At 42.4% G+C, this 142,173-nt stretch overlaps 5 protein-coding genes and 33 non-coding genes across 39 annotated transcripts; 3 read left to right on the plus strand and 35 right to left on the minus strand.

Moving 5' to 3' along the window:
* The first annotated feature begins 8,716 nt into the window (after positions 1-8,716).
* nucks1a (nuclear casein kinase and cyclin-dependent kinase substrate 1a) lies at positions 8,717-19,703 on the plus strand. Its single transcript, XM_068594557.1, has 8 exons — positions 8,717-9,045; positions 12,291-12,340; positions 13,216-13,306; positions 13,800-13,846; positions 13,938-14,090; positions 15,944-16,093; positions 17,338-17,490; positions 18,167-19,703. Exons 1-8 carry the CDS (start codon positions 9,029-9,031, stop codon positions 18,421-18,423), a joined length of 918 nt encoding a protein of 305 aa, XP_068450658.1. The 5' UTR covers positions 8,717-9,028; the 3' UTR covers positions 18,424-19,703.
* A 7,677-nt stretch (positions 19,704-27,380) lies between these two features.
* On the plus strand, positions 27,381-36,403 carry si:ch211-117k10.3 (Krueppel-like factor 15). Of its 2 annotated transcripts, none has more exons than XM_068593339.1 (3): positions 27,381-27,548; positions 30,260-31,441; positions 32,559-36,403. In XM_068593339.1, exons 2-3 carry the CDS (start codon positions 30,330-30,332, stop codon positions 32,725-32,727), a joined length of 1,281 nt encoding a protein of 426 aa, XP_068449440.1. In that variant the 5' UTR covers positions 27,381-27,548; positions 30,260-30,329; the 3' UTR covers positions 32,728-36,403. The 2 variants fall into 2 exon arrangements, with proteins under 2 accessions (XP_068449440.1, XP_068449442.1); XM_068593341.1 differs by lacking the exon at positions 27,381-27,548 and adding an exon at positions 28,570-28,615.
* A 4,638-nt stretch (positions 36,404-41,041) lies between these two features.
* Positions 41,042-53,221, plus strand: elk4 (ETS transcription factor ELK4). Its single transcript, XM_068594874.1, has 6 exons — positions 41,042-41,232; positions 44,935-45,149; positions 46,839-47,570; positions 47,922-48,161; positions 49,843-49,962; positions 50,061-53,221. The coding sequence occupies exons 2-6, from the start codon at positions 44,943-44,945 to the stop codon at positions 50,157-50,159; spliced, it is 1,398 nt and encodes a 465-aa protein (XP_068450975.1). The 5' UTR covers positions 41,042-41,232; positions 44,935-44,942; the 3' UTR covers positions 50,160-53,221.
* Positions 53,222-54,283: 1,062 nt separating this feature from the next.
* mfsd4aa (major facilitator superfamily domain containing 4Aa) lies at positions 54,284-72,183 on the minus strand. Its single transcript, XM_068594971.1, has 10 exons — positions 71,951-72,183; positions 69,874-70,072; positions 69,209-69,463; positions 68,526-68,655; positions 68,333-68,448; positions 67,656-67,829; positions 56,084-56,231; positions 55,825-55,895; positions 55,591-55,711; positions 54,284-54,375 (listed from the first exon to the last, which is right to left on the minus strand). The coding sequence occupies exons 1-10, from the start codon at positions 72,181-72,183 to the stop codon at positions 54,323-54,325; spliced, it is 1,500 nt and encodes a 499-aa protein (XP_068451072.1). The 3' UTR covers positions 54,284-54,322.
* Positions 56,787-56,859, minus strand: trnaf-gaa (transfer RNA phenylalanine (anticodon GAA)). Its single transcript has one exon. It is a non-coding gene; the product is annotated as a tRNA-Phe (tRNA).
* trnaf-gaa (transfer RNA phenylalanine (anticodon GAA)) lies at positions 57,156-57,228 on the minus strand. The gene has a single exon. It is a non-coding gene; the product is annotated as a tRNA-Phe (tRNA).
* trnaf-gaa (transfer RNA phenylalanine (anticodon GAA)) lies at positions 57,444-57,516 on the minus strand. The gene has a single exon. It is a non-coding gene; the product is annotated as a tRNA-Phe (tRNA).
* Positions 57,813-57,885, minus strand: trnaf-gaa (transfer RNA phenylalanine (anticodon GAA)). The gene has a single exon. It is a non-coding gene; the product is annotated as a tRNA-Phe (tRNA).
* On the minus strand, positions 58,096-58,168 carry trnaf-gaa (transfer RNA phenylalanine (anticodon GAA)). Its single transcript has one exon. It is a non-coding gene; the product is annotated as a tRNA-Phe (tRNA).
* Positions 58,380-58,452, minus strand: trnaf-gaa (transfer RNA phenylalanine (anticodon GAA)). Its single transcript has one exon. It is a non-coding gene; the product is annotated as a tRNA-Phe (tRNA).
* trnaf-gaa (transfer RNA phenylalanine (anticodon GAA)) lies at positions 58,749-58,821 on the minus strand. The gene has a single exon. It is a non-coding gene; the product is annotated as a tRNA-Phe (tRNA).
* On the minus strand, positions 59,037-59,109 carry trnaf-gaa (transfer RNA phenylalanine (anticodon GAA)). Its single transcript has one exon. It is a non-coding gene; the product is annotated as a tRNA-Phe (tRNA).
* Positions 59,406-59,478, minus strand: trnaf-gaa (transfer RNA phenylalanine (anticodon GAA)). The gene has a single exon. It is a non-coding gene; the product is annotated as a tRNA-Phe (tRNA).
* trnaf-gaa (transfer RNA phenylalanine (anticodon GAA)) lies at positions 59,694-59,766 on the minus strand. The gene has a single exon. It is a non-coding gene; the product is annotated as a tRNA-Phe (tRNA).
* On the minus strand, positions 59,982-60,054 carry trnaf-gaa (transfer RNA phenylalanine (anticodon GAA)). Its single transcript has one exon. It is a non-coding gene; the product is annotated as a tRNA-Phe (tRNA).
* Positions 60,351-60,423, minus strand: trnaf-gaa (transfer RNA phenylalanine (anticodon GAA)). Its single transcript has one exon. It is a non-coding gene; the product is annotated as a tRNA-Phe (tRNA).
* On the minus strand, positions 60,639-60,711 carry trnaf-gaa (transfer RNA phenylalanine (anticodon GAA)). The gene has a single exon. It is a non-coding gene; the product is annotated as a tRNA-Phe (tRNA).
* Positions 60,927-60,999, minus strand: trnaf-gaa (transfer RNA phenylalanine (anticodon GAA)). The gene has a single exon. It is a non-coding gene; the product is annotated as a tRNA-Phe (tRNA).
* trnaf-gaa (transfer RNA phenylalanine (anticodon GAA)) lies at positions 61,215-61,287 on the minus strand. The gene has a single exon. It is a non-coding gene; the product is annotated as a tRNA-Phe (tRNA).
* Positions 61,503-61,575, minus strand: trnaf-gaa (transfer RNA phenylalanine (anticodon GAA)). The gene has a single exon. It is a non-coding gene; the product is annotated as a tRNA-Phe (tRNA).
* On the minus strand, positions 61,872-61,944 carry trnaf-gaa (transfer RNA phenylalanine (anticodon GAA)). The gene has a single exon. It is a non-coding gene; the product is annotated as a tRNA-Phe (tRNA).
* trnaf-gaa (transfer RNA phenylalanine (anticodon GAA)) lies at positions 62,160-62,232 on the minus strand. The gene has a single exon. It is a non-coding gene; the product is annotated as a tRNA-Phe (tRNA).
* On the minus strand, positions 62,529-62,601 carry trnaf-gaa (transfer RNA phenylalanine (anticodon GAA)). The gene has a single exon. It is a non-coding gene; the product is annotated as a tRNA-Phe (tRNA).
* Positions 62,817-62,889, minus strand: trnaf-gaa (transfer RNA phenylalanine (anticodon GAA)). Its single transcript has one exon. It is a non-coding gene; the product is annotated as a tRNA-Phe (tRNA).
* On the minus strand, positions 63,105-63,177 carry trnaf-gaa (transfer RNA phenylalanine (anticodon GAA)). Its single transcript has one exon. It is a non-coding gene; the product is annotated as a tRNA-Phe (tRNA).
* trnaf-gaa (transfer RNA phenylalanine (anticodon GAA)) lies at positions 63,474-63,546 on the minus strand. The gene has a single exon. It is a non-coding gene; the product is annotated as a tRNA-Phe (tRNA).
* Positions 63,762-63,834, minus strand: trnaf-gaa (transfer RNA phenylalanine (anticodon GAA)). Its single transcript has one exon. It is a non-coding gene; the product is annotated as a tRNA-Phe (tRNA).
* trnaf-gaa (transfer RNA phenylalanine (anticodon GAA)) lies at positions 64,050-64,122 on the minus strand. The gene has a single exon. It is a non-coding gene; the product is annotated as a tRNA-Phe (tRNA).
* On the minus strand, positions 64,338-64,410 carry trnaf-gaa (transfer RNA phenylalanine (anticodon GAA)). Its single transcript has one exon. It is a non-coding gene; the product is annotated as a tRNA-Phe (tRNA).
* trnaf-gaa (transfer RNA phenylalanine (anticodon GAA)) lies at positions 64,626-64,698 on the minus strand. Its single transcript has one exon. It is a non-coding gene; the product is annotated as a tRNA-Phe (tRNA).
* Positions 64,914-64,986, minus strand: trnaf-gaa (transfer RNA phenylalanine (anticodon GAA)). The gene has a single exon. It is a non-coding gene; the product is annotated as a tRNA-Phe (tRNA).
* Positions 65,283-65,355, minus strand: trnaf-gaa (transfer RNA phenylalanine (anticodon GAA)). Its single transcript has one exon. It is a non-coding gene; the product is annotated as a tRNA-Phe (tRNA).
* On the minus strand, positions 65,571-65,643 carry trnaf-gaa (transfer RNA phenylalanine (anticodon GAA)). Its single transcript has one exon. It is a non-coding gene; the product is annotated as a tRNA-Phe (tRNA).
* On the minus strand, positions 65,859-65,931 carry trnaf-gaa (transfer RNA phenylalanine (anticodon GAA)). The gene has a single exon. It is a non-coding gene; the product is annotated as a tRNA-Phe (tRNA).
* On the minus strand, positions 66,147-66,219 carry trnaf-gaa (transfer RNA phenylalanine (anticodon GAA)). Its single transcript has one exon. It is a non-coding gene; the product is annotated as a tRNA-Phe (tRNA).
* Positions 66,435-66,507, minus strand: trnaf-gaa (transfer RNA phenylalanine (anticodon GAA)). The gene has a single exon. It is a non-coding gene; the product is annotated as a tRNA-Phe (tRNA).
* Positions 66,804-66,876, minus strand: trnaf-gaa (transfer RNA phenylalanine (anticodon GAA)). The gene has a single exon. It is a non-coding gene; the product is annotated as a tRNA-Phe (tRNA).
* Positions 72,184-80,275: 8,092 nt separating the features above from the next.
* On the minus strand, positions 80,276-120,655 carry cdk18 (cyclin dependent kinase 18). Its single transcript, XM_068593858.1, has 16 exons — positions 120,356-120,655; positions 101,868-102,006; positions 95,872-96,008; positions 93,782-93,913; positions 93,292-93,348; positions 92,093-92,207; positions 90,962-91,056; positions 90,790-90,852; positions 89,988-90,111; positions 88,467-88,587; positions 87,105-87,202; positions 85,706-85,811; positions 82,648-82,690; positions 82,457-82,547; positions 81,139-81,216; positions 80,276-80,540 (listed from the first exon to the last, which is right to left on the minus strand). The coding sequence occupies exons 2-16, from the start codon at positions 101,983-101,985 to the stop codon at positions 80,506-80,508; spliced, it is 1,413 nt and encodes a 470-aa protein (XP_068449959.1). The 5' UTR covers positions 101,986-102,006; positions 120,356-120,655; the 3' UTR covers positions 80,276-80,505.
* Between the last annotated feature and the right edge of the window lie 21,518 nt (positions 120,656-142,173).

Here is a 142,173-nt window from a genome sequence, read left to right on the forward strand (position 1 = left end):
CTGGTAAGCAATTCTTATAACAGCCACAACAACCTACAAACATCTGAACAATAATAAGTTATTACATCCAAGATTTGTCAATACTCTGGCTGCAAACTCTATTGTCCGGGTACAGAAATCTGACGTTGAACGAGCCCCCTTCATTTTTTATGCATGACTATTTCTGACATTATTTAAATAGTTTGGGATTTTTTGTAACTTCTTTTATTGAAGATGGACTTGAACTGTGCCAAGATGTACAAAAACATTTTCTGGTTCTATAAATTACAATGACAATTGTATCTCTGAGGTGCATACATCAGCAAAAAAAGTACCTGTGTCGCAGGCACGGACCCTAACTTATGAGGTCATTACTGCTGCTCTTCTCATCTGTGCTGCTCCCCTGAAGATCCTTCGCAGTGTTTACAGTTGACTTTGCTTTTTTTGAAACGGGAATGGTTGTTGGAGCAGTTTAGTACTCGGACCTGGCAGTGTCGGGCTTTCTTTGCTCTTTCTTTGCCCAACCCTCTTGAGATGAGTGCTGTCCTTTGGCAGCATGGGTTTAAGGAGCACCTGCTCAAAGAGGTTATGAACCATGATGTGTTCTCTGTGTCTCCTCTGTAGAGAGCCATACATTTTTCTGACAAAGGCCCCTGGTCTCAGTCTTCTCTGCTTTTTCAGAATGGGCTGTTTAACGATCCCAAACCATCTCTCCACGTGGCAGTTTGTGTCGCTCGTTTCTTTTGGGGATTAAAAGTTGTGTTCTTTTGTGTCAGAGGCATATCTTCTCAAATTTCCCAACTCTCCAGGAGCTTCATTCCAGAGCCTTTGCTGTGCGTGGAGGTGAGCCCAATTATATCTAGCTGGTACTGCTCCACCTCCTGCACCAGCTCCGGCTCTTTCCCCGCTAGCGATGTGACGTTCCACGTCCCTAGAGCTAGTCCATGCTGCCGGCAATCAGCTCGCTCAGGTCTCCTGCTTGGCCTACCGCCCGGTCTGCAATACACCCGACCCCGATGATCCTCTCCGCGGGTGGTGAATCCACGGAGTGGCTGCGGCACCATGTTGTTTCTTCGGGCTGAGCCCAACGGGGACCCATGGGCGAAAGCCCAGGCCACATGGGGAACTGGGAACGTCTGGCTGAGGATCCTGTCCGGAAGGTCTTCAACTCCCATCTCCGGAAGAACTTTTCACGCATCCTGTGGGAGGTTGGGGACATGGAATCCGAGTGGACCGTGTTCAAAGCCTCCATCGTGGAAGCGTCCGCCAGGAGTTGTGGTCAGAAGGTCGTCGGTGCCTGTTGCGGCGGAAAGCAGCGACGAGGAGGACGGAGACGCTTCAGCGCCTGATTTTTGGCATTCTACACTTTATTACAGTAAAGCTATTGAATATTGTTTTCAATGAATATTATTAATTTATAATACATCTTTAAAATTACATTTTAGAATCAGAATCAACAGAGTCAATCAACAAAAAGAACAACTGTAATGGTGCATACACTCTTGACGCGGGTCGAGATTACATGCAAAGTCAATGCTCAGCTGCGTAGAAACAGAAATGCGATTAATCGCAATTAAATATTTTAATCACTTGACAGCACTAAAATATATATATATATGTATATAAGTGGCTCAAGGTGGGTGGGGCAATGCCCCGTTGCCCTCTATTGGTATCACTTGTTAAATGGAATGTGTCCATTCACATATATGATAGAGCGTGTTGTCCTGCACGTCAGTAACATGCATGTACATACTGTGGCTACTTCGTTACATAAACGCTGTGAAAGAACAGCACGGATCCGGGGCTTCATTTCTGTCATGTGAGCGTGCATCCACGTGCGCGTGTCCGCCGAGTAACGTTACTTCAAGGTTCATGTAGTAGTTTATAGTCATGTACATTCACTGCTCCACATGTTTGTGACAGAAAGAGTTCCTAATAAGGTACTCGTTAGTTATCAGATTAAGGTTATCATACAATTTATATCTAACTAATGGTGTGTTGTTATAGATTAAACTACTTGTTGAATCACGTTTTCTGATTAGGCAGCCCCCCCCCAAAAAAAACGGACTGGGTTGTCTTATTTCACAGTGTGTGGGTTGGCAGATACTCTAGATACCCAGATGTATCAAGTATGTTATTTTGTTCTTTGTTAATCTGTGGTAGAATATAGATTGGCATAAACACTTTTGAATAATTTATTGACGGGTGAATTTGTGGGTTTTCCCGCAGGCCTTTGCAGATTAAAGTAAGTACACTGAGAGTAAACAATTGTTGTTGATTTTAGTTTGACAAGCTGGGTGTATTCATTGACGTATCAGGCCTGCGAAATGACGTGTACGTATTGATCAGCGGCCCAGCGTGACCATTAACATGCGTTGTGATTGGTCAGTTTGTCAATATACATTTTCTGTATGTACATTGCAATTATTCAAATAGCCACACAGTGGACCAGTTATGACGCATGATGGCGTGAGATACACAGATGTGTTTATACATCTGCTTATATAGAGTGAGCACAAGGATGCAAAGAGTGGTTTATGTTGCGATGATTTTGCAGCATAAATCATATTTGCATCTTTTCTATGTATGAATATATGTGTGTGTCATATCATGACCTTCACAATCGTCAGGTGTCATCCCAGGTTTTTTAGACCCTTCACCACCCTCCAAAGATGTAGAAAGATACTCCCTTACAAGTGAAATTCCTCAATTCAAAATTCTTAGTTGAAGTATCAAAAGTGCAGAATATGATGCAAAAAAGGGTAAGTTTTGCTGTTGTCGCTATAGGCCTGGTGGAATTAGTTTTAAATATTCATTATACAGTTAGGGGGGTTGTTGTCTGCTGGTTCCCAACCTAAGGTTCAGACCCTCTCTAAAGGGTCGCAGCAAGAGTGGTCATGAGGAAAGAGGAAAACAAAAGCTCTTCCTTAGCTATATTTGTCTACATTTTCGAGACTTTAGCCAGGAAATCGCTTGTGTCTGAAACGTCTACGAGTCCAGCTGGAGACGCTCAATTATGATTGACTGGGATGAAAAACCAGAACGCCTCTCCCGTTGCCTGTAAATGTTTAGAGATATCAAAAACACGATGACAAGGAGCACTAGAGCTTTGCGTTGGTGTTCCCTTTCATTGGTCACCCATCCTGACAAACAGCCTCTCAAAGTGTAAAACCTACTCTGTGCTGGATGAAAAACAAACGTGAACCTCTCCTTTGGTCTGCTCCAGTTGAAACTCTCAACTAACGTCTGAGTTGTTTTAAGGTTGTCTTTGCAGGTCGTTCTCTATGTTGCGTTGCACTTCCACATACCATGCCACAAGGTGGCAGCACCACACAGGTCAGGAATAATGGTGCTGATCATGTTTGACTGCAGCTCAACATTAAATCAGAAGCATAAATCACCTGTGGCACCTCAACAGTTGGATATCAATATTAATATGATATACTATTTTGAAGTGAAGAAAGCAAACAGTTATTTTTGAATTCAATGCATGGACACTGTGTAATCTGAGTTTTTTTTTCTCTCCTTGACATGTCAGTACCGTTCCCTACCTGCCAGACACACTGTGGATTCATCAAACCCAGAGGTGTGATGCGAACGTGTCTCCGAGGTTCAAGGACGTCTCTATTGTCGCAGCAGTAGTGTGCAGGAACTCGGACTGAAGGATAATCCAGAGGCAACTGTGAAGCCACGAAGAAAGAGAGGCGAGCATCCCTTCCCCGGTTGCCGTGGCAACATACCTGCTCCCCCACCATCCCTGAACAGGGAGACATGAAGTGCCTCTGCTGATGGGGAGAGAGAGAGAGAGAGAGAGAGAGAGAGAGAGAGAGAGAGAGAGAGAGAGAGAGAGAGAGAGAGAGAGAGAGAGAGAGAACTCATCTCATCACTTCACTCCCAAAAAATACTGAGCAAGCTCTCATATTCTGATCAGGATTTTGCAGCCTGCACTGACATAGAGAGAGAGAGACAGACACACACACACACACACACACACACACACACACACACACACACACACACACACACACACACACGCACACCTCTCATTCCAAACAAGCCCTCAGCATGCAGCCTACAATTTGACTGCAGAGCCTCACTCGAGTGGGTGGACCTGGAACTCAATAAGCCTGAAACACAAAGATTACTTCCACCCGGAGCCTCCAGACCTCCTTTTTTTTTATCTCCCAAAAGATTGTTGCAGCACAACCACATTTGTTTGTAACAATTCACGTTGTGCACCCGCTGACGAACTGATTACTGAAATAAAAATATCCAACGTGTGCTGCTGCGAGCCGCCCCGCCTCACAAAGCTCTCGCAGGCGGTCAGTCTACTGGCAGGCTCACGCTGCGGGCTCCGCGTCCAGATTGAAAGTTAATCGCACAAAGCTTCTGATCCCGCGGCCTGATCCCCGATGGCAGAGCACTTTAAGTCAGTATCGCTTCTGGATCCTGACTCTTCCCTCAAAGAGGAGAACGTTCCACGCATCAGAAGATGTTCAGTGCACTTGTTCGAGCCAACACAGGCTGGACTTTTCTCTCAGAGTAAGAAAAACTGAACTGAACTGGAAAACATGAAAAGCACTTATTGCTTTTGTATAAAGTGACTCAATCGCATACAACTTTAAGGTAAGCAACAGACTGAACATCAACAAAAGGAGTGACTTGTCCCTCACAAGGACCCTTACTACTGAAAACACTTTTTACCAGGACGGTAACAGCCCCTGTTGCACCCGGTCCGGTCTTCTCTAAGTTGGGTCGTCAGCTGCAGCTGCACTGACGTACGTTTGTATTTAACATTTGAAAACATTTCTGTATGACCAGTACAGTTAACTGACGTGAAAAAAAACAATGTCCAATGGGGCGCCCTCTTGTAGTATGAAAGTAAATATATATGAGCTCCGGAGAAAATGTTATACAAAACAAACATTGTTGGTTAATACATTTTTAATCAATTAAATTCTTAAGGTGGTTTGAGTTGGCCGCAGAACATTTTCAGATTTCAAATTGGGCCGCGGCATTCTTGAGTTTTGGAACCGCTGGCGGAGAGGGAGAAGAGCAGTGGGGAGAGTACACAACCCTGGGGTGCGCCAGTGCTTTTGGTCCGGGTGCTTGATGTGATTTTTTTCCCAGCCTCACCTGCTGTGTCCTGTCTGTCAGGAAATGTGTTACTCACTGACAAGTGGGGGTTGGTACGGTGAGCTGAGAGAGTTTGTGTTAAAGTGCCTCCGGGATGATGGTGTTAAATGTAGAGCTGAAGTCCACAAACAGAACCCTTGCATCTGCTCCTGAGGAGTCGAAGTGTTGCAGCATATGGTGCGGTCCCATTTTAATTGCATCATCCACCACCCTGTTTGCTCGGTAGGAGAACAGCAGGGGGTCTAGCAGGGGCCCAGTGACTAGTGGCTAGCTCCCTGATGTAGCCAGCTAGCGCTGCTGCTAGTTCCCTGTTTGCTTCCGCCAGCTCCCCGACAACCACCGAAGCTAGCGGGGTTCTCTCCGTTATGAAGAGTGAAGAGGTCAAGCGGAGATGGCTGTATCAACCACTACATGTAATGAAAACAGCGCCACCTATCGTATCGGATATGACATGCTTTCGGACAGTGATTTCATTTATTCACTGCCATGTATATTAGGAAAATAGCAGTTGCCCCGAAAGAGAGCATAGTCCGACTAAAGCATGATTAGAATTAATACCATCATGTAAACACACTGACTGATGACCTCAGATGGGTCAAAACCAGTCTCTCAAAGGATTTCATGACCACAGACATCAGGCGACGCGTCTGTAGTCATTTAATCCTCTGATAGACGATTTCTTGGGGACCGGGATGATCAAGGAGCGCTTAAAGCAAGAGGGCACTTCACACAGCTCCAGTGATCGGTTGAAGATCAACGTGAAGATGGGGGCCAGCTGGTCAGTACAGACTTTTAGGCAGGAGGGGGGGGGACACCGTCTGGGCCCGGAGCCTTCCTGATCTTCTGTTTGTGAAAGAGCAGACTCACATCCTCTTTGCAGACCCTCAGCGCCGGTGGGGGGTTGGATGGGAGAGGTGAGGAGGAGGCAGAGAGTGGAGGTGGTGAAGGTGATTGTTCCACGATGGGGTTGTTGGGCGGGGTGGAAGTGGGCTTATCGAACCTGCAATAGAACCCATTTAGGTCGTCGGCCAGTCGGTGATTGTCCTCAGTGGGGGGGATGGTCTCTTGTAGTTGGTGAGTACTTCCAGGCCTCTCACAACTGACGAGGGGTTGGCTGACTTTTTTTCCCAGCTTTTTAGTGGATTGCCTTAAAAATGGCCTTGTCATGTTGTCAAAGCAAGTGAAGGATGTCCAGGTAAAATTGGTTTAAAGGAAACACAGTAGGACAGATTTGAGATGACCAAAAATGACCACATCTGCAAGAACGAACTGTCACAAAAAAACTGAACGGGGGACACACAACCACAAAAAGGGACAAAAAATGGCGACAAAGAGTCACAATATGACAACAAAGGAACACAAAATGACCACAAGGAGACACAACATGAATACAAACCGACACAAAGCAACTACAAAGAGACTAAAAATTACCACAAACAAACACAACATCTATTTGTCACAGGGTGCCGTAAAGTCACATTGGTGTGTTTCCTCGCCTGCAGCTGCTCCATCGTCACTCCTCGAATGCATTTTAGGAATCTGGAAGTCAAGATGACAAGATTAACAGCAAACGAGGCGAAAGAAAGTCTGGGAAATCAGAAAGGAACTGCGTGTATTGCTCTTCGGAGAGGCGGCGTTTCATAAAACACTGATGATTTTAGAATAATGCAGACAAACAGGCTCAGCTCACAATTGTCAAACTTATCTAAGTTCAGTTCTCAACAAAGAATGTATCTTTATGCGGAAGTTTGCAGAAATACCATATAGTGTGTAGAACTAATGCATACAAATATACTGAAAGTGCTTTAAGTAAGTACTTGTGACTCTCTCTCTCTCTCTCTCTCTCTCTCTCTCTCTCTCTCTCTCTCTCTCTCTCTCTCTCTACACACACACAGTATATATATTTTTATATTATAATATTCTAATATATTCTATTCTGTATCTAAACGTATAATCTGGTAAGTGTGGGGTTGATTTAAACAATATTATAAAGCTTAATCTATAATAATTTATTTGTTGATAATGAATACTTTATTATGCATCGACACCTTAAATCCGCTAAATAATTACAGACCAAAGCTTTGAAATAAATATAGTGCAAATTAAGTATCAAATAGGAAAAAGTACAAGTACAGTGGGCAGCTGTGTGCCTTTAAACCATGAAGGTGGGCAGTTTACCGGTTCAGTCGGAGACTGCTAAATATCGTATCGCCACGAGTAGGAAAAAAAAAGTAGGAAAACAAGCTGCAAACTCATCAGGCCAAGACGGAGGTGGATCCGACCAATGGGAAGACCAGGAAGGACGAGCACTACTTTGTTTCTAACCGACGCACGCCCCTGTCGGTACCACGCTAACATTAGCATGTCGATTAACCTTATTTCTTAGCCTGTCATGTGTGCAGCTCATAGACTCCACTGCCGCATAACAACATCCCTGCGTACCAAGAACAAAAATGTATTAAAAGAATAACTTTTCTGCCTGTGCTTATCAGCTTTGCATCGCCGCTTCTCACTAGCCAAAATCATGCCACACACATTTGTGGAAAATATTTAACCCCAAAAAAAGGGTCGAAACTCCACACGCAAATTTAAACATATCCACCAGTGGATGCCTATTGATGCGCTGAGGTGACATATATATATATATATATATATATATATATATATATATATATATATATATATATATATATATATATATATACGTTGGTTTATATACACGGTTTTAAAGGCAGATTGACACAAATAGTTAATAAGGACTGAGGAATAAGGTCATGTTTGTAGTTGTGGATCCTAAATCCCATATATTTTGGTCCTGGAGGCTGGATATAAAAAATAAAATAAGATTTCACAGCAAATTCACATGGTCACCATATGAGGAACAAGGGGATCTTGTTCAGTCTTGTATAATCAATCTAAAGTTTGCACTTTAGGTCTCCCCTCCCAGCATTGAACCCATAGTTCAGGGTTTCTGAAGATCGGCCTTAATACACGTGGGGTAGTCTTCAGGTCTGAAAGTGGTACAATTGAGGGAAGCAATTTCTGCATTTTTGTATTTGGCATTGTGAAATTTAGTTGTAGATTCTCCTCACAGTTTTAAGATGTATAAAGAAGTAAAAAAATGTTTTAATGAAATATATCACTGACAACCTGGATAACTTGCGAGTGTAATTTGTAGGCTTTATAGGGTGCAACGCTATGTAACTGTTTTCTACCTGCATTGCATGCTGCAGCATGCTGCCAGGTGGGCAGAACAAGGTTACTCTCAGTAGCAGCACAACCACAGTCAATCTGATTTATGAAACGTATGTGAAATCATTTCATACACAAAATTATTGTGCACAAACCTATAATCAACCAAGTTGATTTTGGGAGCCACTGAATTAAATGTTTGCATCCAACCTGAGGGCCTCTTTTTGTTTTCTTAACAGTGCTGGTTCAACCGAGCCTGCTGACGGAGGCGGGGGGACAAAAAAATGGCTAAAACCGTCTTAACGTACAGCCACAGCGGCCAATGGGAAGCACGGTCGCTGTTCAAATCGACCAATAAGAAAAGCGGAGTGCCACGCTGCTCCTCTCACGGGCCCGCAGGGGCGGTGCTTGTCCTCGAGGAACCCACCCCGAGAGGCCGCGGTGTTTGGTTGCACACGGGCTGCAGTTTCAGTTTGTTTTATTCACCATTTTGAGTAGCTGAGGGTTAAAAAAAAAATTAGGAATATTTGCGATTTTGAGGACGAGTTGCCGCCGTACTTTTATTTTCACGCGCTAGCTCGGACGGCGGAGTTGTGCGGCAAGCTCGCGCCCCTTGGTGTTTTGCAGAGCGGGAACCAGTATTTTTTTTGCCTGTGCTGCTTCTTCTCCCCCCCCCCCCCCTTCTTTCTTACATCCCTAACCTCTACAGTATTCCTGCAAAATGTCAAGACCAGTGAGGTAGGTGTGCTAAATATGTCTTCCGCTTTCCCCGTAGCGTTAATAACGGACACCGCGCGTGCAGGCAACGCGCGTAACATGCACGCCTCGACCATGCTGCGTTTAATTTTTTTTTTAATGAGCTGGGAATGTGTTTATTTCATGAAAAAATAATGGGAATGTGTGCGCGTGTGCTTCCCGGCTCGCGTGTGTGCACCCTTCCATTTTTCTAACATGGATCCCAGCGGTGTGGACGGTTCGCCATGTCTTGTTGAGAGAGACGCGCCGTGTCGTGTGTGTCGGGCTTATTCTCTCCTTTTTATGTCGTTTGTTAACGAACCCACGATGTGCATTGTTGGCGGCTATGTAGGCCGAGCGGGGGGGAATTAGGCGGTGTGATTTAACCAGTTACGTTTTACGGCTCACTTACGCCAGGCCTGGTAATATTTTTTTCCCTCTCTGGCTTGAGAATGAGAATATGGCGACCCCATTCATCCAGGGGAGGCTCTAAAAACGCCAACACCCCCCTCCTCCACCTCCTCCACCGAAAAGAAAACGACTGGAGGTGGTGTCTGGCCTCAGGATTTGATCTTGTTGCCGCGCAGACTAGCTACGTCGATACCGTAGCGGGTTTATATCGCATTTATAACATTTTTGTCGTCTCAAAACAATATAAAAAAAGGTGTGTAAATCTGAAAATGTCGTTGTCGGATGAGCTAGGCAGAGCGGATCTACATGTTCAGGGGTGGCAGTAAATTCACGCCGCTGGCTGATATCAGATGGAGGCGGGGAACTACACCCGCGTGGTTATAACGTATGAGGTGTTTCCAGGGCCCTTTAATTCAAATTGAAAACGTCCCTTTTAACTTGATTATAAGTCATTTTTATGCCCCTATTTTGAACCTCGAAATCTCGCGGTATTTCGGAATCGTAATGACTCATTGGTGGCCTTTAAAAGGGGGTGGGGGGGTTATAAGCGCCTCCAGGAGCTGTGTGAAAGTTGTGGACTGAGGTGTGATTATTGCGTTCATTAAAAAGGAAATCATGCTATTGATGCATTTTTCAGAACCACCACCAAAATCCGAAGGACTCTTCCCTCTCATATCTTAAACTAATATAACCACATGAATATTTGTTTTATACTTTACATGAATTTGAATCAGACATCTTTTTTGTTTTGAATGCAATTTTTTTTAGTCATTTGAAAAGCCAGTCATCAGGGCCAGTGATCCGTTGTAGTAACTTCTAAATTAAAGCCCAATCAATCTCCCCCTCTGCTGCAGAAAAAGGCTATCTTCTATTTGCTTTCAGATTGAGTCAGTTTGGTCGTTTTGGAGGAAATCAATGCGGTGCACAAAGAAAAACCGCGAGGCTTGACCGGTTGTCTCCACAAGTGTAAAATAGCCAGCGCTCAACAGCCACTGCATAAAAGGACCTGATTGTTCACACGTGCTTTCAGTCTGCCACAACACACAGGATATATTTATTTATTTTTGCTTCAGGGCAGTTCAGTCGGACCACAGCGTTGTAAAAGAAGAAGAAACCTAACGTGGTCAAGTCATTCGTCTCAATCAGAGGCAATGCTAAGCGGATGCTCTTTTGAGTTACTAGTAAGATTTTATGGGGCGAACTATGGCAAAAGAGTTCAATATTCAGACACAAGCTGTGGTATGTGTAAATAATCCAATTTAAATGTACCCATGGCACAATTTCTGGGCGTCATCTGTATTCATAATAATGCAGCCAAAAAAACTCCTAAACCTTGAGGGGGTTGTCCAGACATGGCTGATGGTAAATGTAGTCCGTCAAAGCAACACATTCCTCACTGTGCACTATATTAACCGACCCGCTCCAATAATTTCTTCTTTTGCGTCGAGCGCAGTCCTGTTGATGTGGCCGTGGCATAGTTGGAGGCAAAGACAACCCGCCCGGAGGATTTTCTTGCGTCAACTGACCACATTTACCAACGCCAGATAAGCGGAATCAAATCCATCGTTGATCACTAGCTGCAGCAGCAACCAAGTCCATGTGTTGTGCGCACTTCTGTGGTCAAATGCCGCCATTTTTGCAACCAGCATAGCTGTGCGGTAGCTATCTGTGGCGTGGTCTGTCAGTTTTAGACGGTGTATTGCAACCGGTGGCATAACGTGTGTGTGTGTGTGTGACTATGACTTTTGAGTTGTCAGTAACGCAGCTGTTGAGTTTGTGTGCAGTTTTTTTGTCAGTGAATATCTGCTACAAGTCCTCCAGCCGCCTGGTCAGCCGCCTGCTGATCAAAGTATAGTTAGCCTGTGAAGTTGGCGACCCCTTAGGCTCGAGTTTACTTGAGTGATTAAATGGTTAATTATTAACAACCCTAGTAAGGCATGAATTGTTCTGTTTTTGTAATATAATGCAAACGGTTTGCATTATATTACCACTTTTTTTGATTAAGGCCCGTTGTCAAAGTATCTCATTATTCAGCTAGTGTTTTCCACTTTTAATGAACAGCAATGCCTCATTTCACACAGCCTCACAAAGACACAGTTAGTTTTTTTTTCCCTCTCTCTTTTCCGTCTATTTCAGTGTTAAAGAAAAGCCATTAATGATAAGGTTGCAATGATCGGCAGGCTTCCTAATAGCATGCAGAAAGTTTCTCTCTGATATTCCTGACATGTTGAACGGTAATGTGTGGAAAGCTTTGCGGGCATGTTGCTGCCTTGTTACACATGTCTGAAGTGTTTGTGTGTTGTGACGTTTCTGTCACCGTGATCCTCCCCCTCCCTTCCAAACACACACACTTCCACAGATGCGTAACTGGTGTTTGCCGGTTAATAAATTTGTACCTTTTTTGTGTTTTTAAAAGTTTGCGCTTAATGCGCTTACAATTGAGTTTTGAAAGGTATTCACATAAATAAAAGATGATTTATCTGTGGTTTGCACCGACACTGCTTCTAGTATACGTTACCTGAACTATAGTCGGCTGGTGTCACCCAATGCCCGTCTCTCTCTCTCCCCCATACACTTTTCCAGATTGGCCCTGGAAACTATAGAAGGCAGATCAGTGTCCAGTTCAGTGCCCCCCACCTGGAGGCAATTTATGGTTTCTCAAACCAAACAATACAAACCAGACGTTCATACAGAGCTGACTTGTTGTCGTGTTGAATTGTGGACATGACCTCTGTCGTCCGCCCCTTTCCAGCACTCATTTGCATGTCTACTATCAGGCAATGAAGTAACTGTTCCGCGTAAACGTAATGTGATGATGTGTGTATTCTTCTCCACAGGAACAGGAAAGTGGTGAACTACTCGCAATTCAACGAGTCTGATGATGCAGGTAAGTGATGCGTTTCAGTGTCCTTGGTCCTAGCGGTTGGCGACATGGATATTTTCTCACCTCATATTGTAGAATATAGTTGGACAGGTGTCGGGTCATATTTATATATTTTACGACTGCTGAGAGGAAGTCCAAAACCTGATTAACATGCAGACTCAAACAACTTGTTTTTTTTTATCTCAACATTAAAGAATTCCAGGATATTTTATGACCTTTTTAAAAAAAAACCATTTAATCCAGCATGCGCATAGAGATGTTGCAGTGCCAGAAATTTAGTAGTGGATACAAATACCAAACAAAAGAAATTCCATCTACTTATATTACCATTTGCAGGCTGTTTTTTTCTTTCACATTTGTTATCAATCCCTAATGGTCGACCCCATCTCAATTGCCAAAAAACAAAAGTTAATAAGATTAAATTTGAACACATGTTAACGAAATAGATGACCTGTACCCAACAATAAATACCAATGGCTGGCACGACAACCACATTATCAACCGATTAATACTATTGACGAGCCAAATGCAATTTCATCCTTTGTAGCTTCGTGTAAATGTGCTGCATGACGAGGCGCAGAGCGTCTATTCTACGCTAAGCACTGCAGTTTTTTCTTCTTCTTTTTATTGTTTCTCCTTGTCGCCGTGAGTTAGAACTTGGTCAACTCCGCATAACGGTTGAGCCATCTCGCAGAAGTTTTTCCACACATGCTTCATAGACATGCGAATATCTCTTTTGAGAATCGGATAAGGAAATGCCAAGAGAGTGTAGACTTTAAAAAGAAAACGTAATTAATAAAATGTATTGGTCTGTGTGGCCAACAGCAAACCAGAACATTAATGTGAATGAAATACAAAAACTCTCATCCTCTCTACAGATGAGGAGTATGGAGAGAATAAGCCCAAGAAGGTGCGTGCGCCGTCTCGTGAGCCCAAGCACAAGCGCTCAAAGAACTCGCAGGATGACAGGTGAGTCCTCGGTAGATCGGTACCTTCTGCAGCATGTTGTAGTGCTGTGACATTTTGATGATTGTTTTGATTTTTTTTTTAAGGTTTCTTCTTAAAGCCATGGCATGTTTGCATGCGTTTCACTGTAGACAGTCTTGAGCCGTGCTTCAGCACATTGATGTAGAGAGGAGCAACTTTTGGCCCTCTAGAATACAGAAGCCTTTGTATGAGCAGGGTTGATGCACTTAGAGTCAGCACTTAAAAACCAGGGTGCAGCATAGCATTACTGTGTATATATATATCAGGTGCAACAATGCCGAGGGGGTGTAGGCCTGAGTAGAGTACTATAGTACAGCGCTTCAAGAACTAAAGCGCTGTTCCAACTGTTTAACTTAAATTAGAACCAGTGTAACCGTTTTATAATTATTTAAATAACAAAATGTAGATTTAAATCTGCCTTTTGTTCAATATCTCCCTGGGTGCGAGTTGCTAAACATTTTCTATTTGTTTCCAGTGAGGAGTCTGACGACAAGGTCTCCAAACTCAAAAATGAATCGGCAGGTGAGTCGAGTCTTATCATCTAAATGTTTCAACGAGAGCATTTAACACAGGTGAGCTATCTAACTCACTCTCCTCTGTGTCGCTGCTGCAGATGACCTCGGTAGCGAGGAGGACGACAACGAATTTGGCGATGAGGAGGAAGAAGATGGAGGAAGCGACTATGAAGAAAAGAAAGGCAAAAAGGCCAAGAAAGCCAAGGTGGAGAAGCCTGCCAAGAGGGGGCCCAAGAGAAAACGGCCTGCAGGTACGATTCCAGTTTCTTCCTGCCACATTTCAAACTGATCTTTTTTTTAATTGTGTCAAATATACTGCTTTTCTTTTTTAGTGGGGTAATACAAATTTTAACTAAATAGTTTACCTGGCTCATTTTGTCTCCTGTGATACACAAAGGTGTGTGTTTGTCTTTTTTTTTTTTGCTAGATGACTTTTCATAATTTAATTGCTTTCCTCACAAATAGAATACTATAATAGTTTTATAAATACATTTTTATTCTAAAAGCAATTAAACGGATGACGTAAAAGTATTTCAATATTGGTGTTTTTTGGGAAACAAAAAACGCAATATGGTAACTGGGTTACTACTTAAAGGACCAGTGAGCAGGTTTTATTTTTTTTTTTAAAGGAATAGAATATGATAACTATGCTTTAATTAGTTCTCTTGGTTTGTTGCCTAAACCTCAGAAGATTTCCTGCCTGAAGCCTTGAAGGCAAATGTCTCCCTTGTGCTCTTTAGGGAGTCGGCCATGTTGCGCCGCCATGTTTCTACGGTAGCCCAGAATGGACAAATCAAATTAGCTTTCGATTTAAACATTTGTGCATTCTTCCCACAATCCCCGGCTGATTACGACCAATCAAATCATTTGCCTCTAGCATGCCCAAACAATGCCACATTCTGCTTTTGATTTATCGCCACACGTCCCAGGTATGATTGATTCATCAGTCATCCGCGGAGCATGAGTCTGATGGAAGTTGACGACGTCTCATCTCTTTGTGACCAATCAAGTGTCTCAACAATGTCCTCATCACCCATACATCGGCGCCCGCTCTCCCCTGTCGGGTTTTAATTTTAAGCTGCCGGCGTTGGGTGATCTTTTCTTTGTGGATGATTTAATTCCCCCAAATATTTTTCCTTCATGCTGCCTCTTGAGCGGTCAAATGAATAATTAACCTCGACAGGCATAATGTATGTGCTCTCAGTAATGACACTGGCAGTTTCTATGGCTTCAAATGTCCTACTGCGCACCTGCATTGTTTCACTGTGGCTGTTCATTACGCATCACAGCTGCACCGGCTCCATTAAAGGCATCACGATCCATTACTGCGTTGCTTTGTTACCCAGAATGCGCCCCCTGTGTCACAGGACGACTTCTCCCTACAGGAACATTCGTTTTGCCCTGTTGAATGAGCCTGAAAGCTCAAGGAAATATGTTTTTTAAAAGGGTGTTTCTCCAAGTCTTCATTCAGTTACATTAATGGGTTTGAAGGAAAAAAGAAAGCTCTTGCTTAACTGATCAGTGAGCGGGACGGTTATGCTGTTTCTTTGATATTCTGATCACATGCTCTTGGCCGATGTAATCGTCTGAAATGGAAGGAGCAGCAAACAGACAAGGACTCTGCAACTCGTTTGACATTCATGACTTTTCCATTTCTATTCTTGTAAATTAAATATCTTTGGGTTGTTGAAGTACTGACTTAAGTTAAGCTGTTATGTGCGTTTTTGACCTAATAATGACTGAACGGTTTATGATCTAAATACATATCATTAGATCATAGGATGTATTTTAGAGCAATATGCTATCAAAGATAGTTGTTCTGGGAGGTTTACTTCACCTTGCTGAGGCCGACATGGTCAACTCTTTCTCATGTATGTGCAAATGTAAGGCAGAAAGAATATTCTATATTTGTGACGAACCAATCGGCTCTTCTCATGTTGGACCATCTGGAAAAAAAGCATCTATGCAATTGTTTTGCACTTTTATAGAAATTGACAGCCGCTAGTGGAAATGGTCAGTACTTCATAATGTCAGCTCGGCTAAAAAGAACTGCATGAAGGAGCCTTTTAATAACATTTCTTTCTTCACACTGTTCTTTGCTTAGATGACAGTGACGACGAGAAGGAAGTGAGTCGAAAGCGCACAGTGCGCCAGGCGGCCTCCAAGGCCGTGTCCAAACAGAGGGAGATCCTGCTGGGCGACGGGGGCAGCGAGGACGAGGAGAAGGAAGACCAAGAGGAGCCCTATTTGGACCGTAAGTACCACTATACTGTAGCGGTGTTAGTCCATGTTGATGCACTTGGGTATTGTGATCCTGTATTGCAGTCATTTTGAATGAATAGTTGACATGCAAAGATTTGTGGTCGGACAGTAGTTTATTCTGTGTGAGCTAGCTGTGCAACAGCAACTTTTGATCATGTTTTTTCCTGTTGATTTAACCCTGTGACGCCTGACTCATCAAATAATAATCAGAAAATTCTGATTTTTTTGTTTGGGTTTAGTTGATCTTTAGTAAAAATCTAAACCAAAAAAAAAGGAATTTAAATATATGATTTTTTTAAATCAAATTTGATACATCAGGCATATCAGTACATTAATTGATCACAACATTATTTATTTTATAAACAATAACTCATTATGTTAATTGATTGTAGAACAGTTGGATCATATCTAAACATGAAACATGTCTAAAATATTTATTTTAGAAACAATAACCTATGTTGTCTCAGGTGATGGCAACAGTTCAAAAAGTCCACAGTTTGTCTTTCTTTGCATCATCAGACACATTAAGATTGTCCTGAAAAGTGAATCATTGTCAGCAATTTTATGAATTGATCTCGAGACAAGCCATCACAAACGGTGGGCTGCGTTGTTTCCATCTCCCAATAGGCTTGTACATTGGGCGATAACCCCATGATGTGCATACCCAGAACCTGTTCAATTTCTTGTCAGGCATGCTAATCACTAAACTACAGTCACCTTACTGTCTTGCAATGACATTTCTACATCTTATAAGTTTAATTAAATGATACAAACGGTATGTTTGGCATTATGATATGGCATAACCCAGATTACATAATGAAATACAATAAAACGCCGATGGCATAATTATTACTTGATATACCTACTGTATCATATTTGATACATATGTTTTCACAACGATTTTACTATAAAATAAAGAACAAAACATGAGAAATTATAGGTTGCTTCAATACAATATATATTCATATTGAAATATTCGTAACAATACAAAAGTAATTCTTACCGTAAACCTTTTAAAATGATCAATAATTATCAGTAAAAAAACTCTCTGCATGGAAACTCTTCTCGATGGCAGACTACATGTATACAATTGTATACAACAGGTATTTGAGGAAAGTACTGCTCACGTTAATGACAGTAGTGGTCGATGAAACTCATGTATCAAATATGATACAAATGGCTGACGTGTCCCTATGACGTGAACATCCTTGTGTGTGTGTGTGTGTGTGTGTGTAGCTGACGAGTCCGGCAGCGATGAGGACTTCATGGTGGAGGATGATGACGACAGTGACTACGGCCGCTCCAAGAAGAGGGGCAAGAAAGTGATCCGACGGGGACGGCCGGACAAGAAGGAGAAGAAAAGCCCCAAACCCCGACTAAAGGCTACAGGTGAGCGGCCCAGTCTGGCTTCAAGGAGAACTCCTCCATGTGTTCATCTACCTTTTTAATGACTTTGATGTATTTATACTATGCCAATGATTTTAGCACATTAGTTTAGTTCTGAATGATGACCTCAAGCAACTGATCAAGTAGTTTGTAACAATCTATACTTTGGTAGGTGGACCAACATGTTCCCCAGAAGGTTTTCTCCATTTTAAAGTGAAATTCATCTGCCTGGTGCACTTTGAGAGGCTAGAACTCAGAGGGAAATAGTGTAGCTTTTACTTCACCATGTATTTCACAATATTTGTGACTTTTTGGGCTGTTTTGTAGATTCAGATTTTTAATATAAAATATAAATTAACTCAATCTATGATTTTATTCATGAATCTTATATATCCTAATTAAAGTAGTTTTAATTAGCTCCACCTTTACCAGCTGAAATATGAAAATGATGAGCATTCCCCTTTTCGTATATTTTTATGCTTTACAAAAGTACTTTTACATAAAAGTACACACTTTGATGCTTTCTTCTTATTCAAATGCTGAAATTGTATTGAGCCACCTCCATAGTTTTCTCATGACAAAATCATCTTTACTTTTGAAACACCGAATTTGTAGTCAGGGGGGTCGTATAAAACCAAATCTAATGATTAATAACCAATTTTAATTGTTTGCTTCCCAGTGACCCCCAGCCCGATGAAAGGGAAGGGGAAGGGACGCCCTAGCGCCAAGGCCCCAGAGAAGAGCTCACCCAAAGAAGAGGAAGAGGAGGACCCTGAGAGTCCCTTGGAGGAAGAGGAGGAGGAGGAGGAGGTCGAGAAGAAAGAGTCCTCCCCTACCCCCAAGACGAAGAAGGAGGCCAAGGGAGGAGACGAGGAAGAGGAGGACGAGGAGGAGGAGGACGGCTCAGAAGAAGAGGCGCCCTCTGGAGAAGACTAGAAGATGGTACCCGCTGAAGCCCATCCTCCCATGTCTCTTTCTCTGTCTCTTCTCAAAAGTTTTTTTTTTTTTTTTTTTCGTTGCCCTGCGATTAGAATCATTTCGTTTTCTTTCCGTCTCCTGGTGGCCTGGCTCAATGGTTTGGACTTGGTGTGCTTTTTTTTTCCTTTCTTTTTTTTTTCACCATCCCCTCTAACCAAGACATTGTGCTGATTCTCATGCGGCGTATGTAAGGATTCACAGCCCTCCTGTCATTATCGCTTACATTCTGCGTTCTAGTGTCAAAGTGTCTTGCCTTTCCCCAGAGCTCAGTGCTAGTGGGCATCCGTCCTGAGTGAACAAAACCACTTCCCACGTCTGTGCCCTCTCCCCTCCTCCCCATGATCTGACGTGACTGGCAACGCGCGCTGTCCAGTTTACTTTACCAATATGTGCGACTACTGGGAGTATTGTCTGGGGCTTCTCAGTATCAGGTTGCTGAAGCGCCGTATTTACAAAGCGACGCTTAAGTCAACACACACGGGGCTAAAAGCCTTCGCCCTCTCTTTGGTCCATGAGCCTTTAAACCAGGAGCATGTTTAACAGGGCAGCGTTAGCTAGCTAGTTCTTCTGAAAACCCCTGTCCTGTCAGTTGAAGCAGCTTTTTCCTTTTCTAATGGTTATTGTTAGGTCACCCTGTTGGTTTCAGACTGTATTGGTACTGAACTCCTGCTGCTGCTTTGTAGATCAGTTCAAACCGTTAAAAGGTGCGCTGTGTGGTCTGGGCGAAGTGGTGGATCGCCGCTGAGTGTTCGCCGCACGCCGGACTGCCACTATCGCACGTTCCAAGCCGGCGTGTGTGTTTTCATGTACTTGTTTGAATTTGTATGCTTGTAAGAGGGTCGGCTTTATTTTTCTCTCTATCGCAGCCCGTCTGCTGCCTATGTTAAACTGTTTCGGTTGCTGTATGTCGGGCTTTTCTTAACGATGCGCCATTGCTACGTGACACAAACTCCGCCCCTTTTCAGATCACATGATCCCCGCCCCCACCTCCCTGCATGGCCATAGCATCTTCTCAGAATTCAACCCCTTGTGCCAGGCACCCCTAAATCTGTTTTTATTTTTTTTTTATTTTTATGAAATGCAAGAAGAGATGTTTCTTTTCTTTTTAGTTTAAAAAAAAAATTGAATGTTGTTTTTTCTTCTGTCGGTTCATTGTTTTAATTCTCTATTCAGATTTTTTTTGTAATGTTTGTTTTTTAAGAAAAGAAATAAAATGTATCTTGATTTTAAAGAAAAAAGTTGACCCTATCTAATCTGTTCTGCCCGTTGGTCGGGCCAGCCCTCCCTGATTTACCTCTGCTCTCTCACTCGCTCGCTCACTCACTCATTTAATATTTCAAAGCAAATCCTTTTTTAAAATGTAACAGTACTGAGACTCAGAGATGATTGAAATTAAAGTGGGCAGCTAAGTATATATATATCCGGCATTTGTTTGTCTATTAATGCCTTAATTTTCATTGAATCTAGTTTTCCATAGTGGCTCTGATATTGTTGGAGGCCTGTGAATGTAATCTGTCCTCTTGTTTTAGGCTCCAAGTGGCAAATTTAGGCTTAAAACAAGTCAGCGACTCCTCTGATCAACAGACCATCCAAAGCCATAAACGATCTTAAAACTAGTGACTCGGCGCAGAACTTGTGAGATTGTCCTTTTTTGTTCTTTCTTGATAAGTGTTTTGATGTACAAAAAAAAGATAAGAAAAAGCTGCTATTGTGACTGTGGGAACGTAATAAATGCATTCAGCGTCAGTCAGGAGGAATTCTGATTGGTCCCATGGCTGCAATACAAATGAGTCCTGGACCTTGTCCCGGGTTCAGATGCACATTCAATTCTTTAACTGTCCTCAGCCGCTTTAGTGTGTTTTTCTACATCACGGTCCTGAATTGTCACCAAATCCTTAATGTCATTTTAAGACAATTGGATATAAATAAGGACAAACAAAGTTGTTTATACCAATCTAAAACTCAGAGAACTCTGTTGGCAGTAGGATCAGAGGCTGCCTTGTGGTTCCCCTCCATCATCCCACAGGACATGACGTAAGGCTGTGAATATCCTCTTTTCATCCATTCAAAGATTTCTTCTGTTGTACTGCTTTTGATGTTTTGTTTTTTTTTTTGGTTCTTTTTTTCTACTTTCAGTAGTTTTGGCGATGTTAATGTAAGAAAAGTTGTGATTCCTACAGGAGACCACGAGGAGAAGCTTTTGTCAGTAGTGTGGAATGGGAACGCTGAACTCGAATCTTTTGCATGTTTTGTGGGAAAAGTGGTAATGGCAATATTGTGGTCTGACAAAAAAAAAAGAAAGAAAAACAAGTATTAACGACAATGTTGGTAATGTTTTGGTTTCCCAGCTTCTAATAAATGCAACCTACATTTTATATGGATTTAACTACTTGTTTTGTGACATTGAGGTCTGTAATGTGCCTTTTGCTTTTTCTAGTGATCTGCAGTATTTCATATCTGCCACCCAGTGGCGCTGTTTTTCAGAGTGGTTTTCTGATCTGCTGAACAGACTGCTGATATGCTCCATGCTGCCACCTGAATGCTCGTTTTGGTGAATTTATTTTAAAACCCACAGATTGACAAACCTGCAGACGCCTCCGCACATCCGCGGGCGAACAAATTAAATAAGGAAAGGAAACTATATGATACGATGGAGAGAGACAAAGAGAAAAGTGCAGATGTTAAAAAAAAAACTGCTACATTTAAAAGGGTAGACAGAGTGCGACTACAGATGTGAAAGAAGTTGTATAAAGCCAACGTTCACCGAGCGGGCCAGAGGACGACGCTTGAAAATGAGACATCTGAAGGTGTGGAGTTAGAAAGATGTGAGCTCACTAGACCTCTGCAGCCACTCATCTTTGCCTTTAGCTCCATGCTACATTAGCCACTGTTAGCATTACACACCCAGAATCAAGTCAAGTTACGTTGTGGGCAATGTATGCACTAGGTTTCCTTAAGGATAAAAGAACCGGTCAATAAAATAAAAAAAGATACCTCTGATACTGTAATCAATTTTCATCCTTTTATTATTACTGTCTATGAGTCACAACAATGTTTTTGGCGAGCAATGCTACATGGACGGAGTCCCGAAGAATGTTGAATAGTAAAAAAGTGAATCAAAGTCATAGTAAAGGTTAGAAATAGGTCATTTATAGTACGTTCAAAATTTGATTGAATATACAGTTTTGTTGCATTTCAAATTGGGACCAAATACAGTGAATAGTAAAGATGTTACATTGGAACAAGACAGTAAAAACACAGGAATGCCAACAGAAGACAAAGTGAAGATACATGTGGAGAATCCGTTGCAAGGTCTGGTCACTATCATGTGGTGTGGAGGTGTGCTTCACTGTGGGAAACGTCTACATCCTGGTTTCTATTCAGGTTTTTAGTTCAGTGTACACACTCTTCCTGTGAGACCTCTGATTGTTGGACTACCTGGATCCTGCCTGAGGACATTCTTTAAAGAGGTTTACCTGCGATATTACTATTGTATCTGCTGTATTAGGTCTGCTTGATTGTTAGTCTTTACTGTTTTTGTTTTTTTCTGTACTTTTGAGCCTTGACTCTGCTTTCACCCAAGTGATTGAAACCAGCAACAGGTAAAGTACTTGTTCTGTTGTTCTTTGAGTTATACAAACCTTGTCCAGGATCAGTTGAGGTAAGGAAATGCCCTGTGGGGGGTATTCCAGAAAGCAAACGGTAGTTTTCTTTACAACATCGGGGATGCAGAGCACTTCGGAAAGGCAACATTTTGTAGAGCTGAGAGGAAAAGTACCCTGAATACTTTAATTAGTATTTTAATGTGTGTCGGTGTCGGCTACAGCGTCACACTTTAAATGACTTCAATATGAAATAAAAATGTGTAAGTGTCTTCTATGTGGGGTATTAAGTAAGAAGACGTGTAAAAACAACATTTTATTAGGGGATTCATTTACTAGTTCAAGTAGCCACTGAATTAATATTTACTTTGTTTAATAGCCTAAGTCAATTATCAAAAAATGAATTAAAATTAAAGTCAGGCGCAATCATAGCCTAGCAAAATATGCCTTACCTTTTTGAAGTATGTTTTTATATTTCATTTTTAGCTGCTTCCAGGTCCTTTTTTACCCTTGTTGATTGCACCTGAATGAAAACCAGATTTCATTCCTACTTCTATTCATAACTATAGGCTGCTACGATCTTACGGGTAAATGTTATGTCAATGGAATAGTACATTCAAACTCCCGCAATGACTCGGGCAGCAGTCTTTTCCCATGGTTCTGATTGTTACCTTGTGATTGACAGGTCGCCACCACGTCCTTTATGGGAGTTTTTTTAAAACTAAGGTGGCGGCCAAAAGCCAAGATGGCGATGGCCAAAATGACAAACTCAAGGCTTCAAAATCGTGGTCCTCGAACCCACCAGTGACGTCATGGTGGCTCCGTCCGCTTCGTACATTGAGTCTTTGGTATGTAGTCACAAGCCACAGCGCATATCGAGAGTTAAAAAGGGGGCCGCTCTGTTTTGGGGTCTTTTTGTGACAAACACTGGGGTTGTTAAAGATGGACATTTTCAACTCATACAAGACATTGAAGATTACAAATGAATGCACTTGGCCAGTTTGAGTCTCTTCCTGCAGAGTGAGGTATCGGTGCTCATGGACTCCTGGGTCGCTCTGCTGGGAGCCAGGGGGGTGTACGTCAGCGGCTCTGTTGCCTCCACCGTACTGAGGCGGCTCAACAGTGGCTCATGTCGCTAAATAAACAGTACTCAGTCCACACTAATACAACGGACAGCTATTGCTAGAACGTCAAGCGTGAAATCATTAACAATTCACCAGATCAGTTATTTTGGTTCAAGACAGTGTCTTGTTTCAATTGCGATGATTTGAGACACATTTGTGTATGTGTTTTATACGTGTTTGCATGTGTATATACGATTGTAATTTCATTTTTATCAGCTTTTCTTTTATTTATCCCTACTCCTGGCACATACCTCCACATTTTTCTGGTCACGGACATATTGCGAAACAGACGGACAATTAGACCTTTAAACACAAAAACATTGTCGCAATCAGCCATTTGAAATTGTAATTCTGTATTTCCTGCTGGTGTTGCTGGTGATGCTCTATAGTGCACCTGGCTCAGAGTGTGGGGGCTCGCATGACCTTCGTCTGCAGCTTCAGCCGACAGCCACGCTGACCTCCAACACTGACCCACCTCTCCATCATCATCATCAACAACACCACCAGCAGAGGAAGTGTATGTATAAATATACACTAGTAAATACCCTTTGGGGCTGAACTAGTTACAGTTACTCCCATCTTCTTCTCACTCTGAGAGTCTTATTCGGGCAAAGGTCAAGACCCGATGCCACGCATCAAACGTGGCGTCGGTTTAAGACACGGCAAGGCTCAGCAATGAGATGCGGATGAATGCGCCGCCTTTGTCGCAGTCCAAACTATTTACTGGTAAGCCATGTTTATGTATGAAGTGAGCTTTTTTTTTCTCTCTTCTCTTTTTTATTCTCGCATGATAGGGAGCAACATCCTGCTGTGTCCTGTTGCTAAGAAACCACACTGGAGACACTCCTTCTGTGGTGCATTATGCTGATAGTCCTCTCACCTGTCTGCTCACTTTGGCTCAGTTGGATCAGCATGTTGTGACTGAATGACGCTCAGTACCCGATAAAAGTCAACCGTTGGGGGGGAAAAGACAACTTTCCAGCCAGGTGACCCACTGGTTTGGTGCTCTACTAGTTATTCTATTACTTGTATGTAGGTCGATGACTTAGATGTCCTTTAAAATTAATCTCCCCCCACCTATATTAATGTGCCACCTCTGGCATCATGTTACATCAACTCGACTTGCCGGCTTGTCTTCCACGGCAACACTATCTCACTCGTCACGACTCGGCTTGCTCAGTCCTTCAAGCTACGGCGCTCTATGTGACCCTCTAGCATCAGATTGGGCATGTGTCAGTTATTTAGTTTGTTACATAAATACGCCGTCTTTTCAAAAGAAATCTCCAGGTTTACAGAAAACAGCTGGTTGAGGCTTAAGGCAACATAACTACGTGGTTAAGGTGTTGGAATAATACAAATGTTTGCTTTCTATTTCGACCTTCCCACATGCATATACTTTTACACACTCCACTAAGGGTTCAATGAGGAGAGAGGGGAGGACTGAATAGCTAAATTAATTACAATTTAATGAAAAAGGAAATGATATATAAAAGGAAATTAATAAAATAAAAAGATACTGAAATGAAAATAAACTGGCATGTATATCAGGACAGGATTTGCAAATTGGCTTCAAGTGGTACAGCTTCTTTTTTTCCATTTAAAAAAAAAATAATACTTCAATTACCTTTTGAAGTAATATGATAACAAAACATAGTCATGTTGATTTGACGCGAGTCTCCTGGGTGATGATCCGAAATATTAGTATCACCTCATCTGACTCCCTCTTGCCGTGACTACGGCACGTAGAGCGTCATATATAGAGCGTCCCAGCTTCTGCCAAGCCATTCAGTGCCATGAGGCACACGTCTATTTGGATATGTCTGACTGAAGTACTTACATAACATATTTTGTAATGCATGACAATAATAAGCACTTTGTTCTGTATTCCACTGACTGACTCTGTCTCTCCCTTCTCTCTCCAGTACATCTCTCCACACTGCACATTTAAAGTCACTCGCCTCTTTACCTTCACCTGACACTTTCAAAAATCATAACCTCATTACGTGCACTTTACTCTACTCTTATTATTATTGATCGTTTTATCTTATCTTTACTGCATATTTACTGCATCTACTATTTACTTGTTTTTATCCAAATTTTTATACTTTCACTTGTATAGTAATGTTGTTCTTATGTTGTCATGATGCACCTTCCACCAGAACAAATTCCTCGTTTGTACTAACTTACTTGGCAATTAAACGTTTCTGATTCTGGTTTTGCAGAACCTTCCCCACATTGTATTACAGAATGAAGGAGTAGCCTCGTTAAAAGGAATAATAGTGGTTGTGAAATAAAAGTTCATGTAGTTTAAGATGACCGACACATCTAATGCGTGTGTGATTTTTGAATCAATTTCATCCATCTGCTGTTGGTGTTGAGGTTCACTGTTTAGAGAGGCTGTGCTGAACCACCAGAGGGCCCCTCTGCACAACGGGTCGGCAGCACGTCAAAGTCAGAGGCTGCGCCTTCGTACTTTAGAAAGTTAATTGTGGTTGTAGGAATAACAGAAGTTCTCCCAAAAGAAGATGTTGTACTGCTGCTTTTGCCACCGCATCTGCTGCAGTTTCCATGTACTGTACTTTGAGGAGATTGACATCTGTAATATATTTTTTTGTACTTTTACTAAACTGTTCTTCACCTTCTTCATTATTTTCACTGTTCACTACAACCATTCTGTGTCCCAGTTATAGGGATTCATGTTGCACTTTTTTTTTTTTTTTTTTTTAAACTGCAAAGCATTTAGCTCTAATAATATTATCTGTTTCTAATAGAACATTGGCAGAACCTTTGAGAATAGGGATTACATTACTTGCTCCAGGCACTACACAATGGCAATCTTTCATCCTGACATCATTTGTCCCAACATGAATTACCGTGACGCTGTTTTTCCTGTTGTCATTGGCAAAGCGAGCGGGGCGTTGAGTGGCCTTCATCCGAGTCTTAAAGAAGCCAACAACAAGGGACATCTCAGATGTGAGATTAGTAACTCATAACTTGGAACACGGGACTGAGAAACAATTCTCTTAAGACTGATGTCTTCCTAGAGTTTCTAAATTTGTTTCCACACTTACAATAAACTAGGTTGCATTTCATCAAACACAGGCCTGGCGTGCAAATGCCTGTGAAATGAATACACATGAATTCAAATGGACCAATCCAAAATCCTGGTACTGCTCTTCTTTTCTGTGAATGATATGAATGGAGAGAAAAAAAGATTGTGCGAGTTTTAGAAGCATTCGATAGTTGGACTGAAGAAGCACTAAATAGCATCAAATTCAATGGACAGGTCTCGCTGGACTTTTTCCTCAGGGCCTCATTAGCTTCAGCCATTGACCTTCCATGGCAAAAGTCAAGGCAACAAGCTCTCTATCAAACAGCGATCATGTCTACAGCCATGTCCAGGTAAAGGGAGTTGACGCAATTAACCAGCATAGCAGCGTGTGGATGCATGATCCATTGTTATCATGTTTTGTGGGATGAGTTGGACTGCTTGCATCTTCTGAGTAGAGTGAGACGGATCAGAAATGTAAGGGCCTTGTTATCTGTGTTGTTTCGCACAATTATCTCTCTTGTAGACTTAAATACTACTTTTGATATTCTTGTCGACATTTTTTTTTCTACATCCAATGCTTGGGACACGTCCTGAATGACTCAGTCAAGAAAAAATTAAAAAAAGGTCAAAAAGGTGTAAATTATAATGGCCAGCAGACAAACGTACACACACACACACACGCACACGTCTAGCAGTTTTTATTGCGTATGTATGTTTGGAGGAGCATGCCTACCTTGAGTGCAGATATATAACGGAAGTTGAAAAGAAGTCTAGTACATTCAAGTCTAGTTTCGTCACCTTGTGCAGAGTTCCGCCCCCTTTCTTCTCAGGACAACAACTGCAGGTTTGCAGGATGCAGGAAGAACAGCCCTGGCGCTGTCCTGAGAGAAAACGGGGAAAGCTGTTACATTTACATGATGTTTCCATTATTTTGTCCAGCCTCGTCTTGAAGCGATCCCCTCCGTCGACACATGGCAGTCAGAATTTATCGAGCGGCAACCAATTGGAGCGCCCCTATTAGGGCGAGCCTCCGCCGCGCGCGACCAATCGGACGCGCGGAACAGGACCCGTGCCTCCGAGTTGTGCAGCAATGCCGTCACGTGACGCTGGGAAAAAAAAGAGGAATGCCAACATGGACCCGTGGCAAGGACGGGATGTGAGCGTGCTACGACAATAACACGACGGAGAGTAAAAAAAAAAAAAAGGAAGGAAAGCAGGAAGTATTGATATAGAGATATATATTCACAAAGAGCCCGTCGACGGCGCAGCTTCCTCTCCGACCGAGCCTCTCCCGAACTACACACGGTAGGTCGAGCCAAATGCCCGGACTGCTACTGCTCGGCTCGTCACAGGCACGGAGGAGTATAAATAGAACATTTTTGTGTGTGTTTGTGACCCAGCCGAACTTGAGACTCGTGCATTGCTGTGCGGGCGCAGTTGCGTTTGCGGCGGATAACCGCCACGCTTCCGACGGCTTCTCCGCGTCGTCGTTTCTACTTACTTTTTTTCACCCCGCCACCGAGCCCGTTCAGCCTCGCGCAGACACACGGCTCGTGTTCGCTCGTCGCCGCCTCGGCAAGCTCCGTGGGGCGCGTCCGCGAGCGGGCCGTGTTTACCGTGCACGCAGCGAGCAGCACGAGGCCCTGCTGCAACATGTGCCCGACGGTCTGACAGCAGCAACACACCTCCCTTTGTACATTAGCGAACGAGGACTCCCTCACGGTGTCAGACCTGTGTGGACTCGTTTTTTTTTTTTTTTCTTCTTTTTTTTCTTCTTTCCTTTCTTCCAATTTGAGGTCACGCTGCCACAAGGGTCGCCCAACCAACTGCAGATTAACTTTAAATTCACTGAGACTAAGGATGTCGAACTCATTCTAGTGAAGGGGCCACATAGTGCCCATTTTGATCTTAAGCAGGCCAGACCAGTATAATTATTGCATAATAATGCATACAGAACGACAATATTTCTCTGTTTACATCATTGGCGAAGGTTTTTTGGATGATGAATCCTATTTTAAGGTCTTTCTACAATAAACTAGAAACATAAAGACCCCAAATGTTCACAGTTTATCTGCCTGAGCTCTCCTCTGCAGATTCCCTCGCTTTGTGGCGTGTGATCCATTTTTAACTACTTGCAACACGCCTCGCGGTGAAAGATACAGTAAAATGTCTAAAAGCTTTATCATCCATGTACAGCTTGCACAGAAGCAGTCCACCATGTCACGGTCCTGTGCTTCAACGAGAGCGCTGGAAATGTAATTCGCTGTATTGGTGTCTGTCATAGGTATCAACTCAAGGAACTCCTCGGTGACCGCCAAAATCTCATCAACACCACGAATGTATATGGCCTGATGAGCAACATCTTCAGTAATGTCAGTGCTATCGTTGATCGCAACTGAAAATGCTCCAAATGACTTTACTTTAAGCTTCTCAAAATCTGCTGAAAGAGTATTCCTTGTTAGGTGAATGTTGGCAAAAGCCTGTCACTTAAGAAATTTTAAAAACATTTTTTTATTTTTAACAAAATCCGGCTGGTCGGGCCGGACCCGGTCGTACATTTGACACCCCTGGGTTTGACATTTACATACATATAATAATTTAAATCATTTGCAGTTACTCCTTTAATTAGAATTTAATTTCAATAACTTTTTTAATCTTATTTTTGTAAATGGACCTGTACTTGTAAAGCGCTTTTTTTTAGTCTTCCGACCACTCAAAGCACTTTAACACCACGTGACATCATTCACCCATTCACATCCATTCACACGCTGATGGGAGGAGCTACCAAGCAAGGTGCCACATCAGCATCAGCAACCATTCATACACCGTAGGCGCAGCTACGGAAACAATTTAGGGTTAAGTGTCTTGCTCAAGGACATATGGACATGGCTAGGGGAGTCGGGGATCAAACCGCCGATCCTCTGATTGAAGGACGAAGCTGCTCACCACTTAGTCACAGTTGCCCTTTTTGTCTCACCACTTCCTCACTTTATACAAGCTACATGTGTATATTTAGTTTGCTAACCACTGGCACTGAATAGTACCAGAGCAGTGTGGAAATGAGTGGTTGTCCCGTAACCACAAGGTAGCCGGTTCGATCCCTGATCTCCTCACATGTCAAAGTGCCCTTGAGCTAGACACTGAACCTCTAATTGCCCCCCCGGCAGCCCACTGCTCCCTAATAATTAAGGATGGGTTGAACACAGAGAAGAATTTCCCCAAGGGAATAAATAAAATATTTCTTCTTCTTTGTACAAGCTACATGTGTATATTTAGTTAGATAACCACTGGCACTAAATAGTACCAGAGCAGTGTGAGAAGATTGGACAACTGGCCTGAGGACCTAGCCTCTTGGGGCCACAAAAGCCCCATGTCCTTGATATGTCAATTGGTTTTGGAATTATTGCAAACATGTTAAAGATATACGCACCACTAAAGTACACTACTGCCTCTAGACTTTGGTGAATGATTACCAAGTGTCAAAATAAAGTTTTAGAACCGAAATAGTTTAGTTTATAGCTGCCAACTTTTTTATTTCCAAAGGAAGTTGCATTTGATCAAATTTCCCCAAAACTAAATGCAAATAGTCAAAGGTTTTTTTTTTCCATTGTGAGATGACGACACATTGTACATGACTATTTTGTATGTGATTGCCAACATTTGCTATATTACATTGTATTATGTCTACAATGTTACATTTTCTTGTCAGTGTTGTGATTACAATCACATCACCCCACATCAACCTTCATGGTTAAAAAAAAAGAAAATATTTTGTGCCAAAGTGGAAAATTGTCTTTGGCCCAGAATTAGGACAAAAACTATTGAAATTGGGTTCATTTGGAAATTTAGTGAACCAACTACCTGTGGAGTGAGTTTACTTGTTAAATATGTTCTTTACTGCCACAGGTACCCGTAAAGGTTGAAGTCCAGTCATTGAGCTGCACTAGCTGCTCAATGACTAGCTGCACTCACTTTCTGCTGGGTAATAAAATCCAATCTCAATGTTGCCCTTGCAGGTTTTTTGACTGATCCCGCCTCTGGATAGTGTTTCCTCAACACCCTCACCTCTGCATTCGGCCCGGATCAATGGTGTCTCTTGGCAGCAGACCGCTGAGCTTGGAGAATGCCCTGTTCAGGGACAGCAGCAGCAGCAGCAGCAGCCTGTTCTCCCTTGGCCTGGGAGACGGAGCTCGCAGCGAGGGGGGCAGCTCGGCTTCCTGCGACAGCCCCGAGGCCGTGGAGCTGGGGACTTTGCACAGCTTCAGCCCCAGAGAGGATGAAGACGACGAAGAGGAGGAGGAGGACGAAGATGATGACGAAGGGGGACGTCTGCATATTTTTCTAGGGGCGGAGGGAGAAGGGGAGCCAGTGAGCCAGGAGTCTAAGCTACCGGACTTCCCTTTCCAGCCCTCCTCCCCGTTCTCCCCAACCCTGGAGGACATCGATGAGTTCTTAAGGGAAAAGATGGAACAGGTCAAAGAGGAGCTACTGGCCCCAAAAGAGGAGGTCAGCCCTCAGCCGTGCAGTAGCTCCCCATCCTCCGTTGCGTCGGTGGCTGCTTCTTCAGACATTTGTCGGGACCCCGGGACTTGTGCCTCTCCTTGCGCTTCAAACACCCCACAGAACGAGCAAAAGACCCCCAGCCCGGACAACGGTTCCCCCTCTGCCCGAGCTAACTCCTCGCCCTCCACCTTAACCCCGCCAATGCTCTTGGGCGGCCCACTGGTCCTCCAGCTGCAGCCCCTGCCTGTGGCCCAGCCTCCGACCCCTTCAGGCTCCCCACCCGGGGCCCAGAGGGGCATTTGGCTCACTCATCTGGTCATGGGGCTCCAGGGCACAACCGGACAAAATCTCACCCTGCTGGCCCCGCAGGCGTCTTCCACCCCCACCACCTTGTTATCCCTTTACAGCGGGGATCCCAAGTTGACTGACCAGAAGTACGTGAAGATCGCCCCGCTGCCCATCACTATGAGGACTCTAGAGATCACAGGCGTGAGTGGGATCGGGGGCCATGGCAATGGCTTGTTGAAGGCCGTGGCTCCCCGGGCGACCAGACTGCCGCCAACGGAGAGAGTCCACAAGTGCTCCCACCCCGGCTGCGGGAAGATGTACACCAAAAGCAGCCACCTGAAAGCTCACTTCCGCCGGCATACGGGAGAGAAACCTTACACATGTAGCTGGCCTGAGTGCGGCTGGAGGTATGTGCGCTGTACCAGGTTTAACATTAAATACCTAGTTTAAGATTAAAGGAGTACACCACGTCTTGAGTTTTCCCCCACTGGTGGATGCAAGAGGCTACATGGGAGGGGAGGGTTTTTCATGTACCAGTGAGCTCATGAAACTCGTTTCAGAAAGTCCAGTTGGAGTAATAGATCTGCGAATATGATGGGTTATCAGATACCAACGCTCTGCACAACTGTTACTGATGTAATGATATATCTTCTTTGGCAATGTTGCAAGTCACACCAGAAGTTGAGACGGGTTAAACTAGTTTTTTTTTACCAGACATTGTTTTGCCAGTTCAACCCTCTGCACTAACGGGCTCATAAAAAATAAAATAAAATAACTTGCATTCCCAGTAAGTCGTAAAAACATAGAAGCTAAATGTTTCTCATTGTTGACTCTTGTGCCTCATGCTAACTAAAGCAATATTGAGTGTCTGTATACATCAGCTAAAGTTATGTCCTAAACTTTGGATGAGCGGCATAAACTTGGTTTTCAATGAATGTCACTATTAGTTATAAGAAGAAAATGGCAAACTTAACTTTTAGTTGTGTGCATTAAATACATTTGTATTAATTCCAGTCAGGGAACAAGAGAAAAAACTACTTAGTGAAACCATCACTCGTGTTAGGATTCCTGGGCTGTGGTCTAATAGTGGGGAAAAAAGAAATGCACTCACTACTTTTCCTTGACCTTCACGAAAAATGTCAGCAGAAAGATGGGATGGAGAGTACATGAGGACTAGTGTACAATTAAACGGGGGGATGTTATTGGTGCGTCGCTTTCAATGTTCCTGCAGCAAGAAATGGACCCCTACGCTAAGTTATACACCTGGACCTTGTGAAGTAAAAAGACTATTCGACCTCAGCGTAGGCGTCTTCAAAAAGTCTCCTATGTGAGTATTATTGAACCGGTGTCCAAAGCAGTATTCACTTTGTGGGTCTAGAACTCCTAGCAATACCCTTGGAAACCAGGTTAGCTCCCGCAGGTGTTGGTATTTTTTTCATCGTTGTTAGCCAAACTAGCTAATGTGGCTATCGCTCCTTGTCACCGCGCTTCTCAACCCACACTCCCCTGCTCTTGTGTCGCCAGGTTCTCCCGATCCGACGAGCTGTCCCGCCACCGCCGCTCCCACTCCGGCATCAAGCCCTACGCGTGCTCACTGTGCGAGAAGAAGTTTGCCCGCAGCGACCACCTATCCAAACACACGAAGGTCCACCGCAGCTCCAGACCCAGCAGGATTATCAGAGCCACGGTTTGAGACGCCTGCCGCTGGCCCTCGACCACGCCATGTCCTGCGCGCCACACCCGGGCCTGACTTTGACCAAATGGGGGATTGGGGTCCAGGTCTCCCTCAGGACTTTTGGTGCTTTCACTAGCAGAACTTTTAGAAGAATCTTGAGAGATGGCGGTTTCTTCCACACGTATCTCCCGCCCTCCCGCCGTTTATCTTTCGCTGTTCCTTCTGAGCAGCTTGTCGCATACTGAGCAGCCACCTCAGGAAAAATCAGCTGAAAGTGGATTTCCTGGCTTTTGGGCGCACACATACATAGACATCCACACACTCTTACTGTCTTACTGAGGCCCCTCTTGCAACCACTACTTGCACTAATGTTACCAAGCTACCAGGTGCTGTTGGAAGTATGGTGGCGAACAGCAATAGGAGCGTCTGTAATTCTGTGTGATTGCCCTTCTTCCTCAAAGCCAAACTTCAGGGTCGACACACGGAGCTTCCCAGCGTTTTTTTTTTTTTTACATTATGAAAGTAAAAAAAGAAAAATCACATTTATTTAATGTGTTTTTACCGAAGGGGCGCCTTTACGTGGCGGAGTTCGACAGCCAATCGCTGTAAGTATGAAATTGTCATCAAAGCGGCAGAATCACCTCTAAATACTTATATTTCGGAGTTAACAGTTCACTCCAAACGAAAGGTGTGACTCTTCGATGTTTTGGCGCAATTGCAGAGGCCTTGTTTTTTGTCGGAATGAAAATTGTGGGCTCACAATTTGGCCAAGCTGGGCATGGACGTCCGACATTTTTATGCACCCGACCCAGGCCTTCGTTGCATTTGTCCAATCGTAATCCACCACGGTTTCTGACCCCTATGCCTTTTTTCACAGCCCCAGTACGCACTAATCTCTATTGATGCCTTTGTCCATATCACGAAACCAACCTCACTTGATCCTGCTGTTATCATGTGACTGCTCTTATTTAACTGTGATTCCTGGACTGGGGGCCGCCAAACCAGAAAACCTTGTTTTGGCACCTTTCGAGAGCTCGACAAACGACACCCACGGTGCGTAGCAGATTTATAAGCTCTTTGTTGTCTGAATCATTGTGCGGCCGACTCGCGTGGCCTAGAAAAGTACTCGGCCTATACATTTTACTTTGTCACGACGGTGCAGAAACGATGTGAAAACATTGCTCTTTTTCATTTACAGTAGCACTTACTGTAAAACGTTGGATATCGCAGCAAGAAAAGCTCATCGTTTTAAACAGCTGGGAAGGCAGCTGACATCTATTCAATCATCTGTATTAGCATAGTTATTATACTGTGTACTGGACATAAAGGACAAAGATAACATGTACAGCTTGTCGCTTTTTATATAGATGTTTTTTGTTTCCGTGAGGACTTTTCAATCAGTGCATTAAGCTATTGAGTCGTGTTTCTGGAGGTTTTCTTCTTTTCTTTTTTGGTCCGATGTAAGTTTTGATTGTAGTGTGATCAATCTGTGGAATGTCAGACTGATTACAGTCTGGGATTTGAAATCCCACTCTATCCATTCACAAACCATTAATTAAGCTAAGTCTGCTGGTCTCAAGTGCACTTGCATTAGTGGAAGGCGAGAAACAAGTCGTCGTGCTCTTATGGCTGTTCCATAACGTGTTTTGGAACCATAAAATGCCAAAAAAAAATTAAAAGAAATGTTTGAGGGAAGGTTAGTTAGCTAGCCAGTCAGTGTTGATCTCAACACATTGGTGATTGTTGACCTAGAGCTTCACACTTAAACGGAAGTGTCACACATTAACATGACCAAACTGTCTCTGTCGAACCAGCAAACGCAGAACCATTTAGGCCACCGGCAACCTTAACTTAGCCCGAGCAATATCGGTTCTTTTTTATTTTTGCATTCAACCCAAAAGTAGAGCACTTCCGCATGTAGCACACTGCATTCAGCCTCACATATCTGTCCCTTTGTATTATGGATACATTAGGTTTACTCTTTTTGTAATAAAACAACAATAATCATGCTTAGCGACGTAGAACCTTGTTCAAAGCAGACAGACGGGCAGCAGTGTTGATCTGTCTGAACCGGTAACTGTCTTTGTGTCTGAGCCTCCCCAGGCTGCTTCTACTGACCTACATCCAGACCTGTATTCCCTAATCATCATCCAATGCTCTCTCTCTTCTGCTTCTCTCTCAGTTCTGCCTGTGTATGACACGGGCTGTTTTGTTTGTTTTGTTTTTGGAATACCAGATATGCTATTTTCCTATTTGCGTAAATAAACAAACAAATAAAATGCTTAGCTTTGTTGTCATTGGTGGGATGCTCGGTGAAGGGAACAGTTACTCTGATTACTTGAGCAAAATGGGAGTTGCTTTAATTTCCCGGGTTCATACGCAAATGTGAGAAAGTGGAAAAGGTGTTTTATATAACACTCGCTGCCATTTTATATAGTGCTATAATGACATAATTGTGGGGAATGACAGTTTAGGCATCTGCCAGTGAGAGTATGGTCAACATGAGTTAGGCTTCACCCCAGTAAGTAGTGAAGCTTACCGCCCAGGCCATTGTTATGGTGCTATTGACAATGGATCAAATGGCTCGGTGTGTGAGAGGTTGCACTAAACTGGCCCAATCTCAAAGTCCCCCAAGAGGCCTTGCAGCTGGTAAATTGTTGAGCGAGAGGTTTCAAGGGCTCCAAATGGTATAAATGCCGTGCTCCGAAGAAAAGTCAGATCATTTCCCCAAGAATCAGAATCGGAACCATTTATTGCCAAGTGAGTTTGCACAAACAAGGAATTTGTCCTGGCAGAAGGTGCGCAACATTTCCCAACAACAATAACAATGAACATTTAACTATAAAATAAAAAATAAAATTAGAGAGAGATAATACAAAATGTAAAAGAGCTGGTGGTGATCAAAACAGCTAAAAAGAGTGTCTATTTGACTTTAATTCACAGATGTTTACTTTTCAGAACGTTTATGCCAAGGGTCTTTGGAGCTGGAAATGAATACCCTTAAACAACCAGTTAAACAACGATAAATATGTCCTTATAGGGCTGGATTGTCCTCTTTTCATTGAACTGTATATGGTACGGCACGACTGCTAACAGGCACGACTTAAAGTAGTTTAAATGTGTTTTAAATGAACCCTAAACCATGGCCGACAGCCACCTGTCCGCACTACTAACTCACCCAGTGACTCTCGTTGGCATGACGGCAATGTGGATTACCTGCAGCGCTTATCGAAAGCAAGAATCACAGCACAGAGTGGGTGGCAGGATAACCACATCAAGGCCACGCCAGTGAGTCACTAAATCACAAACCCACAAAAGAAAAAATGAAATGCTGCAGGCAGCTTTCAATCCTGCAACCACATTCCAATACTGATCTGACTGCTGCAGTGCGGTGAAGTATCTCTCCGCTCGATACGGATGGCGAATGGGAAGTTGGAGCTCAATATGCGCGCTTATCAGGCTGGAATTTCTGGCTGTGGGTGCTTCCCAGTTGTGCTTAGCACCCAGAGGAAACTGGGGCCGGCTTCAAAGCAAAGAAATCTGCGTTTGCCTCCTTTCCTGCTACGCTCTCTCACACTGCCGCTAATCCGAGGGCTTGGAGCGGTGTCAGAGAAGGCCTCTCGTCTGATTCATCCCGCGCTGTTTTGATTCTTAAACTGTCACCGAGGCCGACGTCTGAAGAGAAAGTGGGCCGGGTCAGGAGGGCAGAGAAGTGGTGGTGGTGGAGGAGGGGGAGAGGGAGTGGGGGGGGGTCCTGTTAGAAATGAAAACGTGGCCACAGGCTTGCAGTGTAATAACAGGAGCTGACAACAGTTGTGACCAGAGGTTACTGTCGGACAGAGAACTGTACTGTCTTTACGAGAGGAACGTTACTGCCTTTACAAATCGGTCCTTTGATCCTGGCAAGGACGTGTCCCTTCGAAAGAACAGAGAGGGGCATTGTCATTTTATTCTAATGGGTAACTTTAGAGCCCATTCTTTCCCAATTTATTTGGGGTTCTTTTCTCTGGCCTAGTTGGAAACTAAACTGAATTAATTTAGGAATCTGAAAGGCAGCCTAAGAAAAGCTTAAAGCTGGATCCAAGGACTATGTGCAACTTAAAAGAAACCGCTTGTAATAAACCAACGAAGAATTACAGCCGAACTGCTGTTCCCCTTCAGCAGACTGACACAGTTAGCAACTAACTGGTGAACATAGAGGAGCATTTAGCAGCCAAAGAGCTCAAACTGAGCCAAACACACTCATGTTGTTCTGCATCTGCAAGATGTGTGAATGGTGGCCAAACTAAAATACCTTCATGTTGCTTTAAAGGGGACGGATCATGCTCATTTTCGTTTTTTTTTTACTTGAACACATTTTTTTTCTCATACTGTCTGTTGGAATAAACCTGCATTCTGTTTCCCGTGCAATGAGAGGTCATTGTCAAATAATTTACTTGTTGTTGTCAAACCAGCTTCAATGACAAAATAAAATGTTTGAGGAACAAATCTGTGAGATATGATCTCTGCTTGCATTCCTTTGATTTCATGTGTTTTTATGTCTGATCTTTAATGTTTCAGTGTAAATGTAATCTACCAGGCTGAACACCCGTGTAGACGTCCTCTTGGTTGATCTTTTTTTGCGTCCCAGTCTTCCACTGGTAACCCAGTGTTTAATGTCACGTTGCTATGAATTGTGGGCAATTCCCTCAGGCAGAGTCTGCAGGAATGTGGAAAGTGTTCATATAAGGCTGAAAATGTCTCAAAAATGATTTTACAGCCCCCGGTTTGAGGGTTGGTCACTGAATGATATTTCATGATGTCTTTTTACTTCTTTTTACACTTGTTACTTTCACGTCGAGTAAAAAAGTGATTATGAACGAGTTGTGCTGTACAAAAAGACCTAAAAGCAGGAGGTAGAGCTTTCACTCTGCTGTGATGACTTAACCAGCAAGTAAATCCAGTTTTCATCATGTTCAGAGCTAAATAGTTCTCATGTTTTTTTGGCTTAATCCTAATAGGAATGCTACTTTCTGATTGGCTGCTGAAGTGCAGCCAAAGATGTTCACAGCTTTTCCTGCTGCAGCTAAATCTGCTTTAAATGCTTCTCAGTTATACCGTTTTTTTCCTACTGATCTTGGTGTTGTTCTTATTATATATATATATATATATATATATATATATATATATATATATATATATAGCAAGTCACCAAACATACTGAACTTGTATGGATTTTGTCTTTCATTTAATCTCTGGTATCAAAAAATGGTTCAGATGAGTTTAGCGATGTGTGTGCGCTCCAGATGATAACACAATCAGACTGTGCATTGCTGAGGGCTTGTTTCATCGTTGTGAGACACTGCTGTGATATGCTGCCACTTAGTGGTTAACCTGAACACAAACGTTTGATCGTAGTTGATCATAATAATAACAATAATAATAATAATATGTTATTTTGCTAATGACATAGATTGCTTGAATCACTACAATGAGATCCATAATGCTGTACGATTCCCAATTGGGAAGAAAAAAGGGGGGAAACCAAATGATCAGGTCATGTTATTTATATAGCATGTTTCGTTATACAGTACACTTAAAGTGTTTTGCATTAAGTGGCTTGAGCGCTAAACTAATAAATGTATTAAAAATGCATGTTTAAAAACCCGGTCACTCGAAGACAGGCAGGAAATTACATCCACCGCACAAATGGTGATATTTCATAAACGCAGGCAGGTTCAGCATTTTTGAAAAAGTTAGATTCAGTATCATACAAGATCGTCACAATAACGATCATTGCAGTTTGTACAATAGAGTTTGTCCTCCGTATATGAATGTTGAATATACCACTGGTACATTTGCTTTATTAGGCTGTATCGCACAAATATATATATATTTTTTAATGTTCTATACTGACTTATAAAACTATCAATTACTGCAACATCTGGTCGTGTGGGCAAATTGTGTATACGTCATTTCTCAAACTTGTGAAAGTCCTTCCAAAGATGTCTGCACCCTTACCTTGGTGTGAACTGCCTATTTATCGTTGGATGCAATTTGCTGTTTGATTTAAATTTGTTGCTTGGTTCTTTTGTGTGATTTTGTTTTGTGTTGAGCCTGCTGTTTGTTTCTTTTATGTGAAATCTTTTATGCAGCTGTCTTGGCCAGACTGCCTCCAAAAATAGGTTCTGAATTAGAATGGGAAACATTTACTGATACAAAAAAATAAACCACATACATACAGTACCTAATAATATGAGAAAGGTTTCTAGTTTGCATTTGAATGTGATCAGAAAGAGATCTCAGGACACTGGGCATTTTGTTCCAGAGAGCGTCACACAAAAGTAACTAGGAAACTATTCAACGACCGATGGTGTCAGTATCAGCTTGAGCTTCACGCAGAAGCTTTCAAGGTCGTCTCACATCTCCACCCTGGTTTAAGGTATACATAGGGACCAGGAAACCTAAGCAAAATCCTCTTAATTGCCATGTTCTCGACGACAGTGTCCTGACTGAAAACATAACGAAGTGGCATGGTTTGTGAAGAGCCCAGGAGGATGAAAGAACGTCATTCTGCAACCACCTACCAAGCGTCGGTGACACATCGGTGAGGTGGAGCGCCTGCGCGGAGCCTAAAGGATACTTATAAGACAATGCCAACCCCAGCCTCGACCTGTTCCACCTCGTCATCCGTACTCCACCATTAAATAAAGACAGTTATTTTCTTCTTCTTGTGTAGCATAAAGGGACTACAACTAGCATTGTGCTGCTGCAAAACAGTGTTGTTGAAGGATAATAAATGAACCTTGAATCCTTGAGCCAATGAAATGACGTTTTGCTCTCCGCCAGTAATACGTTTTCAAAATTTGCAAGTGAGTGGGTGAAGCTTTCCTATTGTTTGTGTGGGTAAACCAGCATAGAGAGCATTACAATACTGTTGTTTTACCTTGTTAAGGCTGTTTATCAGAATTGTAGATCTTACATGTGGTACACGTTTTAAATGTGTACCACATATGCACTACATGAAAGTAACAGTAATGCGTATTGCCTGGGGGTGGTCAAAGTCAAAACATTGGAGAAATTATTTACTATTTACACTGCCTGTAGATGGTGACATTAAGGTAATCATCTCTGCTGCAGCCATTCTTCACTTTCTTCATGGTGGAGGTTGTTCTGAAGTAACCAAGCAGCTCTCCCATGTGGAAAATCTGCATCCTAAGGTTGAAAGAGTGAGTCGTTGATTTACAGCAAAATTCCATTAAATGATTTGCATGAAATATAGAAAAAAAGGAATTTGCCTCATGTGTGTGATAGCCCTGTGACGCTTTTGGCCCAATGCAAGCTGGAATAAGCTGAACAAAATCACAGAGAGAGTGAGAAGAAGGAAATGCAGTAAGTGGAATATGCTGCTCAGGCAATAAACTGCTTCCCCCACACTCACCTCTTTGCTCTCATTCTCTGCAAAATGTAATTATAAACAGGTGCCAACAAGATGTTCCCACAATGGATCTGCTTGGAAAGCGCTAAATAGCACGACCATGAGTCGCTCCCTACTTTATTGACCAGATCAAATTATTTGACAGTGCATTTATTCATCTTGTAGCAATATTAAGAAAATCATCATTAGTTCTAATATTTTGCTGAATCCTTTTTTCATTAACGAGATGCTCTAAAATTGTAGTTTTGATTTCTTATCAAATTATAAAAAGTAAAACAAAAAGATTGTTGGCAACAAATATTGTAGCAACAAGCCATAAACCACAAGCCTGCTCTGGCGAAATAAACTAGGCTAAATTTAACATGTGTATTTGTTTAGTATTACAAAGTAACAACAACATTATAAACATACCAGACAAAACAAAGAAATAAGACAGGAAGTGATCTCAACGTGAGTTTGATGACACATTTCTAACACTCGGAAACGTCGGAATTTTGAATGACATACACAAACAAGCCAACAGGTTGTAATTTTCTCCCACAGGGGGTTGCTGAGAGACCATGCGAGCCGCATCAACGAGTGAAACAGTGCAGGTTAAATGCACTTATATGCAATAACATGTAATGTCACGTGAGAACTTCACTTTAAATGTTATATTTTTCTTGGAGGTGTTACTGTTTTTAAATGTAACAGGATGATAACAATAATAACCATAAATGCTTTAATTACGTTTAATTTTGCATTGCAAGTCAATTTCAAAAAGCTGCATAATTCTACACTAAAAAACAACAACTTGTCGGCTCCCTTCACGCAAAATACCAATTCAGCTTCCGAGCAAACGCGCTTAGAGCCACTTGGAGGCGCGACAGATGTCAATCGTGAGGTGTACGAGGCACACTGAACGCAACATTATTTCCTGTTTAAAGGATATAGCGACAGCACAAGCCAAAGGCACTTTAATGTATTTTATGTTGAGGCATTTCCTTGACACTCAGCTTGGAACTTGTTTCCTGATCTCTGGCACGATAGCAAGTTTACCGGCAATGTTTTGGGAGTATTTTGACGCGGCTCCACGCCTCGGGAATTCAGCGGGCGGCACGAGCGAGGTAATGTTAGCAGTCGAAGCTAATGGGAAGCTAGCGAGCAGCTAACTTACACTTGCAGCTAACTAACTAACTTACCAACTAACTGTTAACTAGGCCAGCTGACTCACAGGAATGACTTGATTTGTTTGTCTTCTCGGCGTGCAGAACACTACTGCGGCGTTATGAGAAACGACGCCGCGACTTTCCACTGTCAGGAGAGAACCCGGGAGTCTGTGTTGACGGTAACGAAACTAACGTTACCGTCAACAAGTGGTCTTTTCCCCCTCTTTTGTGTGTGTGTGTGTGTGTGTTGATTTTGCACTGCGGTAGTGCCGGGTTAACTGACAGGAGGAACCAGTCGCTCCGGGTCCCAGCGTCATTAGCGCTTGATAACGCGTGTTATGTGACTGCTGCGACCGAGCCGCCGTTATCTCCGCGCTCCGTGGGGAACATTTGCTGTCAATGTCAGGCGTTACATAACGTTCATTAGTAATCTTCTCCCCTGGCAGCAGTTTTGACGCTGCCCTATTTTTGTCCCGATATCCGCGGTTTTAACATGACAGTTTGGGACAGTGTGTGTGTGTGTGTGTGTGTGTGTGTGTGTGTGTGTGTGTGTGTGTGTGTGTGTGTGTGTGTGCGCGCGCGCGCGCGCGTGTGTCCAACCCAGCAGGTCTGGATGAGTCAGGGCAGATTTACTCGGCCCCATAAGAAGCTTAAACACACACACACACACACACACACACACACACACACACACACACACACACTTGTTGACAGATATTGACAAGTAGAACACATTCGGCCTGTACTAGCAAAATGGCAAGAATGCCATATGCAAAATCCAGCAACACATTTCTGTCAGTATTGGTGACGTCACAATAACGTATTGTGTGGCTCTTCTTGGCAACGGGAGGACTCCTCAGGACTTGGGATGTGTCTTGCAAGACATATTGTGCACCAAACCTGCAAAGGGAGACTAAAATAAAAAATGAAGACTGATGCGCATGGAATAAAGACATTCTTCCCTTCTGGAAAGAAGTGTGACGTTTCTGAGAGTTATTACACAAAATCTTGCCCGTGCAACTTCTGTTTACATGCTTGCGTTGCATGTGAACAGATTGTCGAGAATGGGCTCTAATCCGGATGACAGAAGGGACCTTTTATTTTTTTATTTTTTACATCACCACGCTAAGTGGAAATGCTGGGTTAAATATGGACAATAACTGTATCGCAACACGAGATGCATGAGAACGTTTTCCATGAGGGAGGCAGCTCCTCATAGATGACCACTGCTGAAGCTGAAAGGCTCGTGCTTCCTACCTTAGTGAAGGAATGTGGTCAAAATAAGATCTATTGTTCTCGATAATAAGTGTACACACTAATGGGGGAAGTGCATTCAACTAACATACAATGGAGTACATGTTGTAAATCATGAACATGCGGTTATCTTCATTGTTCAAAGCCAAGCTGAAGTGTCATTACATTAGGTCTGTGTTGCCTTTTGTGGATCAGCTTGTAAGTCTGCGTTGTTTTGCTTCGTGAACGCTGAGCCATTAATGTTATCGGCGTGAGAAAACGGGACCACTTTGTTCATTGCCTTCCCATTCTCCAGATCTAAACACCACCGAACAGTCACGGGATGTAGGTTTCCTCCTCTGTCATCTCTCCAGCAACTGCGAGCTGTCAGGATGCAGAGAGGCAGCAGGACGAGCAGCACTGAAGATGCTCCGAAGACAAAAGGCCGGCCTCGCTCTCCCTGAGACACTTAATAGTTATGTACTACTTGATGTTTCTAAAAATATCTACCCATACCAATGGCCTACATAAATATGACCCTGTCCCCCACATTTGGGTTAACTCTCTTTGTCGCTCACAGCGTGAACCCAACCCAACCATCCTCCGTTCTTTTATCTGCTGGGATGCCTTTCCTTTGGGGAAAAGAGCAGCCTGTCCCCGTTCTGCTGGACAGCATGTAATCATGTGAACCCCTTCTCCCCTCCTCCCCTCCATTCAGAGGTGCTCCCAGCTGAGTTTTGCAATTGCAATTAATTCAAGGGTTGAGATTGAGGCACTCAAAGTGGGATGCACCGGTTGCCATATGGTGGCTTATTCCAGGCGCAGCACGGACCAGGGAGTCGACTCTTGAAGCCACAAAACATCTCGCACACGCCCTAAGAATCAAATGGACTCGCACATAAGCGAGGGACATGTCAATCAAGCCTGTTCTGTACACGCCCTCCTGAGAGGAGGTCTAATCAGCATAAGGAAAAACACCCGAGTGTGTGCGTTACAGCGTTTATAGACTTTGACCTCAGTTTAGGATGTCATACAAAAAATGTAAATGACTGTAAAGGGTGCAGTATAGCCACTGGTAAATTTCAAAGAAAATGCTTAATGAGTATAAATGAGAGTAACACTGAAGGCAGTACAGTGAAACATAAGCATGAGTATAATACGGTTGTTTTTTATTTTTATCTTTTATTTTTCATTGGCTTGTCCGCAACCCACAATTTACGTAACTTTTACAGCAGTCCAAATAAAAGATGGTTAGCTGTCAGAGTAATCTAATTCTTGTTCTTCTCCATTGTCCAAGTAAGGCTACATGATGTATTACATAGGTTATAGTCATACTTCTGATATTTCTACAGTAAAAGTTACTGATTGTAAACAGGTCTGCAGTATTCAGCCAGTTCATTTCATGTATAAAGCCTTCTATGGCACATAGTCATGTAATATTCTTTCTGAAATTATTGGGTAATGATAATACAGTATTAAAAAATGAATTTACATTTTTTATTTTAACTATACCCTCATGCGAGACTAACAATCTTCGCAGGATGTTTTGTAAGTAGCTTTCCTCGACCCCCTGTGGTTTGAATTAACTTCTCCATGAATGTTATTCTCGGCCTCTCGCTGTGAGGGGCATTTCATTTTGATGGCCACGGGTGTTTCGCTGCGCTTTAGAAGCCAGATGTGAGCAAGATGTTTGGCCTCGACCCGGCCTAGTCAGTAGCCACATCAGTGCCACACTTTGTAGGCGTCCTTGATGGAAGAGAAAAGAAAAAGCGAGCATTTGTGATTAGGTGTCATTTTGTTCTTTCTGAATACATGGCTTAACGTGAGTCATGTGACCGAACAAGAATTGCAAGCGTTTGAAAGCTGAAAACCTGATTTGTGCAGCGACATTTTCTCATAATATCCACTCTAGCTCATCAAGGTATTAACAAAAAAAAAAAAAAGGTGTAATTTGAATTTACGCTCTGGCAAGGTGTTTGACTTCATCCAGCTGTTAATGAAAAGGCTCTTTTTGTTCAGCAGGGTGTTTGGTAGCATTATTATCATGAGGGGAAAACGTTTGAACCAGATGCAGCACCTGGGCTTGTAAAGCAGCCTCTGGTTTTTTGGCTGTTGAATAACCATTTACAGCAATTACGCCACATTTCTGCCTGTACGTTAAGGCATCCACCAGCCTTTTGAGGTTTATGGAGGTTTCTTCAGCTTTTTTCAAGATACAGGCGAGGATGACTACGATCAAGTCTTTTCATTGAGGAGCAATTGGACTTTGTGCTCATATATACCATCATTTATATATATATCTATATCTATATAGATAGATATAGATATATATATCAAATATATCATTTTAATCCAAAATGAGCTGTAAATCCATGAGTCTGAGGATTTTTCTGCTCTATAACATTTTGCGTTTGTTTGTTTTTACAGTGAGAGACATGGACAACTCTGTCACCTTGTGGCAGTTCCTTCTCCAGCTCCTATTGGATTCCAGTAATGACCAGCTGATCTGCTGGACCAATGAGGAAGGGGAGTTTAAACTGCTGCAGGCCGAGGAGGTGGCCCGGCTATGGGGTGCCCGCAAGAACAAGCCCAACATGAACTACGACAAACTCAGCAGGGCTCTCCGATACTACTACGACAAGGTAAAGGCCTCAGGCCTTCTCCCCTGTCGGATGCACAGCAGTTGGTTGGAGGTGATCTCGTCAGCTGTTGCCTGTGCTGCACACATTACGGTTTCATTCCATGTCCCAGCCTTGTCATTCCTACAGAAACCCTGATTGGACACACAACCCCAATAATAACCTTGCCTAGCATAAACTTCAACATAAAGATACATTTCTGTTGGTTTTGTTTGACGTTGGAGACCAACGGAGACTCGAGTGCGACATAAATACAGATGAGGCACTGAAAGCACAGGTAAAAAATCTGAGTGTTTATCAAATAAGTGGGGGTGCACAGGCAACCGCTGCAGAGCTTTTATAATCTCAGCTCTACAGTATGGTTTTAATAGCACCCCAGCATGGAAACATAATACACAGTTATTCTTAAGTCTGTCACTGTTAAATAACTGAAACAGGCGAAGATTTAAAAATGGTGTACCTTGATTTAAACCGCTATATTTGAAGGGTTCGTGCCAGAACCCACCACGGCAATGATGACCAAACCCATCAGCAGGCTTCTCTTAATTTAAATTTTTCAGCTGCATCAGCAGTTATTTCACGAGTGAGCCAAACTACAGATTTAATTTCGAACGCGGATCGCAAACGGACATTTTTATACTCGGACAAAGAGCATTAGAGAAAGAGAAAAGACACCATAATTTGAAAAGTTGTCGCCTGATTGCACATGTCATAATCCAGCTCGGACATGATTGTATGACGGAGCGTGTAATACATGAGCCTGGAACGTCGTAGCTCGACAGCAGTCAATGCACCGACCAACAGCTGTTAGCCGACAGTAAATTAAAGTCCCAATTCCTCAGTTACAGTCTGAAAAGATCACAAGCTTAGTTAGGAATCATTTAGCACCGAACATGCGGCTTGTTCTACTGCTTTGTGAATTTAATGCGTTTGGTAATGTTAGCTCAGCAACTGAGAACCACAAGTGTGGCTGATAGCTGATATCTTCAGACACACAACTCACCAGATGTTTGCCTTTGTTGCCCAAAAGAAGACAACTACATATTACAACTACATATACTTTATATAATGATACCTCTTGAAATGTAATGATTAGAATACTGAAATGGTAATAATCCATGTGGTCACTATCAACAAATGTGTTTCTGAATGTCTGGATAAAGACAGCTGTAACCTAATATTGTGCCCCACTCCCGGTGTTAAAAAGATTTTTTTTTAAAATGAAGCTAGCAGATGATTTGTCATGCGCATAATTATGCTATCATATATTTTTTTTAAGCCGGCAGAGCACAAGTAAACTGCGTCTCTGAGTCGTAAAGTCCACTGCTCAGTGACATTTGCAATACAGGCAGAGGGCTGTCTGTCTCCCACTCTGCTCGCGGTTTGGCAGCGGCCTGACCTCGTGGGCGTTCTAGGCACGGCTGCGCTGGTATGTTTGGCTGCATCGCGAGTGGCTGCTAGTTTGGTCCAGACAGAGCTGTCCCACGTACAAGGCCTTTTTTATGTGGTCTCCCGCTTCTATTTTTTTTTTTTTTTACCGTTAGTGACTCTGTGGTAGAGGCAGACTGCGTGAGAGAATGTCTTGTCTATGCTCTTGCTATGAGTTTTCTGGCTGAATAAAACAAAATGTCTTCTTATATTTGGTTTCCCGAGAGTATAAACTAACATTTCTGCTTTTTTGTGTTTTTAAAGAATATCATAAAGAAGGTGAACGGTCAGAAGTTTGTCTATCGCTTCGTGTCCTATCCTGACATCCTAAAAGGAGAGGGCCTTCCACGAACGGAGGGTGTGGATGTGGGTGCTGGGGGCCCCCCTCACCTATTAAAGAGGGCTGACAGCACCTCGCGAGAGGGTGAGTCGGGTGACCGCAGTAGCACAGCAGCTCTGGGCTCCAGCATCAAGCAGTCGAACCGCAACGACTACATCCACTCCGGCCTGTACACCTCCTTCACCCTCAACTCGCTGCAAAATGGACGCCAGCTGTTTAAGTCCATCAAAATAGAGAACCCGGGAGAGAAGTTGGCCGACAAAAGAGGCCTCACCGCCGCCGCCCAGAGCCGGGAGCAGTCGCCTCAGCCGCAGCAGCAACCGGCTGCTTTGCCATCCGTCATCAAGTTTGGAAACGCCCCTCCGAAGCCAGCACCAGCACAGTCCGCTCAGGTCGTTGTGGAGGCGGCCCTGGTGTCCAACCACGTGGATCACATGCAAGCTCCTCCCGCGAAGGCTGAGGACATCCGCTCAAACTCCATGCCGCCCCAGTCCGTTTACTCGTTTGAACACATCCGCCCAGCGGAGCCGGCGTTCAACCTGCCGGACCTAATCTCGATCAGCCCGTCCGCGAGCCTCGTGCCCGACTCGTCCCAGGAGCTGGTGATTGACAGCGACATGGAGTCAGGTTCTTCTCAACACCAGGCGCCTGAGAAGGCAAGTATACATGCATCAGAGGATTGTGGTTTGATCCCTGGCTCCGCTAGCCCATGTTGATGTGTCCTTGAGACACTTAACCCCTTATTGCTCACCGTTGCTGTGTTCACGGTGTATAGAAAAAAAAGAAAATGTCAGTCGCTTTGGATAAAAGCATCAGCTAAATCTCCACTTCCCGTGTGTGCAACATCTTCCAGATTACATCAGAATCATCCAGATTACTGTTTTTCTTTCTGATGCTGTTAAAATGTGTATACTACCTAAAACACACATTCTTATTTTAATAGATATTCATGTAGGACTAAGTGTAAAGCAGAAGTAATGTAAAGAAAATCGTCTGTTGTCCACCAGGTGGACAGTGGCGCAGCTTTGTCTGGGGACGAGACCAGTTTCCTGGATGCCGAAACCAGTTCGTCGTCCCTGAGCAGCAGCACCACACTCAGCACACTGAGCTCAGCGAAGTCACGCAAGCCGCCGAAAATCCTGCAGATCAGCCCGCCGACTCTGCTGGTCACCGCCTCCGACTTCTCCCCCATGAACCTCTGCAGCCCGTCTCTCCCGACGGCCTCCCTCACACCAGCAATGCTGCAGGTGAGAGCGCTGGGCTCGCCATCCAGCTGTTGTCGCGGCGGACATTTTGTTGAAGCAAACAAACGCTTACTGAAGCAAAACATGTCTCAAGATAAAGAGAAATGCAAATCAGAACCTACATACAGAGTTTGAAGAGTAAATAATAATACTTCATGGTATTAGTAAAATAAATGTTGTATTCCCATGCTAGCTGGATGCAATCTTTTTAAACACCCTAGAGATGATCCTTGTGTGATGCAGTGTTTGCAATAGTCTTGTTTAGTTTTTAATTTACTCCAGGCTCCCACCAGATATAATCTCTTAAAACTGATCACTTTGAACATCAAAACTAAGTCATGGGCGTATAAAAGAATATGCAGAGGAAATGGGCTGAATAGGACCGGTACCAGATGTTTACTTTGCAGTTATTTGTCGAACTGGACAGAACCCAGAATTGACATTACACAGAGAACCTCCAACAGCTACTAACGCTGACCAGCAGGTGGCAGCACTGCAGCAGTCCTGGTTTTGGGCTCTTTTTTTTTGTCCCCGGTGATGACATTTGATCCGGTTTGATCCACGGGGTCAGGTTTGATAAAAGATCTAGCTTCAGACTGCCAGTCAGCTCGCATAACAATGAGTTTCTCTTTTTGGTCCGTCTCGGATTGGCCTCAGGCACGAGATTAACGTGGAGAAAATCTGCTGGCATCTTGTGTCCAGTATCTTCAATTTCGTCCAAACAGTTCATTTACACAATTCATAGATAACCTAACTCATATGGGACACTCTTCTCCCGCATGTGAATACTAATTATTGACCAGACCAGGTACAAACTAATTATTTTATTATTATTATTTTTTTTTTCCCATGGATGTGTCCAATTAGCTTTGTGGGAAGACGTCGTCCCCGCTCTTAAGCCCCCTTACTAAACGTCAGATTGGTCGAGCAACACCACAAGACCTCTATTTGAGTTGCTTAATAAATTGCAAATGTAAGCGCTAATTTTGAGGTCTGTAACATGGCTAACAGTGGTTACTTATAAAATATTCTTTTTCTTAACAGAAACCAACATTTTAGTTTTGTTGAGCCTTCAAGTTGTATTAGTATTAGTGGCTGTAGTGAGCTGCTTTCCTCTTCAAATATTTCACACATATTTTTAAAACAGGGTTATAGATTTGATTCGGCCGCCCTCAATTCATGCTCAATGTTGAGCTAATAGATCTGTATTCTGTTTTGAGAGACGGAACAGCAGAAAAGATTTCGCGAAGATTGGCTTTTGTCAAAACGGCGAGAAGCGGCGGGTCGCGCATGCGCAAGCCTAACCTGTTAACGGCGTACCGTAAACATTTCCACAAAAGTACAGACATATTGCTGGGTTATTAATGGCTTCTACTGATACAGAGATCAGAGGAGAAGTGTTCCTGTAAAGACAGAAATGACATGTAGATACAATCAATAATATACGGTCGTTGAGTTTGTTTAATAAAAGAACAAGGTTCTGTTTTATAGGAAAGAGAACCTTAAATGACTTGTTTTGTGATACGCCGCTATGGATAAAATTACAGGGCGGCGGAAGGTTTCTTCAGGGGGGGCAACCCGCTAATAGAGTTAAAAGAACTGCTCAGTCAGCGCTGCATCTAAAATCCGCCGTCGGGCCTCAATGCAACAACACTGAGTCGGCCTCGTTTGTCTCTCTCCTCAGACTCCCACTCTGTTGCTCACTCCCAGCCCGCTGCTGTCCAACATCCACTTCTGGAGCACGCTCAGTCCGGTTGCTCCCCTCAGCCCGGCCACGCGGCGCCAAGGAGCCCACCTGTTCCAAGTTAGTACCTAAGAGTCTCTATTCGTGCCTCGTGCGTTTGTATTGTGTGCCTGCATTTGTCCAAAGCGTCCTAACACAGGCGCACTGCTCTGTTACAGTTCCCGTCGGTCCTCACCCCTCAGTTCCAGATCCCTGTGTTCAGCATGGACGGGACCAACACGCCCGGCCCCATCACGCCAGACCCTCAGAGGACATAGGAGTAACTCAGACAGCCAGACACCGTCCCCATCTTCTGCTGCCCCGCGTCAAGGACAAATATGTGGGGGCTCATTGCCATTCCTCATCGCTCTGGTGCTTCAAAGTTCAATGCTACCGAATTTACACTACAGTCAGACGGGTGGAGAGAGAGAGGAGGAAGAGGAGGAGGAGGAGGAGGAGGGGTCCTGGAGAGACATTGGCAGTTCAGGTCGACGGATGACAGTAACCCATTTGGTTTGTTTTTAGAACCTTTGCATCCAGACATCCACCATCCTGCACTCACACACACACACACACACACACACTGACTCACTCCACAGCCGCTCATTCTCGTATGGATCCTGAAGTCACAACGGTTTTAAAAGGGGGGAGGAATCTCCATGGCAACACGGTCGGTGGATGTGGATTGGCCCCTCAGCAGCGACAATCTGCTTCATACATAGACTCGGACACCAGACTTTTCTTTTTTAGAATTCCCTTCTGGTCTCGTGCAACAGTGTTGCTGCCAAAAAAAATAGACACTCCATGTTTCTGCTTTTGTTCCTTTTTTGTGCTCGGTCCTTAACTTTTACTCTCGTTGAAGGGTAGCGCTTTAACCTGAAGATATGCATGTGTACCTGCAAACTTTTTTTTAATCTTTTACCCACTCAACCTCGCCTTACATACCTCGGTATGAAATGAGGACTTTCATCTTGACTTACTTTTCGTGACATGTGCCCATAATCTGACCTTGAACCTTTATATATATATATACACACACACACACACACACGCACACAAGAATAGCCCTAAAAGCCAGTGCGGCCTGGTTTGCCTCCAGCCAATAAGCTTCCAGGCGACAACAAAAGAAAGCAAAGCAAAGCCATACCCCTCTCTGTGCATCGGCTCTGCAAGCAACGGCACCAAATCCTATATTTGTTACTTCTCTGTTGTTGCCTCTTTTTTTTTTTTTTTAACAAACTAGATTGTTAAAGGCAGCTGTGCTAGAATACTACTTGGCTGGTGAGCAGTGACTTCCTAGAGATTTTTCTGCTCCTTGGCTGCCAACCGCTCTTTGCCAAAAAGTAGTTCCAGCACAGCTGTAAAACCACTGTTTTTTTTTTCTTCTTCTTTTTTTTTTTTTTACACTTTAATGCATTTTTAACATGATAATCAGTAAGTTTAAGAGGTGTTTTAATGTGGAGCCAGACTAGCTGTTTCGATTTTGCTAAGTTAAGCTACGTCTTAATATACCATCATCATGATGAAGATGCCACGAGAGAGGTGTCAATCTTTTTAAGTGTTTCCTAAAACGTCCACCGTGAAACCTTGTTGATTGTCCACAGCTCAGCTATGTTTTTTCTTCTTCTAAATTAATGGACTCTGTTTTTTGTTCGCTTATGACCTCCAAATCTATGTGGCTAAACTCTCGACAGTCTAGCCTCAACCTTTGCCAAGCCTTAGCCATCGGAAACATGTCAACCTTTAATCCAGATCCAGAAGACTGTGTTTAAAGAAGAAGCTTCTGAAGCATTGATGCACCTTCCTTTCCCTAAAACCCATCTAGATGATCAGCCATGAAAGGTTTACACCTGTTTTATGAATGACTTTTGAAGCCATAAGTCTGCGACACAGACTCGAAGACACAGACACCGCATGTCTATCCTGTTAATGTGGAGAATCGCACTTGTTTACACGACGCTTGGAAAGAACACGCTAAGTGTTTCTTTACCCAAGTGTCCCTTTCTAACCCAGGGATGGATGACCAGCGAACCGTGTAGGTCGCGCTCAACTAACAGCACACCCTCCCCCCCTCTCAGCCTGCAGTCCGTCACATTGATATACGGTGCCTTACCACAGCCGAGCCCAAGTTTAGCTCCCACATGTGGGCGAAGTTCAATCATTTACACAGTATACACTCGCGTCTCCTGATTGTCTTTATGCCATATCTTTGACCAAACGAGAGCCCCAGAAAGTTTGGTAACCATGTTTGTGCACTGGCACCTTGCGGCTCGCCCGCAGCTTAACGTGCCGCCGGACCTTCGATGTGCTGCAGTTTTTTAATTTCCGGGGATGCTTAACTGTAAATACTCAGTATGCGGAGCAACGTGTATATCTAATCGGGCAGTGTTTTCTCTTTCCAAACTGCTTCTAAGTGTTTGTGATTGCAGATTTACTCAAAGTATATTAGTAGAGATATAAAACCTGTTCATTATTTTTATGTATTCTTACATTTTTCCTGTAACACCAGTAGAATGATAAGGTGGTTTTCTATTTTTGTAACGGCCAGATAGTTGCTACGTCTGCTACATCGGGGTTCTCTGTGCATGTGTGCGTGTCCTTGTGTCGTTCCTCTCTGGGTGTGTTTGGGAGGCGGGTGTCCCGTGTGGGCATTGGCTTTTTTTTTTTGGGGAATCAAAGCCTTATGGGGAGACATCTAAATCCATGTTTTCTATGTAAAGTGTTTTGATAGTGTCGATATTGTACATGCAAATGTCGTGATGGAACGTTTGCACTTAGACTTCGGGGGTTCCTGTAAGTATTGGATTCTGTCGCTTTTCTATGGCTCTGGTTTCCTCTTTGATGAAAGGGGGGATTTCCCAAAGGGAGGATACAATTATGCACTTAGTATTTTATACAGTAAATCTGACCCTTTACAATATACATCCATGGACTTACAAGGATTTATGATTAGGCACGACCACAAAATATTTATGTTTTTGAATTTATACGAAAGTCCAATACAATTGGCAGCTTATATTGCATTTTTACAGAAACTTTAATGAAAAACTATAAAATAGCGAATAATAACAGCTTTTAACAGCCTCAAAGCCATTTGAAACTTCCCTCCAGTATGTCTTGTTATTAGCATATTCCTTCATTTGTACCCTCTAATGACGTTTTCCCATCAACTTACCCCAGAAATGTAAAAATATCTCCTTTTGAAAAAAAAGTTCTTGCTTTGTTCTGTCCAGTTTTCTATTTGTTTGATGCTTTTTAAGATGTTTACAAGCTACTTGTCTTAAGTGGCATATTGATGTTTGAGAGATGTAAAAGAGTTGTTAATAATGAAAGAGATAGGTGAGACCAATAAAAGATCTCTTCACTAATTATGTCTCTATATTCTGGTGTTATTAATGTCTACCACCAGGAAGTTACAACAGCACCGCTCCCGCAGGGCTGATATGCGATAAGATAGATGATCCTTTATTAATTTATGAGTCGCGACTTATCCGTGGCAACTGCAGATGTTTGGACATGGAGCATCAGGACATCACGGACATCAGACGAGACAACTCGCATTCACACTGAAAAAGGCAATACTTGATCATTAAAGGGTCTTTTATAAAAGATACGGCGCTGCAAGAGGTGACCGCTGGCTCTGATGCCCAGACAGGACAAGAAGAAACCTGTCATCAGAAGCTTCGAAATTAATACATGATGTAATCCTGATTATTACAACCAAATAATACATTTTCAGAATTTTAACTCTCTCTCTCTCTCTCTCTCTCTCTCTCTCTCTCTCTCTCTCTCTCTCTCTCTCTCTCTCTCTCTCTCTCTCTCTCTCTCTCTCTCTCTCTCTCTCTCTCTCTCTCTCTCTAGAGTATGTATGTGTGTGTATATTGTTTGCACAGTCTGGTATATGAACAATAGTTATCAACAATACTGATGAAAAAAATGACTCAATCAGGTAGAAAATCATAAAAACAAAATTTTAAAGGCAGGGCTCTAGATTGAAAACTTGATCAAATTAATGTATGATTTTATGCTGCAATGGCTGTAGGATCAAACATTATGATTTAAATGGGTTCCAATGGGGACAGTTATGTCCTTAAGGGCCTGCGTGTCTGTATTTTGGGAATACTTTAATAGAAACTTATCATAGCAGCCGAGGCTGAACTTCCACAATCCTTAATTTCCCCTTGCAAATTCATGCCATGTGCAAAAAGTGTGTGGGGCACAAGGGTTGCGTCATGAATTGATTTTCAGGCTTGAAAGTACATTTCTTTAGGTCAAACAAATGTTCAGCGGGAGGAGGTCAAGATGAAGCTCCTGTTCTGAGGCTGTAGTGGGAATGTCAAAAGATGGTCTTCCCATGCTCCCTCTACATCGTCCACAGCAGAGCCGCTTGGTCATGGGTGTCCTCTGGACTCCCCTCCCAGTCTCTCGGGGACTCTTCGCATCAAGAACCTCCTGACTCTGGCCTCTCTTTCATCTCTGTATTTGGAGACGAATCTGAGAACGAAACGGAGTCGATTAGTTTGACTCAACAGAGACATCAATACAAGGAAACTGACATGATGAATGCTGGCATTTACACAAAAGCATTAGCATCCTGATCTCCCAAAGCAATGCGCCTTTGCATCGTGACTTTTACCTTGAAACCATATTGTCTCTTGATGTGGCAAGTATTTAGAATTTATTTTTTTTACAATGATTTTTTTTTTTTTACAACTACTACTGCCTACTGTACAAGCCCGTTGGGGCAGTGATATGATCTGGAGTTGCTGCGGTTGGTCAGGTCTACGTTCAGCAACGACCAGGTTCAGCAATCACCGGGTTATTCCATCAATGGATTTTTTTCTTCCCTGAAGGCACGGGCATATTCCAAGATGACAATGTCAGGATTCATCGTGGCATTGTCATCATTTTTACAAATGGAGTCCAGACCTTAACCCCATTGAGAATCTTTGGGATGTGCTGGAGAAGGCTTTGCGCAGCGGTCAGACTTTACCATCATCAGTACAAGATCTTGGTGAGAAATTGATGCAAAACCATAATCAAAGCTAAAGGTGGTCTAACGAAATATTAGTGTGTGACCTTTTTTTTTGGTGGCGACTTTTTTTTATTCCATTATCCAAACCGCTTATCCTATTTAGGGGCGCTGGAGACGATCCCAGCTGACATTAGGTTCACCTGGACAGGTCGCCAGTTTATCACATAGCACATTTAGAAAGACAGACAACCATTCACACTCACATTTACACCTAGCGGTAATTTAGAATCCAATTGACCTGAGCTGCATGTCTTTGGACTGTCGAAGGAAGCTGGAGAGAAACCACACTACCACAGGGAGAACATGCAAACTCCACACAGAAGGACCGCCCGGGATTGGGGATCGAACCGCACACAATGACCTTTAGCGGATGTGCTGTGGGCTTTTCTTTGGTGCTGGGACAAAGTGGGTCTTTGTCATAGAACATTTCTACAGTAGCTCACAAAGGACGAACCAAACACTGGCTCCAGATAGGGTCATTTGCATTTTAGCGTCAGCCACAGTAGCTCTCCTGGATGTTTGGCACACAGGAGAAGTTTCAGTTGTTTGCGATCTGTAACCTCACCACTACATGCCGCCAGATCCTACACGTGATATCTTTAAAGCATCTATTGTATTTTTATTTCCAAACAAAGAGTGTTACTGGATTTTCATTCCACCCTCTTTGTGTTTACCTGTGCAGCCGTTTCCGTGGCTGTGCCGGACATAGAGAAGCAGCAGGAACAGGCAGAAGCTGATGAAGGATAATATTGTACAACACAACATGAAGGTATAACTGCCCTGATTGTGGATCACCTGAAGGTAGACACACACACAAACACAGTAGGATATTATGGGACTCTGGAAGGACTCTGCAATCAACGCTGGAAAGCAGTGTAGCCACTACAGGACACAGAAAAATGTCTGACCGATCCAACAATCAGCTGCAGTAACATCTCTCCTGTGCTGGCACTCGTCACCAGAACAGTTGTAGCACAACCTTAAAAACACAAGAAATAGAGAGACATTATTATTAAGGAGACCTAAAATGACTGTTCATCAATAAATATAGCAAATTCTAGTGCTGCCCTCGAAAAGTAACATAACGAAATTGATCCTGTGACCAATTGTGCTTCACTGTGAGGTTAGTACTACCTACCTATGTAATAGTCAGAATAGTCAGTTTACCTTTGTAGTCTAGTATGTCCTCTGTAAAAGCCAACATGGATGGGAACACGCTGCTGATGCACAGTCCCAAAACGCAGGTACCAATGAAGAGAAACACACAGCTGGTGTAGAAGATCAATAACAGGCACTGCACAAGTATGACCCCAACCTGAAAGAAGCAGATCGAAAGGCAGTATGTGAGATTATTTACTTTAACTTAACTATGGTCTATGATCTACAGCAAACATCTAACATAGTTGTACTTGCAGAAAGTACCCATATATATTTTAGGTCAAAACATTTGTCAAAAGGGAGCACTTCTTTACAGAGCAGGCTTGTCCTTCAATCAAATGATGTGCGGTTCAATCCCTAGCTTTGATAGTCCTTGTCTTGTGTGTCCTTAGGCAAGAAACTTTACCCGGAATCATACATACACAGAATATATACATATACATTATGAAATAACTTAGATCTTCAGTCTAACGCTCTCCCAACTGAGTTATTTCGGCACAAGCAGAGTGTCCTTTGTGACACACAGTTGGAATAAAACACTTGTGTGCTCAATGGCTGGATATAACATGGAAGAGCCACTTTCGTTGAACCGCTAAGTTGCTCTTGCGCAGTCATGGGACTAGCTTCCCTCCTATTTTCAATGCAAAACCGAGGTCTCAATTGAATCTGAGAGGGTGTACACTAGTCAGCGATTGAATATAGAGCATCCAGCTGCCGAAACCCGGGATCGAACCAGGGACATTTAGATCTTCAGTCTAACGCTCTCCCAACTGAGCTATTTCGGCACAAAAACTAAAAATCAAGTGGTGTACAGCCAGAATATAAAACATTATGAAAAAATGGCCATACATTTTAGGAAATTAGCCCTTTCGGTAATCCATAAAGTAGCTCTTGCAACGTCTCGGAGGATGGGACTTGATTTCGTCCAGTATTTGAATGCAAAACACTCCAACGCTAAAGTCTCTGTAGAGCCGTCAACCTGAGGGGTAGCAGTTTGGGAAGCAAGTGAATTGCATCAGACTGCTGTGAGTCAGCGTTTCTAAACATCAAGGCTCTTTGTGCCTAAAAGCCAGCCTTTGGCTGCCGAAACCCGGGATCAAACCAGGGACATTTAGATCTTCAGTCTAATGCTCTCCCAAATGAGCTATTTCGGCACAAGCAGAGTGTCCTTTGTGACACACAGTTGGAATAAAACACTTGTGTGATCAATGGCTTGACAAAACATGGAAGGGCCACTTTCGTTGAACCGTTAAGTTGCTCTTGCACAGTCATGGGACTTGCTTCCCTCCTATTTTTAATGCAAAACTTAAGTCTCAATTGAATCTGAGAGGGTGTACACTAGTCAGCGATTGAATATAGAGCATCCAGCTGCCGAAACCCGGGATCGAACCAGGGACATTTAGATCTTCAGTCTAACGCTCTCCCAACTGAGCTATTTCGGCACAAAAACTGAAAATCAAGTGGTGTACAGCCAGAATATAAAACATTATAAAAAAATGGCCTTAAGATTTAGGAAATTGGCCCTTTCTGTAATCCATAAAGTAGCTCTTGCAATGTCTCGGAGGATGGGACTAGATTTCGTCCAGTATTTGAATGCAAAACAGTCCAACGCTGAAGTCTCTGTAAAGCCGTCAACCTGAGGGGTAGCAGTTTGGGAAGCATGTGAATTGCATCAGACTGCTGTGAGTCAGTGTTTCTAAACATCAAGGCTTTTTGTGCCTAAAAGCCAGCCTTTAGCTGCCGAAACCCGGGATCGAACCAGGGACATTCAGATCTTCAGTCTAACGCTCTCCCAGCTGAGCTATTTCGGCACAAGCAGAGTGTCCTTTGTGACACACAGTTGGAATAAAACACTTGTGTGATCAACGGCTGGCTATAACATGGAAGAGCCACTTTCGTTTAACCGCTAAGTTGCTCTTGCGCAGTCATGGGACTAGCTTCCCTTCTCAATGCAAAACCAAAGTCTCAATTGAATCTTAGAGGGTGTACACTAGTCAGCGATTGAATATAGAGCATCCAGCTGCCGAAACCCGGGATCGAACCAGGGACATTTAGATCTTCAGTCTAACGCTCTCCCAACTGAGCTATTTCGGCACAAGCAGAGTGTCCTTTGTGACACACAGTTGGAATAAAACACTTGTGTGATCAATAGCTTGACATAACATGGAAGAGCCACTTTCGTTGAACCCGCTAAGTTGCTCTTGCGCAGTCATGGGACTAACTTCCCTTCTCAATGCAAAGCTGAAGTCTCAATTGAATATGAGAGGGTGTACACTAGCCAGCGATTGAATATAGAGCATCCAGCTGCCGAAACCCGGGATCGAACCAGGGACATTTAGAGCTTCAGTCTAACCCTCTCCCAACTGAGCTATTTCGGCACAAAAACTAACAATCAAGTGGTGTACAGCCAGAATATAAAACATTATGAAAACATGGCCTTAAGAGTTAGGAAATTGGCCCTTTCTGTAATCCATAAAGTAGCTCTTGCAATGTCTCGGAGGATGGGCCTAGATTTCGTCCAGTATTTGAATGCAAAACACTCCAACGCTGAAGTCTCTGTAGAGCCGTCAACCTGAGGGGTAGCAGTTTGGGAAGCAAGTGAATTGCATCAGACTGCTGTGAGTCAGCGTTTCTAAACATCAAGGCTCTTTGTGCCTAAAAGCTAGCCTTTAACTGCCGAAACCCGGGATCGAACCAGGGACATTTAGATCTTCAGTCTAACGCTCTCCCAACTGAGCTATTTCGGCACAAGCAGAGTGGCCTTTGTGACACACAGTTGGAATAAAACACTTGTGTGCTCAATGGCTGGAAATAGCATGGAAGAGCAACTTTCGTTGAACCGCTAAGTTGCTCTTGCGCAGTCATGGGACTAGCTTCCCTCCTATTTTCAATGCAAAACCGAAGTCTCAATTGAATCTGAGAGGGTGTACACTAGTCAGCGATTGAATATAGAGCATCCAGCTGCCGAAACCCGGGATCGAACCAGGGACATTTAGATCTTCAGTCTAACGCTCTCCCAACTGAGCTATTTCGGCACAAAAACTGAAAATCAAGTGGTGTACACCCAGAATATAAAACATTATGAAAAAATGGCCTTAAGATTTAGGAAATTGGCCCTTTCTGTAATCCATAAAGTAGCTCTTGCAATGTCTCGGAGGATGGGACTAGATTTCGTCCAGTATTTGAATGCAAAACACTCCAACGCTGAAGTCTCTGTAGAGCCGTCAACCTGAGGGGTAGCAGTTTGGGAAGCAAGTGAATTGCATCAGACTGCTGTGAGTCAGCGTTTCTAAACATCAAGGCTCTTTGTGCCTAAAAGCCAGCCTTTAGCTGCCGCAACCCGGGATCGAACCAGGGACATTTAGATCTTCAGTCTAACGCTCTCCCAACTGAGCTATTTCGGCACAAGCAGAGTGTCCTTTGTGACACACAGTTGGAATAAAACACTTGTGTGATCAATGGCTGGAAATAACATGGAAGAGCCACTTTCGTTGAACCGCTAAGTTGCTCTTGCGCAGTCATGGGACGAGCTTCACTGCTATTTTCAATACAAAACTGAAGTCTCAATTGAATCTGAGGGGGTGTACACTGGTTAGCGATTGAATATAGAGCATCCAGCTGCCGAAACCCAGGATCGAACCAGGGACATTTAGATCTTCAGTCTAACGCTCTCCCAACTGAGCTATTTCGGCACAAGCAGAGTGTCCTTTGTGACACACAGTTGGAATAAAACACTTGTGTGCTCAATGGCTGGAAATAGCATGGAAGAGCAACTTTCGTTGAACCGCTAAGTTGCTCTTGCGCAGTCATGGGACTAGCTTCCCTCCTATTTTCAATGCAAAACCGAAGTCTCAATTGAATCTGAGAGGGTGTACACTAGTCAGCGATTGAATATAGAGCATCCAGCTGCCGAAACCCGGGATCGAACCAGGGACATTTAGATCTTCAGTCTAACGCTCTCCCAACTGAGCTATTTCGGCACAAAAACTAAAAATCAAGTGGTGTACAGCCAGAATATAAAACATTATGAAAAAATGGCAATACATTTTAGGAAATTAGCCCTTTCGGTAATCCATAAAGTAGCTCTTGCAACGTCTCGGAGGATGGGACTTGATTTCGTCCAGTATTTGAATGCAAAACACTCCAACGCTAAAGTCTCTGTAGAGCCGTCAACCTGAGGGGTAGCAGTTTGGGAAGCAAGTGAATTGCATCAGACTGCTGTGAGTCAGCGTTTCTAAACATCAAGGCTCTTTGTGCCTAAAAGCCAGCCTTTAGCTGCCGAAACCCGGGATCGAACCAGGGACATTTAGATCTTCAGTCTAACGCTCTCCCAACTGAGCTATTCCGGCACAAGCAGAGTGTCCTTTGTGACACACAGTTGGAATAAAACACTTGTGTGATCAATGGCTGGAAATAGCATGGAAGAGCAACTTTCGTTGAACCGCTAAGTTGCTCTTGCGCAGTCATGGGACTAGCTTCCCTCCTATTTTCAATGCAAAACCGAAGTCTCAATTGAATCTTAGAGGGTGTACACTAGTCAGCGATTGAATATAGAGCATCCAGCTGCCGAAACCCGGGATCGAACCAGGGACATTTAGATCTTCAGTCTAACGCTCTCCCAACTGAGCTATTTCGGCACAAGCAGAGTGTCCTTTGTGACACACAGTTGGAATAAAACACTTGTGTGCTCAATGGCTGGAAATAGCATGGAAGAGCAACTTTCGTTGAACCGCTAAGTTGCTCTTGCGCAGTCATGGGACTAGCTTCCCTCCTATTTTCAATGCAAAACCAAAGTCTCAATTGAATCTGAGAGGGTGTACACTAGTCAGCGATTGAATATAGAGCATCCAGCTGCCGAAACCCGGGATCGAACCAGGGACATTTAGATCTTCAGTCTAACGCTCTCCCAACTGAGCTATTTCGGCACAAGCAGAGTGTCCTTTGTGACACACAGTTGGAATAAAACACTTGTGTGCTCAATGGCTGGAAATAGCATGGAAGAGCAACTTTCGTTGAACCGCTAAGTTGCTCTTGCGCAGTCATGGGACTAGCTTCCCTCCTATTTTCAATGCAAAACCGAAGTCTCAATTGAATCTGAGAGGGTGTACACTAGTCAGCGATTGAATATAGAGCATCCAGCTGCCGAAACCCGGGATCGAACCAGGGACATTTAGATCTTCAGTCTAACGCTCTCCCAACTGAGCTATTTCGGCACAAGCAGAGTGTCCTTTGTGACACACAGTTGGAATAAAACACTTGTGTGCTCAATGGCTGGAAATAGCATGGAAGAGCAACTTTCGTTGAACCGCTAAGTTGCTCTTGCGCAGTCATGGGACTAGCTTCCCTCCTATTTTCAATGCAAAACCGAAGTCTCAATTGAATCTGAGAGGGTGTACACTAGTCAGCGATTGAATATAGAGCATCCAGCTGCCGAAACCCGGGATCGAACCAGGGACATTTAGATCTTCAGTCTAACGCTCTCCCAACTGAGCTATTTCGGCACAAAAACTAAAAATCAAGTGGTGTACAGCCAGAATATAAAACATTATGAAAAAATGGCAATACATTTTAGGAAATTAGCCCTTTCGGTAATCCATAAAGTAGCTCTTGCAACGTCTCGGAGGATGGGACTTGATTTCGTCCAGTATTTGAATGCAAAACACTCCAACGCTAAAGTCTCTGTAGAGCCGTCAACCTGAGGGGTAGCAGTTTGGGAAGCAAGTGAATTGCATCAGACTGCTGTGAGTCAGCGTTTCTAAACATCAAGGCTCTTTGTGCCTAAAAGCCAGCCTTTAGCTGCCGAAACCCGGGATCGAACCAGGGACATTTAGATCTTCAGTCTAACGCTCTCCCAACTGAGCTATTCCGGCACAAGCAGAGTGTCCTTTGTGACACACAGTTGGAATAAAACACTTGTGTGATCAATGGCTGGAAATAGCATGGAAGAGCAACTTTCGTTGAACCGCTAAGTTGCTCTTGCGCAGTCATGGGACTAGCTTCCCTCCTATTTTCAATGCAAAACCGAAGTCTCAATTGAATCTGAGAGGGTGTACACTAGTCAGCGATTGAATATAGAGCATCCAGCTGCCGAAACCCGGGATCGAACCAGGGACATTTAGATCTTCAGTCTAACGCTCTCCCAACTGAGCTATTTCGGCACAAAAACTGAAAATCAAGTGGTGTACACCCAGAATATAAAACATTATGAAAAAATGGCCTTAAGATTTAGGAAATTGGCCCTTTCTGTAATCCATAAAGTAGCTCTTGCAATGTCTCGGAGGATGGGACTAGATTTCGTCCAGTATTTGAATGCAAAACACTCCAACGCTGAAGTCTCTGTAGAGCCGTCAACCTGAGGGGTAGCAGTTTGGGAAGCAAGTGAATTGCATCAGACTGCTGTGAGTCAGCGTTTCTAAACATCAAGGCTCTTTGTGCCTAAAAGCCAGCCTTTAGCTGCCGAAACCCGGGATCGAACCAGGGACATTTAGATCTTCAGTCTAACGCTCTCCCAACTGAGCTATTTCGGCACAAGCAGAGTGTCCTTTGTGACACACAGTTGGAATAAAACACTTGTGTGATCAATGGCTGGAAATAACATGGAAGAGCCACTTTCGTTGAACCGCTAAGTTGCTCTTGCGCAGTCATGGGACGAGCTTCACTGCTATTTTCAATACAAAACTGAAGTCTCAATTGAATCTGAGGGGGTGTACACTGGTTAGCGATTGAATATAGAGCATCCAGCTGCCGAAACCCGGGATCGAACCAGGGACATTTAGATCTTCAGTCTAACGCTCTCCCAACTGAGCTATTTCGGCACAAGCAGAGTGTCCTTTGTGACACACAGTTGGAATAAAACACTTGTGTGCTCAATGGCTGGAAATAGCATGGAAGAGCAACTTTCGTTGAACCACTAAGTTGCTCTGGCGGAGTCATGGGACTAGCTTCCCTCCTATTTTCAATGCAAAACCGAAGTTTCAATTGAATCTGAGAGGGTGTACACTAGTCAGCGATTGAATATAGAGCATCCAGCTGCCGAAACCCGGGATCGAACCAGGGACATTTAGATCTTCAGTCTAACGCTCTCCCAACTGAGCTATTTCGGCACAAAAACTAAAAATCAAGTGGTGTACAGCCAGAATATAAAACATTATGAAAAAATGGCAATACATTTTAGGAAATTAGCCCTTTCGGTAATCCATAAAGTAGCTCTTGCAACGTCTCGGAGGATGGGACTTGATTTCGTCCAGTATTTGAATGCAAAACACTCCAACGCTAAAGTCTCTGTAGAGCCGTCAACCTGAGGGGTAGCAGTTTGGGAAGCAAGTGAATTGCATCAGACTGCTGTGAGTCAGCGTTTCTAAACATCAAGGCTCTTTGTGCCTAAAAGCCAGCCTTTAGCTGCCGAAACCCGGGATCGAACCAGGGACATTTAGATCTTCAGTCTAACGCTCTCCCAACTGAGCTATTCCGGCACAAGCAGAGTGTCCTTTGTGACACACAGTTGGAATAAAACACTTGTGTGATCAATGGCTGGAAATAGCATGGAAGAGCAACTTTCGTTGAACCGCTAAGTTGCTCTTGCGCAGTCATGGGACTAGCTTCCCTCCTATTTTCAATGCAAAACCGAAGTCTCAATTGAATCTTAGAGGGTGTACACTAGTCAGCGATTGAATATAGAGCATCCAGCTGCCGAAACCCGGGATCGAACCAGGGACATTTAGATCTTCAGTCTAACGCTCTCCCAACTGAGCTAATTCGGCACAAGCAGAGTGTCCTTTGTGACACACAGTTGGAATAAAATACTTGTGTGCTCAATGGCTGGAAATAGCATGGAAGAGCAACTTTCGTTGAACCGCTAAGTTGCTCTTGCGCAGTCATGGGACTAGCTTCCCTCCTATTTTCAATGCAAAACCAAAGTCTCAATTGAATCTGAGAGGGTGTACACTAGTCAGCGATTGAATATAGAGCATCCAGCTGCCGAAACCCGGGATCGAACCAGGGACATTTAGATCTTCAGTCTAACGCTCTCCCAACTGAGCTATTACGGCACAAGCAGAGTGTCCTTTGTGACACACAGTTGGAATAAAACACTTGTGTGCTCAATGGCTGGAAATAGCATGGAAGAGCAACTTTCGTTGAACCGCTAAGTTGCTCTTGCGCAGTCATGGGACTAGCTTCCCTCCTATTTTCAATGCAAAACCGAAGTCTCAATTGAATCTGAGAGGGTGTACACTAGTCAGCGATTGAATATAGAGCATCCAGCTGCCGAAACCCGGGATCGAACCAGGGACATTTAGATCTTCAGTCTAACGCTCTCCCAACTGAGCTATTTCGGCACAAGCAGAGTGTCCTTTGTGACACACAGTTGGAATAAAACACTTGTGTGATCAATGGCTGGAAATAACATGGAAGAGCCACTTTCGTTGAACCGCTAAGTTGCTCTTGCGCAGTCATGGGACGAGCTTCACTGCTATTTTCAATACAAAACTGAAGTCTCAATTGAATCTGAGGGGGTGTACACTGGTTAGCGATTGAATATAGAGCATCCAGCTGCCGAAACCCGGGATCGAACCAGGGACATTTAGATCTTCAGTCTAACGCTCTCCCAACTGAGCTATTTCGGCACAAGCAGAGTGGCCTTTGTGACACACAGTTGGAATAAAACACTTGTGTGCTCAATGGCTGGAAATAGCATGGAAGAGCAACTTTCGTTGAACCGCTAAGTTGCTCTTGCGCAGTCATGGGACTAGCTTCCCTCCTATTTTCAATGCAAAACCGAAGTCTCAATTGAATCTGAGAGGGTGTACACTAGTCAGCGATTGAATATAGAGCATCCAGCTGCCGAAACCCGGGATCGAACCAGGGACATTTAGATCTTCAGTCTAACGCTCTCCCAACTGAGCTATTTCGGCACAAAAACTGAAAATCAAGTGGTGTACACCCAGAATATAAAACATTATGAAAAAATGGCCTTAAGATTTAGGAAATTGGCCCTTTCTGTAATCCATAAAGTAGCTCTTGCAATGTCTCGGAGGATGGGACTAGATTTCGTCCAGTATTTGAATGCAAAACACTCCAACGCTGAAGTCTCTGTAGAGCCGTCAACCTGAGGGGTAGCAGTTTGGGAAGCAAGTGAATTGCATCAGACTGCTGTGAGTCAGCGTTTCTAAACATCAAGGCTCTTTGTGCCTAAAAGCCAGCCTTTAGCTGCCGAAACCCGGGATCGAACCAGGGACATTTAGATCTTCAGTCTAACGCTCTCCCAACTGAGCTATTTCGGCACAAGCAGAGTGTCCTTTGTGACACACAGTTGGAATAAAACACTTGTGTGATCAATGGCTGGAAATAACATGGAAGAGCCACTTTCGTTGAACCGCTAAGTTGCTCTTGCGCAGTCATGGGACGAGCTTCACTGCTATTTTCAATACAAAACTGAAGTCTCAATTGAATCTGAGGGGGTGTACACTGGTTAGCGATTGAATATAGAGCATCCAGCTGCCGAAACCCGGGATCGAACCAGGGACATTTAGATCTTCAGTCTAACGCTCTCCCAACTGAGCTATTTCCGCACAAGCAGAGTGTCCTTTGTGACACACAGTTGGAATAAAACACTTGTGTGCTCAATGGCTGGAAATAGCATGGAAGAGCAACTTTCGTTGAACCGCTAAGTTGCTCTGGCGGAGTCATGGGACTAGCTTCCCTCCTATTTTCAATGCAAAACCGAAGTTTCAATTGAATCTGAGAGGGTGTACACTAGTCAGCGATTGAATATAGAGCATCCAGCTGCCGAAACCCGGGATCGAACCAGGGACATTTAGATCTTCAGTCTAACGCTCTCCCAACTGAGCTATTTCGGCACAAGCAGAGTGTCCTTTGTGACACACAGTTGGAATAAAACACTTGTGTGATCAATGGCTGGAAATAACATGGAAGAGCCACTTTCGTTGAACCGCTAAGTTGCTCTTGCGCAGTCATGGGACGAGCTTCACTGCTATTTTCAATACAAAACTGAAGTCTCAATTGAATCTGAGGGGGTGTACACTGGTTAGCGATTGAATATAGAGCATCCAGCTGCCGAAACCCGGGATCGAACCAGGGACATTTAGATCTTCAGTCTAACGCTCTCCCAACTGAGCTATTTCCGCACAAGCAGAGTGTCCTTTGTGACACACAGTTGGAATAAAACACTTGTGTGCTCAATGGCTGGAAATAGCATGGAAGAGCAACTTTCGTTGAACCGCTAAGTTGCTCTGGCGGAGTCATGGGACTAGCTTCCCTCCTATTTTCAATGCAAAACCGAAGTTTCAATTGAATCTGAGAGGGTGTACACTAGTCAGCGATTGAATATAGAGCATCCAGCTGCCGAAACCCGGGATCGAACCAGGGACATTTAGATCTTCAGTCTAACGCTCTCCCAACTGAGCTATTTCGGCACAAAGAGTAAAAATCAAGTGGTGTACAGCCAGAATATAAAGCATTATGAAAAGATGGCCATACATTTTAGGAAATTAGCCCTTTCGGTAATCCATAAAGTAGCTCTTGCAACGTCTCGGAGGAAGGGACGAGATTTCGTCCATTATTTGAATGTAAAACACTCCAACGCTGAAGTCTTTGTAGAGCCGTCAACCTGAGGGGTAGCAGTTTGGGAAGCAAGTGAATTGCATCAGACTGCTGTGAGTCAGCGTTTCTAAACATCAAGGCTCTTTGTGCCTAAAAGCCAGCCTTTAGCTGCCGAAACCCGGGATCGAACCAGGGACATTTAGATCTTCAGTCTAACGCTCTCCCAACTGAGCTATTTCGGCACAAGCAGAGTGTCCTTTGTGACACACAGTTGGAATAAAACACTTGTGTGATCAATGGCTGAAAATAACATGGAAGAGCCACTTTCGTTGAACCGTTAAGTTGCTCTTCGCAGTCATGGGACTTGCTTCCCTCCTATTTTCAATGCAATCTGAACTGGTGCCACCACTCAAGATTCGATACGAGCACACTTTTCCAATTTGGCAGACTGCTGACATCCTATTAACGTGCCACAGATCACGGTTATGTCGCTTCTCTGGCCACCCAAATCTGCCCTCTGAAATGTCAATCTTTTCTGAAATGTTGTTCTTAATCCATCAAAAAAATGCACTAAGCAAACAGTCGCAGCAAAACTGCTAATTTCACCATCTCAATAAACCTTTCCTTTTAGACCACTAGAGGGCAGAGTTGGTGCTGGAATTGAGTAGACATAAGCCACAACTACATTTACTCATTGATGTATTCAAACACAGACAGAAATACTCTGTTGATGTTACTAGGCTGCTGCTCTTCAAGTGCCTATGAGTTATCGGAGCATAATAAAGCAGCATTGTTTGATCCTGTTGTTTGAAATACTCCTGAAACATTCTGTCAATGGTCCTAACACCCAGTTCAAATTTTTGGTTTGTAGTATTATTATGTAACAGCCCTACTTTGTGACACACAATTATTTGTTAGAAAAACCCTTTTCTCATGTTTTGAACTCTATTCTTTCAGCCCTGTTATATCAACTACTGTATTCACTTTCAGGTGGAGTTGTCCTTTAAGTATATGTTCGTACCAGACTGAAGGTGAGCAGCTTGGGTGCTGTGAATCTGTAGGACAGGTAAATGAAAGCCAGTCTTCCTACTGTGATGGAGGCCCAGAATGCACTGTCCAGATAGCCAGCTGTCTTATGACCTATCAGCAGAGGAGGGTAGACTGCATAGGTGTAGACAAATCCAGCATAGGAGCCCTGCAGCAGAACAAACAAAGCAGGAGGTTTTTTCAAGTCTTACTTTGTGGGCCAGAGAAGGAGTGCAATTTCTGAAATCCAAATTGTAGCAATTGCGCGCAATTCCGACTTCAGGCTGTTGTGGTAAATGTGTCAAATCAGCAGCCAAACTACAAAAAACTACCAAGCTCTTGTTTTTAGAACATGCACCATTTGACCTCACACGGTATCTGCTCTCCCTCTGTGCTCACAACATGCCCTGGTATTGTGTTAACTGCTTGTGTTTTCATGTGTGTTGTGTAAGTTGAAAGGACAGCAGAAAGTCATCTTCCACCGCAAACTAAAAACACATCTTTTCTTACTTAAAGCACTTTGTAGTTTGGCTTTCTTGAAGAAATTGTACTTTATTGATTCTTCTTATTCTTATTGTTCTGAGTTTGTACTTGAATGCACTTATTGTAAGTCGCTTTGGATAAAAGCGTCAGATGAATAACATGTAATGTAATGTAAGCTGGAAGTCTCACTACAATCCCATCAGTGATGAAGAGGATGGCCCCACCCAGTGCGTGGAGAATGAAGAAAGAAGCAGGCCGGCCCCTAAGTTTGGCAGGATTGCAGAGACCAAACCAACTTCCATGACCTGGACAGAGAGTGATACTGAGGTTGGTCCTTTCATTTAAATGCAGTTGATCACCAGCCCAGATATACACACATTACCTTGACCACTGTCACCGGTGGGGCTGCTGCTGGACAGAGACTCTCCGTCGATCAGCCGTGGACTGTTGCTGGAGCAAGGCAGCAGTCTCTCGTGGTACATTAAAGCGAGCACTGCTGCTGGCACTGGGAGCTTGCAGGATACATAAACACACACACACACACACACACACACACACACACAGGCTAATTGTAACAGTCGACACTTCCTGTCAGCAGATTACAATTGTGACCCTCCCCTCATAAAAGAAGAATACACGACATCTTATCTCGTCGTCTGAGACAGATCAAGTTCAAACAGAAGAGCGGAGTGGTTATTTATACTGAGGTGGGAGCATATTGCTTTTTCTGAGAGTCAACATTAAAGCCTTTGGCCATCTGAAGAAATGCAAATAAGAGTGACTGTAACCTTCCATTAGTGTCAAAACGTGCAAAGTGGACAGAGAAACCAATAGTAATTTGACCTGTAACCGCTAGGCTGCGACACATTGAAACTCCGCCCTGAGCATAGACCATTCGGCTACGGACAATGCAACATGTTGTGAGTAATCTTTACTCACCGTCACTGTCTTTCACAACATTTACAAGGGACCCACATTTGAGGCAAATTTATACTTATGCTAGAGATTGATGTGCACATGTATGTGTCATCACACACAGGACACAATTCCTGACAAAAAACTCACATTGATAAGAGCCATGACCCAGAAAGCGTACGACACTCGGGTGACCACCATACCCTCGGTGTGCAGAGGATACTTGGAGATGTTGCCGATCGCCGCTCCGTGCCCGGCCAGGCTTTTGCGGAGGTGCTGTAGGTCGGAGGGAGAGGACGAGTTGGCGGTCCAGTTGGCACTCAGGACACAGGAGTCCTCCGCCAGAAAAGGATCGGCCACCAGGGGGCTGACCAGAGCTCCCAGGCCTATGAATAAATGCAAGGCCTATGGGCGAGATATGGATGGAGAAATTAGTGTGTGCTTTCAGCGCAGACATGAGTGGAATACAATTACAACCATTGCTATACATGGACAAAAAACTTTGTTGCAAATTCTTTGCAACAAAGTTTACAGAATACAAAACTGATGAGGACCAAACAGTGTGGTCAACTAACTCAACGTGCAAAAAAAGGCTCTAGAGGTCATCACACAGTCATGTGACCTATTGTCCAAATAAAAATATTCTCTAGTTTCTTTATTTCATCAAGTCAATTAACCAGAAGGAACTTCAAATATGTAATGGAGTAGATTTGTATCACTCCACACACACACACACACACACGCACGCACACAAACATCCTCGGAGACTTTTTATTGAGCACCACAGCAACACGTGCACAAACACCGCCACTGACCTGCAGGAAGATGGCGGAGTCCTTCTGGTACAGCTTCACCAGCTGGAGGTTGGCAATAGTGTCGATCACCCCCATGGCAAAGCCGGCAATCGCCATAGCGACAGACAGCAGCAACACATGGTTGCACAGCGGTATGACGGCAAACACGACCGAGATGATGAGAGTGCAGGAGAAGAGGACGAGCAGCGAGGAAGGGAGTCTGGAGGAGACATAGAGGGAAGACGTCAGCAGCAGGCAGTATTCAGACTGCCGAGGCATTCCGCCTCTCACACCAGCATTACTATTCAGACAGAGATTTAGTTGGAATGATCACAAACTTATGAAGCACCTTGTCAGCGCTTACGTTTTACAATACTGTCACTCAAACCAGGTTGAATTTTAAAAAAAAATAGTTGTTGTTGCTGCTACAGTAAAGTCACCTTGATGGTGTGCTGTCCTGTTATCTTTTATTTACCACACTTCCACATAATCTTCACCTTGTGTTCACCTTTCCTGCCAACTTTATACTCTGCTTTTGACCTCGTCTCTCAGAGCACTTTGAGTTTGTTCAGGACACTTCACCGGGAGCCAGGTGACATTAGAGCACACAAACCTTACGTGTGTGGATATATAATAGTCAGAAGCGGGAAGTAATCATCTGAGGTCTGTTGGTCCACCGAGACTAGAATATCTCAACATCACATAAATTGCTATAAGATCTTGTCCATTCATTCATAGTTCGCAGAGAGTGAATCCTACAGACGGGGTCTAGGTCAATGCTACTGGAGACTGCAGACTTGCACAAAGGTCTGTCCCGCTATACGCGGTCCCCAGATGATTCATTTTACTTTCCAACTTCTCCTCGAGGGCCATCAGCAGGTTAACCTTTTTTTTTTTTTTGGAGAGATTATGTCTCAACAGCTCTGGACTGCTTTGAAATTGACTTCACACAATTATTTTTTTAATTCAAGGTCAGGATAAAGAGACGATTACTCAATCTAACAGAGCATGTTGATCGTGGTGTGAAAGGGAAAATGGACGTGGAGTAGATGTGAAATAGATCGATGTTTATTTAACAATTAACTGGTGTGTGACAAAGGAGAGTTATCTCTGTCGACTTCACCACACACTCACATTAGACTGGAGTATAGGTACAGGGCACAGACCTGGAACAGCAAGTCTGTCATTTGAATGTTTTAGATTTGTCAGTCAAATTTAGAATACAGTCTAACCTTCAAAGTTAAAAGGCGCCACGTTGTCATTTAAATACTTCTAATCCATGCATTTAGTTAATTAATGCAAGTATTCAACCTCAGGGTCAGGTCTTTCTTCATGTATCTAACCAGACTTTCCATTTTTGAAATCACAAAATGTCATGTTTCTAATTAGATTTTCATTAGATTGACTTTTAATATGTTATGGTTTAAGTGTCACACAACCTTTTCTTCCCTGAGAGGTATGTAATACATGTTTTAAAGTTCCAAAAAATAACTCCAATAACAGTAATCCAAATCAAATAATATTATTAAACCGCCTGAGGTCTCTAAGACACTAAGACAGAGGTCATGGCTCATTTTCTGCAGCCGAGTATGAATCATTTGGACAAGTAATGTTCATAAAATGAGGTTAAGTCATAAGTAGACCATCAAGGTGATTAAACAATGTGGGTATGTGTCTTTGAGTGTCAAACTGTAAAGAGACATACTCACGACTCACGACTACAAAGTCCCTAAATACCACACACTCCAACAATCCCAATTAATCCTAATACTTCCCAATGTATTGAGACGCATACGGAATATTTTCATAATTGAGCTTAAAACTCATCTAATCAAATTTGCTTTTAACCTGTGATGCTCTTATGTGCGTTTTTGTTTTGTTTATTATGCCATCTCTCTTCTCACTTTTATTGTTTCTGTGTTCACCATGATAAGTCCCTTTCTTGATCCAAATAAAATGAATTATCATTATTAATATTAATTATTATCGAGAAGAAGACGATGAGAATATTCCAATCCCTTAAATTTGATGCGGTCTATTAACGGTGGAGCGTTTGCACACTGTCAGACCGGAGGAGAGCTCACTGAAACGCACTCACGTCTTCTTGAAGAGCCCCCCCAGGCTGCTGCCCACCACCAGGAAGAACTGCTGGGAGAAGAAGACCCATGTGATCTGCTGCAGCGTGGACTGGGTCTGGCACCTCAGGTCCAGGACGGTGGGTCCCAGGAAGGCGATGCACAGGCCGAAGCTGAAGAACGCGCTCCAGTAGGTGAGAGTTTGCCGCCAGTGGCGCTTGAACAGCGACCAGATCCGCTCGTCCAGCAGCGTCATGTCGGTCTTTTTTTCAGAGGAGGTCGGGTTCCCGAACAGCCGCCAGCTGCTCATGTAACGTGGAGTTATATCTTATCTGATGGAGCGACACAGACTGCAAACGACGAGAGGAAGTCCCACGAGAGCCTCAGCCCAGGGCACTTTTTAGTTTACCGACAGTTGCGCTATTGACGGACGTGGCGCTGATTGGCTGATGTTCAGAAGTTACCGCCCACTGTCTGGCTGCTTTTACGCGGCTGCGCGAACACAAGTAGCACGTTGTCTTTATAGTGACATCACTTGGTTCATATCATGCTGATGTGAGGCGTTCACAGAGCATATCTGCTTTTGCCTGTAAACCATATTAATATATTTTAAGATATATAACTTTATAAATATTCAGTTCACACACAGCCTTTCAATGCAAAAAGCGATCTGTAAACATGTGTATCTTTAATGGTTTATAAACTGATCAAATGTTTTGTTTGACGAATAAAATAACAATATTACAGACATCTCATTCCCCCAGTACAATGTATTATCAGCAACATTTGAGTTAATGATTAATTTTTTCCTGTTTGTTTTTTATTTAATTGTAAAAAAGACCTTGGAAATGTTTTTAAAATGTTATATATAAATATATATATGTGTATATATATATGTTATATATATATATATATATATATATATATATATATACATATATATATATATATATATATATATATATATAACATATATGTATACATACATATACAAATATATATATGTATGTATATGTATACATACATATATATATACACACATATATATATATACACACACATATATATATATATATATATATATATATATATATATATATATATATATATATATATATATATATATATATATATATATATATATATATATAACATTTTAAAATAAAACATTTCCAAAGTCTTTTTTTAAAATTAGATTTTTTTTAAAACGAAAAAACCCCAGGAAAAACTGCACATAAAATAATTTATTAAGGAGTTCAGTAAGGGCCAACATTAAAAAACAACAACAAAGCAACATGAAGGTGGGGCCTTACAAATAAACAAAACCCAGTGTCTATCACGCCTTATGGAAACAAGGCTCACACAACCTTGGCTAGCTCACAATAATGAGTAATATAATTATCTTCTGCATTCAAATTCAAAGTTTATTTTGTTGCGTGCGTCACCCAAAATGTATCCGTCAAAGCGACGCAAGCCCTGAAGGCTGTGATTGGTCTGCTTGCCACATCCTTTCTGAGTCTCGCATTTCCGGTTTCATAGTATAATACCGGTGTTTTTAAAAGCCAAAGCAGAAACACAAACAATGGATCCAGTTGAAGGACGTTTGGCAGAAGAGGTCCACAAATATGAGCATTTATAAAACCCGTCTGACGGAGTATAAGGACACGCAGATGGCGGTGAATTCCTGGAGGGAGATATCGGTGAACGTCGGCGTGCAGGTCGAGTATAAATCAGCCATTTAATCACGTGATGAGCTGCCACTGAACCAGCAGCAGGAGTGGAGTTTGGAGACGTGATCCACTTCCTGAAAGTACATTTACTTTGTTTGCTGCAGCAGTTGAGGAATCGTTCATCTGCAGCTTGATTCTGTTCATCAGGTGCTGTGTGTTTTTTATCTGGTAGAGTCTTACAACATTACATGTGTGTTGTTTGCTAACTTCTCGCCACATATCAGCAGACCCGTCAGCCAGCATCGGTGGCAGTGAAAGGAAATTAATACATCCACGCAGAATTAAGCGCGGGATGTGCTCGTTCTAGGACAAGCGGGTTCTTCAGCAGGTGGCTTAACATCATGAGTGACATCACCAGAGCATTGGTGAAACTGGTGAGAATAGCTGCCTGCAAAGTGCCGAGAAGATATTAGACAATGCCGACCCGAGTCACTGTTATTACTTATTTACGTCGGTATGCTTTGAAATTCTAATTGTGACATTATAAAATAACCATGCATGTTGTAAAACGTGTTTCCTTTCTCCAGCTCTCTGATTTTAATTACATACATAATACAAGTTATTGAGGGAAACAACAGATCAAATCTTTGAAGAAAATAGTTTGTAGTCCTTTTTTTGTTCAGACCTACAATGAATGAACACATATTTTAACCAGATGGTAAATAAGAAAACACTAAAATATAGAACGTTTATTTTGTGATGATCTTCACTCTGGTATGAAACTCCAGCGGTCAGTCCATCAGCTGCAGCGTCCAATCAAATAACAGAGGAGCAGTGAGGGGGCGTGTCCAGCGTTAAAACACTTCCTGGAAGTCTGCTCTCGGGGCTCCTCGATCATAACTCCTCCGATTTCCCTCCTCCCCCCTCGTACCTCGCTCCTCCGAGCCGAATAAGAGCTTTGGGACGGCCTTCAACATGGCGGCGCAGAACCACTTCCGGTTCAGTCGTGGAGCGAGGAGACGGCAATTTAGAGACTTGGGATGCGCCCGTAGTCACGTGATGTTGCAGCAAAGTGCTGTCCCATTCATGTTTACACCTGCTCAAGCCCTCACAGACTCTCACACTCAACCAGTTAGAAGCTGAGTCCCTGAGGGTTCAGGGTTTAGGGTTTGAGGGTTCAGGGTGGGGATTGGGATTGGGCCAATCCTAGACAATCACCACGGCAGGAAGCGCAGAGACACAGAGGACACAAGACTACAAAATAAAACAGGAAAACATATCAAATCATGACAATGACCTCCTATTTAGATGGTTATGGTAAGTGATGAAACTTGATACAATAGCCAAAAATGAAGTATCATCCAGGAAGTACAGATGATTTTAGGATATCAAGTTGCAAGTTAGCTGTTAGCTGTTTAATTGCACTGCCGTGACTCCAATGGGATTCTATAGCTGATGAGACAGTAAAAACATATCCATCCTCTGCTTGCGGTGATCTAAAAGTCCGGTATAGTGACGCTCACTGTAAACGGAGCAAAAGGTATGAGTTTTAAATTGAAAACCTCACGTCTGGATCAAACCTACTACCTTGCAGTTCGAGGATGAACACCCTAAGCCATTAAATATTGATAGGACTTTAGACCCTGTCATAATTGACACATGAGAGTATTTAAAAAAGTTTGATAGTTATAACAGGTCAAATAGCAATACAATGTAAATAATTGTATTTATTCTTGTTCTATGATTTTTTTTGTATATATAATATGACTATATATACAACTTTATAAGCTGTCCCTACCAATGCTGAGACCAAAGCTATGCCCTTGCCGAGATGTAAACCTTGCGGAGACCAAGGTCAAACCTGTTACCTTGCGGTTTCAGGACAATCACTCTCCTCATGAACTACAGTTGATGTAAAACATTTTGTTTGTAGGTACTGTTGCAAATTAATGAACAACAATGACAGTTGGTCTATGCTTCCAGTTTAATCTTGTGTAAAAAAATATTTACACATATTCAAATATCGTTCTTGTATTTGCTGTATTATCATGATTGTTTGAAAAAGTTACACATTAACTCGAAAAAAGGATTTAACTACACATTTTGTTTTACTACAGCCTCTTTATTTTTCTGTACACAGCTTCTTACTCATCTGGTGGTCTGATGCCATACCACCATGTTTCCGTAAACATAAAGTTGTCTTGGAAATTTCTTCTTCTGATTGTGTATTTAAAAGTCACAAGGCTCTAGATTAATAATAAATACATTGTAATATTCATAATGCTTTCAGGTGCAAGGCAGACATCAGGGCAATATTAGTACAAACTAAACCCAAGCAATAGGGTGAACAATTATTGTACATGGGTGTCTGAAAAATAGTAATTTAGAGGATTTGTACCTGTTCTAATGCCCAAATACAAGAATATGCTTCTTTATTTGTGCTCTTTTAAATGAGATTACAAAATAAAGTCATTTTCAAATTGAATTCATTGGATCTTCATCGTATAACTAGGTGTTGCTATACAGTTGGTACTGCGGTCTCGTATCACCAGCTCATGCGTCAATATTTAAAACAAGGTGACATCATAGTACCGACCGATAGCACCATCTTGTGTCCATCCATGTCACTGTACATCTGCCTTTGCACAACTGCTGAAGAAACAATACATCGCCCTGGCAAGTGCCATAATTTCAATAGTTTATTTATTCATTAATTCATCAATTATATGCCTGCTGGAAGTCACATTACATTCAATTTCTCATTTCATAACAGTAGACAATCACACAAAATATCACATCTTATACAAAATTTAAACTTATCTTTTATAAAACATTTAGACATCTCCAGGTTGTTTTTCTAAATTTAATCTTAAATACAATATTCTATATATTTACGGCATAAAACTCACTGAGAAAAATGAAAACATCTGTTAAAATACATATATATTTATATTTTTTTTCTTATTCATTACAGTATTTAAAATAGCGTAATTTACCACAACTAAATACACAGTAATACTTTTGCCACTGAGGGAAGGAAGGGGGAGGTTGGAAGTGTAAAGTCCACAGCTATACTTCCTTCTAAAGTTCCCAGCTGGTTTGTCCTAAATTTCTCTGACCGTTGCTTTTACCTTCACTTGCACTCACTGACTGGTTTACAGAGGTTCGGATGGTCAAAACATGATTCTTCCATCAGCTTTAGTCACTCTTAGAGGTAGGAAAATCTTTCAAGCCTTGTGTCTCTTCATTCATACACAAACATATCCATTAACCTGCACAAACTCTGGAATTCTTCAGGGGTTCAAAGCTTGGCTTTTGGGTTCAATTAAACACACACTCTGCGGGTCAAACAGCTCTGGCCGGTCCCCCGCCCACATTGTCAAATATAGTCGCTTAGTCGGTAGGCCTCGCAATCTTGATAACATGAAGCAAATCTTTACCGTCTCTATTACGCACAAGGCTAACTAACTTCAATGTACACTCATCCTTGTGGTTGTTAGACCAACGGTTTGTCGTATTAAGAGTGAATACTCTGCCAGAAGGTGTAAGAGCCGGGTACTGGATGGGTCAAACAAACACACAACTTTTACTCGGGGGATCAGTGTCCTGCGGAAAACTGAATGTTAAGATATTTTTTACTAATAATGTTATGTTACTGGATGTTACGTCTGTATCTTTAGTTCCGCGACAGACATTATTAAACCTCGCCAGGTAGTGTTGTTGCCTACACCTAAACACACCTAAACCGTCCTTTACACAATTTGAAGTATATCAGTTGCCTGAACCTCATCGCAAACATTTCACAGCGTGAAATATATTATTGTTGTCAAAATCAAAACTAACTGATTGTTTTGCAAGGTTGACCACATTTAAAAAACGTCTTGCATGCAAACCTTTTGTGTCAAGATACAACGCCAAAAGGCTGCCGGTGCTTCTGCCCAAGCAGGATAACATAATGTAGAGAGGACATCATATTGGGTTACAGGTTAGCATCTCTCCCTCCGTCTTCCCCGAGAATCATTCATTTGCTCTTACTTCTTCTGTTTAATTATGTGGATCCAATCAATCAAATCAAAGGCAACTGCAGACATACAGTCTTCCTTAGCGCTGACTGACTGGTTGGTGAGTGCCAGGCATTGGACCTCTGTCGGGACATTTGACAAATTCAGTGTTAAATTCACACGATCATTTGGCAGCGTGTGACTGACTAACTGGGGATGTTGAAATGCGTATGGAGGAGGAGAGGGGGCAAGGGCAAAAGGAGAGTATAGCTTAACCACAAGCACCCATGACATTTGTGTCTACAGATCAATTCATCTTCTCTGGAATACAGTATGCAAAACCTCTGGGCTTGGTCACAAGGGAACTGCAAAGAACATTATATAAGGAACACTTCTGCAGATACGAAGAATTTCTAATATTTTCTAAGTTACACTGTCTGTATGTACTGTTATACACTACTTATTATGGTCCTACAGCCAAAAGATGCTCCCTTGCAATAAGTGCTATAGAGATGTGCAAAACATTAAGGGTAGTGGTGAGTACTACTGAGAGAAATATGCTACTACAAAGGCCTATTAAGACCTACTTCCCAGTTTACTGGTTCTAAAGAGGTTTTGGTACGATCATATTTTGAAAGCATGTAAGGTAAGACACAAAAGGAAGGGAGGAGAGGACACTTCTGGTTTGTGCAAATAGGAGACTAAGAAATACACACACTTATGGTGAGTAGTTTACACACAAAGCAAATGCCTCATTGGCTACACTAGATCAAATATAGATTCTTCACAAAGCCAACATTTCATGCACAGTTTACTAAGGCAACTTCAAAAACTGGAGTGAATGTCAGCGCTTAACACTGAATGGAACAACCCCACACTGAGTTGAAACACAGGGGCGCTGTAGCAAGGCGAGTCTGTCAACATGAATCCATTTTACAACGTTTTATATCAATGAAGTCAGAGTTCATGGTAGGTTCAATGTGTGTTATGTAAATGAACAGTGTACTCCTACTTCAGTGTTTGTAGCGCTTGTATACAATGTCAAGACTTCCGGGTGACATAACACAGCCACGGCTGTCATATCTGATCAAATATAAATTGTTTAAATTATGCTAACTTCTTAGCTAGCTGGCATATGCTGGTTGCTAACCATCGTCAGCATTAGCTAACGTACTGTATGAAGTTCATGCTATTCACCATTTCAGGAGCACACAGCCTCATGGTAACATTTTGCTGCTTAGTTATCCTGTTAGCTCATTTATAGCTAGCAAAATATTTGTTATTAAGTAAAAGCCTGTTAGGGTGCAATGCCTTAGCTACTAAAGCATGTTCCTTCTGTACCTGATTGTAACTTTAGGGCCATTTATAAACTTTATTTTTAGATTCCATACATTTAAATTTGACTTCTTGTGAGCCAAGATAGTAAATTAAATCTCCAGCATTTCTCTTTCAGAATTTCACCCCTTGCAATTCTGATAAAGCTTTGAATCCTCGGACTTTCAATAAACTTGACATAAATGCATTTAATGGTGTACTATAAAAAATATATATCAAATGAGTAATAGAAACCTTCTCTTTGGTTTCTGGTCTTAATTTTTATGGCTATGATAGCTACTTTTGAAATGTTACAATTCGGAAAGGCCACTGGATGCTAAACCCAAATTAGAGCGTGTAAGCTATCTTTTGGTGGAACAGCCCATTTGCCAGGAAAAAAAAACGTTAATGTGCATGTGTTTGCAAACCACAGATATTTTTTTGCATTAAGTCAGAGTATATGAAGCTAGAATAACAAGCAAAGTTATGTTAGAAATTTTGCTAAGGGAGGTTGTTTACTTATTTACAGTAGTTGTGTTAAGGTTATCACCTTATTTTGTTATGTTATTGTTACATAACAATCACAGTACTTTTATTGAGGAGAACACTGTTTATGTCCTGTTTGAAACCAAAAGTATACACTTGTTATGTATCCACTCAGGGCGGTTATTATTTCCTTTACGTTACATTAGTTGTTAAGTTACGTTATTATATTACATAACTTTACGTCGTTGCGTTACTTTGTTGTTGTTACATAATTACGTTATGTCATTACAATGTTATTTTTAACCGTGATTTTTTTTTTTTATCCTTAAGCTAGTAGTTGTGTTGCTTGAACCTAAACAATCATTATAGAACGCGAACCACTTGACATTGTGTGTTTCTGCACGAATGAAATGAGGCCGATATGAAACACATTTATGAAATGCATTCTTGGTCCAAATGTCAATGTTCAACGTATCCGCTGGTTTGCAAAAACGTACAGTGCCAACATCTTTCTCTGACGACTGGGTTGTGTAGAAACAAGGCTAAACTGTAGTGAGACAAACATTTAGCAAATTTTGGAAACAAGATGTTAGTCTTTACTTTTAACTGAACTGACGTCCACTTGCACCACCACCCATCCACCTGTACAACTGAGATTGGACAATGGTTCCAGATGTGGTAGCTACCTTAAATGGCTAGATCCCTGGATATATGTATGCAGAGCTCCTTTATTTAGCGCCTAATGGTTGAGATATGTATGCCGAAATGTATGCGTGTGTCAGCAAGATGAATTCATTTCTGGTGTGTGCAACTAAGTAATGGCAGCGTGTTCAGTGTCACCGATTGTGCAAATGTGTACTGTAGGCTGTGTGTGTGTGTGTGTGTGGAGGGAGAGAGTGTATCCCAGCTCAGTCAAATGCAGTGCAAGTATATTTCCAGAAACCACGTGTATCTCCATGGTCAGCTGCCTTGGAAATGAGTGCGTACACATGAGTGTACATGCAGGTGAGCATGCTTGCAAATGTGCTGAGCTGTGTTGGACTTTGTGCCATGGTCTGAAAAGGCAGCTTCCCGTCTCTGCGCAGCTCCGATCCTCCCCTGGGACCTCTAGAAGATGCTTTGCCTTCGGTTCTTTCCTCGACCTGCAGAGTGGCAAATTTTAGCTTAAAACACTTGTTTAAAATGATGAGTACTCAGTGATAACAGGCACCAATTGAAACAGATGATACAGTATATTTTTTTTCTGGGAAACAGTGACTCACGCTTTTATCTTAAAATACCTTTCCCACACGTAATCTTGATCGGTTTGATCTGAACGATTTATTTGAGCCTAACCAGGTGAGAATAAAGCCATAGCTAGATTTATAAAGTAGATGACAGTAATCTGCATTGAGACAACTCCTTGTTTGTTTTAATTTTGTTTTCAGTTCCTCTGAGACTTTTTTCTGTGGTATTGTGTCACAGTAAACAGCATGCCAGCTTCTTGCAGAGCGTTGCTAATTAGCAAAGTACATCTGCAGACACGTTAACGTGTCAGAAGTTGTGGTCCAGAACAAAACAGAGCTCCGTTTAGATCGGTTAGATTTCAGGCAATTCAGCACACTTACAAAGCAAGTATCCCATAATCATCATTAGACTCAAGACGTCTAATTAGTCAAGCTTTTTAAGTGTAATACGAAACTACCGACGATGAGAATATAAGGAAAAACATGTTGTGAAAGCGCCTGACAGCAACCTTACCTAGAGGCTGAAACACTGAGCTGCGGTGGCCTGGGTCCTTCTGGAGCTGAAGCTCTCTGAGGGAAAACACTGAAGCGGCTAAAACAAAGAGGGGACAGAAAACAATACATAAAAGAGCTTGTCCAAACCTGTTTCTACCAATTATGTAAAATCACCAAAAATCAAATTGTTTGTGGCATCCCCTGGTCCGGAGGAGGTTGTTCACATGTCTCTCCTCCAACTCAGATAAACATGTTGTAGCTCTGCTCTTAAATTACACCCAAAAAAGTGTTGTATGTGGAACTATCGAGCATGGAGATTGCCATTGGAGATACTCCTAGCTGTTTCACTAGTTGTGAGAAGTCAGCCAAGACCTTTGTCTTGCTTTAATTGATGTTGCCTTATAAGACTGCCTCTCGTTCTTTCCTTTTTTGCCCTGCTTTTAGTTGCAGTTTGGTCTTTATTGTGTTTTGCATTGATTTGCCTTTGTTTGGTTCTGCCAACTCTTCATTTGTTGTTCAAGCTGTCCTGCTCAGATTGTTAGTTTGTCGTCTCTGTTTTTGCCAAACTACATGCTACATGCTCTATTGTGGTTATTTTAGGCATTGTAGCTGTAATTACCATTGTATATATTTAGTGAAAAATGAATTGCATAGAGTGGTGGCGGCAGGGTTAGTACGGGGAACATTGTGCAGCAAGTAAGTATTTTCTGTCAACCCCTTTTTACTTATTTGTTACTATCATAGCGTTTGCAAGCCGTATGTCCCACTATACCGCCGTTGAATAATAAAGAGCAGAGTTTTAACAAAACTTGCGGAAAAAAATTGTCTTTATACTGTATTTGTACATTGCCCTCTGTATTCATTTTTAGACTCACCTGTGTTATAACAGGGAACCCCTTGCAGAGAGAAAATAGATTGAAATCATTGTATACCTACTATGACCCAGAGCTTTTTGTTCTGTCAGACCTTTATTTCCCTTTTTTCTGTGCCAGCAATGTTTTGGCCAAAATGTGCAAATTGACCAAACAAAACATAGTTCAATATGGCTTTCAGAAAGGCAACAGCTGAAATGCAAAAGTAGCACAGTTACAGTAAAAGGAAAGTTCGATGTTCACAGCCAGAATTGCCAAAAGCTTTTGGACTTCAAATATACCCAAGATGCATTCAAAATTTGTTCACTCTCTGTGTGTGTGTGTGTGTGTGTGTGTGTGTGTGTGTGTGTGTGTGTGTGTGTGTGTGTGTGTGTGTGTGTGTGTGTGTGTGTGTGTGTGTGTGTGTGTGTGTGTGTGTGTGTGTGTGTGTGTGTGTGTGTGTGTGTCTCTCTCTCTCTCTCTTACTTTCAGCCAAATTGTGTATGTTATTCCCCAGACTCAGGAAGTAGGCGTGTCGTAGAGCGTCTTCAGAGGAGATTCTCCTTCTGGGGTCATACTGCAATCACAATACAAAAGCGGCTGATTAGACCATCTCTGAAATCCCTGTTCAGTGCTGTATCCGGGGCAGTGAAGGTCATTGGGCTCTCGTCTCATACCAGCAGCAAAGCAGACAGTAGGTCAATCCCCTCTGTGTCCAACCTGATGGAGACAAAGCACAGGGTTATCATTTTTTTTAGGGAACGATTACACGCGGATACGGATAAGGAAAGTAAATGCCGCAAATTCCCTCCCAACATAATTATAAGCAACATCACTTTCCTGATGAAGATAATTGGAGCAACAAAAAGCCTCACAGTTCTTTCAGCTCTTTAGAATACGACTTAATTATCCACCAGAGTAGAAATTTGTCTACAGGTCACCAAATGAAAACAGAACAAAATTCAAAAGAAGTACCACCAAACAAAGCACACAAAGTGTTCTCACACAACCGTATGATGTCTTCTGAAAAGTTACTCCAAATCTTTTGTGTGTTTCCCACTCAGTAGCCTAATTTAAATCTTAAACCTAACACAATAGTTTTGTGAGTTTTGACAACCAATCTGCTTCATTTGGTTAAAGGAAAAGACTAGTTTTTGTTAAAATAACCATGGGAGCGCCGTTACTGAGGTAAGCAAGTCACATGGTCTTCTGGCTGAAACATCCATCTCCAATCCAGCAGGTTCAGGTTGTGCTTTAACAGCCTTTATACTCCCTCTTTCAAGATTATGTGGATGACACGCAACAACATTTAGTGGGATATCTACGAGTTACAGCGTATAAAGAATCATTTCAACGAAACTATTTAGTAGGCGTCACTTGCATCTTTTCTCCAGAGTTCCTTCCTGAAACCGTGCACGAGGTCATCAAAGACTCTCGCAGAAAGCCCTGTGCCCTACACCCGCAGGAGAGTAGTTTAGTGTATTGAGAGGCCTGGTTTGACTGAAGGAGAGAGGGGATTTTTGGGAATGACCAATTTCTGCAAAAGTTGTGTCCCTAATTACGGCAAGTTGGCAAAATCTTTAACTAAACTGATCTATGATCTACGGCGGCACATGATAATTTAAGTCAGACTTCAGAAGCTGCCAAAGCTTTTGTGGTATTCAAAAACATGCTAACAAGCTCATCAGCACTGGGATTGCCAAATTAGGAAAATTCTTTTACACAGTGGATCGTAGGGGAGGGGGGGGGCTGTGACATCTGTTTTAACACAGGAACATGGGGGGAAACAGAGACCCGTAGCTTTATAGTCCTCACAATTAGATTCTGTTGCCAGACCAATGCCCACCTGTTTGCATGCAGCCTTGTTGTCTGTGCAAACTTTGTCTGCACCAATAGTGGTATTCAGAAGTACACATGCAGTGGCAGTCCGACTCCTGCAAAACAAGATCACTCACATGCCACCTGCAAGACACCTTTCCTGCATGGCAGTGTTGCTTTCACAACCTCATTTGACTACGGATAGACGCACAACAGTTAATCCACCCACACTATGGCCAACAGCTGATGAAGTACTGCTGAAACTGAGAGTTGTGTATTACCAAGACCTGATCTAACAGACACTCTATTCAAAAAAGCAGATATGACCATGTTCAAATATGGAACCGTTACCATCACATTTTTCCGCACAAGCTGCGGAACTGATAGCTTTAACAGAAGCATGCAAATTAGGAAAAGATTGGATTGTTAATATCGACACAGATAGTAACTCTGCATATTCCTGCATACGTGCATTCGCTCTACTGTGGAAAAAACAGAGGCATGGTGACATATACAAACAAACCTATTACGTATGAATAATGATTTACAACTACTAGGTGCAGTGTAGTTACGTAGAAAAGTAACGGTTTGTAAGTGCACAGCACACACACAACAGGTGCTGATGCCGTTTCAATAGGAAACCATAAAGCTGATGAGGATGCAAAGAAGGCTGCACAAAAGCCACATGACCAATTTACTTTTGAAGTTCAACACTTAGATGATGAAATCTTAAAATACATGCAAACAAATGCTCCACAAAAGGAACAAACTTATCTCAATGTAACTACATTCAAAGAGGCTCTAACACTAGAGGCCGGGTTTACTGATGGAAATGTGTGGCTTGAGTGGTACTCTGCTGACAAAATAAACTTATCAGATTGTGCAGATTGTGCCCTATCTAGACGGAGGCAGGGAACTTTTCCACTCCGTCTCTCACCATACAATGCAGGCTTCAAATATGTACTGCAACTGTTCTGTAACTGAACTGCCGAGTAACAAGAGTTGTGCCGTCTTACACTATTTGTTGCCACCTTCCCAGTACAATGCTGACCCAATACCACCCTATTTTTCACTCTATGGTGCAAATCAGATTTGTTTTAAAGGAATTCCGGAGGGGACTCTGATGTAATGTGATGTGACGTACAACACCACGCAAACAACTGATGGTTACGAAGAACCGAGGTTCAAAAAGCAAAGTACGCCCAGAGCTGACACCTGGTGGTTCTGTGGAGGTAAGAGACTTCTGTCCAAACTTCCTAAGCAGTGGAGCGGCACTTACTTATACAGCTGGTGATGCCTTTCTATGAATTACCCATGGGCAGTTCCTCCCTGCTTTGCCTCCAGGAAGCAGACAACCATAGAATTAAAAGGTCAGTGAGCTCACCACATGGCAGCTTCATCCCATCTGTTTACATAGATGCAATCGGGGTCCCTAGAGGAGTGTCCGACGAGTACAAAACTCGAAATCAAGTTTCAGCAGGACTTGAATCAGTATTTATTGTTGATTGGATAAATTACATCTCCTATAACTAACAGAGGTTCATCAATTACACCCGTGATGCAGTAGATGGATCAATTGGACAAGACGAGTGTCACGGCCTTGCAAAACCGAATGGCATTAGACATTTTGCTGAAAATTGGACTTCAATCTTTGCAGCTGCATCTCTCCTTGTTGTTTGTGGTGCTGACTTATACCATGTGTGAGAGGGCTACTACAGCGATGGTTTGACAGACTCTAGTGTACCAACAGATTTCCCACCAAGAAGATGAGGAGTGGGGGAGGATGAGGAGATTTTACAACCGATGTCAAGTAACAATTTTTCTAACAGTGTCCTTTATCAGGAATTAATGGACACCCTGCAGCCAATCAGAATCAAGTATTCACCCAGACCACGGTATAAAACCGGTTCGTGTTACCTGGGCACATGGTTGATGAGAGCTTGAGGTCTGTATTGAGGAAAGAGGTAAGACCTGAACTCCTCATTATTACTAATACCAGGCCAGGTGTCATCTGTAGGAGTGCCTGAAAGACAAAGCAATATTCAATTGTCAGGAGACTGTCATTTATACCACTTGTTCTAACGTATATACATTTTAGGCTCATCTGTACCATCATAATGTGCTGCTATATATATATATCTCTCTCTCTCTCTCTCTCTCTCTCTCTCTCTCTCTCTCTCTCTATATATATATATCTATATATCTATATATATATCTATATATATATATATATATATATCTATATATAGAGATATATATCTCTCTATATATATCTATATATATATCTCTATATATATATATATATATCTATATATAGAGATATATATATATATAGAGATATATATATATATATAGAGATATATATATATATATATATATAGAGATATATATATATATATATATATATATATATATATATATATATATATATATATATATATATATATATATATATATATATATATATATATATATATATATATATATATCTCTCTATATATATATATATCTCTATATATATATATCTCTATATATATATATATCTCTATATATATATATATATATATATATATATATATATATATATCTATATATATATATATATATATATATATATCTATATATATATATATATATCTCTATATATATATATATATCTCTATATATATATCTCTATATATATCTCTATATATATATATATATCTCTATATATATATATATATCTCTATATATATATATATATATATATCTCTATATATATATATATATATATCTCTATATATATATATATATATATATATATATATATATATATATATCTCTATATATATATATATATATATCTCTATATATATATATATATATATATATATATATATATATATATATATATATATATATATATATCTCTATATATATATATATATATATATATATATATATCTATATATATATATATCTATATATATATATATATATATATATATATATCTATATATATATATATCTATATATATATATATATATATATCTATATATATATATATAGATATATATATATATATCTATATATATATATATATATATATATCTATATATATATATATAGATATATATATATATATATATATATATATATATATATCTCTATAGATATATATATATATCTATAGAGATCTAGAGAGAGAGAGAGAGAGAGAGAGAGAGAGAGAGAGATTTAAAAGGGACTATGTACAGTTAAAACTAAGAAAATAACATACACAATACATCATTATATGTGCGGAGAAGGGCACACAATACAAAGCTGCAATCTTACCCATAAGCCTAAAAACTAAATGTAGCTCCTCCTTCACTGTGGCGCCAGGAAACATCGGACGACCCGTGGCCATCTCGAACTGGATGCAGCCCACGCCCCTGGAAAAGGAGGGAGGAGATGAACACGCAGGGACGAGGAGCAAACGACAAGAGCCCTCCAGCAAAGAACTCTAGGTGAGGGCCGTGCTCAACAAACAAACACACACAGACACACACTCACACACACGCACACACACTTCAAAGAACGCTGATCACATGTGCAAACATGTGTGGCACGAGTGGGCACACTGCAGCCTTTTGTTCCATGCGGGACGGCGTGTTGAAGGGGCACCCTGTGGTCTGATAAGAGGACATGTAGCTCGGTGGGCTCATAAAGGGCCGTCGTGATGCTGGAGTTGGACATTTAATTCTCTGGCTCGCCAGAGCTGTGTGGGTTTTCGCTCAGTGGCAAATGAGATACGCTCTATTGTACGACAAGTGACTAGTGACTCACCTCCCTGATAAAAACCTGTGAGATTTGCATGAATGATTCATTATAGTCCCAGACAATCCTCAAGTTGTTAGATATTCATCTGATTTACAAAGTAAAACTCAACCCTGTTTTTCCTCAGGTCATATGAGAGGATACCTACAAGTAGGGTAGTCAGAGATGTCAAACTTCTGCACACATGGATTTTTAGATATTGGTTCTTAACCTGCAAATTAATATGTATGCACAAAAACAGCAATATGACACGGTTGGCCAACACAATACAAAAACATGATCTAGCCATTACGTCGCAAACAATTAGCTACATATTTACATGTCTGCAAGAAAAAATAAGATTTTGAGATTTTTCAATCTTAAAATTATAAACTCTGCAGACTTCAAAAAATATATACGCTCTAACAAGAAAACTCTTTTCCATTAAAGTAAACCATGTAACATCAAAGATGGCAAGACTGTTTCCTCCCTCCTGACTTTAATGTTGCTCAATAACACGCTCAGGGATAGATAGATAAAAAATGGTGTGGCAGCAACCGCTTTGAGTAGGAAATTACACAATTGTACATGATTTTTACATTTGCAAAACAACGGTTAATATTCTTACTAAGTCAATACCTTTATTTTTGCACAATTTGCTGTTACATTGCATTGAACAGTATATTATACGTTCTAACTTTGTAAGTCCAACTACCTGGGTTTCCTGCTGCTTATATGTTTGGTAATAATCTCAAAATGATGCTTTCCATTTTACAGAGTTGGATACCTGATGTTAACCAATAAATATTCATCCACAAGGCCTCAGTTATAATCACACTGTGTTGGTAAGCAAGTCCATGTTAAAATTCTAATGATTAAACACCATATTGCTCTACTCACCACATGTCTATGGGTGTGGAGTATTCTGTCGAGCCCAACAACACGTCAGGGGGTCGATACCATAGAGTCACCACCTCATTAGAGTAGGTCTTGGTGGGGACAGATTTGGCCCTCGCCAGACCTGGACAACACAACTTGGTTAGGATTGGAACTTTAGTTTAAAACATTCAAAAATGAAAATTGTCAGCTGCATGGGAGGAGGTGACAGTGCAATGGCATAGACATTAATGCATTGTGTTGCAGAGATAGCTATTGAAATGGATATGCCTACAAAGCTAGTCCCGGCCCGTCCTGTCTAGTGATACCACTTGTACCTCGAGAGATGACAGCGAGTCACTGTTGTGTCTTGTCCGTCCTCAGTGCTATATTAAAGTAACTAGTATTGGTGTGTCATTCCCCACCACCGGGATATAACATAGTAGTAGACGCAGCTTCTGTAGCAACTAGCATACCACCAGCACCCTAGTACCAGGAGTCAAAGCAGAACAAGCTTGTGTAAAGGCTGCAACAGAAGGTTTGCAGAAGTTGTGGGAGTCAGGGGAGTCTAATAGGATCATGCCCCCCAACACCGTGGGCTGACCCCACCGACTGAAGGTCCTCGGGCTGCTGCATGCTCTCCTCGCGGCTAAGTGGTCTTCCGGTAGTGGGGAAACCAAAATATTGTTCTTGCTTCTTCGGATTTAGTCTACACAAACTATCAAAAAGTGCATAGATCCTGCTGATTAGTGAGCTGATTAGTGGCAAAATAAATCACTAAACAGGAAGATGCCACACATTTTCTGCAGTTTGGTGAAATCTGACTTATTCTTGGCCTGCTGTTGGTTCGCAGAAGCTTTTTCTTCTTCTTCTTCTTTTTAATAACGGATGACTGCAAACCTTCATTACATTGACTTAGTGATGAAGGTGAAATGCTGCCCCCTCTTTCTTTGAAGTGCGTGGCCAAATCTTACCGGAGCACCTTTTATGGCGAGACGTCAGTAACAGCAGAGTGGCTTTCGTAAAATTAGCGTAAGCCAGCTTTTCCCGCAAACATCCATTGTTACTCCGTCACCGTTGTCCTTGTAGCAAAATTCCCTCACAATGACTAGTAGTGTGTTTCTCCATGTCTCTCATCAAGTGGGGTCAAACGGTAACGCAGCATGATAACACCCACGAGGTGTGGTCGGTAACAGCGAATATAACAGTCGCCCCGCATGTTTGGGGGTCGAGTCCCTCTATCAGCTCAAATGCTGTGTTTCGTCAACACGATCAGTTAACTAGTTAAGGAATGTCAGTGGGTTTTTCTCCCCACTTCCAGCTCAAAATTGAGAAAACTCAGAGAGGGTCACAGTTGCTAGGAAACAGGAAGTAAGAGTGCTAAAGTAGTGGGGATGGAAGATTGGCGAGTGGCAGCAAAAAATAATTGAAAAGCAATTGTTGCATGACACCTGCTATCTCATTGCCGAGTGTCTCAGTGTGAGCAACCACCTTTGCATTTATTGATGTTCATGTGTGTTGCATGCGGATGTGCATTTGTCTTACCAAAATCGGCCAGTTTGAGCTCGCCCTTGTCGTTGATGAGCAGGTTTTGAGGCTTTAGATCTCTGTGGAGGATTTTCCTCTTGTGACAGTAGGCCAGACCACGCAGCAGCTGGAACATGAAGATCTGCCGACAAAAATCAAAAAACATCTTTATGATTACAATGAAATATGTAATTGAAAAATATACAAATTCACACACAGATCTATCTATCCATCTAAAACACAACAAATCCTTTTTAAATAACAAACTGAATCAGATGTGCCTCTCTTCACCCTAAAAACAACTGTGTACGTCATCTCTGCACACAGCTTATTCAGACACATTATGTTTGCTGTCACAGTCGTAAATATGACAGGAGCAAAGGAGGACGTTAAATGCCGTAGTATAAAGAGTGACAGTGTCCGCAGAAAGTGAAGGTTGAAGTATAAGGATGGGTCAAAGAAACACAGGACTTTTACCCAGCAGACTGCTCTTCCCATCCAGTGTGAAACCAAAGCTTACTTTAAAACGTTATTATGTAGCCGTGGCATGAAATATCTAACATACATATTTTAACCCAAACCACGTTCTTTTGTAAACTCAACCGAGTTCTTTCGTTTAAAACTGTGATTGCTTCACAAAACTAGATAAATTTGGTCCTGTACATCGTTTTTTAAGAGTCATCGGCAAACAACCTGTTCTGTCCCTTAGGTATTAGGAAGTGTTGGGTTGATATGTTTGCCGAGATGTAAACTAGTTCATCTCTCTGGTATATAGTCAGTACTAGTAGTGGTTGACACCTGAATTATGCATATGGCTCACCTTGACATTATGCATGCTCATGAGATTCCCGCAGTTGTCCAAGTACTGCTTCAGGTCACTATCCTGGAAGACAACAGCCACAGTGTCCACGCTCAAAATCTACCCATAGTCCATTTCTGTGTTGTCGACGCCTTTTCCAAACACCCGCGCGCTGAGCTGCCGATGTACTCACAAGATACTCGAACACCAGAGTGAGGCAGCGATCAGTGTGGATGATGTCATGCAGCGTGACGATGTTGGCGTGTTTCAGGTTCTTCAGTAGGGACACTGGATGGACAGAAGAAGGAGCGATGAGTTGTTGCATGTCAAACTGTGCCTGTGGTTTAGTCTAAACTCTGCTGCGTTGTTGGGAAGTCCCGTAGATGCGTTTAGAAGTTATTGTCTCTGGGCTTGAACTTCAACCTACTGCAGACATGTTCTGTTGCAGTTTTATAACCAATCAATCATGACACTTAGCAGCAACTTCTGTATTTCTCATCATGGATGACTAATGGGTACAACCGTTTTTATAAATTGGAATTGTTGTGTTTTCAATGTCATGGCTGAATATCTTGCTGATTTCGACAATGTGTTTGTGATGTTTAGGAATAACACTTCTCCTTGAGCAAGAAATTATTAGACTAAACAAACAGACGAGACCAAACAAAAGGTCCAGAAAAAGGTTTTATTTCTCTGTGGGGTTCTTTCCATAATGCTGGCTTATAACACTAATAACAATAAGTTTCCCTTTACATTGTTATACTAAGAGAAAATTATACAACGCTTGCGCTGCTGGAAGTCCATTAAACTGTGATTGTAACTGCCTATACAACTTAATAATTTTCCAAAACATTGAATAGTTCGCTGTTGTATTCTAAAGGTCCACTGAGAGCTGTTGCACCACCGTCTACAATTACTTCTAAATGTTCCCAGCTGATTAATTCTTCCATTTCATGCATTGCATTGTGGGACAAAAGGGTCCATCAGCAGCACACTCTAAATCACTTTTTTTCTAGTGTTAAAAAAAAAAAAAAAGTTATGGATTTTGGATCAATATGTTTAATGTAATACATATCTTAACAAGTAAATTCATTTTTAAAAAAGGTAAAATCTTTCACCGTGTACATTATAATGAACGATTGCATGGGCAATACTCGCTTTTAATATGCACCACGATACAGGCTGAATAAAATGAAATACACTTTATGTTAAATAAACCTTTGGAATAAAGGTGCCACAATCTGATTGATTAATGGCTGCATGATATATGTATGCTATGTATTATATTGTGTGTGTAAGAGTGTGTTTGTTAATGTGTGTGTACCCTCTCTGATAGCGGTGCAAGGTGCTCCCTCCTCGTGCTCCAGCCGAATCTCCTTTAACGCCACCAGGTTCTCGGTTAGCTTGCTTCGCCCTTTGAACACTGTGGCATACGTCCCCTATGAACACACACAAACACACACACACACACCCACACACAGGTGACATTCTGAGAATGCTATATTCTAACAAGTTGTTACTCAAATACCAGGAGCTCTGTATGTTTTTTTGTTAATAGTCACAGAATAATCAAGTTCATTTTACTTGAATCCCTAAGCATAAATCCCAACGGATGATTTAATTCCAGCTGACAGAATGAGGTTTGAAGTTTTGACCGCTACAGCACACGAGTAGCCTCAAAACATTACATAATGCAAGCTTCTCCAACCGGCTTGGATTTGGGCTTGAATCCATTCATTCAATGCTTATTTATTTCCTCTGGGTCTGATTATTTCGGATTATTGATTTATCACAGCTCCTAACGATCCTGTATTTATCCTAGTTTAGAACTGCTGGCAGTTCCTCTGTCGGTGTTGCAAAACTGCAAAAAAAAAAAGCAAAACCTTCCGGATATTGAAAAAGCGAATAATAGTAAACGAGGTACTTTTTTTTGGTATTCCGTGTAAAAATCATGGTTTCCCCTTTTAAAGCATTTGTGACAACTAGTGACTACAAAAGCAACTCTTTTCTCTCTATTTTTCCCTTCGCCGCCGCTGTTATCTGCTGCTGAGCCTTGTGACTGGGACTAAGGCACACAGCTTCTGTCACTAATCCTTCCTCCCTCCTTGAGGCAACAGCTGTTCTCAGATAAATCCTGTGGGTTTTTAGGTGCACGGGTGTTTCGTGCAGCCTTCAAGCCCTTGAAGGATCGATTATTTTGTGCACAGCATGTTAAAGCACACGGTTTTAATGCAGCGTTTGTGTTCATGTTGCATCCCAACTAACGCAAGACACATGGCTGTACGGTCGTTAGTCTTGTTTTGGTATGTGAACAAACCCAAACCATTTTAACACTCTTGTCTCCCGTCAGGCGCTCGACTCACAACGAGCCTCATAGGTATGACAAAGTCTTCGTTATACGGTTGGCATTATGCGCCAGAGAGGCCGTAGCCGTGCCTGAAGAAAGGGCCTTGAGCTTAAAGTTACCATCGGCATCAACCGCGTGTTCACAGGTGAATGTGTGAGTGATCGGTAGAGACGTACCTCACCCAGTTTGCCGAGCTTCACATACGTCTCCAGTTTCCCAAAGCCTATGTCGGACTAGAGACATGGAGAGAAGAGGCAGATCAATCCGTATTTTCATTAGATTATTGAGCAAATCCTCCTCTACTTCATCAATCTGATTGATGGCTCATTACAATATTAATGCAGAAAGGAAAAACATATAATAATAGCAGGAAGGCAAGATAAGAAGACTCGTAATTTGCGAAGAGGAAATTTGCTCTGTAATATGAGCCGGGATATTCACTGGTTCAAGAGTAATCTATCAAACAGATTGTTAAATACAAACAAGAAGGCAAGCACGGTTGCTGCAACAAGATTTACTTTCAGTAAGATTTGATAAACAAACCAGCCTTACGGAGGTAAATATGAGATGAAATATGACCACCGTCAACATGCCATGGGCCTGAGGTTATTTGTATATGATTTCATATGATGGATACACAAATACGTAGCGATGTAAAGCACTTACCAGGGAAGCACGCCGAGACATTCGGCTGATCGGTTTGCAGATCGGTGGGTTCTCACTCTCCAGCTGCAGCTTCTTGAGAAACTCCGGAGGCAGGCGGATGTCCACGGGCAGAGACATGCGTTTACTGACGTCCTGTAGGATGGTAGGGGAGGAGTTCAGCCGACAACTCCAGACTATGAATCTTTGAGTACAAACATTGAGAACGTGTGACATATGACCGCGAGCGAGCTGAAGCTGACCTTCTGTTATCATGAGTACCCTTTTGTGTACATGGGACCACATTCAAAATGGGCAAACTTTATTGAATGTGTTTTAATTGTAAATAATGTCTTCATTAATGCCACACATGACTTAAGAGTATACCCCCCCAAAAAAGTTACAAAACGTAGAAGAAAGGAGGACAATTGTCATATGTAGTGAAGGAAGAAGATACTTTTCTCAATATGTGAACGGTCCAATTTGGGCGGACTTGTCAGAACTTCCGGTTTTGTCACGAAATACCATTGGGTCCAAATACACTTCTTCCCAAAGACTTATATGGAGGTCCGGGATTGGCAAAGAAATCTGTAAATGAGCGGATCATTTATTTTTTGGGGTAAATCGTCTTTCCTGGTACCATAACTTGAATAGCCCTTATTTAAATTATTAGATCCTTAAAGTTGTAAAATACACTTCATCCAGTTATTTAATTCCTCTTTTTCCTGTGAATGAACCTGAGAACGAGGTTGGACTGAGGGCTGGGAGGCGGGGGTTAGAAGGAAACACGAATGGGCTTGCTCTACGGGCATGCTCTGTGCGCAAGATCGCCAGAAGGGGATGTTATACTTAGAAGACAAATGCATTCGGCTTTATGCACTTTTCATAGGAACTGAACTGATTGCTACCTCCAATGCTGTATACAACTCTCTTCATACGACAATGGTTTCCGACAGCCCATGTGCAGATTTTGGTCTGTGGAAGGGTTTGGACCATCTCATCCCTTCCTATAACCGCAAACGCGATGGCTTTCTATAAAGTGCCAAAGTGCCATGACATTCTTATTGGATAAGCCATCAAGAGTGCACTAATAAAGGCCAGGAATACCCCAACAGTTGTTGTCTGTCGATTGATTAATTGGACCTTTGCTTAGGTTGAAGGTGAGCGGAGCAATGCTGACAACTGCATGTCGGAGTCTGTTCTCACCTACTTAGTCGTAAGAAGAGGTTAACCGGGCAAAAATGATATCACCTGTGTGGGTGTGCAAGGCCTTTAAATGCTAAGACATCATTAATTAATGAGGTGCTCTTCCACTACACTGATAAGGCATGTCTGGGCTTGTAAACATTAATGCATTAATAAATCAACTTTGCTCTGTAGCTACTTTCCAAAGGAGGTTGAACTGTCCACTGGAACGGTCATCCTGATCGATTAGCAAAAGGGCCAGCTAAGAACAGTACATTATACACCAGCTCAAGAGATTCTTTACTCAGCCTGGCAATCATGAAATTCACCATTAGTTCCAACGAGTAAACCCTTTGCTTCGAGTAATATGATGTATGTTTCTGATGCTTGTTGATGGAAGCCATTCAAATGGTCGAAGATCCTCCCTTCCTGTTGTAACTTCCTTTCTGTCTGTCATGACTCCCTCCTGAGCACTCACTGCCCTCTGGCATCACTTCCCTCTGCTGTGGAGCCTGAGACAGACTCCGACTGAATCACACTCGCTCCACAGGGACTTTTTCTGAAAAGGTGGAAGTGTAAGCTCTCACAAATTTCCAATAAAGAAAAGGTCTGCTGCTTTGGGGAGGGATAAAATCGTCCGAGGTGACTCATCCCAATTGAGCTGGCAGAGGTGGAAATAGAGGAATGGCTCCTGGGGAAGAGTTTCAACCAGAGAACGAACTGCACGCACCACTGATTTTGAATGCTTCTGATGTGCACTACAACCTTGACAGTTTGCAATTAGTGTTTGATGGGCAACACATGAATCCTGAATCACTGTGGCAGCATGTGACTACAGCATGACGGGAAACCAAACTGATGACTTCGGCTGTTAACCCCTCAGCCGCCATATTAACCTACAGCGGCCCCTTTGAGCCTCTGCTACCTACCTCCATGGAGAAACGTCTGTGCTGGGCCTTGTCGTGGAAGTGGAGGTGTGACGGAGACTGGGCGCCCGGTGTCAATGGTTCAGGACTTAAGGGACTGGCATCATGAGATGGTGGACCCAGCCTGTCGGGAGTCAGGCCTGACGGAGGAGAGAGATAAGCACGTGTGTTGCAGATGTACAGATGGATTCACACAGGACAGAAAAACTATGGTGTGTCAGGCCTCTGCCAGCTTTGAGAACAGCTTCATTGATCAATGATGTACATTCTGCAAGTCTCTGGAAATAAACAGATTATTTAGCTGCGTTAAGAACTGGTTACATGCGAAGGCAAAAAATTGATTTATTATTTAGGAGTGACCTCAAATCTAAGGTTTAAGGAGCTTCCTTTGACAGCCAATCTCACCGTTGAACCATTGTGGTGGTGGAGAAATCCGGTTATGAAACAAAGGGTCATTCCATTCTGGCTATATGAGTGTGCTTAATGTGCTTACTTTACATTTAATAGAAGAACTAAGGCCCCGACAAGTTTAGTAACCCCACACAGTGATGGTTTTAGGATGGGCGACCACCCTTATGATGCTTTAATAGAAATGCAGCAAAATGTTATGTCATCAAACCCAAGCTGCTTCAAAGCAGTACATCTGACCCTGAAATCCCATTAGTGATAAAGTGAATAATGTCGACCACATTTTTCAATACAATCCCCTCTTTTTTTATCTGTTTCTTTCTATATTTCATTTGACGTAACATGTGAATCAGTGACCTTAAAAGGTGCTGGTTAGTGTTACCTTTGCAAAGAGCCAGCTGTTTCCGGTCTTTAAGCTAAAATAAGCTAAGGTAACCAGCCATAGGCTCCAATTTCATCTGACTCTTAGCCAGAAAACAAATATTATAGATTTTAAAAAAATTGCAGTGGGACCTTGTGACTTGATGGGTGGTCTGTGCAATAGTATCACCATTTTTAAATAAGTAAGATGTACACTTCTGCATTAAGGGGGTTAGCCTTCGTTGCATGCCCCTTCTCTAAAAAAATGCAACTTGAGACAATTGAGAGCTGTGAACGTTGGCTGCATGTGTTTGCGTCCCCAAAATTCTGCTTCAGATAACCAATTGTTGAAATGGATTCCAAGCCTCTTGTTTTCAGAGACGAACATCATCAAGACGACAGAGGAGATAAGGCCGCTGAAGCGATGTACTCGGAGCACGCTAGCACTGCAGTGTGACAGCCACCCAGCCACCGTGGTGGGAAGAATGGCCTTTTGATCCTCTCGCGCAACGTTGTATGTACGTTTGATGCCCGTTCGGTGTCTTTTGAACGCTACGAGGTTTCAGCTGCCGTTTGATCTGCTGTTTCAATAGCGAGCGTCTGCCAGCCTCGCCGGTGTGGCAAGTGTGGGTTGTGAACTGGACAGATGTCTTCATTTTATCGGGCGTCTTCTGGCCGTGTGTGTGTGTGCCGTTCCCTACAAGGGCGAGGCACGAAGCGCTTTAACCCCTTGTTTCCATGGGGATGATACGGGCTAACATAGAAAGCAGCTCTTTATGTTAAGGAGGAAGTCTCATATGCCTCCTGAAATCCTTCTCCTCAGCACACAGGTTGATATGTACTGTATACATTCAAACATTTATATAACCTGCATGACCTACTCTCTCATACTCGAGGAAATTTAACAGTTGTATCAATTAAACTCACGCACATCTCATAAAACTGCTTCCGTATCAACGACAATACTACGTCTTTGTCAGATTGATTGACAGTCTAAATGGGCTGGGGGGATGAAATGACAACCGGTTTGCCAGTCATTTGAATATCACAGCTACAGCAATCCTTTGATCTCTCGATGCTAATTAGAGTCAGTGAAGGCGACGCCGACATGAGCACACAAACGTGTGCACACCGTGCCTGATTGCTGAGAGATACGGATGGATGCCTGTCAGACATCTTCGGGACAACACAATCCAAATATGGTACACTGCATGATTATTTTGTTGCGTTTCCATCTGAAACTGCAGATGCAGCCAGCAGGACAGAGGAGAGAGGAAAGGGATAATGATGGAAGCGTGTAGGGGGTATAAACTCACAAGTAATGGCAGAATTATTCCCAAGGCTACGGGAGAGAACACTTTTTGTTTTGAAAAGGGTGGAGGCCTTTACACAACGGGGGCGTGGGTAATATACAACACAAAAACGTGAAATACTCACCTAAAAAGAGCTTGCTGTCTTGGTTCGGACTACAGAGCCTTTGTGTTGTTGTTGCAGAAATATATTTGTAACCAAGCAGATAGAAGTCTATGAGACAATGATCCGATTCCTCTCTTGATTTATAACCTCAGTCAACATGAGTTTTAAGGTTTCAAATGCTAGTGTCAAGTCAATAATACAGCATGATGTTCATTTAGCAAATTACCTCAAATTTAGCAAAAAAAGCAACATGGCGACAGTCATAATCAAAGATGGTGAGGACTAAATTGCAGAGCTTTAGGCTTTAAAACGACAACAGTCCACATACCAATGGGTGTTACGATGACTACTTCTTACATACAGACTATGGCCTGTTCCTCTGAACTTTGATTGGTTAATACCTTTATTCTTCGTGCGAAAGTTTAGAAATATGTACGCCATTCCGGAAAAAAAACATGCCGTAATATTCTGCGCTAATCAGCACTAAATACACAGAGCAGCAGAGGTTGATGGGTATATAGTGCTGCAGGGATGATGTATTGTTGTATGCCAACCCCAGAAAAAAGCATCGCATTAACCTTGACACACAGGAAATTTTATTTTTCCATCGGATTTGGGATTATTAGTTTATGATGCTTGGATGTTTTTATTTAGCAAGACAAAACTCCCCTTTATGATTTCAAGAGCGAATGAAATCGCAATGAGTAAGAAGCCAATGAACCACACCACGGGGTCGCATGCGAACGGGTATACGCAGCAAGACTGGAAAGGCAAACTAGTGTTCAGCGTGATGATGTCTTAAGCTCATGTTTACCACAGACTTTATTTCAGGCATCTAACGAAAAACACCCTTTCAAGAAAGGGTCGAAGAGCTTTGAGAAGAAGGAACCAGGCGTGTAAAAAAGGCCGACTCGTTTGACAAATTTATAAAGAAAACCAAGAAATAAACAAACTGCAGTTCCTTCAGCTGAAGCTCAAACTAGTATGTGGTCAAGCAGGTTAGATAAGGTAGATTGATGGGAATGGTGGCTCATGGTGCTTTTCCTGTAGAAGCCAACAGCAGTGTGCTTTGGACAACAGCCAGTCAACATGACCGAGATAAGAAAAGCTCACCTGCTTGGCAATAAAGGCTCTGTGACTTTGTGCAACTGTTTGCAACAGGGTTTGATATGTTTCATCCAAATTAGTTTTTCTCTCAGATATCTCCACTTCAGTAGCTCGCACAGCCACCAAACTTTAAACTTTAATTCATATCTATATTCTGGAAGTTTTTACAGATGGGTTAGTCCACACACCATTTTATTACTAAAAACATGGTGCAATTTGATTTTTTTTTATAGCCGTTTTATAGCCGTTAAAGTAAGTTCCTCTCTATAAAAAACTTAACTCCAATATGTCAACAAAATGCAAAAAACTAATAGTCTAAATGTCAGTTATCACATCAAGTTTCATGCTGAGACCTAGTACTTAGCTATTCACTGGGTGTGTCACCAACAGCATTTAAAATACATATTCTTATAGTTCTCACATAATATATCTTTGCTTTCAGTGGTTTATGTTTTTCTTCTTTTGAAACCTAAGATGCATGTGGGGTGGACATAAAGATAAAATACGATTTGTTCATGTTTAAATAGGAATAAAAACACTCCGGTCTTAGTTTGGCATATTTAAATCCATTATTAAATCAACTGGCTTCAAGATTTGGGTCTTGGGCTCATTCTCCGCAGGAACACATCGGATCGATGACGCGTCGCTGGGGCCTACGTGGATGCTCTCGCGTTAGCATGGGAGCTCGGCAAAACAGCTATTAATGGGCTAATAGATGGAAAGTAAACAAGGGGATTCTGCCTAATGTGAAATTTCAGTAGACACTCAAGCAGTAAATTCTGGATACCACTTATTACACTGACTATATCACAGATAATACACATGCATACTTTTGAAGCTCTGAAGAGCATACCTGTGTTTGTATGAATATGTTTTTGTTCAGTATTTTTGTGTTCAGGTGTTGCCAAATCTTATGTGTGTATCTGTGCAGCCTCAGGGGGATGCTAATCACTTCATTGAGCTCACTGATCTGAGGCTAATTTCCTTTCTCTGTCAGTTTGTTTTTAAATACTAAATGATTTGAGAGAATCCAATAATCTGATAGCATGAGCCACATTTAATTATGTAAAAAGTTTGTTCCTTCCATAGTTACCATGAAAAGAGGCTTTCAAGACTGAAAACCTATCAAAGCAAAGTCTGCTTTTGGTTAAACTGGGTCGTCCCAACTAAGAATTTACATATCAGATGTGCTTTTTTGTTAAAACTTTTCATTTCTCCACGGTAAGGGAGGCGGTCAACGAGAGACGTCTTCCTTCGGCTGATTTTAACGAATTGTTCATAAGCTCAAAATCCATAGTTCTCTTTCTCGCAACGGTGACGAAAACGTAACATTGAAGAAAACCACCCGTTAACTTTTGGTCTCACGTGGGATTTGAACAGTGGCCTCCTGGGTGAGAGTACTGGGTTTCTTTGACCCATCCATGCACTCCAGCATCATCCTTTTCACAGATGTTGCTCTTCATACTACGGCACCTGACTTCCTCAGGCATTGCATCCTTGCGGGGCAATGCTTTTTGATGACTGCCAGCAAACGACGCCTTTGACATACACTGCATTACCATCACACCGTCCCGAGATTACAGCGTGTTCCTGTCAGGTGATGTCGAACCAGCGTGTGCTGCACATCACGCTGAGGGAGCACGATAGAATCCCTCACGTGGGGGGAGAACGATAGAAAAGAGAGGGGAACTGGAAAAGAGAGTAGGCATCTGCTCTCTCCGTGTGTCCTTTTTCTTCTTCTTCACTCAGTTGTTCACTCAGTCTCTCTTTTCTTTCTTTCCATCTGGTTACCTCTTCACTGACCTTCAGGAGCAGACAGTGATGCAGACAGATGTTATCGGGCGGGGGCAGCGACTACACATCCAGCTGCTTTTTTCTCGGTACGGGATCAGGTCTGATGAGACCGCTTGATCACAGTACATCATGTGTACAGTCTTACGCCCGTGCACGTGACTTGAGGCAATTTCAACACACCGAGATTGATCTTGCATCCGGCACGACCCCCTTCTCTCCTCTTAGACTTTATTGCATTAAAGATGAACATGAATATAGATATATAAATAAACCCATGAGCTTATTTGCCATCCCTAAAGCAAACAGCTAGAAACAGCACTTTGAGGAGGGGGGTTAACACGTTCATCCTCCACACTCACACTCTCACTCACACACACACACACACACACACACACACCACAAGCCTCCTTCCCCTTTGAAGCCGGCTGATCCTCCCATGGCTAAGCTTCGGCGGTGGTACCAGTTGTATAGCCGGACCCCTCAACAACCCCCCCCCCCCCTCCCCACATCCGGCTAATCTGTGACGGTTTGCTACAGACACGGGGAGGAAGTAAAGGCTTTTGTATTTGGAATTAAAAACCAGAGTGAGATTGCAGTTTGAGCTCTATTATTAGACACAAGCTGTTCATTTGCACACAAAAAGACACAATGAACTGGAGGGGCTCAGGCTCCAGGACTTTGAACACGCTTAATTAACCTGGTTTATTGGTTATAAAATGGTTTTGTCGGCCAACTGTTGCCAGCGTGTCTGAAATCCCTCAGATAAGAGTGGAGTAACAACATGACACCTGCACAAAGTAGAGAGATTTGGCTAGCTCAACAGCAACACAATTGTAAATGTCTAGATGAAATGCCTCCTGAAAGCTATCAAGAGAGGAAAGGGGGCAACAAGTGAGGAAATGGGCGCTTCTTACCCTGAGTGTGGCATATGTTGAGCTGGTTTATCTGCTCCGTGAACTCGTTCTCCTCGATGGTCTCGGTGCGAGGAACAGAAAGGGAGAAACGCCTCTTAAAGTTCTTCATCTTGTTCATGGTGCTGGGGGGCCCTCGACTCTGGGAGAAGAAATAGACATACAGAGAGAGAGAGAGAAAGCAGATGTGCAATCACTACTCCAGATAGGACATGCGTTAACATGATCTTTTATACTTTTCTGACACAACAGACATTTTGGGAAAACGTGCTTCTTTTTTATACACCATGTACACAACATACAGCATATATATCAGAGAAACCAATGTGTAAAAAGTCCCTTGTCCACTGCCTTCACGACACAGAGCGTGCAGCTGTGAAGGATCTTTTTGTGCAGCTCCACCAAAGACAGTCGTATGAGTCATTTGATAATGAGGCAGAAAACAGCAGGAAAGCAGCTAATCAATACTCTCTCCCATCCAGTGGGTTACACGAGCACCGACAGCCCTACCGGTTAGTTATTCCCCCTCTTTTTCTTTTCTTCTTTCTTTCTTGACTCGTGTTTGCGTTTGCCTCTTTTTCTCTGTGTCTGTGTGCTGCAGAGATCGGTATCGTGGGGTCTTACTGACACGGACTTGTGTTCATTACTGTAAAAGGCTAAGAGGTGTGTGTTGTGAAGGCTGGGGTTCAATTACAGCAAGACTCTGCATTCGCTCCTGTTATTTTTAGGCCTCAATCAAGATACGGCGACGTCCGACCGATCCCAGTGTCTTGACAGATGACCACCGCCCGCTACCTGATTCCTATCTTGAGCATGACATACACACCTAAAGTATGAACATATAAAAAGACGTATGACAAATACACAAAGTGACTGGGTACATCTAGCAGCAGCTAAACCTCTGACCCACGGCCCAACACAGCTAAAACACAACACAAACTACAATAAAGAGTTTAAGATGCTTATTTTTGTGACTTCAAATGCATTGATTGTAAACCTTTCTGTTAGCTCACAGTACAAAACTATGTATTTAGGTTTTACAAACATTCTGACCATGACCAATGAACTATCAATTCAATGATAGAAAATCATTGAATTGATAGGAGATCGAATTTACCATCAATTCTGGGCCATTGAGGTATTTCCTAACTATAAAAACACTGTCAAAACACTAAGCTCTCTTCACTTCAGCAGGAAAGGTTTTACCTCGTGGAAGAATTGAACAGCATAAAGAAAGAGCGGGCAATTGGGCGTAAGTGGTGGGGGTCAATGGACTCTTCCCTGTTTTGTAACCCCCATACTTTCAGCCCCGTTATTCGGACCACAACCACATTCAAACCCTGCTTTCATTCGGATGTCAACAACAGAGTTTCGTGTCTACATCTTGCACTTTAGTGACACCGTCTCTGTGACAAAATGTGTCCACTACAAATATGAACACCTAGCACTCAAAACGACTTCCGTGGTAGTTCCCGCAACAGTAGATGTCCTCAGAACACACACAGGCTCACAATGTGAAAACAACACGAGCCACACGCTGCCGTGGTTTGTTTCTAATCTGACGATGAACAGCAGCACCGATGACAGGCTCAACCAGTTTCCTTGTGCAAACAAAAAATATGGACCACGTCCTCAGTGCTGATAATTTTCCATAGGTTACAATAGTCTTTGTAAAGTCTTTCGCTCCTCATGGCTTCCTACACAACATGTTAAGAGCCATGTCTTCCTGTTTGCCCCAGCAGGTGCTAGTGAGTCTTGTAATGGAAACATGGTACTTGGTTGTGCTGTCTTCAAAGAAAAGTTGTTTTTTCGGGGCGGCTAACGTTTTAGGCTTTTCTTTACTTTAACTTGCTTTAGATGTTATTTTAATGCAAGAGAAAAATAAAGACTAATATAACGCTTCAGTTCAGTCGAAAATATATTTGTGAAACTGGTCGGAGTCAAAGTTTGAAATCGATTCCAAAATATTTAGTGGGGAATACACATATTTCTCAAAACAGTTATATTTTTGAGAATTTTTTTTTACCAAGTGGCTTTATTTCTGAGTACTGAACTGAGAAGGTTTTCATTCATGCAGTATATTGTATCATTGTTTCTCAAGCACATCCTTGAATTTTGTGTGAATCTCATCGATGCAGCATAACTCCAAATAAAGACAGAAACAAACTTTTCCCCCTCTTAAACATGGGTTTGGTTTCACATAGGACACATGATAGTGTTACATTATTATGTTTACCCAAACCAGGATGTTTTTAAAGAAACATACAACGTAAAAAAATTAAATAATTGAAATTGCCGACTGGGTTGCATTTTCAGAGACAAAAGCCACATAGCATAAAAGGTGTAAGAAATGCACAAAGGCCTGTGGGTTCAGGGGAAATACCAAAGACATTGTGTGAGCCAGAGAAGTGTGGGTGGCAGCTATAAATTGAACGGCGTGTGAAGGAAGCAGCTCAAAAAGGCAACGATGGAAGAAAATAATCCCCAGATCAGTAGAGAGAAAAGGAGAATTTCTAATTTTGAGACGAAGAAGCCGTTGGGAATCAATCAAATTGGGCACGTGGCTCCTCCGAGGTGGAAACCACTTCTGGCCCAGTAGCACAAAAATCCATCAATCAAGACAGTAAAGGTGTAGTTAACATCAATTTCAAACTGACCCCCGGCAGCAGTAATTTACTGCAGGGTGGCAGGAGTTTTCCTCAAGCCTACGGTGAATATTCTAACAGTGATACTACGTGATAACTACAGGATGAACATAAAAAACCTGACAATCCGTTAACCGTCAGATGCAATACGTAACATCAGAAGTAAGGAAATTGGTATAATAAAAAAAAGATCACATGAATTAGATTAAGGGGTTAAGAATAAAGGAGTAAAGAGGATCACTGTGCAGATAGAAATCAATAGCACGAGGCTGGCCAAAGTGCCGGCGTGTGCGTGGTTGTGGCTGACGTTTTTTCCTCTAAGTATTGGTCAGGCGGCCTTTATGGAGGCAGATGTCCCCTGTGTCTCAACAGGGCAGGGATACAGTATATATACTGTATACACACACACACACACACAAGAGTTGACATGAACAAAAGTACACTGTAGTTGGCACTGTCGTCTGATACAGACGTGCGAGCCACTCAAGCAAATTGGCATCTGCATTGAAAAACAACAGCACAAAGACCTCTTTGTGTCACAAGCCGAGGAACAGTGGTGGGTCTTTATACTAGTATGGTTTGTTGTGATCTTTCTGAAGAGGAGGACTGTGTGTATTGATATGATGTGGATGAACATGACCTTTGATCTTCTGCTGCAGTATCTCTTCACTGGTGTTATGGTATTATCTATGAAGTGCTCTGTGTCAAACACGTGTTATTTGTATTTGGACACAGACGCTTGTTGAGTTTGCAATTTCAATCTTTCACCATTCTAAAGAATGACACATCTCACACAGTAAATAAAAAAACAGAATATAACGTGCCATCCTTCACTATGTCTTCTAGTTCACAAGTCAGTTTTCCATCCAAACATATCTGAGCTTTTAACCAAAAGAATATGCAAATGAATGCTTGTTTCCACCCACTATCATAACGCAATCATATGGGGTTGGTTCAAGATAAGCAGGAGGTGGTGCCAATTCTGTCGTTGGAGAACAAGTATGCCATTGCATAAGAAGAGGGTGCTACAAGAAATGGAAATTTACCGTTTGATAAGTCCTGCCCCATGTTGCTACTCCATCAAGCCAAAAAGGCCACACTATCACTAAGTGCACTCCTTGCATAATACAATAAAAGTGAGGAACAACACTGTTCATGTAAAGGTCCTGTTCCATGACTAGCTCCAAATCCACCAACCCAACCTAAAAATTAAGAAAATCTGAAACTATTGCACATTAGCACTATGACTGATGGACAAAAACATCTAATCTCTCCGCAAACTATATTCAGTATCTTGAAAGATTATTAGACCACTCGTCGAGCTTTTCTATGAGCTTTGCACATGTTTTTTTTGTCATTCATCTAAGGGATTGTTCACAGGCTTCATCCCAATAAATAATTTAGAGTGGAAAAGTAGATATGTATTTTCCTTGTTGCAATATTAGTACAAATACCCGATTGCTAATGATGCGATGACCAATCAGCTTTAACCATGCTAGCTTCTACCTATTAGCCAGGAGGAGATTGGGTAATAAAATAGCTTCCTCGGCCGAACCCGGCTTTCATGGGGTTTGGTCCGGGTTGGAAAGTGTCATGGGCAGTTTTAGTCTCCGCTGCACTGTATCCAATCCCCATGCCTCTTTTTCAAACTTTGATGAGTTTTTTCTCAGCCATATGTAAAATTTGCTGCAGTTAAAGAATGTAATGAAGAAAATAAGTGACATTTACGGCACTTGACCCCTGATTTATACATCAAATAAAGCCAATAATAGTACACAATAGTACTCTGTAGTGCAACTTTAAACCCCTGACCAATAAAGATGACATAATGTGTATGTATTTATCTTCTTTTAAGAGATGATTATGAATGTGTTTCATGGGCCTAACAGACCCAGTCAAAGCTCTCCAAGAAGAGCCACCACATTGACATGGAAATAAACCTTGGCAATGACACAATAAATGAAGATGCCCTCCCCTCGGACATATGCATTAGTAAAAAAGTGAGGTCCCTCCACTTACCAAGTGCAAAAACTAACCTTTTCAAAGTGCTGTTTAGGGGTTAAGACTGATTAATCGTATAGAATGACCAATGTGTGTGTTTGTGTCAGTGCATGTGTGTGTGGGCATTTTCCTATCCTGGTGCAAAGAGTTCTGGAGTCAGGCATTTAGAAGAGCGTCCTACTTGAGTGTTGATAATATGGCTCTGGAGATCTTCCACCTCAAACCGTATGGAGCTATTGGTCTTCTTCCATTCCTTTTTTTTTGCTTCGGCAGAGTCTGTTTGCGGCTTTCAATCAGTGTTGTTTGTCTGTTGTTTTCTCATAAAGCTGAGCCCCATAGGAGGCTGTTGTTTTCTCAGTCTCCTCCAGGAGGGATATTTTTCTGCTGCCGAAAGTGGTGCCTTTTTCAGGCCAGCTGTTACTGAGACCTTCCTGGTCTCCGATCTCAGCTGGGCTTGATGGGAGGCCTGGGACTTTTCCTGTAAATTCTCAATCTCCTGTTTTTTGGAGAGCTTTCTACCATCTTGCCCAAATTATTCTGCAGTTTAGAGTGCTCTAATGACTCATACACAAGCCTTAAACTCTGCTCTGTCTTTCAGTTGCACCTTTGGGTTATGAATGGTTGTCTATAACCATTGTACCAGAGTCCTTTTCCTTTAGCGCGATTCCCTTCACCCTGTTTTGATGGGTTGCCGTCATCTGCTCCACCTGACTTGCTCGTCTTTGAGTTTTGTTTTAAATCTCTTGTCCGAGACCATTCTGTGCTTTTCGCAGCATCAGGCTGATTTGTCCTGTGAAGCAATTTTCCTATCTGTGCTCCAGAGCGTGTTTTTTTCCAATTTGAGCGCATGACATTGATTTCACGTTCAGATGTAATAATTTCCCTGAAACTCTTTCCCGCAGGTATATTGTTGCTTGCATAGAATTCTCTCTCTCCAGCTTCAGCCCTTCTCCCCACACTGGCTGCCTCTGTGTGAAACGTCTGCTCGAGGATTGTTTTTGTGCAACAACCCCATCCAATTCCCAAAATCTGTTTATTCTGTTGAAGGGCACCAGTCAATGCAACACAAGCTGTTGCATGTGGTTTATGACCACATGCAGTATGCTACCACTGACCCAATACTGACACTAATCTGTCACTCACGAAAGAAAGCAGAGCTCTACAGGACTAACGTTAACTAAGACGGACAAGACAACACTTTCAACACAAGTATTTTCAGTTTAGACTTGAAAGGGAACTATTAGCTACAGGGAGGTAAAGGTTGGCAGACCACGGATGCGTTAAGAAGGGGCTAACCGCGGCGGTATTTATCGTAATAGAAAAAGTACGGGTGCAGGTATGCTATATTTTTATTCTAAGAGATGTACGGAAAGCACAGCTAGGGTTTTTCGAAATAAAAGGATCACTCCTGCAACAAGGCAAGGATCATCCACACCCGCCATTCCATTGGTTGGGGGATTTTTACAGGGATGTTGCACAAAAATATCCGAGAACAGAGAAATCGGTGAGCAGACGTTTCATGAGCACAAAGGCAGCCCGAGTGCGAGGAGAAGGGCTTACGCTGGAGAGAAGGTAATCATTGCAAGCAACAATCAATCGCAGTGCAAGCATACAGTTTGAGCAGAAATTCAAGCGCGAGCACGGGCTGTTTGAGTGTGATGGCAGGGTTTTGAGGGATAGCGGGACAAAATCTAAAGAGAATCAATGAATCATGTTTTCAAATACCACACACACCACACAATGAAGATTGTAAAGAAAAAGCTGCTTTGGAAATATTTGCTTGATGCTGCAGAAAGCACAAAGAGTTTGAGCATCAGAAAGAAAGATAATATCACATATCTCCCTCTGCATCAGATCCTTCTCACGGCTGCAACTGTTGCCCTGCGACTGATTCTTGGAGCTGGGGAATATTAGCCAGCAAGTCCTCGTGGATTCCCATGAGGACCTTCCCATCAGATTTAGGGCCGAGCCTCACTGACCTTCAGCTCACACTTGATTTGTTCTTCCAGTGAACTGAGGTAGAAATAAATTGGAGCTTCAACCTCAACCAAGTTCAATTCTATGTCATCCAGCTTTGTCTTCAACCGTGGGGGGAAAATCCCCCACGGTGGGGGAAAAATAATTCCCCCACCGTGGGATTAATAAAGGATTCTTAAAAAAACGATATATATAAATACCCAGCCCTTAGTAATTAGAAGCTTTGTGCTGCTGTGAAGCACTGGGGCTTCCGTGTCTTGCTCAAGGACACTATAGCATTAAAATATGGGGAGAAAACAGGGGTTCAACCGGCTTCCTTGGTAATCTTTTTGCCAAATATTAGTTATTTTTTGCACATATATAACTTTATTTGCATTGTTTTAACAAAACGTGATTTCACATGTTAGTAGTTTTTGTCTGATGGAGCAATCTGGTTTACTTAGAATTTAATTTTTTTTAATCTTTTAATTAAAAAAGCACAGATGGAGGAGTTTCAAGAAGTTGGACCATTTTGTTCCAATGTTGTTGGGGCGGTGGGGCCCGAACATTTTGCTTCCTCCAAAGTGTGGCGTGACAGAAAAAGTTTAAGAACCACGGAGTTAAGCCAACAGTAAGTTGACAGTTGAACAAACTTAAACACGTTTTATTTTTTCATGAACAACAGAAAGTAAAAAGGAAAGTTATCCGGGCTTGGGGTTCAAAGTTCGATGCAGTACCTTTTAAATAAACATTCTGGATGTTGGTTTATGAAAGTGCTATACTTATGTTTATATCGGAAATCAGTGAGAGGGCACAACGGCATTGAAAAGATTGTATGCATAGAGGAGAAAAATTGTGAAGACCAAAATGACAAAATGTTTAATAAGTTTCATAGTAATCTCTTCAAAAACAGGTTGCTGGCACTTTCAATGCGGTTGGGCCCCCTACTTCCTTGCTCGAGCCATAAATATGGGTGAATAAGGATAAAAAAGCATTTTTTGCAGCCTTTGACGTGTGCAATACTATCTAAAATACAGAGGGTCTACGTGAATATCTAAAATAGCTTAATTCCCAACTACTTGTCAAGCATCACTGGAAATGTACTCAAAAGGGTGCAGTCATATTTGAAATAAAAAGGGGTTTCTTATCCAACAGATGAATGCAACTGCCCCGCATTGTGATTGGTGGCCCCTTTTCAAATCACTTTGCTTCCTCGTTTGGCTTCTCAAAAGTGAGAAAATTCCTGATTACGATGGACGCTGTGTCAAACTGGCAGTTGCGCCTCATTTATTTCGTAGACAACAGACTCCTCTGTTGGGAGAAGGTTTTAGAATCAGGACGCTTGCAGCCAATCAGGAGTATTTGGCATCATTCGAAAAGCTACTCTGTCAAATGGAGGATGTTGAATGTTCTTAGATCGTGTGGCACCGTCTAACCACACCAACTCCTGCATCATCATAAGGGTTATGTATGTTCTGCTTGTGGTTTTGGATGCAGCGTTCATTATTTTTCTCATAACCTTCAGACGACAACCAGAGTCTGTAACATTACAAATGGGAGAAGTCATTCGATGTGTTGATTGGAATCAAACAGACTGCCTGCACTAAATAATGATCATGGAGCAGCAGGGCCACAGATTGCCACATTGTCAGAAAAAGGAGAATTTATGCTTGGAAAAGCACATTTTCAGAACCTCCCATGCCCAAGGAACAGAAGCAGCATGATATATACACCATTAGCATAATGATATCTTATCATCCCGTATTCTATCAACAGTGAACGTTAACCATGACCGCGATGGTTTCCGAACATGAACCAAGCCGTTTATGTGCCTCTACACTAGACTGGCTCACTCGGATGTAGACCGGGGGCAGACATCTATTTGCAAGAGCACCGTTGCTGCATCCACGGCTTAGCGCTGCTCAAGATGATTGTGATTGATTTAAAGAAACACAAACAAGTGTTTATTTCCCCTTCTGTGGCTAAATGACAAAAAAAGATCCATGCAGACTTTAAGCTCTTCCTCTGTTGTCGAATAAGGAGGAAAAAGTCTCGTCCTGTGTGATCGTCCCCTCGTCCCCTCACCTCAGAATCTACCTCCTCATCAACCGGAGCGTTAGCTAGCTGGCTAACGTCGCGTTCTCTCATGCTGTGTTCAATGACTCAATTCATTAAGCTGCAGCTAACGTTAGCTAAGTCTATGTCAACAGAGCTCCTGGGTAACTTAACTTAGATATACCATCAAATATTATATTACCATGCACTCGCGCTCCCTTGTGGCACGCGCATCTGTTCGCAGTTCACTGAATATAAACGCCGACCCGCTGCTCCTCCTCAAAAAAAACCTCACGTAGGTCACCTATTTTGGTTTCAAAACGGCGAATTTCGCCGAAAGGTGAGGAATTTTCACGCCTGATATTCACAGTGCTGCTAAAATAAGAAGTGTAACACTTTAAGCCTGAATGCCTGCTGTGACTACACGTGTAATCAGTATATAGATTTCTATTGCAAACAGAAACCACTTGTAGGCTGACGATATATGTGAGTCACGCCAGAAGTTAAAGTACATTTACCATATGCCTGTCAAGTTTTGACAGCTTGTTGACTCGGTGTGGCACAGTGAATATAAGCCTGCTTATCGTAGCCAAGAAATCGACTCTCGCTGGCAGATATCTAGCTGGGAAACGACAGTAGTCAGGTGACTTAAGTTCAAGTAAACAAGAGTCGTTGCAGGAAGAGTAATATGTACAAATGAGATGCATTATGCGATCAAGATATTGTCCTTTTGGCCAGTGATCAAATCCACTGGCTCTGGGGGGGGGGGGAGAGTTGAGGACGACTGCGTTTGAAGAAGCCGCATGTCAGCGGTCCAGTGAGCCATCCGCTCCAGCTAAATGAATATACACAAGTCCCCTCGTGTGCATTCATTTAGAATGGGGCCAGCTGATGGGGAAAGATGCAAGGCTTGTTTACATAGGCTTCATTGTTGCATACAGGTCAGTGGGCACCGTCAGCAGCAAAATATGACACACTATCTACATGTAAGGCATGGAGGCACGACTGTGACTCACTCTGGGCTATTTGGCTTTTGGTCTCTCTCTCTCTCTCTCTCTTTCTCTCTCTCTCTCTCAGTCATAGAGAGAGATAAAGAAAAAGGAAGCTCTGGCACCGTGTCGGGGCAGACCAGTAGCTCGACCACTTCCTGCTTCTGACAGCCAACAGGGCTGTTGGCAACACAAGCTGTCATCCCTGGGAGGGTCAAGAGGTTGGACGGGGAGAGGTAGCGACAGAGTCATAGAAAGAAAAAGAAAAAAGTCCAAAAATGTTGAACTGCCATTCGCCAGATCGAGACTTTCGAGATTACCCAACTTCCACGACCTTGCTTTCGAAGTCCAATAAATAGTGGTGAACCCTTGTGTTGAAAGGACACCTCCAGCGTCACAGCATGTAACACAAACTATAAAGCAACATTTTCACAAGAGAGATGGGTAGGCTGCATTGTACCTACACAGACACACTAAGTGTGGAGACGATGTATCTGAATGGAAGCACTCAGAATTCCAATAAGAAATGAAGAGGAGCTTCTTTGAACTTCATGACAGAAACACCTGACTGAGGACACACACATTGCTTCAGTTACAATCACTCAAATAGAATATAGCACAAAATAATGTGAGCAAATTCCCTGACCGTTGCTTTGTTCTTTTCCTCCTCACTCCTCATACCTTGCTTTTTTTCATGCTTATAGACAGTGTGAGTGTGTGTGTGTGTGTGTGTGTGTGTGTGTGTGTGTGTGTGTGTAGGAAAGGCACATCTGTCTGTGTGATTTGCGTATGTGTGTATTGGGTCACATGAGCTAGAACTGACGCCTGAGGTGACATTACTGTGCGCTCCAGTAGTTCATGCAGACTGAAAGTACAGCTTTGCTTGTACAACTGCACACACACACACACACACACACACACACACACGCACACAATAATGAACGGTGTTGAGAGTGTTGTCTCACAGAAACCAGAGCGGTAAAAGAGAATCGCTGTTAAACAGCTGGTGTGTTTAGTCCGTAATGCAACTAATCCAATTGGCGGTGCCGTTATGCAGCCGGTCGACTACCCAGATAATTGAGATGATGCATGTTTTTGCAGAAGAGAAGTGTTTGTTGAAATCCTCTGCATATTAGGAACTTATATCAACACGGCCTAAATTCATTAGTGGTGGGCCGTCAGGGCCTGCTAAGCCTTCTCTGCTGGGCTGAACAAAGATATAGATATATATATATATATATATATATATATATATATATATATATATATATATATATATATATATATATATATATATATATATATATACACACACACACACACATACATACAGCAAGTTTGATCTATTATGATTTAATTGTTTTTCACAATTACTCTTCATTCAAAACGGTAGCCTTTATAAACCAATGGGTGACCTTTCGGTGACTAAGTCCAATTCTTAGATACAAACTATTGTCGTAAAGTAAAAAGGTTGAGTTTGGTTCGACTTAGATAAAGATAATGGTTTGGGTTAAGATAAGTAGGTTTGTTACATAAAATAAGTGGCCTACGTTTGTTATGTAACTAGCTTGACTTAAGTTTCTAGTCACATAAAAGTCCATTAAAATAAGTAAACATTTCACACATAGGTCTTCTGGGAGAAGGTCCTGTTGGTTTCACCCATCCTACGCAGACTTCAGCACTCTTTATACACCACTTCAGTTTCTCTGACCATCAAGTAATGATACAGATGGGTGCGTCTTACACAGGGATGCCTTGGTGCATGCCCGTATCATCTGTATTTGACAAGTTTGCAGCAGATCAGTTCAGACTACTTTTTGATCGGTTTTGTCCTCCTTGAGAATAACACCTCCAGTCTCTTTTAGCTGCTCGGGGGCGGCTGTAGCTCAGGGGGATAAGCGGTCGTCCCATTACCACAAGGTAGCCGGCTCGATCCCCAGTCCCCTCACAGTTCACGGGTCCAAGTGTTTCTGAGCACAACACCCCTCGCCGCTCCCTGGGCGCCCGACTGGGCAGCCCACTGCTCCTTAATCAAGGATGGGTCAAACGCAGAGAAGGATTCCCCCAAGGGGATTAATAAAAGTGTATGTTTCTGTTTTTTAAATGCTATCCCGTGTTGACCAGCTAATCTCTAACTGCTTCCGTCTGCTGTTTTTGGTGTTATAATTGTAGTGCACAGGGGGTTCATCAGAGCTTTTCCCCTTGCCAATAGCTGCCTGCTGCTGGAAACAAAGTTGACCAGAACACAGTTGGAATATTTTAAAATACACGATAAGGATCTCTAGAACTTAAGGAAACGGCACTCATACTTTTCACATTGTAGATTGGCATTCCTCGTCTGGGAGCAATACTCTTCTTTATTAGACAGAATTCTGGTGGCCTGAGCGTTGACTGAGGTAGGATCAAGTGTACACAGAGTTTTGTGTCGCCGGGTCAGATCACCATCAGATTATATTGTCATGAACTCCAAACACAGTGTGATCATTACCTTAATGAACACCGTCTGATTAAATAGGAAGTTGGTATGGACAAAAGCCATTTTAGAACTCCTCCCGTTCATGCCCCCCAGACTGCAGTAAACACCATTTTCAGCCTTAACGCTGTTCTTAAATTGGCACTTTACAGAGATATTTGGCTTAAATCAAGGGTGATGCTTCAAAGCGATTGAAGAAAAAAACCATTGGGTTTTCTTCCCGTCCTACAGTGATAATCAATCCTGGCAGACATCCCTCTGTGTAGTCTTAACCACTAAGCCGAGACCTTCAGTTCATATTCTTCTTTTCAATATCAAACATCCAGCATACTTTTGCTTGACATCTTTATGAACGTTAAGCAAAACACAAGGTCAAACACGGCATATTACCACTTGTCCTCTTTGTGTCTGGGCTGTAGTCGTAATAAAGATGAGCTTTTGTTTCCTTCCATTCCATCTTTTCGTGGAGTCGGGCCTCATACGACAACAATCATTGCCTTATTTGCTCCGTTATAGATTCTTAATGTCTCAGCTTGACACCGTTATCTTTTTCCTTCACTTGCTTATCTCTCACTGTTCTTGACTCCTCAAGCTCACTTCTCTGGATTCTGCTAATAACGGAGGTGCTCATAAAATAAAATAAATACAAATAACAACAATGAACAATTAAACCCTGTGTTGCCGTCTCCGTGTCTGTCTACACGTCACCCACTCTCTCCCCATGGGAACAGTTGGGCTACTGTGTTGGGTGGCCGTGAGTGGACAACAACAGTGCTGGGGGTCAACATCAGACTGGGCTGTTGTATCACTGGCCACCAGTGTGTCGTGGCGGTTTCTTCTGTCTGGAGGGTCAAAGGTATTTGTATGTGACATACAAATATCAGGAACTCCAAAGTTGGATCGACAACGCAGATGGATTGATGGAGGCGGCCGGTGAAGGTTAATGATTTATTAAGGGAGATAACTCGCAGGGTCCAGAAGCAGGCAGGAAAAAGCAGCCAATCAAAAGAAAAACAACAACCCTGACACTAAACACTGGGTATATAGAACAATGATGCACAAGAAGTACATTGCGAAATACACAAGGATAGAACGGTAATAACGAGGGACAGGTGACAGCAGAGCCAAAGAAGGACACATGAAAACAATTCGGGGGCGGGGCAAACACGCAAAGGCTGGAAGTGAAGTAAACTGCAACGAAAGAGGAGGTGAGTATCAAAATAAAAAAAACGAAACATGAATGAAACCCAAATCCAGAAAACAAAATCCTCAAATGAGCTTTTGGTCCAATGGGACATTCCTCCGACTGTCGGTGTTTCTGGATGTAAGGCCGTCAACACAACGGCCAGTCTTCAACCCCCCGCTGTGCAGAAGCTGCTGTTAAGGCAACGAAAACAACTCGATTAGTTTTACGTACGTGGCTTTAGTTGAACGCACACGCACACACACACACACACACACACACACACAAACACAGAGTTTCTTCTCCCGCTATGTGCCGTCTACACCTGAACCCTTCCAGGACAAAACACAGGGACACAGATTGCCGATGTCAGCCCGGCATCAGAGGCGAGGATGTCTGACGGAATGCAGACGGTAACAAATGAATAAAAAAAGTCTCTGCGGATGATTTAGCCGTAAAAATAAAACTGGAAACAGCAAATTATGCCTGTGCGGAGGAAGATGGCAGGTTAGGGAAAACATTTTTAGGGTTAAAAGGAGAAAAGAAGAAAAGTAATCCAAAGATTAGCGAGAGATTGAAGAGATCGAGAGGAGATAACAGAAACGCAGATAGGTGTCATCCCCAGACAGGCTCAGTCTCATGGTCGTCTCTTGTGACTGAAAGCATGCAATTAATGCAGCGGTCAGCAGTGCAAACTTTAAAATGATATTTGGGAAATATTAAGTTTAGCCGAAGCGTTCTTAAATGCAACATCGAAATGCAAAGGTTTCAACGCCCCCCTGGTAAACACTAAATTCTGGACTCGTCCGTGTTTGTGGACACAACTAAGGGCTTAGCGGTCTATGGGTGTCCAACTGGTGGTAATAGAGCTGACTAATTTCTCTCCCTGGTATTTATTGCTGCCGTGACATTTATGTGTAATCCACTGTTTCAGGTTTCCTTCCTTCTCAGATCTAGAGCCACATTTGTGTACTACACTAATTAACTAACTAATCAATTGACCTGTACCTGAACCCATCCATGTCAATATTAGAAGAACAGGAACATTTGACAAAAAAAGAACAAGAAAGTCCATCCAGGGACGATGTTGGGGTTGGTAGTTGGGGCAAAAAAACATACTTACACCTAAAAGACATTGTTCAAGTCCTGTTTGAAACCAAGAAGTTGGACGTTTCTTTTGAAAAGACACGATAAGGGCAACAAAACTGACACTTGTTCCTGACACATCCAAAACTGAACTGTGTGTCAAAGCTCCCTACAGAGTTTGACAAGTTGGGAGGGAGAAGGCCTCTTCCATAAAAAGGGGCATTTTATACTAAATAGTTATAATACATTACCTACTGAAAGGTTCCTGCCAGTAACTTTACCATCAGAGAGCCCTGAACTACTGAAATGAAGAGGAAGGTTGTGTGGTTACTTTGCCCACTGTAAATGCGATGCACGTAGTAGAGTGGGCCATTTCTCACAGTGCGGTTATTGTGTTAGTAGGTGAGTGGCTTGAATCAGGTATCTGTGGTTGTGTATTGATAGAGATTTATAGGTTAATCTCAACACGTAGCGTTCATCTGGACACCGTTTGCGACACAAAGCTAACCCGTGCGTGGATGGTAGAATGTGTCTTTGGAGATGATGACCAGTAAAGCATTAAAAGCATGTTCGGCGACATTATTAGGGCTCTCTCGCATAGTTGAAGAATTAAAAACAAATTTTAAAGTAAATGACACAGCAGACAAATAAACCATGACCATTGGAATTAGTGACACATGACTTTAGATGAACAAAAATCTATTTCAGTTTAATGTCAAAAGCGTGCATCAGAGTTTTAGACCTTTCCATCTGTCACATGACTTTATGTCACATTATGTGTGTGTGTGATTATTCTGATGGGTTTGTTGGCTGTTGGGACTTTTCCCTCAGGTTCTGGCTTATTTTCCCGCTTGTGACAGGAGCAGGCCAGTGACTCACAGCTTACCTCACACCACACGCACACAACACATTATTTATATTTCCCAAGGTGCCGTCTGTCTGTCGCTGTGCAAGCCAACCTCTAATAAGCCATCACGGCTGCAGCATGATACTAGCAACTTGAGAGGTAGGAGGCTGCAATTATGCAAAGGACACACCGGCTATACCCTCGTGCCCGGAGGAGCCATCCCTGGATGTCGGGATGCCCGACCGCTCACCCAGCGTCTCTCCACCAGACAACGCTCAACACAATAGCTGTGTTAGTCCAGCGTTCCCTGAAAACGGCACAGTTCTTTCTAAAGTGTTGGCAGCCACAGAAAAGGGTGGACATTTTTAAATGAGCTGGATATCTTGGCTGTGAATGTACCACCCGCCCACCTGTGAAGAGCTTTTCAAGCTCATTGGGCGTGTGTGAGGAAAAGCATGCCCAGCAACACTTGGTTCCCTTCGAGCTTTTTTTAGTGATTCAACGCGACCCTGACAACTCATGCACTCAACGACGGCGTCCAATCATGTTCCGGTGCGGGAAGCTGAAAACGTATCTCTGACTGTGTTTGCTTCCCATGTCAAGAACCGTTCATCCAATCCGCTTTCCACTTGGTGGATGTATTGCCGGTGGGGTGAGGGGGGCCGTGCTGCGTCGATGCTGAGGCAGTTTGGACATGTTCCATATGAATGAACTTCGACTGCGGTTCACTTTTGCTACCGGATGCTGGATGTATGACGTTAAAACCAAACTCCTATTCGCCAACGAGCAATAAGCCGTCGCTCGAGCCGAACCATGCAAGTATTTCAGGAGACAGGAACGGCATTCACACATTTGGTTTTGCAGAGTGACACTGAATATAAACACACATTGATTGTATATTTACTAAAATACTCAGCAGAGCATTTCTTTAAGAATGTTCCAGAGTAGTTTTGGGGCGAGTTGTGTGCAGTTATCCATTCACTTTCGGTTTACGCCAGTTTATTTAAGGAGCACTGTCCAATTTAAATAGAGCAATAAAGTCGTGCAGATAAATCAGCCGAGAGTGGAACACAATGTTCCTCAGTGCTACTGGCAGTTTTGCATGCTGGCATCGCCAAGTGGCGACAATAAGAGGTAAGCTGCTTTACCTAGAAATGATGTGGTGTTACTGACCTGCAGAAAGCACACCACCCACACAGTTCACTCTTCAGAAAACAAAAACACTGAAGACGTCTTATGTTCGTGATCATTGTCCAGCTCCACCACTTGCCATCGCAGTGTTATTTAGACACACGGGGGAGGAAGCGTTGAGTCGCAGGTTGTGAAATGGTTTTATTTTCACAACAGACACTTGCTCCCTGAAGCATTTAACCTATCAGTGTTTCATCACAGTCGCCGGCAGACTGGGCGCTGTGTAAACTGCAAACTGACTTCCATTTGCTGCGTTTGACCAAATGTTTGCAAGTGTTTGTTCATCTGTGAGCGAGAGAGAGAGAGAGAGAGAGAGAGAGAGAGCTTAGTGCTGGAGCCAGGGCTATTGTTAATATGGTAGGGTCCATCTTTGCATTAGCATGGCTGAGTGAGTCCAGGGCCGTGCGAAGAATCCGCTCCTTGATAGTAACGTATTGATGTAAATATTACTATTGTGCTTCAGCCGGCAGTGTGTCAAGGCAAAAGATTGCAACAGCCACTCAGAGACCGAACGCTGTCCAAAAGGTAGTTCTGCTATTAATTAGACCAAATTTTAAAAAAAAGCACATTAAAGACTGCAAGCTGGCAAGGACAGAACACTAAAAAAGGATAGAAATAATGGCATGTTTATCGGAATGATGGTTTGACATCATTTTGTGATAATTCGAAAGTCATTAGGGTCTAAATTCAGTGCTGCGTGTTTTACTTGTGACGGATAACAATTAAAAACACTATTGTTTCATTTTAGACTGAGTCAACAGACAGTACATGTCTTGCTCTTAAATAGATATTTTTGCAACATTCCCATGTTATTAATTATTAGCTAATGATATTATTCTCTGTCAATCTGAACATAATACTGTAGGCTTCAGGCTAGTTAGCAAAGCATGCCAACGGCAACCGCTTATTCCAGAGCAGATAAAACACCGTTTAATCCATTCTTGATAACGTTGTTACATGTTGCTACGCCATCTTTGATTGATTGCCGATTGGAAGAAGGCCTAATCATGTGATCAGTTTAATGATCACGTTCTTACAAATATCACAGCTGCATAAAATAATAAAATCTTAACAAATATACATGTAGTAACATGGGGGAAACAATTCTAATGGGGCATTTGGATGTTTTTTTGTAGACCCTGAAACATAATTATATGACTTAACACATTACTTCAGACTTCTTGGTGTGTTCAACATGTCACACTTTCAACACCGGAGCAACTTCTCACTGACGTGCAGTTTATTTTGGTGACGGCGTCAGCGACGCTGCCGTCTGAACTCTGCATGATTCAACAACACACGACAATTATATGGAAAAGGGAACCAGTTTTTCACACACATGCACACGCACGCACACACACACTCACACACACACACACACGCACGCACACACACACACACAGTGAGTGGCTCTACCTGCATTAGCCCTCGTCCAGTGTCAATTTACATGCAAGTACTAATACATGAGGCTCATCCGAGAGGGGCGAGGTGGACGAGTGAGTGGGGTCGTAGGCGGTGGGTGCGTTGCTCTCACACATCCTAAGCTGTTCTTATGGCAGCGGTGGACACAGCAGCAACACACATATTCAAATCAAGACAGAGAGGAGGCTTTCATCTATTCTCATGATGTATCACATCATTCTCATGAGCAACAGCATGACTTTATATTGGTGTTTCCCATCAGTCACAGAACTAATGTGGCCAATAGCTTGGTACGGAACAACATGTGCTTATCCCGTTATCACGCAATAGTGCAATGCAATTCACACCCGTTTGATATTTTGCATCGCAGCATCAGAATGTCATTACAGGCTGAGTGCCATTTAAAAAGGTAGCGCTTGAGGCCAGAGGAAAGAGAGTAAAGTAAGCAATGGAGCGCAGGAAGACGAGCTGTCCACCGAGCTATGCAGGAATCTTGACGAAGAAAATAATGAGCAAATGACAAAATAATGAAGTATCACACAATGTAACCCCTGTCTCCGACTCCGTGCTGACCCCTGATCCAGCCATGAGATCTTCATGACAACATGTGAGTGGATTTGGCTGCTGCAGCAGAGCTACTTACAGAGGAGCACAGGTCATCCAGGAGGGACAGAGCGCAGGGGAGGAAGGGGAGAGGAGCCTCTCCGCTCAGGTTTCCCTCTCCTTCCCAGGTATCACTCACGTTGAGGTAAAATCCACAAGACTGCAGGCAGCCCTCTTGTCAACGTGATGGACAGCGTGCTGGACAGACGGCTGAAATAAATGGACCGGCCTTAGCCAGGAGTCCCTGCGGCGGCTCGTCCTCCGTCCTCTTTATTAGAAGCACTGCGAGCTGCCTCAGCGGCCAGATGACGGGGAAGACTAAACACAGAGAGGCATACAGTGGAGACAGCTCAGGAGGGGAAAAACTGCTGCTCACAAGTGTTTTATAATCAGCCCCTGGCTCCTCCCCCTCACCAAGCCCGCCCTCGTTGGTATGGTAACAGCCAATCACCACTCAGCATGGCACAAGCCTCCTCCGCCTCCTCCTTCTCCTCCTCTGTTGACAGGATTGTCACACACACCAGCATCAGAACTACGAACTTGTGTGTGTGCGTATGTTTGTGTTTGTGAAAGCATGTATGCTCGAGTGTTAATGTGAATGTGTGTAGTCTGAACACATGTGCTCATGCGCATACAAACTTTACAGATTTGTATGTATGCACATGCGTGTGCGCGTGGGCGTGTGTGCATTCGTGCGTGCATGTGTGAAGCGTGTGCACGTGTGGTGTGCGTTGTGTGAGTGGATGCAGATACATATCTGTGTTGGCTGGCATGTGCGAAAACACCAGCGTAAGTGTCGAGTTTGTGTTTGGTTTTTGCGTGCTCTTATCAGCAATAAAGCATGTCTCCAGGCGCTTTTTACATTTTAAAATTATTTTTTTTTATCTATGAGCGTTCCTGTTGGTCTCGCCATGAGCAGTTCAAGCACAACAGTGTGACAGGACGCAAAAAAGAGCAGCTGCCGAGAGCATAAAAATACACAGAGATTAGCATGAAATACTGAAGTCACCGTGTGAAGACGTGCAGCCAATTTCACATCCAGCTTGGTTATTATGTCAAACAAAGAAGAGTTTCAACTGCACTTAAATGGTTTTGTTGCGTGTGATTTTTAAAGAAATAATAGCAAAAAATTTGAACTCCAACACTGTTATTTTTCTGTTAGTCGTGGCTGCACTGACTCAACTCAAAGCTCATAGATAGAGGGAACGTCTTCAAGTCCCTCTTGCAGCATGTGAGTCATCTATCACGGTCCAGTTCAAATTCATAAACAGTAGTTGTGGCGGGTCACTGAACGTGTGTTCAGTAAAGTGATGATTAATGGCCGCACAAACATAAGAATATGTTGTGCAGAAACATGGACACAGGCCCTCTTGTGGTTTTGTACGGCACACAGAGATACACAGTCACACTCACACACACACACGCACACACACGCACACACATGCATACGCATGGAATGAGAACAGGAAGGGGGAAATAAAGATTAAACAGATTAGTTGCCGTGTTACAGAATTAAGAGAAATCCCTTTGGCGCTCTTTGTTGCGGCCTACGCTCAACATTTTTTCACTTGTTTCACTTCTCCCTCCTCTTCATCTTCGTCGACATGAAATTATGGAAATGCGGTTCTTATAGTCATCCTCTGAATTGCTCATGGGTGTGTGCATATGCGCTGTAAATTCACATGTTATGCTTTGTGTATGTTCCCTTGCATTGTTCCATCACGTGATCCATAACAAACAAGGACACCAATCCATTACAGATGAATAACATGTCTGGTTTGTCCCTTAATTTAAATGTGTTTGTCTGACGCAAACAACTCTGTGTAGTTTGAAAACAATTTAAAAAAAATATGTTGATGAATTACAGAGCAGCATGGGCGCGGAGGGAAGAATAAAAGCTATTTAGCACTTCAATCTGTTTGCTGAATCAAACATTAGGCATTTCATTGAGGTGCCATGTTGGTCTGTTAAAGTAGATACTGAATAAGATGAGAACGTCTCCTTCACTGATGGACAGATGCGTGTTGCTGTCACAATGGCAGAGCTGCTGTTCCCATCAATCAGTTAGTATTTTTAGGATTTGCTGCAGGCCAATAAAAAATGTAACCAGATATCACAGTTCATGTGGGATTGTCTCGGTTTCAAAGGTGAGTGTCCCGATCCCGATAAGTATCTGCGAAATGCTCGGTTGACCCGGTTCCCCACAGAACCAAAATTGTAATATTATACTTGCATGTTTGATTATTGTGTTTTGCAGTTTTGAATCACTCATAACTACCATTAATAGACGAACAACCATGCCGCATAATTCATTACTGATTTGTCTGCAAGTGTGTGAATTGATCAATGTGTCACTGTCATGGCTCTGTAGTCGCTCTGGCGCTTGTGGTTCTTTTTGACAGAAATGTCAATGTGTTGACGCTTCACTGGACATGGCAATATAAAATATAATACTCAGACGGCCAGATAGCAATATACAATAGCCTGCAGCGGTAGCCACGCACTAGAGCATCCCCTGCTTTATGGTCTATTTGTCTCTAAATGAACCATAATTTACTAAATGAACTTCATGCTGTATTAAAGCAAAAGGATATGAACATTTGAGCCCCTCACGGTTGCCGCCCCATTATCTGGCAGCCTCAATCGGCCATCGAGCTGGTCGCCTGCACTTCTAGAATCTGCACACCGACAAACGGTGTATGACAATCAATAAATATGTCACGGCAGAGCAATGCAATCCTTGTATTTGGTGCAGACTCGTGTTATCATACAGTTTTCAAATAAACTGTATTTTGGTGGCTTTTGGGAGACAATACACAGTTTTTTCATCTGCTGTAGGCGCAGTCGATGATGTCGAAAGGTGCGCTTGGTATAAGTACTAAGCACTGAAATAATTGTTTTCATGAAAATACAAATACATAAGGAGGTTAAAAATATGGTAACCTTATGTCAGTAAAAACATATTCATGATGGAGGCGAGTAAAAGCACAGTAAGCATGACTTTACCTTTTACAGTATGTTCTTCTGAACTCTGTCTCAGTTTATTAGTACACTAAGTACTAATTAGTATTAGCTCAAAATAATGCAGTTGAATACAACAATCCTACTTTCATGAAAGCAGAACATGTTGTTTTTGATTTGTGCGATGGTTCACGGTTGGTTTACGTTGAGACTGCTAATAAGTTTAAGCATGTCGCCAGTGGCCCTAAACCCAGAGGGCCCGGTGGACCAATTGGTCCTAATTTAATTTAAAACTTAGGACAACATCAACTTGGACATATCATGCATTGTTGCCTTAACTTGCAGCTCTCACAGAGGAGCTGCTGAGTCAAAATCTAGTTTTAAGATTATTTTAGATCATGCTGACATGGTGCAATTCCACAATAGTTATTTCATCACGTTGCCGCAAAGTAACCGACACAGAACACCCTGACTTTGCTGCAGCTTTGAAGTATTAATAACTGATTACCAGAGGCAAGCAAGACAAAGATGATCATAAATGCCACGTCACCCATTGATGTGTGGACTGTCACACAAGCAATGGTCCATTGGACTCTAAATGGTTTATAATTTACTAAATAAACATCGTGCTGGAACTGGAGGCTGCCGGCTGGGTTTGCACTGAAAACACAGCAGGCCGAGTTGATGAGGGTATTGAGAGCAGGTGTGCAGGTAGATGTGGAGATCTGGCGATTGTGAAAGGAGCGAATACCTTGAATACCTTCAGAATTGACCCGAGAGATGATTGCCGGGCAAACTGGCAACAGAGCTAACGCGGTGAGAATGTTCAGACCGTCATCATGAAGGCTCGACGCGAGCGGTGAGGTGGTTGAAGATGAATATGAGAAAGTAGCTGATTAGTTGTTGAATCGCCAGAGATGTATCATATTTCTCTTTAACCAATAACGGTTCCTATCACATTAAAAGGCTTTACATTGACTTACATGTGTTTCCTGGATACTTACATGTATCTAAATTTAAAATCATATGGTTGGCCGGTATAGTTTGTAAGAAAAAACATATTCCTACATTAAACTGCTTATAACAAAGTCTTTGAATTATCTTCAATAACCGGCTCATGCTTTCTGGAAAGTGGAAAGGCATTTTGTTTTGGCACATGCCACATAGTTTCAATATATTGGAGGGAAGGCAGACATTGCAAACATAATCTGCAACTCATACCTAAACAATATATATTGACAATTAGCATTTCAAATAAGGGGAATAATATGCATTTTTGATTTTGGGGTGAACCGTCCCTTTTAACCAAGTCTTCACCCTAAATTGTAATGATTTACATCAAGAGGATGTGCATTTTCTTTCCACAAAACTAAGGCGAGCCCCCCACAGCGTGACTGTCTAAACAGATCTATGTCCCAACAAAATGAGCAAGCGCACACACACACACACACACAGACACACACACCACACTTAATACACAACAATGAACAGGGTACAGCCTGGCCAAGAACATTCTTCAGTGTGATTAGATTGCACTTGTACAGAAGAAGAGTGAGTCTCTCTCTATCTCCCTCCCTCTGACACAGTGTGTACACACAGCATTACCGAAAAATTGAAATCTATCCCGGGGAGATGCTGGCTGTTTCATATTTGATGAACAAACATGGAGCTTTCTCTCTTTACCTCTCTAATTCCTTTTCCTTATGTCCAAAGCTGGTTGAACCCTCACAGTTGAAGTTATGGCTGTAATAAACATCACATCATCCCTATTGTGTTTTTTTTTTAAATTTTTTACCAAAGACAACTGCACAGGACAAACACAATCTCAAAAATGCAATGCACTGGCGATTATTCTGCAAAAGCTTTTTTGACAAATGAAAGATGGAAATGAAATCAAAGGGAATTGTGTCAGAAAGCAGAAACGGTTCATAACTGCCCTCAGATGAATAGTTTTCTGCTCTGAAACAGATCCCACTAATTACTGTTTCAAAATGAGACATTCTTACAGAAAACCAGCAAGTAACTAACATCAAATTGGAGAAACGATTGGTGAATATTTCTGCAAGCATTGTTGTGTTGTTGTGTTACTGTATATGTGTATGTATGTATGTACATATGTATGTATATAACATGCAACAATACCAATTTCTGGCCGATGCTGACTCAAATAACGGGCTCGGTGACAATTGGACAGATATTCTTAGATTCTCACTTTTGGTTAATTCTTTCAAATTTGTTCAAAGTTATTTATTGCGATATCACAAAGGTTTAAAAATGAATTCTAGTTCCTGTTAAGACTTTTTTTTTGTTTGTTACCAAAGTCGCAATTATCGAAGAACGTTCCGGATCATTAGAGGGTGTACATCAGATTCAACACCACGGCAATAAATAATTGATCAAGAAATATTCCGGACATTAATTATTCAATGCAGCAAAAGTGGTGGTGATGCGATTGGTGAAGAATGGCGGTATGGATACGAGAAGAAGAATACTGTGAAATCAATAACACCAACTAACCTCGCGGCTCTCAGTACGAGAAGGAGACCACTTTGGGATCAGCTTCATGATTGGAGCCTCTGAAGTTGACCAACTGTGGGAACTCATCTTTTGTGCAGACAAAAGATGAAATCTTTCTCAATTAAGAATCAAAATGTGTGATATATAGTCGTTTGTGTTTCTACCACTTCTTGTTGAATTTATAAATATTTCTTGGCTCACGTTAACACAAATTCACAAGCAGGTTGGAGAACTATGGTGCCCTTTAGGTAACGCAAAAATGCAAATCGCCCTCTCTAAATCCAGTGTTTGGTTTTTACCTTCTAGGTTCCAGTAGAAACATGGTGGACCCCGTGAAGAGGACCCGCTCCTTATCTAGATAGCTAAAACAAAAAAACACCACAACTCTAAGTATCAGGTGACACAACAATGATGTCACACACTGACCCTTTGAGGTTTGAGCAAACATCACTTCAAGCGGGAGTAAATAGTTTTGTTGGTGACGGTGTGTTAAGTGATTTGATTGACTTAAATATCACAGCGCAAGCTCAGGAAATAACACAACATGATGAAATAAAAAGCATAACGTCCAACGTTACGTTTAGCTGACGCTCTTATTCAAAGCAACTTACATTTTTGCTCTATACACAGTAGACACAGCAAAGGGGAGCAATTCGGAGGTAAGTGTCTTGCTCAAGGACACCTCGATATGGATTAGCAGAGCTGGGTTTCGAACCTCTGAACGCAAGCCCACAGTTGCCCAACGCAACTGTGGGACAACTGGCCTAGGAAGGAATTGCAGGGCCCGTTATTAATAACACTAGTCCCTCAACACATGGATTAATGCACCCAACCTATCGAAGCCTTTGTGGCTAATACTGAAGATTGTGTTCTAGTCAAAAATGACTTGGATGTCTTTAATCTGAGGACCTAACAGTATGTTTCTTCAAGACGTGGAAGTGCAACACAAGAACGGTTGTTGGTGTTTAATAAGGACGAGCTGAGATTCAACCTCTTATCAATGGAAGCCCTGTCGCTAATAAACAGGTAGGTGGAGATTGTTATCGCCTCTCTCAACAGACAAAGACTCGAGTGGAGACCGAAAGACGTTATTAAAGGATGCCAAGGTCGGTTACGAAGAGAAAAAACCCACAAGCTTTATTTTTAAGGAAAATAACTTGAAAGTAAATGTAAGAAAACAAACAGAGGGGTTTGAGATCCCAGCCAGAAAAAAACAGGGAAGATGGAGAAGTCACTGAGTGAGTACTGGAGTGGGCCAACAGGCTCATCCCCTGAAACCTCACCAGTTATGAAGACTGAACCAAACAAAACCTGATGACTGAACTACCGGAGATCTGCAGCCGAAACTAAAGCTACAAACTAAAGTAGCAAAAAACATTTTTAGGATGGTCAGTTTCTCGTTCAAGGACACCTCGCCGTGCGGCCAGTAGTAGCCGTGGATCAAACCGCCAGCCTTCAGTGGTCGGTGACCAATGTGCTTCATGTGCAACAATAGTTTTTGGAAAACAATAAAAGGTCAACAAATCTAGCTTTGGTTACATCGAAAATACTTGGTAGAATTATTCATTTTGTGTCTTTTATTTTGGTCTTTTAATGTGATTCGTTGGCAATAACAAGATGGATTATTAGCTGCCTGCCTCAGCCTTTAGAGACTGGCAGCTAACAACACCAAACAAACGCACACAATTCACACACGAGCAGATGTCAGAATGTTTTTCAATAATTAACAGCATACTGTGGCTACTGTACACAGTATGTGCCTTTCATGTTTTTTTCCACAACCATCTCTATGAGACTGTGGAGAGAGCAAACACACACACGTACACGCACGCACACACACACACACAGAGAGAGCACATAATATACCCACCACCATCTCACAGCAGCTCACAGGCCTAGAGGATCACCGACGCCGTCTCGATCGGCCAAATGAGATTTTCCCTGCGGCGAGACAGATGGGGGAGTTTCCCCCCTCCGGTGGAGCAGCGCAGTGAGCGGTGGAGCGCCACAGGATAGCTTACCTCTCAGCTGGAGGATCAATTCACCTCCTCCTGCCTCTCAGCACTGCTGAGACCTTTAGATTGTCTCACAACAGCTGCATCACCTCCGATACAGACCGGCAGGGATATTTCTGGTCACAGCGGCTCTCTCGCCTGCATTTCCGGTATCTGCTCCGGCTTGAGCTATCGGATAAACTAAAGTGGCAAATGTGCAGCTTAGATTTGGAACGGCCGCCTGTTCATCTCCAAAAATTCACTACCGGCAGTCAAAAACACCCCGCCTGCCACCAGCGAGAGGTTTCAATAACATCATGCGCACAGGTTTGGCTGACTTTCAAATTATGCACACATGGATCTATACAAAAATACAAATGGGATGAAAAGATATGTACACCCTAGTAGAGGTCCGCTACCGGTTAGTTAATCAGAGTATCCATAGCTGACCTTGCAGACCTCTCATTTTATTGGCTGAAGTCACAAGTGTCACTGGCATATTTTTAATAGCTTGAGCTATTGTTATGCAGGAAAAACACGAGATTAGAAACACAAGTTAATATTTATTTAACTTGGTTATTAACATAAACAGAATATCGTGTCGGAATCAGTTATGTAGGTGCGTGTGCGCGGATGAGTTAGGATTTGTTGGCACTTTGATGCACCGTCTGTGCTTGGAACTTGCTTACTGCTGTAACTAAAGCCGTACATGCTTAAGGTAACGGCTTATTAAACTAGACAAACACAATTTTCTATCAATTTTTTACACTTGCCTCTTGTTTGTTTGCATAAGCAGAGTGTCGACGGGCTAGTCACAGTTGCTATCGGACAATTTATGTTCAAGGAGGGATTAGGCAAGCAGGTAATGCTTCTCTGAGACTTTAACAAGGGAAAATGTTGATGACTTTTATTGGTTATTTATGCTGTTCATTTATTGTATGTATTTGCTAGTCACTGTGCTGCGATCAGTGTCATGTTATAGTTGGATCAATACTAGATTCTGTGTTATCGCATGGGCCAAAAGGTCACCGTCCTCATTATTTGTTCAAATGTTGCTCTCTTTCTTTCAACAAAAGATTTGTAATGACTCTAATTGGGGCTGTTTTTGTTTGTTTGCATGAAAGCCCACATCATTGATATCAAGTCATTTTTTATAATAAATAATGCAGTTTAGAGACACAGAGATGAAAGAAGACGCGAGTGTTGGGACTCAGTCGGATGGCTGACAAGAGAGACAGCAAAAAGATTGCTTAATAAATAGCCAAATAAAGGCCAGGGGATTGTTTTCACTGTTGAATACTGTTTTCATCCTGTACAGTAACAGTTGCACTTCATTGAGTTTGGGAACAGTTCGATTGCAGTGATGTCTAATGGCCGATAGATAGAGACAAGAATGCCACGCAGCACACCACGCATTCATGCAGTTCACTCACTAGTTTTGGTTGTCGGCGTAGTTTGATGAGTTCTTGAAGCGTGGTCACCACGCCAGACGACATGAAGCTAAAGGGATGAAAATAAAAACGCAATACTAATTCCCATTTGGGGAGTTTAATCTGACAGGTCCATGAGAGGGGAGAATCTGACAAAAGGTGGGAAGCCAGCTGCAAAGACAGACAGCCAGACAGACTACGTCAAATATCAATGTGATCTATCATACGTAAAATTGACTGCGACCTTTTGGCAGCATATAATGTGTTAGGTGTTAAAATGAAGTTTCGGCGCCACAGAAATAGAATGTTAGGAATATGCAACAAAACAAACATTAGGTTCAAAAACACAAACTTCTAAATAACTCAAATAAACCTTGAGACATGAACATTGGTCTCCTGGTTGAAAGTCTTGAGACTCTCCTGTCCAACGTTGTCTTTCTCACTGTCGACATCCACGTACGTGGGTCCTCCACGTGAATGGGTCCTTATGTTCTTCTCTATGTGGCGGCGACAGAACCTTTATCATATTACATGTTCACAGCTTATGTGGTCATTTCATATATCTGTGTGAAATCTGGTTGGGCCTACGCTTCAAACATTGACGCTCTCGGTTCCCCTCCAGTGCCAGGTAAAATAAATAAGACAGCCGTCTTCTCTGTGACAGTCTGCTTTAGTTTGACCCGACCTTCCACCGAAGCCAACCATCTCACTCATTATTATGATGTATATTGAAAGCCTGGCGAATCGGCGTCAGGCGCCGAAGGAGCTGCTGTATTTGAGGAGTTGGGAGGGAGAACAAAGTCGAAGAGTCGCCCGAAACGACAGCGATGCTACAGGGTGAGCGTCAGTGCAACTTCTGTAATTACAGTTGCAAGTGAGTTTATTATGGGAATGTTCCCTTCCCACTGTCAGACGGCACACCAGGAACAGATAGTTATCTGTGCCCTGCAGAGTGAGAGAGAGAGAGAGAGAGAGAGAGAGAGAGAGAGAGAGAGAGAGAGAGAGAGAGAGAGAGAGAGAGAGATTCTCTGCAGTGCTGGAAATGACATTGCATATATTGGTGGTTGCTCATGACTGTTAGCAACCCCTATAGGCTACAATTGGTATCACATTAATTACATTTTGGGGTTTCTTTGAAGGTTTACAGCGATTACACTCTCTTGTGAGGGTCAGGATCATAAAATTAAATGGCTTGATTCTCCCTTCTTTGCGAGTGTTGCTTAAATGACCTCAAAAGGAACCTTGATGAAAAAAAAACCCTTTTAAAAGCCATGTTTCTGCAATCCAAATGTAAACCTGCTCTACATTTTGTACCCTGTACTCTGAGCCTCTGGTAATTTGACTTGCCGGATAGCTTTTTCATCTTTACATTGGTTAGACCCTGGGCCTGCGTTATAGAGAAACATCAGACGTACCTTTTTTTTTCTCTCACTGCGAACATAAGCTAGCTAGACATAGCTGTTATGTAACAATTCTTCACGAATGGTGTTGATAATAATTTGCAGCTGCTTTTATTAGTTACGTATTCTTTTCTCACAGCAGGATATTTAATAACTGCATCCTTCTCGGCTCAAATGTGTGTGTGTGTGTGTGTGTGTGTGTGTGCCGGCCGATGCACAAGCAACAGACTGTGGTTGGCTCAGGGCTCTACCTCGTTTGACGTTAATTAGACCAGCTGACGCTAATTACTACTGTCCACTGTCAGGGAGGAGAGTCCTCTGGACGTCTGCTGGGCCGCTCCACTCCGTTTACGAGGACGTGTGGCAGCTGCAGTTGTGTGTGGGAGAGTTTGAGTTTGTTAGCATTCGTGCTCACAGTTAACAGAATAGATTGGAAGCAGTATGTACATGAATAAAAATGTATATATCTATATGATTATGAGATTTGTACACCATGTGTATAGATCTATATGTCATCTATTCACACTAAGCACCCATATATTCATACACATTTACAAACACAACACACTTCCATACAACATACATACAACATACACATAATTAAAGCTGCAAGCAGCTGTGAGCGGGTCCTCGCTTTATCCGGCACGTTGGGGGGATTAATCAGTTAAAAAATTAACTGATTAATCGCGTGATTTTTCTGCAATTAATCACAATTCATCGCATTATGCGCCAAATTCAATAATGAAGTGAAAACTAGTTGCAGGGTTTTATTTGAAAGTAATGTTATCAGAACAATATAACAGCACTCTGGAACAACAGTAAGTTAACACACATACATATATAGTTTATAAATATTTATTTTTTTATATTTTCTAAACAGGTACTTCAGTAGTAAGGGTCCCTGTGAGGGACAAGCCACTCCTTCTTTGGTCCATGTTCAGTCTGTTGCTTACCTTAAAGATGTTAAAGAACAGCAATTGATTCACTTTATACAAAAGCAAGAAGTGTTTTTTATGTTTTCAGTTCAGTTTTTCTTCCTCAGTGAGAAAAGTCTTGAAAAAAGTGAATTTTTTCAAGTTAATCAGACAATCTGGGCGAGGGGCGTCGCCGGTCCAACTTCTAAGGGGGCGCGAGAGAGACATTTTTTTGTTGCAAATTTGCCGCCTATTTCATACATCTATTTTCACCAGTCCTGACGAGCGTTCAACATTTGGTGAGTTTTGGAGTATGACAAGTCCCCCAAAAAGCAGTCCGAAGTTCTAAAATAAGGATCAGCAGAATAATAATGAACCTAACAGTTGTAATAGGGTCCGAGCGACTGACATAGTCAGTCCAAGAGGACTGATTAAGCCTCTGAACCCCAAAACCTGAAAAGCATGTTTTCTTCAAACAATTGCCCAAAAACTACACCATAAATCATTGCCAGAAGCCATACAAACGTCATTGTTCTCAGATTTACTCACCTATGGACGGCCCTTGAACAGTTCCCAAAATTTGGAGGGTTTGAACAACAAAAAGCAACCCACTACAAAAGAAAAAAACTGAACAAAGCCCAAAGACATCCGCCATCCATCCTTTGTCCCATTCAGTCCTGTGTTCTAGCCGTTTCACTGCTGTGGGAAGGCTTTCTGCTTTCACATCTGAAGAAAATGATTAAAACCAAATTCCTCCATTCATTGGGGTTGGATAAAAACCTTTCAGCTAAAAATCCCTTTGTCATCTTTTCAGTGAATAGATACATTCCCAGCGAGGGAATTGTACAAACGGTGTGATTAATCTGCGCAGGGGTACAGCCTTTCCTCTGTGAGGTCGCATGTAAAACAAGTGGCCAGGCCCTTAGTGAGAACAAGGACATCCCTCAGTTCACATCTCTGCTAGATGAATCACTGATGCAACATGAATTTGACAACAACAAGCTGTTATAATTGCAATCAGTAGGTGTGACACATACTTTTTGAAGTAAATCAGTGCAGGAGAAGTGTAATATATGGGAAATGGTGAAAGACGAATTGGCACGATCCACCTGATAGAGATGATTTAGTTGACAGGATGACCATATTCGTTCCCTAACTTTAACCCAACTCATGACCAAACCCACTTTGTTGTTTAATATGGACAACTTGTTGTGAATGATGGTCTCCACACCCGCCCACAAACACGTTGACCTCCACTTCCCAGCGGCTAACGTCAGAGTTACTGGCACATCTTGCGATGCCATCTAACCATTTCACAACAACTGATTAGTTTGGAAGCTGACACAGTCTTTTGGACACAAAGCAGACAAAGAGGATTGCTTACTACCATCCGACAGAAGCGAGCTGACTTTCACCTGTCACGGCCGATTGGAAAAAAGCTAAAAGAATGATTAGGTCTGATCAAAAAGAGAGTCGTCTTTGTCTCCGAGTGGAAGTAAAATCAATAAAAAGCAATCCAACACAGACAACAGAGCCTCAAGTGCTTCACAACCAGGTTCAGTAGAGTGAAAGTGATCTTCTGTAGGGATTTAATGACTGTAGTGCTTGTCTGTAATAAATATTTCTCTTGAGGACGAGACCTAAAGCAAGTGACCACCACGAAAAGAGGTCCACACGTGGACCCAAATGACTTTGCACATCGTTGCTCGAAGTGTGAGCAAACGCTATGCCCTTTATTATTTTGTGGCATTGAAGTTTTCCTATTTAAATTGGTGAAAGCCTATTATCACTTTTTTCAGGACCCCCGAGTCGAATAGTCCATTTTGCCTAGGAAGGTGTTGCTCATTGGGGAAAGCAAACAGTTTTAGACTCTTTAACTGGAACGTTTGAGAGGAACATGTTTAAGAGAGCATTTGATGGGAATGTTTTGTTGGACCCTTTCATGGGACTTTGTATGGGTCAGTACTAATGGAAAGGAACATTGGTTATGGTTTGTTTTATGATTTCAATACCGGCAATGAAGACATGTCGATGAAGTGATTATTTTGGTTTGTAGTCTGAAATGACGGACTAAACATTGGACATTGTCTTTCATTTAAACGCGTCAAAACAACCTCAAGGGAGCAGCCAAGTAGTGCCTGTTGAAGAGACAATGGGGGCACGACAACTTGGTTTCACTTTTATAATCCTTCTTTATGTCTATTCCAACCTTGTTGCGGCAATCTTGTCTCCGTCCAGTAATCCTTCTTACCACCACCGTTACACTCTGCGTATGGGCAATGAGCTTGAGGTGAGAAGCAGTAACTTCATTTGAAAAGATTTACTCAACAAAAACAAAGTTCCAAGAATCATTCAGTGCTCAGCTTGGCACAACGATCAAAAAAACTGTCTTGGTCCACAGAAAGGAGCAGTCCAACACATGTTTCATCAATCAATAAAACACATCCTATTATGGCTCTTACACTTGTTAACAAAGTACTACTGTAGTTTTACCGCTGCAGACCCTGACATCCGCCTGCCGTCACATCCAAACTACGTAGCTTAGCGAAAGTGAGTCGGATCCTCGTTGTCTTTTACCAACTCGTCATGAATTCTCCTTTCCTCTTTTCCTTGATGTTTTCTACAGAGATTAAAGAAAAGCCATTTGGAGAAAACTTTAGGAGGATATTTTTTTGACAGTTCGACCGCAGCCCATGTCTTTCCAATAGACATGACTTCAGAATTTCAAAACAGGAGGCCGAATGTATCGTGCCCCCAGATGTCCAGCAGAGGACAGTGTTTACTTTTACAAGATCTGTTGAGCCCAGCAACATTGAACATTTGTACACTGAAACTGTCTCCAGAGAGCAGTGGCAGCAATTTTTTTGTAATGCTAAAAAAGGTATCACGCATTACTACTTTGCAGTTGAATATTTAACATTTATTTCAACACTTTGACATAACAAGGACATCTTATTATTATCTAATTTATATTTGTTTATTTATATAATATATATACGGGGCTGGGCAAAGTAAAAAAACTAAAACTGATTAATCGCATTATGTGCCAAATTCAATAATAAAATAAAAACTAGTGTATTGCACGCTTTTATTTTAATGTAATGTTATCAGAACAATATAACAGCACTCTGGAGCAACAGCAAGTTCACATACATACATATAGTTTATAAATCTGTTTTCTTTTTTTTCTGAATAGGTACTGTTCAGTAGTAAGGGTCCCTGTGAGGGACAATCCACTCCTTCTTTTGTCCATGTTCAGAATGTTGCTGCTTTATGGTCCATTCAGATAGACCATAAAGCAGAATATGCTTTTGGGCGGTCATACTGTGATTGACAGGTCGCCGTCTAAGTATGGTCACTTCCATTCATTGACATGAAAAAACAAAACATGCACAACAACGTGGCGACGGCCGTATGCCACGATGGCGACGACAAAATCCACAAACCAATGGGTGATGATGACGACGTGCTCTTCGTCTATACATTCTGCGGTCTAAAGCCACACTTTAACATTAAAAACAATTGTGGCAAAGATGCAAGCGTCCAACATCTTCATGTTGGATAGTTGATCGCTGCAGAAGGTCTATTTCCCTCTCGATATGCCCCTCAAGCTGGTCAGAAAAATCTGGTTCTATGTTAGTGACTCCAAAAAAGAAAAGCTAAGAGGTCTTTATGTTTTTTAGGATCACCAATCACCAAGTACTACTTGACATTTTTGGCGTCCTGCCGTGAGTAACGAGCAACTACAGCTTGGCGCACCGTAATGAGGTAAAGATATACATGAAACCTCACTTGTACAAGCAAGCAAGCAACAGAGTTTTTTCTTTTTTTGGTTTGGACTTAAAAACTTAAAGAATAACGACTCACTTCCCCTCCTCTGTCAAAGTGCAGGGTAGAGTAGCTTCCCAGAGCTTTTCCACAACCAATAAAAAGGAAGAAAATGTCCCCGCTGGATCTCGGTAAACAGTTTAAAAGACATCCTGTTAGAATCTATTTCCCATTAATAATGAAAGGCACTGAACACACCAATACAATGGTGTGTATCTTGCTCACTCGAAACATAATTCAAATACAGAGCAGCAGCTGATGTATTCATAATGCTTATTGTTGAAGTGACTGTCAAATGAGGCAACCTTGGATCCCTTCACCAATCCTGTAGATTATAGTCAAAACATGTATGTGAATTAGAACGTCGCCCTGGCCGTGAAAGAGACCTCAGACGTTAGCAATTAAAAGGGATAATGGAGTTGGCCTTTTAATGTCAGGCGTATGTGAAGCGGTGATAATTAACATGCAGTGTGGACACTCTCCAGCCGCAGCACACACACTAATGAAACATGGAGAGGCAATCATATCTTCAAGGTGCCATAAATTATTGGAATGGCACTGCCGCTAGGAAGGGATTGCTTGATCCCTCGTCCTATTAATGTCCTCACAATGTCCCACAATATTTAAGTTCATCCAAATGGTCTTCATACCGTAATCAGAATACAACTTTGTTCGGTCGGTCCGATCACGTGTCGGCTCGTGAAAAATGGAAAGTATTAAGCACAACATCGGTAACAGGCTTTTTTTGGGGATTTCAGAGAGATTGATGTGGGTGTGTTTGTACCAAATTAAGGGACCAAAGTGTCAAAGAAACGCAAAATGCGCTGAGCTGTCGAGCCGCTGTGGACAGGCGGTCGGGCGGACCGCGACAGACACATTTGCACTTCTTGGCACCCGAGATTACAGAGTGCTGCTTCAGTGACATGGCCACGCCTCTCCTCGCACTTACATAACAGTCCGCCAACACGAAAACAACAAACAGAAACCTTTATTCCCTTTTGTTGCCAAAACCTAAATAAGTATTTTAAGATCTATTTCTAAACTAGAGTTTCCTGTGAAGAGGGAAGTTTATTTTGAAAAGGCCGTACGCGTGTAACAAGCAGAAATGAACGTGTGTTGCTGGCTTTCGTATGAAAACCGCACGAAATAGGAGGAGCACTCCGTAGGACATCCTTTAAACCGTCCTATTGAAGAGGAAATGTTAGATTGGCAACAGATTGACTTGTGTTTAAGGGTTACAGTCCACTCATTGATAGTTGTCACTGAGGTTTTTCGTAAAAAAAAAAATAAAGCTCTCTAACTCTTTTCTTCAGTGTGTTTACATTTGGGAAGCCATGTAATTTGTGTGATGTTAGTTTATGTGATCTGCATGTGTAACTAACCCATGTTTCATCCTTTGGGATTAAAGTGATTGATACAAATTTGTCGAGTCTAACAATCCGTAGCATCTGCTGGAAACATCGCAATCATTTATTTCATGCCTAAAAACTGCGTCAGTGTTGTAAACCCGATATCACACGAGCTCTAATCCTGTTTGCACCGGCTCCAACAGAACAGATACTGCAACTCTGCAATTCATTCATGCATTAACCGGTTTATTTCAATTACTCTATGTGGTGGATGATTCTACAGCGTTTGGGCAGCAACTATTCAACCCATTACGACGACGAACATGCAAACCCACAAAAATGGAAAACTTATTGGTTCTCAATATAAAGCGAGAGCGTAGTTTTCGTTTTGGGGGTGGATACATATTAGGCTCGGGGGTGTGGTCAACCTGCACCAGGAAATGTGGAGCCGCAAACACTGTTTCCTGCATTCTGGTGAATCTTTATGCATCAATTCATGGTGGAATTGTATTTATTTATGGAAAGGAGAACACTAAACGCAGGCCCCAGGTGACATTTCAATATTGTTTTCAAATATGGATTCTCCTGCAGATCATTTTTTTTTCTCATTTAATGTTATCTCTGCTGTGTCAGCACATGGGTGGGCACGATTTACTCTTCCCTGCTATTATGAGCCTCGAACATCTATGAAATGCATGCTCAATCACATCAATGATACATTATTTTATCTACATTAATTCAAATTTCTTGTTTCTGAACATTCAAAACATGCACTACGAAATGTCGTAAGATTACGGCAAAAGAAGTTCTAACATGCAGGAGTTAATGCTCGATTTGGTGTCTATTGCTGCAAATTAATTCATGTTGTTTAACTCAGCTAAGTTAATTAATTCCAGCAAAGTTCATTAGTTCGGTATTATTCAACATGTAAGATGCTCACTTTCAAAAAGACAAAACCCCCCGAAGACCTTTAATTTATGTTTTCATGCAGTTGAAAGCAAAAATCGAAAGTGTTTCAAAATCCATTCATCCTGTTTCCATGGGAATCCTGAGTGTATGCTAATACCTTGAACAATCATGACTACGCTTCTTATTAAATGGAAATATTGCGAGATGCGATCGCTCGTGTGTGTCAGCAAGTTTAGAGGCACTATTAAAGCTTAGTTTATTCTCACCGTGGTAAAGAAACTGACATAATGAAGGAATCAAGGCTCAACAAGAGTTTTTAAACTGGGCGGTTGTGTGTGTGTTATTGTTCCAGACTACTCCCTCTGTGTGTGCCTTTCCCTCACGACTATTTTGTGGTGAAAGGCAGCTCACTGTTTACTTTTTATAATGTCGCGGGCATCCATGTTATAAAAGCAATGAGGTACTGAAGGCTATGCGTCGGGCCTAACGACAGCCGTGAGCAGAACATTATTGACGATGCAGTACTGTCTCTCGAACCTCACAGCTTAATGGACATGTGCAAACACATGTACACACATCCTCTTTAAATGACAGTGTGCTGCCAGTGCACAACACCCGGTGCTGTTCACGAGAGCATGGACGACACTCGTTGAAAATAAGATGATCAAATCATTATCATTTCTTTTAATTTATTGTAGCCGGAGCATTCATTTAGAACGGTGAACAGACAGATCTATTCAGTAGGTTTCAGTTATCAGGACTTAATAGGCCCCCTAGGACTAATCAGGATCAAGACCATGGTATAATACAGTATGAGAACAAAGTCATAGTTTTGTCATAATTAAGTCATATAGTCCTCAGAATCTTATGTGCATTAACTTATCCAGACACTTCTTTTAACTATTGATTGTATTCCTAAAACCCCTCACAGCCGCTGAACTGTGGTAAATGGACATGTGTCTTCACGACCTTCTGTCTCCTGAAGCTTGTTAAGTCACTTTATTTTTCCTCTTGAGTTTTATTTCCAGTGAAGTTGATCGTTGAAGTCATTGTTTTTCCGCTGCCTTGCATCTCACTCGGTGTGTCTTGGTAAGGACTCTGCATTCAATACATATAAGGCACCCTTGTCCACCGTGCTACTGGGAGCGCATGATGCTGGTGTGTTCAAGACAACACGGAGACTGGGGCTGATTTTTGTGACTTTGACATGTGGTTCATCCAAAGTGTTTCTTTTTAAAGTGCCTGCTCTTTTCCAAACAGTTTCCAGTAAAGGCTTCTAAGATGGTTCAGAGTAACAAACCATCTGGAGAGTCGGGTTCGAATTTTTAGACCCTGCAAACACCTGCAAACGGCTGTTGGTTCTTAAAGATAATGCTACAATTGTCCCTTAACGATGCCCCTTCCTTATGTTCTACACTTCTAGATGCTCATCACACTAAATGAGCACACAAACTTTCCTCTGCAGATGTCGAATGTTCATCTAAATTACTAAGTAGCCTGAACATCATGCGGATATTGGATTGTTGCTCCACAAGCAATTTTAAATTGACCTTCAACAGCCTCGGGAATCATTTACAACCCTAATGTTCTCATTAATGATGTAGCTACCGGCTAAGTCCACACATCTAGTTTTGTCAGAGTTAGAATCGAAAACTAAACAAAGCCTGGAGTGGTTCGCAGAGTTTTGACAGGCGGTGCCACAGGGCCGTTTTAATGAAATAGGGTTGTTTATCAGTGGATGCAGGGTCAGCAGTGATGTGCGCCGCTGTCGGGTGGGTCCTTGGTGGAGGTCAACTAGTGGCCACTGAGTTTATTAGCAACACAAATTACACACTCCATGCTTCCCTGGGAAGAGGAGTTGACAGAGCTAATTCAAGCTGCGACGGGCAATAACCCAAGTGATTGATCTGTATATACTGCAGGCCAGTAACCACAGTGAGCTGTTTATTGCGGGTTTTACATTTGTTCTATGTGGTTTCAGTTTCAAACTTGATTCAGAAAGGATTTGTTTGGGAATGGCACGCTACCTTTTGTGAGAAACAACAAGAGGCCAAGTGTTTTTGCAAGCGCATCATTTGTCATTTAGGGAAATCGCTTTTCGTACCACTTTTTACTGAGAGTAGGACGAGAACATCAATGTTTATAGATGGAAAAAAAATCCACTAACCAGGACCTTTAAAGCTCACACTTATTGAGAAAAAGTATCAACGTTCCTTTAAAACATTTACTGCAGCCTGGACGTCGTTTGACCCTGATGTGTCACTAGAGCTCCGTCGGCCCAACAAGGGGTGAGTGCAGAGCTGCAGTCTGTCGCTATTAAGAATGAAACCTTTCACCTATTTGCATATTTTTCCTCAGGTGCTGACCTTTTGTAAAATGAATTTCAAGGTGGTATCAATTAACCTGTTCAAGACATTCAGAGTGTGTGTGCGTGCGTGCATGTGTTTGTGTGTGTGTGAGAGTGAGAGAGTGAGTGAGTGAGTGAGATCCAAAGGTAAAGATGTTTGAGGTGAAGGTGATGCTGTGGTTGAGCCACTGGGTGGCAGCCAGCCTCCACCTGTCCCTGTGTTTTGCTGCGTCTGAGACCAGCAGCGTTGATTCCATGCGGCTGCACATCTCAGGCCTTTTTTGGAGTTTCTGTGAAACAGTTTTACTTTGAACACACAAGTGTGAGGAGAAAACAGACTGTGAAAGCCTCGCGTTGGCACCTCGCTGTCTGTTTGTTGAGAAGAGGAGGTTTTGAGCATTTTTTGGCATTGCGTGTCTCTCCCGAAGCCAGTCGATGTTTTTCAAGCAGACATAACAGCCAGAACAAGAAGAAGATGGGGACAAAGCTGTTTCGATGGTAGCAGCAGTGGACTGTGGGCAGACTTGACGGTTGGAGTACTCGCAGTATTTTGTATCTGATGAGTCCTCAAACCCAACTGAAGCAATTTGGCTCCTTGCTTTTTCTTAAAAAATGAGGAATGCAATCTGAACTTGAAGAAAAGCTTCCTGAGGGTTTGTCGAGTTCGATTAAAGAATGGTTTGCACATTTTCCAGGTGTCCAAATATACATTGACACATGGTTTTCTTGCTGGCGTCATTCCTCCTGTACACACGAGCCATTAAGAGAGCCTTTTTTTTTTAAAGTGACATCATCCACCATACTTTTTTGGATTTTTTTTCTCATATATTTGAAGATTTTTTTGAATGTTCAGCAGTCTTAGTCACACAATTCAAGTATCTTCCAAAAATACCACCATTATGTTCTAACAAGCACGTTCCAAGTCCCAGCAGCTGTTCCTGCCTTTATTCCCCGCAATGACACGTTAACACCATATGCTCACGTTTTAAAAATGGTCACGTTCTATAATATCACCCCAGTTGCTAGGAAAATAATGTTGCCAATGTACTTTTCTTTAAATTACCGATACGTTGAATATCAAAATTGTTGGCAATAGGTCGGAGCGAGTGACGCATATTGAGCTACGTGGTATAATAAAGAAAGTATAGAAGGTTTTCTCAGAGAAAAGGTGGATTTAAGAGTGCGTGGGACAAACAGGACTTTCACCCAGGAAACTGATGTTTGTGTTAAAGTGTAAAACCCAAAGTAAATTTCGACATGTTGTAATATAACATGACCTAAGAAAGACTGCTAAGGGCAATTTAATGGTAATTTATTCCCACTGCTTATGTCGATACGGTTGTACCGTCATGCTGTTGCGTTATCATTTGACTGGGGAATGATTGTGTGTGCAGTTAAAGAGACATGTCGGGTCTGCGTTGGAATATGGACTCACTTAAATGAAAGCCGGAGTTGCTTCACGCCTATTCAACACACCCAACCTCCACACCTTGACTTTGGAGCTCGCAGTACAAAGGACACACCACTTCCTACATCCTAATGATGTCGTTTAGACGTCGTTGTGGCCGTTGAGCCCTGAGTGCTCTCTTAGTTCCCTGAAGAGCAGCTCTGAGACAGTTAGAAAGAATCGCAACGACGATGGCACCAATGGAAGCCAAATGTCAGGAGCTTCTTTTTATTTGATCATACGTTCCAGTGAGTTTGTATGTTGTGTCTTTTTTTTTTTTTTTAAATCTTGAGGGGATCCTTTGGTACAGAAGCAGGATCGTGGCTGTGTCTGGAACTGCTGCCCCCTGCCACGGCCCTGCTGATGCCCGTCCTCGCCACTTCCTTCTGCTGACATGGACTGCGGTTCTTTGGATCGTGGTTCATGCCTGCTACTCGTTGTATGAATAATTTCTGTCATATTCATTGAATGTGCTGTAACTCCATTACGTTATTCAGTCACGTATCATCTATTGCTTCTGTCCATCCGAGGAGAGGGATCCTCCTCTGTTGCTCTCCCTCAGGTTTATTCCCTTTTTCCCCTGCGAAAGGGTTTTTACTATCTTTATTTGGGGGAGTTTTTCCTAATCTCACGAGATCCCGAGACAGGGATGGTGTGTGATTGTAAAGCCCTCCGAAGCAAATTTTGTGATTGTGATTTTGGGCCATATGAACCAAACTGAATTCAATTCAAAGCACCTGGCCCTCCACAAATAGGTAAAAC

This window comes from Clinocottus analis, unplaced genomic scaffold (assembly GCF_023055335.1).
Source record: "Clinocottus analis isolate CAN_PGR_092001 unplaced genomic scaffold, fCliAna1.0.p SCAF_3, whole genome shotgun sequence".
NCBI classification, from domain to species: domain Eukaryota; kingdom Metazoa; phylum Chordata; class Actinopteri; order Perciformes; family Cottidae; genus Clinocottus; species Clinocottus analis.

What these genes read in the sequence shown, in the direction of transcription:
- nucks1a (XM_068594557.1), top strand. An exon ending in ACTCAAAAATGAATCGGCAG is followed by an intron (nt 13,847 to 13,937) that starts GTGAGTCGAGTC and finishes TCGCTGCTGCAG; the next exon opens with ATGACCTCGGTAGCGAGGAG. An exon ending in CAAGAGAAAACGGCCTGCAG is followed by an intron (nt 14,091 to 15,943) that starts GTACGATTCCAG and finishes TTCTTTGCTTAG; the next exon opens with ATGACAGTGACGACGAGAAG.
- si:ch211-117k10.3 (XM_068593339.1), top strand. Translation starts at nt 30,330, where the DNA reads ATGGTGTCTCTTGGCAGCAGACCGCTGAGCTTGGAGAATGCCCTGTTC. An exon ending in TGGCCTGAGTGCGGCTGGAG is followed by an intron (nt 31,442 to 32,558) that starts GTATGTGCGCTG and finishes TTGTGTCGCCAG; the next exon opens with GTTCTCCCGATCCGACGAGC.
- elk4 (XM_068594874.1), top strand. Translation starts at nt 44,943, where the DNA reads ATGGACAACTCTGTCACCTTGTGGCAGTTCCTTCTCCAGCTCCTATTG. An exon ending in AACACCAGGCGCCTGAGAAG is followed by an intron (nt 47,571 to 47,921) that starts GCAAGTATACAT and finishes GTTGTCCACCAG; the next exon opens with GTGGACAGTGGCGCAGCTTT. An exon ending in AAGGAGCCCACCTGTTCCAA is followed by an intron (nt 49,963 to 50,060) that starts GTTAGTACCTAA and finishes GCTCTGTTACAG; the next exon opens with TTCCCGTCGGTCCTCACCCC.
- mfsd4aa (XM_068594971.1), bottom strand. Translation starts at nt 72,183, where the DNA reads ATGACGCTGCTGGACGAGCGGATCTGGTCGCTGTTCAAGCGCCACTGG. An exon ending in GGGTCATGGCTCTTATCAAT is followed by an intron (nt 68,656 to 69,208) that starts GTGAGTTTTTTG and finishes GTATCCTGCAAG; the next exon opens with CTCCCAGTGCCAGCAGCAGT. An exon ending in TCATCACTGATGGGATTGTA is followed by an intron (nt 67,830 to 68,332) that starts GTGAGACTTCCA and finishes GTTCTGCTGCAG; the next exon opens with GGCTCCTATGCTGGATTTGT.
- cdk18 (XM_068593858.1), bottom strand. Translation starts at nt 101,985, where the DNA reads ATGAACAAGATGAAGAACTTTAAGAGGCGTTTCTCCCTTTCTGTTCCT. An exon ending in CAACATATGCCACACTCAGG is followed by an intron (nt 96,009 to 101,867) that starts GTAAGAAGCGCC and finishes CTCCTCCGTCAG; the next exon opens with GCCTGACTCCCGACAGGCTG. An exon ending in AGCTCGGCAAACTGGGTGAG is followed by an intron (nt 92,208 to 93,291) that starts GTACGTCTCTAC and finishes GTGTGTTCATAG; the next exon opens with GGGACGTATGCCACAGTGTT.